The sequence below is a fragment of the Papio anubis genome, chromosome 7 (genome assembly GCF_008728515.1).
Source record: "Papio anubis isolate 15944 chromosome 7, Panubis1.0, whole genome shotgun sequence".
Taxonomy (NCBI): domain Eukaryota; kingdom Metazoa; phylum Chordata; class Mammalia; order Primates; family Cercopithecidae; genus Papio; species Papio anubis.
This window is the reverse complement of record NC_044982.1, coordinates 29424870-29566335: the sequence shown is the minus strand read 5'-3', so window position 1 is coordinate 29566335 and position 141466 is coordinate 29424870. Positions and strand designations below refer to the sequence as shown.

General features: G+C 49.8%; 3 protein-coding genes and 1 pseudogene across 19 annotated transcripts; 2 read left to right on the top strand and 2 right to left on the bottom strand.

Moving 5' to 3' along the window:
- Positions 1-8311: 8311 nt before the first annotated feature.
- ZDHHC22 (zinc finger DHHC-type palmitoyltransferase 22) lies at positions 8312-19201 on the bottom strand. 8 transcript variants are annotated; one of them, XR_004184850.1, is made up of 5 exons: positions 18969-19201; positions 16603-17142; positions 9982-10989; positions 9502-9558; positions 8312-8548 (listed from the first exon to the last, which is right to left on the bottom strand). XR_004184850.1 is itself a non-coding variant. In XM_003902097.4 (3 exons), exons 2-3 carry the CDS (start codon positions 17126-17128, stop codon positions 10724-10726), a joined length of 792 nt encoding a protein of 263 aa, XP_003902146.1. In that variant the 5' UTR covers positions 17129-17142; positions 18969-19201; the 3' UTR covers positions 8312-10723. The 8 variants fall into 8 exon arrangements, 3 of the variants coding, with proteins under 3 accessions (XP_003902146.1, XP_009210282.1, XP_021797117.1); XR_649940.3 differs by having other exon boundaries at positions 10618-10989; XR_649937.3 differs by having other exon boundaries at positions 9502-10989.
- LOC108586923 lies at positions 18041-21696 on the top strand. The gene has a single exon (XM_017961403.3). It carries the CDS (start codon positions 18327-18329, stop codon positions 18789-18791), a length of 465 nt encoding a protein of 154 aa, XP_017816892.1. The 5' UTR covers positions 18041-18326; the 3' UTR covers positions 18792-21696.
- A 28759-nt stretch (positions 21697-50455) lies between these two features.
- LOC110743809 lies at positions 50456-51129 on the bottom strand (annotated as a pseudogene).
- A 1785-nt stretch (positions 51130-52914) lies between these two features.
- Positions 52915-136729, top strand: TMEM63C (transmembrane protein 63C). Of its 10 annotated transcripts, none has more exons than XM_021941428.2 (25): positions 52915-53316; positions 75643-75802; positions 93267-93326; positions 98668-98830; positions 99373-99452; positions 99904-99985; positions 105068-105105; positions 108063-108205; positions 109908-109956; positions 113013-113121; positions 114961-115034; positions 115677-115757; positions 115868-115991; positions 116744-116877; positions 118595-118717; positions 119155-119308; positions 120884-120990; positions 122474-122560; positions 123143-123208; positions 124911-125073; positions 125340-125445; positions 125865-126032; positions 128687-128796; positions 130186-130257; positions 133765-136729. In XM_021941428.2, exons 4-25 carry the CDS (start codon positions 98681-98683, stop codon positions 133966-133968), a joined length of 2424 nt encoding a protein of 807 aa, XP_021797120.1. In that variant the 5' UTR covers positions 52915-53316; positions 75643-75802; positions 93267-93326; positions 98668-98680; the 3' UTR covers positions 133969-136729. The 10 variants fall into 10 exon arrangements, with proteins under 10 accessions (XP_021797120.1, XP_021797124.1, XP_021797125.1 ...); XM_021941432.2 differs by having other exon boundaries at positions 93267-93467; XM_021941433.2 differs by having other exon boundaries at positions 93264-93326; positions 133768-136729.
- Positions 136730-141466: the final 4737 nt, after the last annotated feature.

Below are 141466 nucleotides of genomic sequence, written 5' to 3'. Positions count from 1 at the left end.
CTGAGTTACATAGAGACAACATAGGAGAGCAGTAATGTGAGCAGAGGGGTTTCGAGGGAGTTCACCTGATACAGATATAGAGAGGAAGGGGAATAGCGTTTTAGCCAAAGGAAAGAGCAGGAGTAGAGACATCTTGGTGAGATGGAAATATCATGGCTTTAGATCTTGATCTGGGGCCGGGCGCGGTGGCTCAAGCCTGTAATCCCAGCACTTTGGGAGGCCGAGATGGGCGGATCACGAAGTCAGGAGATCGAGACCATCCTGGTTAACATGGTGAAACCCCGTCTCCACTAAAATATACAAAAAACCAGCCCGGGCGACAGAGCAAGACTCCGTCTCAAAAAAAAAAAATATATCTTGATCTGGTCTCTGTGTGATCCTAGCAAGTTATATAACCTCTCTGCGCCTTGCTTCCTCATTTGTTAAGTTACTGTCAACTCTGAAAGATTGTTGTGCCTTAATGTACAGTGTATAGTACAGTGGCCTCACGTGGTGGGTGCTCAGTAAACAATAATAAGATTGCTGATGCAAGTGAATTGTGCCATTCCAAGAACAAGGACTGGGCCCTCTGAGCTGGCTTCAGTCCAAGGCCAGCCTTCCACTTTGTACATACAGGCAGTGGCCAGCAAAACAACCCAGCTCCCTGCCTACCTCTGGCACCCTGCTGCACCCAGAACAGAGCCCCTCCTTTGCACACACCCTGCAGAATACCTGCCAAGCATGCTCTCCAGCCCTCCCCAGCCTGTCCCAGGCCTCACCCTCCTTTAGAGTTATACAGCTGGTGGGTGGGGAGCTATGGAGGAATCAGCCTGCCCTAGCCAGATCCAGCCTCCTAGCTGGCCCAGCCTCCTACCTGGTGACTCAGCCTCCAGGCTCCTGCACAATCTGTCCTTCACACCTGCATCAGGTGAACTTCCTCAAACCTCCTCTGCTCACTTACTGCCTTCCTCAGATACCTCCCCTATAGTGGTTCTAGCCTTGACTGCGGTAGTAGAATCCTCTAGGGAGCTTTGAACATGCCCAGGCCACATCCCAGACCTGTCAGACTCTGGGAAAAAGACCTTCCGTCCCCCGTCCCCCACCCCCGTGGATATTCTCTAAAGCTCCTCAGGGGATTGCAGATAGGCAGACAAAGCTGGGAATAATTGCAGTGGCTCCCTTGTGGGAGATTGGACTTGGGGCTGGGGTGAGGAGGCATGGGGACCAGTTCCACACAGCGAAGTAACTGTCATCTGCAGTATCACCAACACCTGGGAGCCTGTGAGAAATGCAGAGTCACAGGCCCTGCTGATTCGGAATCCACATTTTACCAAAGTCCCCAGTGATTCCCCGCACTGTCGAGTTTCTTTAACACTGGCACCAGTTTTTACTAATTGCTCACGGTGCTCCAAGTGCACAGTCAGGTGTTTTACACACACACCATCTCATTTAATCCTCACACCCCTCAGCTATGAGCACCCCTTTTGACAAACAAGGAAAAATCTGCCGTTCCTTCAACAAATCCTTCCTAAGCACCCACGTGCGAGGCTCTGTGCTAGAGACTGAGAATGAAAAACAGGCGCTCCCCTGCTGGGGAAGAGCTCAGAAGCCAATGGGATGTGGATTTCAATGTCTTGCCAGCTGTGTGTTGCTGGGCGACTTCCTCAGCCTCTCTGAGCTCGTTTCCTCTTTCTCTTCCGCCGAACAGGGTTAATAATCACACCGCACAGGGCTTGGTGCCTTCCCTAAGCCAAGTACTCACTCACCAGGCCTGACTCTAGCGCGAGCTCAGGAATGGTAGCTATTGTGACAAATAGAAAACCCGCCAGAAGACAGGGAGAAGGTGGGTCCCCGGGCCGCGGTGGCGCCTGAGGAGGGCTAAGAACCTCCCAGGAGGGGCTGGGCTCGGAGCGCGCTCTCGGAGACGCGGTGATGCGCGGGGCCTGGGCCGTGGACAAGACTGCAGTGTCCTGCACCACCTGCCGCCCACTCATCAGGCCGGTTCTCCCCACCTTACGCTTAGATGAGTTTCGAGTAAGACCACTGCTGGCATCACGAGTCTGGGTCCCTGATCTCGCCCTTTCCGGGTAAGCCAGGCAGGCCCAGGTTGGCTGCAGCGCGGGGTTCCCGTGCCGCCACCAAGCGCGGGGCGCGCGCGCCGGGAGAGTGGAGCGCGGAGACCCGACGGCGCCCCCTCCCGGCGAGCCTGAGCCACGGCCGCGGGCTCCGGCGGGTTCCGGGGAAGCCAAGCACGACTGTGTGGCAGCCCGAGCCCGGACAGACTCTCCACGCTGCGCGGCCTTCGTCCCACGGCCGGGGCGATGGCAAGGCGGTCCCGACGCGCGCAGGGGTCTGAGGAATCGGCTTCGGGATTTTGTGGTCCGCAGCCTGCACCACTGCTTCCTGTAATTTAATTTTCTCTCCCGAAAACATTGCTAATTAAATCTTTTCTCCGACAAGCCGTCGCCCCCCGCCCCTGCTAGTCTGTTTATTAATTACCCGGCACGTGTGAGGGAATTTTTGGCCTCGGCGGCTGGCGCCTCAGGTGGAGGGGCCGCGCTGCCCCTTACCTGCGCCTCCTGGCTTCCCTCCCCAGGTCTCCTCCCTCTCTTTCCACCTGGAACAAGACAGCAATCCTTGAGGTCTCTGAGCAAACGCAAGAACCGTCCTTCTGCTGCTGGTGACCTCTGCTGCTCGGGGCATCCCATTCGTGTCAGTTCGCCTCCCCGACTTTCCACCTGTTCAGTCGTATTCCCCCTTCCTACCACTATCCCCTGCACGGCACGCTGGGTGGAAGGTTTCTGGAACGGGCCCAGTGGCTTGTGGAAGGTCACACAGCCCATCCAGGGCACAGTTGGGACTAAAACTGAGCTCTCTTGAAACTTGCCTTTCAGGGGTCACAAACTCAAAGCCTCCAGGGGCCAGATAGCCAAGGGTAGAGTGTGAGGTGGCTCTGGGTTGGGCAATGGTGGGGGGAAGTCTGTGGCAAAGTAAAAGCCACTTGCTCCTTTGGGGGTCGTTAAAACCATGTGCCCCATTGAGGGCCAAGTGTGTGCAATCCCCGCCAAGTCTAAGAGCGAGTCCAGTGTTCACGGAGGGCAGTGACCCGCCCAGGGTCACACAGGGACTCAGAACCACTGGGCACTCCGGGTTCACAGTGTGATCTTTCCAGAATGCCACTCACTGACTGAGGACTTGGGAGCAGTCCTCCTCAGTCCTGCACCCCCTGCCACTTCAGTCCTTGCCCCTCTGGCCTGCCCTGTCCAGAGTCACCACACCCTGCAGGGCCTCCTTCCCCACAGAGTACCTCACACCTTGGGCACCACTCTCCCCTCCCCTCTACCTAAAATCGCCCCTTCAGACAGCTTCTGGCCACCTCGCAGCTGTCAATCAGAAAAAGAAGGCAGCCTCATTTCAAGGTATTTAGTGGTAAATACCTCCCAGAATTTGAGACAAAGGGCCTGGGGAGCCAAAATGCTATTTTGAAGGACATATTCATAGTGGGGAAATTTCAGGCATCACAAGCCAGCCAGAAAGGGGGTATTTGGGGACAGGAAGGCTGGGGAGAAGCCCACATACAGGACTGCCTCTTTGGAAAGCCTCAGCACCAGCTCCGCTCCTCTCTGAGTTCCAGGTCAGCCCCCTGGTCCCCTCCTACACAGCTTTTTGGCCTTCCATGGGGGGACCCTCACATGCAGCCCCACTTCGGTAGCTGTCTGTTGCCCTCTCTGGAGGCTTATCTTTTTCCTCTGTCATAGACAGGCTTTGCAGGTGTTTTTCTCCTCAGGCCCCACTTTCATTTTAGAGTCTTTGGTGGCTCCATGTCCTGGTCTGCAGGGATGGGGACAGAGGTGTGCTGGGCTGTGCTTGGCTCTCTGCCAGGGTCTGGTCCCCTCCTGCAGGTACCCCAACACTGCCTGGGAGGACTGCCATCTAGAAAGAGCTTGAACTTTTTCCCTGACTAGGTCACATCCTTGAGCCTCAGCCCCAACTGTCCTCAGACCTCCACCGATACTCTGCCCTGGAATAAGTGGCTTCATCTAGGGCAATCTGCCCATAATCCTCAGCTGGGAAAGACCTAGGGACCCCCATTTCCCCTGCAAAGTCACCATAAGCAGTTGGCTGTTAGCTGCGCAAGGCACAAGCTGAGCCTACTTCCTTTCTCTGTATCCATCCGTGCCTATTACATAGTAGGTACTCAATAAACATGTTGAATGAACAGATCAATGAATGAATGAGTAGAAACTTGGCTCCTTGTTAATTTTCAGCAGGGAATGTATTGTGTGACTATAATATTCCACAATGGAAAGACAGTCTAGTGCCAGGTTAAATAGACCTTGGAGCAGGCAGACTGGGTTTGAATCCTGACTCTGGCATTTACTAGTTTCAGGCTTTGGGCAAATTACACAACCTCTCTGTGCCTTTATTATTATTTTTTACCTGGAACGTCGGGGTTATAATAAAACATACCTTGTAGTATTGCTATGAGGAATATGTGAGTTAATACAGATGAAGTGTGTGTAGGACAAGGGCCTGGCATGTTGGGAAGGCTCAGCAAATCCTGGTCATTGTCACCAGTATAATGTATACACCAGTAGTATACTGGTGACAATGTAGTATCACTACACAGAAAGACTGTATCAACAATGTTAGTGTCCTACACCATGCTAGGGACGGGGGAAACTAAAGGATTCCACCATCTCCATTTCTGCTTTCCAAGGGCATGCAGTAGTTAGGAGACAAAACCTACAGGAGAGAGTAAGAGTGACAGAGAGCTGCCAACGGTAGTGGGAGTTTGGGATAGAGGGTTTCCAGGGGACTGGACCAGTTAAGGAAAGGTCCTATGGAGAAGTGCGATGTGGAGGAGGGGCTGGGAGGGACGTAGGCTAAAGGAGGAGGCATGCTGGGGCCACCAGGTTACAGGGTGTGGGGAGGTGCCCACCAGGGTGCAGAGGGCCATGCAGGGAGCTGCCTTGCCAGTCCAGATGAGGCACTGCACATAACAAAAGGTCACTGCTTACATCTCAGGGTCCCAGCCTTTCCAGTTCTTTTGTAGCTCCTGGAAGCCATCTTGATAGGAATGGTGTCCTTCCAACACCACTTGCTGAGGCTGTGCAGGAAGGCAAGAGTGATGGGGAACTCCCAGAGACCTCTCTTTGGGCCCAGAGAGGACTAGGAATGTCTGATGTTCCCAGGTGAGCTCTAACATCTTTGGGCTGATTCTCTGGAAAATGAACTTAACCCTCTACCTTTGATCACCAACCTGGAGACCTGTGGATCCTTTAGAAAAACTAGACATCAGTTCATGCTTGACTCACCCAAATGGGACACCATGAGCTGGTATAAGTTAGGGTTTCTAAGAAGTGATCAGAGGAAGGAGGCAGGGTCCGTGGGGAGCGTGGCCTGAGGACAGACGTCCAGTTGTGGCTGCAGGTGTGTGCTCACATCTCACCATTCCTAAATGCAGACTTGCAATTCCCAGAAATCACCTGGTATCTCTGCCTCTGCACAGTCCCTCCTACCTCTACTCCCACCCACAGCCCTGCTTTTCTGCCTGGCCTGCTCCTATTCATCCTGCATGACCCAGATGTTGCCTCTTCTGGGAAGCCTTCAGGTCCGCCCTGGTCAAGTAAGTGCTCTCCTCCAGGCTTCTGTAGCATCCTGTGCTCCCATCGGCACTTTCATGCCGCTGAATCACAACCATCTGCAATTTGTTCTCTTCCTAGTGAGCTCCCTGAGATCAGGTACTAGGTCTCTTTCATCTTTGCATTCCTGGTTCTTGGCGTCATGCCTGGCGTAGAGTCAGCATCAATGAATGTTTTTGAAGAATGAAAGAAGGAGCTGGGCCAGTACTGTGAATAGAGAGGGAAATGAGGGCAGAAGCAGAGGCCAACATCTGGAGCAACCAAGCTACTCCCAGACACCTCCCGCCCCCACCAGCAGGCTCACTGTGGCTAGTGAGCAGGTCCAAGGTTCTGCCTCATCTCTAACGTGTCTCAGATAAGTTAGGAGAAATGCCTCCTCTCTCTCTGCCCATCCTTCCTTTTCTTCCTGGCAGGAGGGGCTGCTTCCCAAGCATCCGTGAGGGCATGCTGAGAGGCAGGGCAGGAGAGAGATGAGGGGGAATCTCATGAGCAATGAGGCCAGTTGGAGGACACTGGGTACAGACAGGAGCCACAGTATTTGGGGGACCAAATGCATGGACAGTAACAAGGACAGTCATATTCCTAAGGAGAAAGACTGGCTAACAGATTGCCCCTGGGACTGGAGGGGGACCTGGGTTGAAGTCTCTTCAAGTTTGTCCTCTTTCCAAAACTCCTTGGGTTCCTGGAGCTTAGAGTGAGGCAGTTCCTGCCTTGCCTAATCTGACACTAGGGCATGGGCCAAAGAAGAGTACCCACTTTCTGGATGGAAAGGTTGAGGCACTGGGGAGCCAGGCATCTCACTCCAACACATGGGCCTGAGGACCCATGATCTCTATTGGCACTAACAGATGATTCTACCCCTGCTTTGGGAGTCAGAGAGCTGTGCTGTCAAGAATGACCGGCAGATGTCCCTGAACCTCTTCCTCCATGGACAGAGTGGTTAGTTAAAAATGACACCATCAACTTCCATCTGATGGGCCAATGACAGAGGCTAGTGCATGGGATGGCCCTGAATTCTAGTGTCACAATCTTTTCCACCCCAGTCCTCCTAACAATCACCATGTTTTCACCTTCAGGGCCATCTTGGGCCCCCTCCCCAGCATCCCTCTACTCATGCCCCATGTCTTTGAAGTGCCTCTGATATCTTTCCCCTCTTTACCATCCCACAACCACTATCCCCACCTGGACCCTGGCTACATCTCACTGAGATACAGCACATGCCTCTTACTAGGTCCCTCAACCTCCAGTTCCTCCCACTTCCAGTCTATCCTCCAAGGCTGCACTTTCTGAAATCTACCTCTGATCATGCTGCTCCCCTGCTCAAAACCTTCAATGGTTCCCTATTGCCTGTCAAATGCCCTCCAGGTCCCTTAGCTTGGCATTCAGAGCCCTCTCTGCTTGGGTCCCTACTCTCAGCCTTAACCTCCTCTGTCTCTTCATGATATCCCCTATACCCCAAGGCCCCAGGCCTGTTCTCTGTCCCTGGAAAGCCCTCCCTGTCCCTCTTGGCCTGCTGAAATCTCATCCATCTTTCCAGGCCCTGTATCATGGAAAGGCCCCAGACCTAACAGCAGAATGTGCTCTCTCCCTCCTCTGAGCACTTCCAGAAACCTCTGCCAGAATGGAAACTCTTGAAGAGAGAGTGGTCTCATCTGTTTTCTAGCCCCACAATGTGCAAAGTGCAGTCCTGGGTCCAGCACAGGAATAAGAGATGTGGAGTAAGCACGTGAGCGGTAAATCTGCATCATTCAGGCAATGTTCATTGAGCACCTACTGTGTGCCTAGCCCTTGCTACACATCAAGGATATGACAGTGACCAAGGCAAGTGTGGTGCCTGCCCTGTGAAGTGTAGGCAGCCCGTGCTCTAGAATGTGCTGAGGATTCGCCACAGCTCCATTCACCCAGCTCCTGCAGCAAAGCTGGTTGCCTGTTGGCCCGTGTTCAGGGCACATACACCATCATGACACTGGGCTAGGCTGAGGGTTCTGCAACAGCTCTTTGCAGTTGTATCCTTCCTCAGTCCAGGCCTTGTGTCTTTAGGATGAATCAGAGGCCTTACTCATTCATCTGCTCAGGGCCCACTCCCTGAAGGGCTCAACATCCTCCCACCTGTCCCCAGGGCTGGGAAGCCTGAGACCTCCAGATGTTGCAGGGCCTGAGAGGGCAGGGGGCCTGACTGATCCCTAGGAACAGTTGGCTCTGTCTGTGGAGGAGGAGCAGAGGGACTCTCTTCACTCTTCCTCACCTGTCTTCTGATATGGGGAGGGGAGGGAGAGGAGGAGAAAGAGTGGAAGGAGAAGGAGGAAAAGGGAAGTTCCTAGGTAAGATATTCCAACCCCTGCTCCCTGTGGATCCACCCCAGCACTGAAACCTGTTACCACCCAGAAGTGATACATATGTTGCACCACATGGCCCAGCCCTGACAAATCACAGTGGACTCTGACTGAGGGCTGCAGCGGGCTGGGGAGCCCTCATCACTTTAGTTGCTGGATTGTGGAGAGAATCAACGGTTCCCAGGGAGGAGCAGGGGCAGAAGGGGTAGGATACTCAGAGAATCTGAGCCATGGTTATTTACCAACTAAGATAGAAGTATTTTCAATACTTATTTTAAATATTTGAACAGCTAGTATGGCTGCATCAGTTCAGTACAGCCCTGCTACCAACAGTGCCCATACAATCATATCAAATCCAATTTAAAACCATATATTTTATTGATGTTCTTCAAGGACAATACAGGGCCATGTGTACAAATGCTACTCAGGTCTCACATCTGGCAACCTCCCCACCCTCATCCCCCATTGACCAGTCTGCAAGCAGTCAACATCCTGTAGGTCTCCCTGTTGCCCTTCCTCAGGATGTCGGGCCTCACCGTGCTGAGACTTCAGGAGGCTGAAAACGGCAGGGCTGGCTTCTAAGCTTGAGCTCTGGGGTCAGGAAAGAGTCAAGGCCAAAATTGCCCAGACCTTCCCCTCCTCCCTCTCCCTCCCATTGCTTAAGTATGGCCAGAATTGGGGGTGAAGATGCCCCGGTGACTCCTCCATTGAGGCAGCCTAGGCTTCCCCCCTTCAGCCATCTCTATCACATCCTTTCTTTCCAAATAACCTGCCCCACCAACCACCAAGATGGCAGAGTGACCATTTTTCAGGGGGTGTGAATCAGTGCACAGACGGCCGTGACAAGGTGCCCCTGATGGCATGAATCTTGTCACCCTGTTCACCACTGCATTGCCAGTGCCTGGAAGAGGCTGGGAACATAGTTGGCATTCAATAAATATATGTAGGATGGATGAATGAATGAATGAATATGGGAGGGAGAAGTATGAGCAGGTCGAGTACTACATTAGCTGTCTAGGGGGCGTGAAGGCAGAACCACAGTAAAGTCCTCCCAGTCTCTGCTCAAGAACCCAGGGTGTTGTGCAGCTATCAGCAGATCCCTGTGGTCGGCGGTTGGGCATTGCAGGGCGTGGATTCAGCACTACTGCCTACTACATGGATGTCATACTGGCTTTGGGACCCAGTCAGGAGGGGGCACTTGTGTTGTCCCTCCTCCCTTATATGCCCCAGGGGTCTGGTCCTCTGGGTTTCAGAAAACACACAGTAGTGCCTCCACCGGAGTCAGTCAGATGCGCAGGGATGGTCTGGGAATTGCACCCTTATATTCCGGTCATCTCCACTCCCCAGCCTTAACTCACCACTGCCCCCCATGCCCTGCCACTGACAATGACACGGCTCCATCTCCCTGTCCTCAAATGTCAGTCCCCGCAACCACCCAGGTAGCCCTGTCTCTGCATAGACTCTCTCTTCAGTGGCTGGGTTGGGTACTGATCTTCAGACCCCTCCCATGCCCACACTCCCCTCCAGGAAAGCAAATATCTCACAGGCATCTCCGCAGATCTTGCCTCTGGGTCCAGCAGTCACAACCAGGACACCAGAACCTTGGGGTTGGAAGGAATGTGTAAGCTCACCTAGAATGACCCTGTGCAGAAATCTCTTCCACAGCATGCCGGCAGACGATTGCCTAGACTCTGCTGGAATACCTCTAGTGATGGGGCACTCACTACCTTCACAGGCAGCCATTCAAACACTGAAAAGTTTCAGCTGCTGGAATGCCCTTTGTATAGGGCATAAATGAACCCAATTGTCCCTCTCACTTCTCCCTTTCCCCTAGGCATTATTCCTATGTTTCTAACAACACTTCTCACCACCATCCATCTCTCTGTCTCTCTCTCTCACACACACACACACACACACACACACACACACTTCCATATGGTTATACAGTCGAATACCCCCTTCCTTTATCAGTAATTCTCTTTCCCTGTCCCTTCTTCCTTGCCTTCCCATCATCTGGCAAAGACCTGGGGGCTGGAGATCAAGTAGAAAGGCTGGAAGAGTTCCAGGGAGACGAAGCATCCACCAGGTCCTGGACTGGGCTGGGCTGGCCAGATGGGGCAGGATGGACAGGGAATAGCATTTGGAAAAAGCAGGCCATTGACTTCTGTCTCCCAGAGAAAGGGTCTTGAACCTAGGGGGTTGGGTGAGGGAGCAGCAAGCTACTGAGTTCTTTTTCCTACAGAGGGGATGCGGACACACACCCACTCTTTCCCAACTCCCCTAGCTGTTGGCAGAGCTGACTTGGCTGCCTCTTACACATGATGATTTTAAACATTTGCCAGCCTCTAGGTCCCAGGGAGTTTCATGCCAGCAGCAAGAATCCACTCCCCTCTCCCAACATGGAGGCTGAGAGGAAGGGCTCTAGCAGACAGCAGTGATGAATGAGACCTGGTGGAGAATGGATGAGCCAGGAAGAGGGGGAAAGCAGGGATCCCAAGGGGAAGGAACGAAAGCAGAGGCAGTCTAACGGCTAGCAGCCACCTGGCTGGCTCGTGAGGAGCCTAGAAATGCCTGGGGGGACGTTTTTCCTCCTTGTCATAATCCACCAGCCCACACTGTTCTCATGGGTGGAAGGCGGGGGGAAGATGCTAGGACCTTACCAGCACAAGGTTGTAGTGGGTCATGGGTGGAGACAAGGCTGCCATGGTTTTATGCTCAGGAGGAGTCAAGACAGAGAGAGAGAGAGATAAATGACGGGAGTGTCTGCTACTTATCCTGCTGCTTGGAGCTCTCACTTCCGACATTGAACATGGGGACCAGCAGGCCCAGCAGCCACCTCTTTCCGAAGACCTCTTGTAGGTTCTTGCGCCAGGGCCGGGCCCTCACTGCCACCCCCTTCCGCACCTGGTGGCGGGTCTGCCCGCGGAGGATCAACAGCAGCTGGTGGCAGCAGAAGCCAGCACAGGCCAGGCCGATGGCGAACCAGAGGTAGAGCATGAGGATGACGAACATTTCAGAACCCAGGACAGCTCCTGCAGGGCAACGGGAGGGGAAACACCAGAGCCGCTTTACACCGAGGCCACCTGCAGAACTGTGATCTAGGCAGGCTTTCCACTGGGAGGGAGGGAGATTAATGAGATTGACACTACATTTTGTAGCAACCTCAGCACTGCAGCTGCAGTGAGGGAGAGGAAGGAAGAACCAGCTGCCCTAACTTTTTCTTGGTGCAGATGGCACCTGAGGCAAGAGGGGAAAACTGGAGACCTGGCGAAAACAGCTAAGTTTGGTGAGCTTAGCAAGGAGAGCCCTCAGCTCCTGGGGCAGCATCTGGCCGCTGATAACATTTCTGTAGAGTCGGAGATGCCTGTCTCTCTCTGTTTTCTCCTTTTGGGCTGGAAGCAGGGTGAAGGGGTTTTGCTCAGGAGGAGAGAGGGGTGAGCTGAGGACCCTAAAGAGGGAGCGGGTGTCTGGGCAGATGTCTAGACCGCAGCACCTTCTCTATACTGTCCTGGGAGCGCTAGTTGAGAGGACTCAGGAAAGTGACAGCATGATGGAGAGCTGGGAAGAATAAGTCATGAGCTTAGTCTCAAGAGCAGCCCAGAGCACCAACGTAGAGAATAATTCAGTCATTAATGTTAACAAGAGGACAGTGTGGCCACCACAGCATTCCACCAGAGCTGGTTCTGTCAATCAAATCTTGCTAGAAGAGGCCCCCAAGGTCATTGGCCCTGTGTCATGGGGCAGGATCTCCCCAGAATCCCTCTAAACCAAGCACTTCCTCTTACTGTGGTTTGAAATAATCACTGAGTAACAGCTCCCACACTCTTCCTCAGAGTTTGGATGGCTGGTCCATGCTAGGTTTGAGTCTCCCAGCTGTGTGGACTTACACAAGTGTCCCAACCTCTCAGCTGAAGTTCACTCATCTGTACAATGGGTATCATAATACTAACGATTTCATTCAGCTGCATGATTCAAGAAAATGATGTACAGAGCAGTCAGCATCCCGGTTCACACTCACTGTGGTGCTCCCAGCAGAGGGTCATTTTTACAGAGCAGGAGACTACATCCAAAATGAGTTCAAGTTTAACTCCTGAAACTATCAAGCTTTCTCCTTCTCCTTTTCAGGGCTTAGAGTCCTGGCTGGGCTGCAACTTTGGCAGCTGTGGTAAAGACACTTACATTGATCTGCCCAGCAGCCAGGGCACTGGACCCTGGAGTTAATTCCAAAGTCCTCCTTAGCCCTTGGCTCCCTGTAGGGCAACCCTATCACCTCCTCTGGTGGGGTGGGGGTATCTCCTCTAAGGACTCCACCTTACAACCTATTCTGCCCCTGAAAATCTCAACCATATTTTGCCCTTTCCCTAGCCTTCTCTTGCCCCAGCCCACCTCTTCCCAAGTCTCTCCAGCCTCCAATTTCCAAAGTCCTGGGAACTGGTCTTTCAACACTTGTCCAGTATGAGCAGTGGTGGACTCAGCAGTCAGGGAGGATGTGGATCTGATTCAGATTCTCTCATTAGCAGCCTCCTCTTGTCCTCATCCCTAGGAGCTTGGATACCCATTTTTTTTTGTTGTTGTTGTTGTTTGTTTGTTTTTTGTTTTGTTTTGTTTTTTACAAAGCTGGAGACAGATAGGCCCAGCTGCCATTTAGAGCAGCCCCTCCACTGGCACAGGGGCAGTAGTGGGACAGGGCTCACATTGGGCTGTGCCATTCCCCTGACCCACTTCTTCCTTGTTGGCACAGATTAGCTTGGGCAGCCATGTGTGGGATGGAAGATCCCAGGTCCATGGTGCCCTTTGGTGTGAGGAATGCTGACAGGCAAAGATGGCCCTCGAGCTGTGATGTGAGAACATCAGAGCTGTCAAGCTTGGGCCTGCCTTGCAACACTGCCCCAGGAATAAGCCTGGGCGGATGGAAGCCATTTCCCACAGGGTTTTTTCCTGGCACTAAATCAAGGCATGAGAAAAAGACCTTGCGGCCTTTTCTTGGCCCCATGCAGCAGCTACAAAAGGCTATTCTGGGGACCTGCTTTGTCTAAAAGTGTTTGAAGTTACCTAGCCTGGCTGCTTCAGCTCCTCTTAACTGTGTAATAATAGTTCTGCTTCTTTTAAAAAATCACAGAATTTTCCTAATGGGCCTAAAAGGACACATCAGTCAATCTCCCCTGCCCCTTCCTCCCAACAAGCATCTATAACACCTTTGACAAATAATCACCCAGCATACTTTTCAGTACATCCAAGGACAAGTAGCTGCCTCCCTCCCAAAGTGGCTCATTCCAGAAGCAGCTTCAGAGAGGCAGCCCCCAAGAGGCAGTGTGGTGTGGTGGAAAGAGTATGAACTTTGGAGGCTAGAAGCCCCAACTCCAAATCTTGATTTGGAATCATACCAGCTGTGTGGTGTTAGTGCAACTTAACCTTGCTGAGTCTTTGGTTTCTGAGCCTTAAAAATGGATATGATAATATGGACTTGTCGTGAGGAATGGGTGAAATGTGACATGCATAGTGGATGGTACATAACAGGTGCTCAATGAACTTTAGTCCCCTTTCCCTCCTACTGCACCTTCTGGTAGCACCCATCATGCTGGTGTACTTACCCAAATGCCAAGATACAGGTCAGATGGTGGCATCTCCATTTCCCAGATAAGAATAAGAGTCAGAGAGGTGACACAGCAACCTGTACTGGTCCCACAAAGCCAAAAGAAAGGGCAACTTCTGACACCTAACTAACTAGCCGCCTCCCTCTTTGGATTAGCTGAGGGCCTGTGGTTGGCAGCCACCTTCACACTAGAAGACCCCTCCCACTGTTAGCTCTCAAGGCCCAAACTCACGGCCATCCATGCTCTGGTGACAGATCTGACTCAGATCTGCACCAGAGTTGGGGACAGCTCAATTTCTTTCTTTCTTTCTTTTTCTTTTTCTTTTTTTTTTTTTGAGACGGAGTCTTGCTCTGTCACCCAGGCTGGAGTGCAGTGGCCAGATCTCAGCTCACTGCAAGCTCCGCCTCCCGGGTTCACGCCATTCTCCTGCCTCGGCCTCCCGAGTAGCTGGGACTACAGGCGCCCGCCACCTCGCCCGGCTAGTTTTTTTGTATTTTTTAGTAGAGACGGGGTTTCACCGTGTTAGCCAGGATGGTCTCGATCTCCTGACCTCGTGATCCGCCCGTCTCGGCCTCCCAAAGTGCTGGGATTACAGGCTTGAGCCACCGCGCCCGGCCTCTTTTTTTTTTCTTGAGACAGGGTCTTGCTCTGTAGCCCAGGCTGGATAGAGTGCAGTGGCATTATCATAGCTCACTGCAGCCTCACACTCTTGGGCTCAAGCAATTCTCTCACCTCATCCTCCTGAGTAGATGGGACAACAGGCACATGCCACTATGCCTGACTAGTGTATTTATTTATTTTTTATTTTTGTAGAAACGGAGTCTCACCATCTTGCCCAGGCTGATCTCGAACTCAATTTCTATTAAACAACCCATGCTTCTTACTCCTTTCTGTCCACCTGCCCTCCAGAGCAGATGAGAGACGGTGCTACCAACTGTTCGGATTGAGGGTTGGGGAACAAGAGGAATAGGAAAGGGAAAGCTGAACAGGGGGGGTGTATGTCATGGGAGGGAAAGAAGGAGGGTTGTCAAGAGGAAAGATGAAAGGTCACAAAGGATGAGATAGGAGAGTTAGAGGTAAGAAGTCTTGGTCGCCTATTCCCAGCGGATATGGTGAGGAAGTGAAAGACACTGGAACTCATCCTTATGCTGGCACAGGAGTCTGGGCCCCAAGGTGGGCACTCACTGGCTCTGTTCTCCCATCAGATCAAACCTAGCACATATGGACAGGCCTCAAGCCCAGATTTATCTCAAATCAAACCATTTCAAGGTCTTCCTTCTGGAACCATCCATTTTTACGGTTGGCGAAACTACTTGGAAAAGAAAGTATAAGCAGGCTTGTTGGCTCTCCTCATCCCTCCACCTGCCTGTGCTCACACTCCACCCCCTAGCCCACCCACCCACCCTCCCCCGTCCTGGTTATTTTGGTCCCAGCAGCCTCCTGTGCCAGTGCTGGGATCCAGAAGGCCTGAAAGCTGTGAGTTCTGGACCCAGCTCAGCCACCAGCCCTGAAGGCAGCCCCCGTAGCTGAGTCCCCTCTGTATCTCTGTGTTCCCACTGCCAAATGGCATGATAGTTCTGTGCTTGGGAAGAACTGGGCTGTAGTCACCACAAAGACTGAAATGATGGCTTCCCCCAGAGTAGAGCAGAAATTTTATGAATGTTCAGCCCAGGCACCTCAAAACAATCTTGGGCTTTCAGTGGAAGTAGCTGCCCCCTGTCTTTCTTTGCTCCTAGAAGGCCAACAGGTGAGGAAGCATGCTCTATTCCCTGAGCCACTACGGAAGAGCTGTGGATTAAGGACCCGAGAGGCAGACCAGAGACTGCCACTCAGTAGTAGGAAGATACTGGGCAAGCCACTTAATCCCATCTGAGTCTCGGTTTCATCATCTGAGAAATGGAGATAACAATGCTATACATGCAGGCCCAAGCACGTAGACACTACCGATTGTGGAAGCTAAGCCATTCAGAGTCAAAGGCCAGGATAGGGAGGAAGTGGAAGGAAACGCAGTAGGAGCCAGTCTCAAGGCCGAATAAAGTGGTAAGAACTGCCACCAGGAGCTGAGTACTTCTAGGGCCAGATATCAGGGAGTGGTCCTTGTGCATACTAGTTAAAGTGTAGTCCTCAGCCAGGTGCAGTGGCTCACACCTGTAATCCCAGCACTTTGGGAGGCCGAGGTGGGTGGGTCACTTGAGGTCAAGAGTTCAAGACCCGCCTGGTCAACATGGTAAAACACTGTCTCTATTAAAAATACAAAAATTAGCCGGTGGCACGCACCTGTAATCCCAGCTACTCGGGAGGTTGAGGCAAGAGAATCACTTGAACCTGGGAGGCAGAGGTTGCAGTAAGCAGAGATTGCGCCACTACACTCCAGCTTGGGTGATGGAGTGAGACTCTGTCTTAAAAAAAAAACAAAATGCCTGCCTCTCCCACCCAAGTTCCCTCTGCTCTGAGCCATTGGCAGGCTGGAGAACAGGCTGGTAAGGTCAAACATAATAGGCAGGAGGACGAGGCTTAGTCTCCTGCTGGGCTGGGCTGGCAACAAGTTCAATATTACTGCAATTGGTTGGTGAGACCTCTGGAGAGCAGAGTCCTTGGGTGACATGTAAGCAGGACTGGGGTCCAGGCAGAGGACGGTCATAGCATGGTTGTACCTCATGGGGCTACATGGAGGAATGGCCAGCACCCAGCCCTGCCTGGCACAGAGCAGGTATATTACCTGGATGCCACAACTCTGTGAGCATATGGACAGCATGATGGATGAGGATGATGAGGGTAAGGGGGGATGTGGCCAATAAAATACAGCATGTCCGCTTAATTTGCATTTCAGATAGCCAATAGCAAATTTTCTCAGTGTATCTCATACAGTATCTGGGACATAATTATACTAAAAAATTATGAGTTGTTTATCTGAAATTTTAATTTAGTGGAAGGGTCTGTATTTTTATTTGCTAAATCTGGCAACTTTTGGGGCTGGAGTTTGGGGCCCGGCAACCTTTGGGGTGGGAGGTCTTTGGGTAGAGCCCAACCTGCCTGCCAAGGCCCACTCACCGGAGAAGAACTGGCTGATGGAGGTGGGCAGGAGCGTGAGGAAGGCCAGGGGGTGGGCGAAGGAGATGGAAAGGACCGCGGAGATGTAGGCCACGCCGGCCACCATGGAGTAGAGGCAGGCCAGGGAGGTGTAGAGGCAGAACAAGACGAAGTTACGCATGTTCCTGCTGCCGATGCAGTTGCCGGTGAAGAAACAGTGATGGTCGTGCCTCAGGGTGACTCTGGCGCACACTCGGCAGAAGTGGGTGCTAGGTGAGGGGCACGGAACCTTCCTGGTCGAGGCCTCCTGGCAGGCGCCCAGGTCGTCTGGGGAGTTCTGGATGACCAGGACGTAATTGCCCAGGGCGTTGGCCGAGAGGAATAGGAAGAGCGCCCCGTGGAGCAGGGCCGGCGAGAAGAGCCGGGCGGCCGCGGGGTCCTCGCGCATGCTGGGCAGGAAGAGGAAGAGCTGCAGCACGAAGGTCACCAGGGAGATGCACAAGAAGTAGGCGGGGGCCACCACGTTGAGCAGCCGCAGGGCCAGCATCCTCGATTACATTCCTGCGGGACCCGGGGTGAGAAGAGGACTGACTGACTGCGGCGTCCAGGGGGCGCCCTCGCGCGCTCCTCCGTGCCGCGCCTCTGGGGCTCTGCACGCGACTCCACGCCCCCAAACCCCTGTCCCGCCGATTTCCCCTCCCCAGTTCCCTAACCCCGGACCAGGCAGGCCAGAGACCCCGAGCCCGCAGCGGCCTCGGGTCTAGGCCCTACCTGGGGGTGAGTGTTGCCTGGGGTTTTGAGCGAGCTCGGCGCCTTGGCGCGGTAGAGTCAGGCACAGCAATACAAGTTGTGAGGGTGGGGGGCGCTGGGGGATAGGACTCCTCCCCTCTGTGGCTGTGGAAACAAGCCCAGGTTTGGGATTTCTGGTTCAGACCTCCCTAGGAGGAGAAAGGGAAGGATTTGGGGTCGGGGTCAGAGGTATCAGCGGCATTTGAGCTGCTGGAAATCCTGCTTCACACTTCCCTTTCTCCTTCCCTGCGCCCCCACCCACACACACATCTTGGGCAGCACTCAGGGACCTCACCGGTTACCCAAGGCTCTTTGGAGGTATGTGTGCGTGCGGGACCACGATGTGTGTGTGTGTCCTTGTCTGTGACTCTGTACGTGTAATCTGTGTGCGCTTGAGTATCTGTATTTGTGTATGTATGTATCTGCGTGTACAGACACGCAGCCTCTGCCACCTAGCTTAAAAAAATCAATTGAAACAATCGATACACTCACACTCGCTCTCGGGCACCGGGTGGGGTGGGGACGCAGCCAGAATACCTGTGTCAGCGGGTCCTGGCCAGCACATCTCTCCAACGCTGGCTGCCCCGGCTGTTTCTTTGCAAAGAGCGTTTTCATTTGAGGCGAAATTAAAATCCCCTCTTCGCGCCCGCCTCCCGCCCTCCTGGTGAGAGAAACCCAAACAACCCTCATGGCGCCGAAATCCTTTCCATGCTGACAAGCACGCCCTGGGCGCACGAGTGGATGCTTGGCCGGCCTTTCCTGGGATCGACCCCGCCGCCGTGCGCAGCCCTTGCAGCGTCCCCATCCCACTCCACGCCTCACAGCCGGGATTCCTGGCCAGCTTCGGAAGCCACCGAGAAATAGGATTCCGTGCGCCCGAGAGAACTTTTCCAGGGGCTAAGGAATTGGCCAGCCGGAGGCGCGAGAAAAGTTCTGGGAAGGCGGTTGCACCTAGGATGGGCGGATGCCACGGGGCCTCCGTCCAGGCTGTCCCGTCAGGACGGGGCGACTGGTCACCTTGGAATCCCCTTTGCAGGTCCCAGCGCCCCCCGGGAACCCGCAGCCTCCGCGGAGAGCGTGGGCCTCTCCCTGCCGCTGGGGCGCAGCGCAGTGCAAGCCAGAGGGTGGTCGCGGGGGGCTGGGCACCGCCCCCAGTCATGCGCCGCGGGGGGCTGCGGCGGCGCTGCCCGCCCCAGAGAGCCCTTGGCCTGGGGCTCCGGCGAAGCAAGTGCCTTCCCCGCGCCGGTCGCCAGGGGGGCGCGGGAGCAGCCAGATGCGCCGCAGCGCTGGGAAGGCGGCGAAGGACAGGGGCTAGGGGAGTGAGGGGCGCTCGGTGGGCAGTCTCAGCCCGGGCCCTGCGCGGGAGAAGGGGCAGCAGAGACCGCCCGTGGGGCCCCGGGGCTCAGGGAGCTGTCCGTTGAGCACTGGCGCCCGCCTCGCCCGCGGCAGAGGGCGGCACAGCCAGAGCCTTAGAAAGACCGGCAGCGCCGGCGGCCGCGGGCTTCTCGGCCACTGCCTCCCGGACGCAAGGGAAGCCGCCCCCCGCGCCTCCGCCGCCGCACTGCCGCCGCCGCAGAGGGGTGAGGAAATGAACTCACCGAGCTCTGGTCGCCGAGAAGAGGAGCCCCGGACACCGGCTCTCGCCCTGCCCGAGGCTGCAAAGTTGTGAGCTCGGCCCGGCTGGCTCGCAGCCTGCGCTTCGCTTCGGGAACTGGGCAGGTAGCGGGGATGTGGGGAGGAGGGAGCGGGCAGCTGCTGTTTTCCCACTTGGGCGCCAGCGAGTAGGGGCAAGGAAGCGGCGGGGACGGCAACTGGGCACCCCCCAGCCCCGCCACCCCTCCCTCCGCTCCTGGGGGCGGTGCTCTGGCCGCCCGTCTCAGCATTATGGACTTGCCCCCTCCTCCCCCCTCGATTCCCCTTGAGCGGGCTGGGGCGCTCTGCCTGGTTTCAGCTGCCCGTTCCAGCTGGGAGATTGGGATTCAGCTCTGATGTGGATTCTCAAGCCATCATCCTGCCTTTCCCTCTCGGCTATGTCCCACGACCTTCCCTGCTCTCCACTCGGACTGAAGGAACCCTGGGGGTTTGAGAGGTCGGCTTGCCAGGGCAACACCCGTGAAGACCAGCGTCATCTCCTCGAAAGGGCTGTGTACAGAGGATTGGGAGTTGGGACTCTGGAGCCTGTCTACCTGGGTTTGAATATTCACCATTCACTACTGTGAGATCTCAGATTCCAGTTTCTTCATCTGTAAATTCCAGTGTAATCTTAGATTCCAGTTTCCTCATCTGTAAAACAGAGATGTGAGGGTTAAATGAAAATCTATGTAAAACCCTTAAACAGGGCCTGCCCAGGGCAAGCACTGCTTGATTAGATCATAATTAGAGACACTACTTATCGCGCCCCTGCTAGGTAGCAGGCACTGCACTAAGCCTTTAGCATAAGACGCTTCCTTAATCCTCTCAGCCTGATCTACGAAGCTGGCTGAGCCCCATTCTGGGGATGAGGAGGTTGAGGCTCAGAGAAGCTAAGTCGCATGTCTAAGGTCATACAGCCATTAAGTGACAGAGCCTGGACTTGAACTTTGTTCTAGCGTTAATGCTCCTGCCCTCGGCCTCCACACAACCCAGCATCACCATGGGACCCATGGGCAGCTCTGATTTGGGAGAAGGAAAGACAATGGGAGTTTATCCAGACGCAGAGCTTGAACTTGGAGCTGCTTCTTCGGGCCCTACCCCCACCTTCCTATTTCTATTTCCTTCCCCTTCCAGGGCTCCGCTATTCTAATGTGGGTACCGTGATGCACCAAGAGGGTAGTCACACCAGTGTGTATCAAATAGTGGGGGGCGGGGGGAGCAGAGCCTTAAAAACATCAAACACTGCAGGAATATTGGTGCCATCACCATCCTCAATTTCCTGGGTGTCGTAGCTCACCTACCTGCCCTGTTCCTCTCCTCTGGGTGATGGCATACTTAATAAATAAATAAGTATTTATTGCTTTCTCAACTGGCTGATTAAAACAAGAGCAATCCCTTGAAATGAGGGCCATATGCTAATCAGCTCAGCCTGTATTCTCGAATAACCAGACACTGCTCCTCTGTAATTTATCAGCATACATCAAAATAAAAAAGAGGCCAGGAAACCTTTTTGCGTTCTAAAAGCATCTGACATGTAAGTGAAAGAACAGTATGCCACATGGTGGCCGTGAGCAGCTGGTAGCCCTGTGAGTTCCAGTGGCCACAGGACAGACACGGGGAGGCACACATGGCCCTTTTTCCTTCAGAGCAGCTTTGTCTCATAATTGTGGCTGTCTGGGCCCCTTTTCACAAGCACTGTCTGCCTCTCACATGGGCTTGGCAGGGAGGGAGCCTGGGGTGCCTGGGTTTGGCTATACTGACTGAAGATCTCCATTCCCCAAATACCTTGTGAGTCGGGTGGTATTTCTAATTTTATTTTGCATATGGGTGTGAGGTGGGAAGGTGTGTGTCTGAATTTGTGTGTATGAGGAAAAGGAAAGAGAGAAAGAAGCTAAGCGAACGTGGGAAGATGTTAGTGGGGGAAGGGAGTATTCAGTCAGGAAAAGGAGATCTGGTCGTGGAAACACAAACGGACAAGGACGATTATTTATTTAGAAATATCATTTATCAGCAGAAGAGGACATTAAAGCTTCAGATCTAAAGCTAGTGGTTCCTCAGCTCCCCTTAAGGAATGGAGTGAAGGGAAGCATGGCAAATGTCATTTTGTTTTTCTAAAACATATGCTTATCCCTGACAAAATCAATAGGGAGGCAAAATCAATATGAAAACTTCACTTGGATTCTGGCCCCATGAGAGTCAAGCAGACTAAGAATGAGCATTTTATTGCCATTTACCAGCTGTGTGACCATGAGCAAGTCATTTAACCTCTCAGCTCTCAGTATTCTCCTCCATATAATGGGAATAAGAATGCTGCTGTTACTTTGTGGTGATGATGATCAAATGGGATCATGTAATTTAAGTGCCTTAGCGTCTCCCACATCCTCTTTAGGGCTCCTCTTTTCATCCACAGAACTCTGTTCTCTTTCCAACTAAAATGAGAGCTCCTTGCTTATGTTGGAAATGTTTTGGGGTTTCTTCCATATTTCCTAATAGGATGATTTGCCCAGAGTCGACACTGAGTAAAAGTCTCTTGATCGATGAATTGCTACTGGTCTGTCTCTGAAAGGAAGAGCTATATTCTGAGATCTTTGAAATGTCTGGTGAGGACCAGATGCAGTGGCTCACACCTGTAATCCCAACACTCCGGGAGGCTGAGGCAGGCGGATCACCTGAGGTCAGGAGTTTGAGACCAGCCTAGCCAATATGGGGAAACCCCGTCCCTACTAAAAATATAAAAATTAGCCAGGCATGGTGGCCGGTGCCTGTAGTCCCAGCTACTCAAGAGGCTGAGGCAGGAGAATCTCTTGAACCCAGGAGGCAGAGGTTGCTGCGAGCCAAGACCACGCCATTGCACTCCAGCTTGGGTGACAGAGCAAGACTCTGTCTCAAAAAGAAATGTCTGGTGAGGACACATTTGCCATTGATCTTGCAACCTGCCACCACCCACCCTGAGTCTAATCTCATCCTCCATAAACAATGACAGAAATAATTTATAAACCACACTCTCCATTGTTCTTGTTGTAGATTCCTATAGTTAAACCATGACTGTACCTTCAGGCAGTACGATGGGGGCAGGGACACAGATAAGCATCTAATTGCTGTCCAGCCCTTTCCTGGAGATATGCACCCTCAATCTTGCTATTTGGTGGTGTTATTTGAATAAAATGAATTCCCTTTCAAGTGGAAATTATTCCACTTTGCCTCAGAGTGTTGTATTACAAGGAGAGAAATCCATGTAGCAAGCAGCTTCTGCCTTGAGTGAGTAACCCCGCCTCCATGTCTGTCAGGCCTATAATGCCCCAAATGTTTTGGATGGAGACTATTCCAAGATGCAAGGAGCTGCACCTAAGAAGGCTGGTGGGGGTTTTCTTCATTCTCATGCTCTTATTTCAGATAGATCAAGGTGAAGATAGGCTTGGGCCAGGATGCTCTTTAGTGCTGACAGCAGGTCATAGCCAGGGATAAACTCAGAGTGCTTCCCAAGCCTCAGAAGGCTTACAAAGATGCCATCCCTGCCTGCCCAGATTTGGAAAACATGCAAGTGTAATCTTCATTTTAGCCAACTAAATACATGAAAATTGGATTATCACAGAATTTCTATTTGGAGGTAGTAATTTATTTTGCTAACTATGTCTTCATTTTAACAACGATAACATTAGTTTGATGTAATAAAGTGCTTTGCAGGCTACAAAGTACATCCACAAAATTAAAATTTCGCCCCATGAATCTCTCTCAATAGCATAAACTAGCTGGGGCGAGAATTATCAAACCCATTTTCCTTATGGGGAAACTGAGGTTCAGAGATTTGCTGCATGTTAATTTGCAAGGCTTGACTATGTTTGATTTGAAATATGACTTAATATGCAAAACAAATCTCATTGATATCTAACTTTTCTGGAACATGTCAGTTGCATAAAGGAAGCAGGTATGTAACATACTTCTCCAGAGTAACAGACCTGAAGGATCTCCCTTTACCTAAAACTGCTGTGCTCTGCACTCTGCGTCCCGTCTACTCTGCTTTGTCTTCAACAACATTTATCACCACTTGACAGGTATATATTTGTCTGTTTACTGTCTGTCTCTCCCCACTGAATTCTCAACTCCAAGAGAGCAGGATTTGAACTGATTTATTCACTGCTGTATCCTCAGTGCCTATAACAGAGTCTGGCACATAGTAGGTGCTCAGTAAACATTGGTTCAATGAATAAATATAATATTCATAAACTTGTAAGCCTGCAGCACATTAATCAAATGCCCTCAGGCACTCTGCTGTTTGTTGTGCTGGAGGGGGTGTGTGTGATTAGGGGCAGGGATGCTCAGCCTCCAAGCTCACATGTCAAGGTAGAAACTACAGGTCTGGGTGACAAGTAAACCCAGTGGTCTCCCGGGTGATTGGTGCATCAGGGTGGAAATCTTGGCTTAGCTTGAGAGAACCTCTTTTGCAGTATCCAGGCTGTGGAAGAATGAACGAATGGGCTCTTTCACCAATTAGCCATGGTTTCCAGGGACCGCTTAGGCAGTCCTGGTAGGGACGCCTGTGCCTATGGACAAGCAAGTGAGTATGCAGCCCCATGGAAGCTATGGCAGCAAGATTAACTGGCTCTTTCATCTCAGAGTGCGCAGGAGGCAGAGGGAGGAGAAAGCGGGGGTATAGGGAGGGAGAAGAGGAGGGAGGGAGAGGGCAGAGAGGAGAAGACAAAAAAGGAGAGAGGAAGGAGAAGAAAGGGGGGTAGTGAGAGAGTGCTCACTTATCTGTCTGACACACCAAGTTCATGTCTTCATGATGGTGGTGGCTCAGGAGAAGCAGGGTGAAATCAGCTGTCTCCATTGAGAGCCCTGCAATGCCAGGTGTCCAGGGTGGGAAGGAATGAGGCAGAAAGTTGACATCTCAATTACAGGAGGAGGGGAGTGAGACCAAGGGAGTGAGGTCCCCGCAGTGCCCTTGGCTGTTTGGAGGCCTCTTAGATAGGTTGTTACCGTCACAGAGCAGCAGGCAGCACAAACCTCACACTCCTGACTCCCCCCTCTTTCTCCCTCCCCCTACCCCAGCAGAGATGGCCCAGGACCCAGGAGAGAGGCAGTGTGGTGTGACCAAAAAAAAAATCACAAGTTTTTGGTGTCTGTTGACCTGAGCTTGTATCCCAGCTTTGCCATTCACTGGCTATGTGACCTTGAGCAAGTTCCTTAGCTTCTCTGAGTCTCAGATTTGCTCTTTCTGCAGAGTAGATTCAGGTTTCTCCTGAATTTCCTGGAAGTTGCACACTTTACATGCACTTACCTCTCTCATTGGCCAGAACTTGGTCACATGGCCATACCTAGCTACTAGTCAGTATGTAACCAGCTAAGATTTGTGAGTTGTATTGAGAAAGAAGAAGAGGGAAATGGATTTGGAGAATGACTTGCAGCTTTTTCTTCTACTGTGAAAATGTTTAGACCTGCAGTTTAGCCATTCCCTGGGCCTCAGGACTGAAGATGGATTTTTCTGGGACTTCTAGCCTCTGAGATTCCAGTTTGTCATTGGTCAAGTGGGGCTATTGCCCACTGCCCTTTTCTGCCCTCCACCTGATCTCTGCCTTCCTCTTGGCACGTCTCCTTCTCCTCACAGAACAGGTGCAGGAAAGGCAGCTGCAGCCTGCCAAAGCCTTGGCCCTCAGATGAACATGGACAGTGAGGCCTGGAGGTGGCTATGGTCAGTGTCGCAGGCCATCTGGCTGCTTCCATAAGCTCAAAATCTGGCTCCAGATGAAAGAGAAGGGGTGACAGAAAAGATGCACTTTAAATATTTTTTACTCTTAAAAACCATATGAGTAATATGTTTTGTAAGAAAATATAATTTTTTTTTAAATTAAAAGCAAAACAAAACCTTTCATCTTAAGCCCTGAGCTAATTATCGTGAACATCTTGTATGTGTCTCACAATCTTTCATCTACTCAGATTTGCTTCCCCTTGATTACAAATCTGGGCTCACATCTTCATTATCTTTTATAACCAGCTTTTAAAATTCAGCATTAACAAGACAATCTTTCCACGTTGATAAATACATTTCCCCAACATAATTTTTAATGGACAGCGAGTATGTCCCTCTTACAGAAGTGACACAATTTAATAGGGGTGCACCAAAATTTGCCTTTGATCTTAGTATCAAATTTTGCTTTAGAGCTCCATCTTCAACTTTGGCCCCTGAAAGGCTGAATTGACAAGTTCAGACTTGAGCATCATTTCTGGGTTTCCTAGACTGGAGCATGATCCACTCTCCCGTGGCTGTGTTACACGGACGTTGCATGCAATAAGCGTAACAACCTGTTATACTGGCATATCATTTGGATGTACTGTAATAAACACTTTCAAATATGGATGACCTTCTATGTGTAAACTGTAATGAATATCTTCGTTTGTGCTCTCTGTGTTGAAATTCTATCGATGTATAAATGTACATTTATTATTGCAAGAGTAAAATGCTGTAATCATTTATGATTGTAAACATTGTCCCTTTTATGTATGGAAATAATTATTGAGAGCTTTTAAGTGTTCAGATTTAGAAGGAAACACATAGCTAATACAAATTTTGAAAAATATGTCAGCTAGATACTTTTAAAAGATACTTTTTAAAGACTTGAAAAAATTTAAAAATTTTTTAGAGACAGGGTCTCAGTCTGTCACCGCCAGGCTAAAGTATAGTGGCACTATCATAGCTCACTGAAGCCTAGAACTCCTGAGCTCAAGGAATCCTCCTGCCTCAGCCTCCCAAGTAGCTGAGATTACAGTCTTGAGTCACTACATCTGGCTTAAAGATACTTTTTGAGGCAACAACAACAAAAAAATTAAAATAATAATATGAAGGAGAATAATAGAGATTAGATTATATCAGAGTTCTAATCTTTGTAGAATTGTTTGGGATACTAATATTCATGGCAGTAAGCAAAACAACCTTTTAAACTGTATTCCATTTTTAGTTACTTTATTCTATTTAGGCCATGAGTCTTTTTTTTTTAAGCCCTATTTGTAGTTCTTTATATCTTGTAAAGATAAAATAAAAATAGAATGTCAGCTTAACCAACCTCATAATTTCATCAGGAGGGAAACCTCTAAAATCACATATATTAATAACAATATCTATGGTAAATTACATTTAACTCAATATGGATTATAAAGAATTTGAAAAAAAGAAATATTATCGTTATTATTATTTGAGACAGAGTCTCTCTCTGTTGCCCAGGCTGGAGGGCAGTGGCATGATCTCGGCTCACTGCAACCTCTGCTTCCCAGGTTCAAGCGATTCTCCTGCCTCAGCCTCCCAAATAGCTGGGACTATAGATGCCCACCACCATGCCCATCTAATTTTTTGTATTCTTTTAGTGTAGAGAGGGGTTTCACCATGCTCCTGCAGGCTGGTCTCTCGGGAACTCCTGGACTCCTAGGTGATCCACCCACCTCGGCCTCCCACAGTGTTGGAATTACAGGCGTGAGCCACCGCGTCTGGCCAAGAAAAAATTATTAGAACAAGTGAGGCATCATACTCCTCTGCCATTATCAGTCAGAAGTAAGCACCCAATTTTTTTTTTTTTTTTGAGACAGAAGTCTTGCTCCTGTAGCCCGGGCTGGGAGTGCAGTGGGCTGGATCTCAGCTCACTGCAAGCTCCCGGCTTACTTCTATCTCCTCCTATGCCTCAGCTCCTCCGAGAGTAGCTGGGACTACAGGCACCACCTCACTCGGGCGAAGTTTTTGCATTTTAGCAGAGACGCTCACCATGGATGTCTCTATCCCATCCTTATCCCACCATTCCCGCCCTATCACAGGCTTGTCACGCCCCGCCCTGCCCCAAATTTTTCTGTCAAACACTACACACAACCTCACTGCCAGCACTGTCTCACTCTATAATGTTTAGCTATTAAACACTGACAGTGAAATGCACCAATAAGGAAACTGTCATCACAGAGAATCTCTGATAAAATGTTAGATGTACTCCTTTATCAAAGGCATTGGCTTGGGCTTCGGCTGAATACTGATTGTAACAATTGACCATCTGGTGTTCAGCCAAAATGTGTGTTGAGTGTATCTCTAACTTTAGATTATTTCCAATTTCTCACTATTATTAGCAACATTGCAATGAACGTCCTAACACAAACAACTCTATGGGACCCTGTGATTATTTCCTTGGCTGAATTCCAAGAAGTAGAGTGTCTGGGTCAAAAGGATCCCTATCACCAAACCATCCTCCAGAAAGTTTGTGCCAGCTTCCTTCCCACACAAGGAGTGGGGGGCTTGTAATCTGCCTTCTCACCAGCTCTGGGACCTGCTTTTCCAATCTCCCACGGAGGCTGGGAGTTGGACGGCAGAGAATAGCATCCTTTAGCTAGCCCAGACGCCCCCTGGAGCCCACGACTGCAATTGTAGCTATAATTTATTTTGTGTTTACTTCTTTCTTTCATTGTGGTAGACCATTTACTTCCTGCTTTTTAATCCCCTCAAGGATGGTTCAAAGTAAATATGGCTGGGTTCATCTTATAGATGAGGAAACTGAAACTCAAAGGGTTGGACGGCCCTGCTTTTAGCCCTAATGGAAATCTCCAGGGGCCTGTTCAAGCAACAGTCTGCAAGCCTATTCCTGCAGGTAAATGAAACCTGCAAGGCCCAGTCCCCACGACCCCAACTGTTCAGCCCCTCTCAGGATCAGGGATCCCTGCGTCCTCCCAGCCAGCATAGTTTCTAGCCAGGGCCTAAAGGTGGAAAAGAGGGTGACCACCCGGTGGGCTCAGCTCTGTGCTGTGCACTTTACCTTCACATGTTCACATCCATAGCTTCTTGGTTGTTTCTGAAGGAAAACATGCCATAGTCTGTCCTCTCTGAGTGACCTTCCTGGTGTGTGTAAGTCAAATCCAGCAGTGCAAGGAGCAGGTCAAGATTGTTGGTCATGGAGTCCCTCAGCACAGTAAGTTGACAGTTGACCGCTTTGGGGGTAAAAGGGCAAGTTTTGATCACGTTCCAGGAGGGACTTTCTGTACATTGTCTCACGTAAGTCTCAAATGGCCAGGAGAGATACCTTTATCTTATACAGGAGGAGGCAGTGGCTCAGGAAAATATCCAAGAGCTCGCAGCTAGGAAATGGCAGAGAATGCAGATAAGGACCTAGACCAGAGGACACACTCAGGGCACGTTCATAGAGTGGATGGAAGGATGAATAGATGCTACAGGGCCCTAGATGGTGAAACTACAGGAGCTAGACTACTACAGACCCTCTGTGTAAACCAGGTACTGCCAGGCAGGAAAGAAGAGGGCAGGATTTGAGCCACCCTGGTGGCAAGGGTCCTCTCTTTTTTCATTCTTTCAGGCAAGAGAAGTTGCATCTAGGGCTGCCTTGTACAGTTGTTCGGGTTCTACACTTTACAATTCCAGAGGCCTCATTTTCACACATGTATATTTGGATGATTATTATAATAATTTTCCAGTAGATGGCAGTAAAGTATCTTGAGTTAAGGACACCCCTTTTCTGTACAAATATACTGTTTGGGCTATTTGCAGTGCTGGCTGCATCTCTCTACCAGCCTCCAAACTGCTAGGAGGTTGCCTGACACCCCTTCCCTCCCTTGTCTCACCCCTTCATTGATTGCCTCAGAGTCTCAGAGTTGGGCTGGGGAGTTCAGAGGAGAGTGGTATTAGCACCAGAAAGCCCCAGCTGCATCCTTTATTCCAACAAAGGTGATGTTTGTAATGGGAAATCCTGGGTTTAAGTCCCAGCTCCTGCATTTTTTTTTTTTTTTTTTTTTTTTTTGAGACAGAGTTTCACTCTTGTTGCCCAAGCTGGAGTGCAATGGTGCGATCTCGGCTCACTGCAACCTTCACCTCCTGGGTTCGAGTGATTCTCCTGTCTCAGCCTCCTGAGTAACTGGGATTACAGGCATACACCACCACGCCCGACTAATTTTTTTGTATTTTTAGTAGAAATGGGGCTTCACCATATTAGCCAGGCTGGTCTTGAACTCCTGACCTGAGGTGATCCGCCTGCCTCAGCCTCTCAAAGTGCTGGGATTACAGGTGTGAGCCACCACGCCCAGCCGCTCCTGCATTTCTTATGAATGGTCTTATGCAAGTGACCTCAAAGTTCTGGGCCCTAGTTTTGGTTTCTGAAAAGAGTGCAGTAATAATCCCTGCCCTTGGGGTTGCAAGGAACAAATGCTATTCTGAACACGACCACGCATAGCTAGCTATAAAGCACTGCGTCCATGAGTGTCCTCCTTACCCAGAGAGGATATGCTGCATTATTGTGGGAAGGGTGTGCCACAGACCACATAGCGCCGCCTTGTCACAACACCCCCCAGAGTCACCTTCCCATAAGGGATCTCTCTTCTGGCTCTCCGCTGCTACTCTATCCCAACGGGTTGCTTTGACCCCTTCAGGCTCTGATCCAAGCTCCTTAGTATAGTGCATCCATTAGCCAGTTAATACATATTTAGTAAGCATCTACTATGTGCTGGGGTCTATGCTAATCTCTAGCCTAGAGTTGCTTACAGTCCCATGGGGGCAATAAAGCTAGTGTAGTTGCCATGTTGTTTCTTGGTTCTTGATAAAGCCAGACTTTATCCCATTCCTCTGGGACCCTGGGGAGGAAGAGGCCTTACCCAGTTCCTCCCTTCCTAGTTCCTAGGACATTTAATGACTGGAGACTATCCTTGGCCCCCACTATTGTAGATCACTCCAAGGTGCAGAAGAGAAGCTTAGCTGGGCTCTTCGTTGCCTCTCTCATGTGGGTCAGGGAAGCCTAGAACAAACTTGTTGTGGATTTCACTTACGATTTGATACAGCTGTGAGGGAACAAGAACTCCAAAATAGCAGTGGCTTAAATGAGCTAGACATGCAGTTCCTTCTAATGTAAATGAAGTTCAGAGACAGGCATTCCAGAGCTAATATGGCCACTCTACAGTGCCAGGAGGGACCCAGGTTCTTTCCAGTTCCCTGTTCGGTCATCCCTCAGATGTGGTCTTCATCTTCATGATGGAGGTGTCAGCTCAGGGCTGGCAAAGTCCTTCATCACATCAGGGCCCAGCCTCCTTTTATATCATTTCGTCCTCAATTCTTAGTATGCAGCCTTTACCTCATGGCCCAAAATAGCTTCTCATGCTCCAGCCATTGATTCAACATTCCACTACCAGGAAGTAGGAAAAAAGGTATGAGCAAGGGCATACCTTCTTCCTCATAGGATACCCCCTGGAAATTACTTGCGATACTTCTCTTTGTCTCCCATTGGTTAGAATTTAGCAACATGACCATATCTAGATGCAAAGAAGGTCAGCAGATGAGTCTTTATTCCAGGTGGCCCTGTGCTTATCTAAATATTGTAGGTCTAATTCCTAGAGAAGAAGAGGAGAATGGGAATTGAGGAACCATGAGAATTCTCTACTACATCTTGCCTATACGGGGACATCTCCTTCCTACAGGGAACATCTCTACCTAGCAGGCTCCCCCGCATGAATTAAAGGAAAATAACCTAATAACCATAACACCACAGAACAAGAATTATACAAATACCGTAATGGGGTAATTTCCTCTCTGCATATAAATGACATTTGTGTTCTGTTGTACTTATCATCATTGCCAACCCTCATCCTATAACCCCTGATGTGCTCAGCTGCCTCCAGTCCTATCCCTCCCGGTCCATCTATAGCATCCCCTCCCACAGCACTGAGACAAAGTCCCCCGTGCGCCCATCCCTGCCTCCTCCCTTCCTAGAGTGGAATCTGGCTAAAGTTAAAGCTAGGGGAGAAATGAGGGGGAGGCCCCGCGACGGCGGCAGCTGCACAGCAGGGACAGGCGGCGGTTGCCTTGGTGAGCTGGGCAGAGATTTCTATGATGCTGCTAAATGTATTTTCCTGACCTGCCACCGCCTTCTCTTTCCTGCTTAGGAGACACCTTTCAGGAGCTGAGGCCTCTCAACTTATTCTCTGCTCCCACCCTTTAAAATACTCCTTTCCCTGCTCATTACCTCTTCCTGTAAGATTGGGTCTGGAGCCCGCAGACACAATAGGTGTGGAGGGGGAATGGGGCATTAACACTGGTCAAGTCTTGCAGGTGTTTTTCCACGGAACCTCCCACCAGCCCTGCAACCTCATCTGCATTTGACAGAGCAAGCCCTGAGCCTGAGAGCTGCTAGGTAGTTGGTAGTTGGTAGTTGGTCCAGGTCACCCAGCTTGTAGGTGGCAGACCTGGGACTGGAACCCCATGCGGGATTCTGAGGGTGGAATTTCAAGCAGGCTACCAGATGTGGGAGGATAAATTTGGGGGCAAGAGAATGTGCATGGCATTGGCTGTCCCCGCCATCTTTTCAGAGATAATTTTGGAGCAGGGAGGGAAAATCTGACCCTGCTGGTAAAATTAGCAGCAAACCATATACCCTGGCCTGTGTTTTAAGGGGGTCATGTGAGACCAAGAGCTATAGGCACCACCGCGTGCTCCACTTGCCCTATCTGTCCCCATACTCCCCAGGCAGTTTCCCCATCACCCCCAAACTTGATCTTCAGGCACCCTGGCTCTGCTCGCTCTCCAATCTCTCCAAGTCCAGAAAAATCATCCCTTTACTCAGCAAAGGCAGCCTTCAGTTCCCCACCTCCTCCCCTTGGTGCCCCGCCTGCTCAGCTCCAGTCCTGTCTTCCCCCATCCCGCCCACAGTCTGCTAGATCAGGGTAGTGCTAAGAACTTTTGGGGCCTGGGTGGGAGTGGCGAGGAGGGGAGAGAAAGAGAAAGGGAAAGGGGAAGGGCATCTTCTTCCCTAACAGAGCTGGCTCCACGGAGTGGAGTCCTATGCTAGGAGGCCTGTCTGGGCAGCCCATTCACACTTCCCTCGCTCCCCTCCCCTGTGGTTCCATTCAACAATCTGTCCGAGACAGAGAGAAGGGCAGAGCGTGGGAGGACAGTTTGGGGGTAAGTTTGTCATGGCTCACCTCCTGGAAAGAGGACTTGGGGAACAGAAGCTGGATTCCTGAAAGTTTATATGCATACACTTGCTCCTACGTGCCCACTCATACACACAAGCACACCTGTACTGACACATGCACAGATGCACACTCACACAGACACATGCATGCACCTGCACACAAGCACTCACCTGCACACCTTAGTCCAAATTCCTCTGGCAGTCCACTCTTAAGGTTAAGGGTTTGGACTTTGAAGTCAGGCAAACGTGGAGTTTTCTTTTACATATTGCGTTATAGGTTTTCTTTTTTATAGACGGAGTTTCGCTCTTGTTGCCCAGGCTGGAGTGCAGTGACACAATCTCAGCTCACTGCAATCTCTGCCTCCCAGATTCAAGTGATTCGCATGCCTCAGCCTCCCGAGTAGCTGGGATTACAGGCACACACCACCAAGCCCCGCTAAGTTTTGTATTTTGAGTAGAGACGGAGTTTCACCATGTTAACCAGACTGGTCTCGAACTTCTGACCTCAAGTGATTCATGGACCTTGGCCTCCCAAAGTGCTGGGATGAAAGGCATGAGCCACTGCGCCCAGCTGCATTACAGTTTCTAAACAATGGTTTCTCATTTTCAGAAGGCACTATCTGATATTAGAACCATATAAAGGTGTTATAAGTGCAGTTCCTCCACTACCACCCCAGTTCCCAGTCTCTTGTTCCCCTTCCCAGGGACAACCATTGCCACTGATTACTAGTATCCTCCTCCAGAGTTGGTCTGCAGATAAGAGCCTCTATAGAGACATAAGCAGGCGTGTATGTGCGTGGGTGCACAGACACACACATACACAGTAGCCCCCTAGCTACACTAGCACACTGCTTTGCACTCTGCTTTCTTTTTATTTTTCTGAGATAGTGTCTCACTCTGTCACCCAGACTGGAGTGCAGGGGCACAGTCTTGACTCCCTGCAACCTCTAGCTCCTGAGCTGAAGCAATTCTCCCACCTCAGCCTCCTGAGTAGCTGGGACTACAGATGCACGCTACCACACCTGGCTAATTTTTTTGTATTTTTAGTACAGACAGAATTTCGCCATGTTGCCGGGCTGGTCTTGAACTCCTGAGCTCAAGTGATCCACCCGCCTTGGCCTCCCAAAGTGCTGGGATTATAGGCGTGAACATTCTTCTTTCTTTGTTGATGATATACCTTGGCAATTGCTTGATATGCATGCACACATAGAGCTCCTCCTTTTTATTGATTTATTATTATTTTGTAGAGACAGGCTCTCACTATGTTGCCCAGGCTGGAGTACAGTGGCTATCAACAGGCCCAATCCTCAAGCCCTGCAGTCTCCAGCTCAGGCTCCAGCCATCCTCCCACCTCAGCCTCCTGTGTAGCTGGGACTACAGGTGTGTGCCACCTGCCCAGCTTCCTGGTCCTTTTTAATGAGTGTGTGGTCCCCCATCATGCAGATGCGCTATAACTCCTGTGATGTGTCCTATTGACTGACCAGATTGTTTCCAGCTGTTCACTTCACTTTGTTGCTGCTACCTGGCGTCTTTTTTTTTTTTTGAGGAGTCTCATTCTGTCACCTCGGCTGGAATGCAGCAGCACAATCTTGGCTCACTACAACCTCCATTTCCTGGGTTCAAGAGAGTCTCCTGCCTCAGCCTCCCGAGTAGCTGGGATTACAGGCACCCACCACCACGCCCTGGATACTTCTTTTTTTTTTGAGATGGAGTCTCACTCTGTCACCCAGGCTGGAGTGCAGTGGCACAATCTCAGCTCACTGCAATCTCCACCTCCTGGATTCAAGCGATTCTCCTGCCTCAGCCTCCTGAGTAGCTGGGATTACGGCATGCACCACCACGTCCAGCTAATTTTTGTATTTTTAGTAGAGACAGGGTTTCACCATGTTGGTCAGTCTGGTCTCGAACTCCTGACCTCAAGCGGTCCAGCCACCTCAGCCTCCCAAAGTGGCTGGGATGACAGGCGTGAGCCCCCACGCCCAGCTTGCTCCCTGGGGTTCTTTCATGAGTGTCCCTGCCTGTACTCTTTAGCCCACGTGGGTGTGCATATCTGTCAGAACTGCATGTGAATGAGTGGCTGGCCCAGTGACTTGGCCTCTCATCCCTCGCGTTCTCAGTCTGTGGATGACAACAGTCAGAGCGCTGGCTTCACAGGGTGAGGATAAATGACGTCCTGCCACAGTGCCTGGCACACGGGAACCCCCATCAGTGTTAGCTGGGGAGAGGAAAAGCAGCTGGAATGGGGAGGGAGGGAGTGAGGGGCCTGTGCGACCAGGGGAGGCTGGTCAGCCCCCTCCTCAAGACCACCGAGGAGAGATCACAGGGGCCTCAGCCCAGGAAGTCCCTGGCTCTTGCGATTGGGACCAGCCAGTGTGGCTGCCACCAGGAGGGAAAACAGGGGACAGGGAGTGGGCAGCAGCTGCACCAGAGCCAGAGTGAGGAGCAGGCCCGGCTTCCCTGCTGAGTCATCCCCGCCGGAGCGAGAGAGGGAGGAAGTGAGGAAGTGAGGGAGGGAGGGTGTGCTCCAGCACCGCACATCACACACACGCACACATGCACACACACATCACACACACACATCACACATCTCACACACACACATCACATATCACACACACATCACATACACACACTCATACACATATCACACACATCACACAGACACATCACACATGCACACACACATCACATATATCACACACACTCACACCACACGTACACACTCACATATGCTCACATGCTCACACACCTCCTGGTTTAGGGAAAAGGAGCCCCGCCCAGCAGAGAGAGGCTTTGTTCCCCACAAGATGTGAAAGCCATGGAGACAAAGGAGAGGCGGCACTCTCTCCTTCGAGGCCGTTCCCAGCTGTGGTCTCTCCAGCCTCGCTCTGTCCTCACCCCATGCCTCTCCTCTGTCAGTCCGAATCCCGCTGACAGGGTGACCAACCCTCCGGGATGACCCAGGAAGGAGGGGTTTCCCCAAACAACACGAGGACGATCTGGGCACCCTGTCTGCCCCTCTCCAACTCCACCTGCACACTCACCACCCTGCTGGCACCAGATCCCTGCAGATCACCCCCACCCGGCTTCTCCAGGGAGACACAAAAGCTTTCCCGACTCTGCAGTGATGTTTTGATGCAACAGACATTTATGAGACTGGATCCTGAGCTGCACGGAACAGGCATGAGTGAGGCTGCATGCCACTGGGTAGGGGCTGCCCATCACTGGCAGGGGTCCAGAGGAGATGGAGACTCAGGGGACAGGCTGGATGGAGGGTAGCACATCTTCTTTCATCAAAAGCCACTTTTTGTCTTAGTACAAAATCCCAACACCCAACGGGTGCCTAATGCCCTGCTCTAATCCCTTCTGAATGTATTTCTATTCACATGGACCTGGCTTTTGGAAAAGTCTGAATTTAACAGGATTTAAACAAGAAACATTTCTGCTTCGTCTCTAATCACAGCCTTCAACCACGCTTTGTCAAATCTCCTTTTCTGACCCTGAACAATATTCCTGGCAGATTTCTAGCTTTCTGGTCACCTCCAGTTACTAAAAATCCGGGTTAGTCTAGTTCAATTTAAAAGTTAAGGCCAGGGGCGCGGTGGCTCATGTCTTTAATCCCAGTATTAGGCCGAGGCGGGCAGATCACCTGAGGTCAGGAGTTCGAGACCAGCCTGGCCAACATGGTGAACCCCCCGTGTCTACTAAAAATAAAAATATTGGCCGGGCATGGTGGCTCATGTCTGTAATCCCAGCACTTTGGGAGGCTGAGGCAGGCGAATCACAAGGTCAGGAGTTCGAGACCAGCCTAGCCAATATGGTGAAACCCCGTCTTTACTAAAAATACAAAAACAATTTAGCCAGGCATGGTGGCACAGGCCTGAGTCCCAACTACTCGGGAGGCTGAGGCAGAAGAATCGCTTGAACCCGGAAGGCAGAGGTTGCAGTGAGCCAAGATCCCACCATTGCATTCCAGCCTGGGTGACAGAGTGACAGTCCATCTAAAAAATAAACAAATAATTGAAAATAAATAAATAAATAAATAAATAAAAATATTAGCTGAGCGTGGTGGCGCCCACCTGTAATCCCAGAAACTTAGGGAACTGAGGTAGGAGAACTGCTTGAATCCGGGAGGCAGAGGTTGCGGTGAGCTGAGATCATGCCACTGCACTCCAACCTGGGCTACAGTGGGAGACTCCGTCTCAACAACAATAAAAAACAGTTAAGGTCAGGTGCAGTTGCTCATGCCTATAATTCCAGCACTTTGGGAGGCCAAGGCCGGTGGATCACTTGAGCTCAGGAGTTTGAGACCAGCCTGAGCAACATGGTGAAACCCCATCTCTACAAAAAATAAAAAAATTTACCAGGTGTGGTGGCATGCACCTGTAGTCCCAGCTACAGGCTGAGGTTGGAAGATTGCTTGAGCCCAGGAGGTTGAGGCTGCAGTGAGCCATGATTGTGCCATTGTACTCCAGCCTAGGCAGCAGAGTGAGACCCTGTCTCAAATAAAATAAAATAAAATAGAATAAAAGTTAAATATCATGTTCGGCTAGGCACGGTGGCTCACACCTGTAAATCCAGCACTTTGGGAGCCCAACACAGAGTATTTCTTAAGGCCAGGAGTTTGAGACCAGCCTAAGCAACATAGTGAGACTCTGTCTCTACAAGAAAATCAAAATAAAACATTAGCCAGGTGTCGTGGTGTGTAGCCTGTAGTCCCAACTACTTGGTAGGCTGAGGCAGGAGGATTGCATGAGCCCAGGAGTTCCAGGCTTCGGTGAGTTTTGATTGCGCCACTGCACTCCAACCTGAGTGACAGGGCAAGACCCTATCTCTAAAAATTAAAAGAAAATCATGTGTAATTATAGGATGACTGCCCCCGCCCCATGTCCACCAGCGTCAAGCAAGGCTAGGAACAGGGGGCAGGGGTTTCTCTTCTTCCCCTCCCGCATGGAGTCCTTTCATTTCCAGGATTTGAGGTTGGTGTGTGATGGGTTGGGGGATGAGAGGTGCAGTGGAGCAGCCACAGATCTTGTTCTCTTGGCCACCACTGCCTGATGGGCAATGCCTTCTGCGGGCAGGCTTCCAAGTGGGGTATGTGGTGGAGTTGTCTAGGGAGAGGGTTACTGTGGCTAGATGTCTTCCCTCTCAGCTCTACCCTCCAGAGGTCCACCATTGAGATTCCTCCCCAGCCACCTCCCCAGTGTTCATGGAGAAACTCATGCACCCTTACTTGACCGAACAGGGCATGCGACCCGCTCCACTGCTGCCGGCTCTGTGCGGCTGCCTCTGTCCACTCTCCTTCCCTTTCCTGCCTCCATTGGACCATGGGATGCCAGCCCCTTCCTTTACAGGTACCCCACTTTCTGTGAGCAAGTCTCCAGGAGCTCACCCCTACTTCCAGAAAGCGGAGGGGGAAGCAGAGCCCCTACCCTAGCTTGGGAACAAGGGCAGTTTCAGGGGCGTGCGGTCTGTGCACTTCCATGAGGCCTCAGGCCAGAAGTGCTGGCAGTTGGTTCAATGCTCTTTTGTCTTGAAGTTTTATAATTTTTGAATTAGGGGCAACTTGTTTTCATTTCACACTGGGGTCCAAAAATTATTTAGGTGGGTCTTGCCTTTGAATGACTGCTCTGACCTCATCTGCTCATAAAGAGGAGGAGGGTTTCTGGTGATGGTGGGAGTGGAGAGCTGGTTCTGGAGCCTGTCGAGGCCCCAGGAGGTGCACAGTGGTTTTCACCTCTCTTTAGAGTGGAAGATGCTCCACACACATTAACCCGCTTTAGGTTCCGGTCATCAGCTTCCAGGCAATAGGATCGAAATGAATCAGCATCCTCCTGCAAATACAAGCATCCCTCAACATCTAAACACTCACTATCCCCAAATGGGAATTGAATAGATTCAGATCATCTGCTTTTGTTTTTTGCAACAATGAACTCGTGTTGCATGCACTGTTTTATAACCTCCTTTTTTTTCACTTAATATGTTGTAAACATATCTTCATGTTGAAAATATTAATCTACAATCTAATATTCAGCATCTGTTTCAGGTACATACTGCCTTGTAACAAACCACCCAAGAAACCAATGGGTTAAATCAATGATGATTTATTGTTTCTCACTCTTCTATGGATTGGCCAGGCACCCCTGACCATCCACAAGAAATACAGCATCTAGAGAGAGAAAGACTGGGTTCCAGTCTTTGCCAAGCCTCTTCCTGCGCATGTGGTCTTGGCCAAGTTATTGAACCTCGGTTTCCTCATCTATACAGCGTTACAAATTATAATAATGATGTCTCCCTTACCTGTGATATTTTGAAGATTAACTGAGAACTATAATAATAGTATCGACCTGTGTCTATCTATCCACATAGATAGATACACGTGTTAATGTGTGTGAGGTATAACAAATGTTAGCGATTACTGTTACTGTTGTTATTATTTGGAATGCCTTGGCAAGGGGCTAGGCTAGTAAGGAAGTTGCTGGGGCAAGGAGGTAGCTGGCTCTCCAGCTCATCACAATGTGAGGCATCGGAGAGAGGGAGGATTCCTGCTTAAGACAGAAAGATCTGAAAGGAAACAGTGGACAGACCTGAGAATATTAAGCATTGCTCGGCCAAAAGGGAATTGAAGGCAAGGAAAAAGTCGTCTCACTGTAGCCTAAAGGCACTTAGTAGTTAGCTATATTTTCCTACAACTAATAATATGCTGGCAGTAAAGTCAGGGTAATATATGCTCAAAAGTGGGTAGGGCCAACTTAGAGGCATCAGACCCATGGGTGTCCACAGCCTCTATTCCTGCCCACTCCACCAAGAGCCCCTTAGGCTGTTCCAGTATACGGAGGAGCATGCAAGGACCAAGGGAGTATCTTGGAAGGACAGGAGAAGCGGTGTCAGGGAGCCCAAGGCTAGATCCTGATGGTTTCCTGATATCCTATTTCAATTCCCAAACATCCTATTTCAGTTCTTTCATTTTTACTTTCAGAGATTCCAACATGTAGAGATTCATGTCTTTGTGTCTTTTGAAAAATGAAATATTTAAAACAAACAAAAATATATAAACAATAACACACCAAAAATCCATGCTCTTATGGCTCACGGTTATAAAAATAAAAATAAAATCCATGCTCTTGCCACCAGCGTAAGAAAGAAAACATTAAATTGTCTTTGATGTACTTCCTAATCCCCTCCTCCTACCTTCCTTCAAGAGGTAACCACTCTCCTGAACCCTGGCATTGACTATGCACGGGCACTCTTTTTAATTTTTTAAATATATAAATAAATCTGATAGGAAAGTTGAATTACTTTACAGCGATTTGAGTTCCCGTGAAGGGCTTTTGTGTACTCTGCCAGGGTGTAGATGATGTCTGAAGAGGCTTCAAGGAAACCAGAGAGAAAACCTGATGAAAGGAACAGAGCCTACATAATGGGTGACAATATCAACTGGAATAATACACATGTAATTAGACTTGGGGAGCATGAACTTTTTTTTAAAATAATGGCTAAATTCTTTTAATCCAAAATAATCTAAGAATTATTAGTATTACTAAGAATTAATAAGAGAGTTTAGCAAAGTTGCTGAATTAAACAATCAGTGTATAAAAACCAACCAGCCTGGGCAACATAGTAAGACCCAGTCTCTACAAAAAATACAAAAAAATTAGCTGGGCAAGGTGGCATGCACCTGTTGTCCCAGCTGCTTGGGAGGCTGAGGTGGGAGGATCACTTGAGCCTGGGAAGTTGAGGCTACAGTGAGCCAAGATCGCACCACTGTACTCCAGACTGGGCGATGGGAGTGAGACCCTGTCTCAAATAAATAAATAAAATAAATTAATAAAAATAAAAATCAATTACATCCTATACAGCAGCAACAGATAATTTGAAAATGAAAAAAAATTCAGTGTATAATTTATATAATATAAATATATTTGAATTTAGAAATAATTTTTTTAAGCGCTATGCAAGACCTTCATAGAAAAAATTATAAAACTTTACCATATTCTTGGTATACAAATACACCGTATTCTTGAACTGGAAGATTTAATAATTTAAGGATATCAATTCACCCCAAATTATTTATAGATTTAATCCAATCTGAGCCAAAGGTATCATCAGGTTTGTTTTTAGAACTGGACAAGCCGATTCTAAATACAAAGAGTTAAAAAAGGACAAGATACTCTAGAAGTTGAATAAGGTAGGAGAACTTGCTCTCTCAGATTTTAAGTTTACAGTAAACTTACAGTAATGGTGGTTTCAGGTATAGACAAATAGGCCAGAAGAACAGAGAGCCCAGAAACAGATCCCACTTATTCAGACACTTGACTTGTGACAGAGGTGGCGCTGCAGAGCAGTCAGGAAAGGACAGTCTTTTAAATAAATGTTAATGGAGTTCTGCAGGTAAAAATTGAAATTGGATTCCTATTGCCCATATACACAGAAATCCGCTCCAGGTGTGTTTTGTTGTTGTTGTTGTTGTTCAGACAAAATTAACATAAAAGTCACCATTTAAACCACTTTTTTTTTTTTTTGAGACGGCTTCTTGCCCTTGTCACCCAGACTGGAGTGCAATGGCATGATCTTGGCTCACTGCAACCTCTGCCTCCTGAGTTCAAACGATTCTCCTGCCTCAGCCTCCCGAGTAGTTGGGATTACAGGCACGTGCCGCCACACCCGGCTAATTTTTTTGTATTTTTAGTAGAGATGGGGTTTCGCCATGTTGACCAGGCTGGTCTCAAACTCCTGGCCTCAGGTGATCTGCCCGCCTCGGCCTCCCAAATTGCTGGGATTATAGGCATGAGCCACCGCGCCTGGCCTTAAACCATTTTAAAAAAATACAGTGTTTTTTTGTGTGCACAGAGTTGTGCAACCATCACCAATAATTACAGAACGCTTTCATCACCCCAAAAAGAAAACCGTATACCCATGAAGCAGTCAGTTCAGTCCCTCCATCAGTCTCACCGCCACCATGACCACCCCCCAACACTCTGCTCCTGCTAGTGAACAACCTACTTTCTACCTCTATGGATTTACCTATTCTGGACATTTTGTATAGACAGAATCATACAATATGGGGCCTGTTGTATCTGGCCTCTTTCACTTAGAATGTTTTCAAGATTCATCCATGTCATAGAACATATCAGTACTTCATTCGTTTTTATGGCTGAATAATAGTTCATTGTATAGATACATCACATTTTGTTTATTCATTGATTCGTTGATAGATATTTGAGTTGTTTCCGCTTTTTGGCTGTTATGAATAACGTTGCTGTGAACATTCATGTACACATTTTGTTTGAACATGTTTTCAATTTTCTCGCATATATATCTAGGAGTGAAATTGCTGGGACATATGTACTGCTATATTTAACTCTTTGGAGAACTGCGAAACTATTTTCTACAGTGGCTGCACCATTTTACATTCCTATCAGCAATGTATGAAGGTTTCAATTTCTTTACATCCTCACCAATGCCTGTTATTTTCCATTTTGTGTCCATCCTAGAGGGTGTGAAGTAGCATCTCATTGTGGTTTTGATTTCTGTTTCCCTAATGACTAACGATGCTGAGTATATCTTCATGTGCTTATTAGCCACTTATATATCTTCTTTGGGAAAACATCTATTCAAGTCCTTTGCTTGTTTTTAAAAACTGGGTTGTCTTTTTTTATTGCTGAATTGTAAGAGTTTTAAAAAAATATATTCTGGATACGGCCGGGCACGGTGGCTCTTGCCTGTAATCCCAGCACTTTGGGAGGCCGAGGCGGGCGGATCACGAGGTCAAGAGATCGAGACCATCCTGGCTAACACAGTGAAACCCCATCTCTACTAAAAATACAAAAAATTAGCTGGGCATGGTGGTGGGTGCCTGTAGTCCCAGCTACTCAGGAGGCTGAGGCAGGAGAATGGCGTGAACTTGGGAGGTGGAGCTTGCAGTGACCGAAGTGGAGCCACTGCACTCCAGCCTGGGCGACAGAGCGAGGCTCCGTCTCAAAAAAAAAAAAAAGAAAGAAAAAGCAAAAAAATATATACATGTATTTTTTTCTGGATACTAGTCCCGTATCTAATATGTGATTTGCAAATATTTTATTCCATTCTGTGGGTTGTCTCTCCTGAGAGTGTCCTTTGATGCAAAAGGTTTTAAATTTTGGTGAAATTCAATATATCAACTTTTCTTTCATTTCCTGTACTTCTGGTGTCATATTTAAGAAACCTTGTCTAATTCAAAGTCACAAAGATTTACACCTATGTTTCCTTCTAAAAGTCTCAGTGTTTTAGGTCTCTTACATTTAGGACTCTGATAGGCTCTGAGTTAATTTTTTGATATGGTATGAAGTAGGGGATCCAAATTAATTCTTTCTTTTGCATATAAATATTGAATTATTTCAGGACTATTTGTTGACAAGACCATTCTTTCCACCATCAAATGATCTTGTCACCTTTGTTGAAAACTGACCATAGATGTATGGGTTTATTTCTGGATTATACCAGTACCACATTGTTCCGATTACTGAAGCTTTGTGGTACATTTTGAAATTGAGAAATGTCAGTCCTTCAACGCTGTTTTTTTTTTTTTTTCTTTTCAGGACTGTGATCAGCATTCAGATGTCTTATAATTCCATATAAATTTTAGAATTAGCTTGTATATATCTACAAAGAAGTCAGCTGGAATTCTGATAGAGGTTGCACTGAATCTGTAGATCATTTTGAGGAGTATTGTCATCTTAAAAATACTAAGATTCAGACTAGGAAACATAGTGAAACCCCATCTCTACAAAAAATACAAAAATTAGCCAGGTGTGGTGGTCCCAGCTACTTGGGAGGCTGAGGTAGGAGGATCACTTGTGCTCAGGAGGTTGAGGCTGAAGTGAGACATGACCAAGCCATTGTACTCCAACTTAGGCAACAGAGAGAGACCTTGTCTCAAAAAAAAACAAAATAAACAAACAAAAAAAACAGAGAAAGTCTTCCAATTCATGAATATGGGATGTCTTTTATTTATTTTTGTTAAAAAATTTTTTTTCAACTATAGTTTTCAGTGTACAAATCTTTTTTTTTCCTTTTTTTTTTTTTAGATGGAGTCTCACTCTTGTTGCCCAGGCTGGAGCGCAGTGGTGCAATCTCGGCTCACTGCAACTTCTGCCTCCTGGGTTCAAGCAATTCTCCTGCCTCAGCCTCCTGAGTAGCTGACCTCAGGTGATCCTCCCGCCTCGGCCTCCCAAAGTGCCAGGACTACAGGCATGAGCCACCACGCCCAGCCTCAGTGTACAAATCTTATACTTACTTGGTAAAATTTGTTCCCAATTATTTTATGTTTTTCAATGCTACTGTTAATGAAATTCTTAATTTTATTTTTAGATTGTTCATTGCTAGTGTATGGAATTACAACTGATTCGTGTACACTAAAACTTCACTAAACTTGTTTATTAGCTCTAATAGTGTTTTCTTGTAGATTCTTTAAGGGTTTCTATATATAAGAGTATGTGATCTGCAAATAGAGACAGGTTTACTTTTTCCTTTCCAATCTGATTGTCTTTTATTTATTTATTGACTAATTACCCTAGAAGAATTGTCAATGCATTGTTGAACAGAAGTGAAAAGAGCTGACATCCTTACCTTATTCCTAACTGTAGAGGGAAGGTTTTCAATCTTTTATAATTAAGTAGGATGTGAGCTGTGGGTTTTTCATAGATGCCTGTTTTCGACTGAACTGTATCCCTCCCAAATTCACATATTGAAGCTCTAACCCACAACGTGATTGTATTTGGAGACAGGACATATTTAGGAGGTAATAAAGGTTAAATGAGATCATAAAGAGAGGGCCTTGGCCTGGCTCAGTGGCTCACTCCTGCAATCCCAGCACTTTGGGATGCCAAGGTGGGCTGATCACCTGAGGTCAGGAGTTCAAGACCAGCCTGGCCAACATGTGAAACCATGTCTCTACTAAAAATACAAAAAATTAGCTGGGCATAGTGGCATGCACCTATAGTTCCAGCTACTCGGGAGGTTGAGGCATGAGAATCCCCTGAACCCAGAAGGCAGAGGTTGCAGTGAGCCAAGATCACACCACTGCACGCTAGCCTGGATGACAGAGTGAAATTTTAAAAATAATTAGCCATGTGTGGTGGCATGCACCTGTAGTCCCAGCTGCTCAGAAGGCTTAAGTGGGAGGGTCATTTGAACCCAAGAGGTTGAGGCTACAATGAGCCATGATCACACCACTGCATTCTGGCCTGGGCAACAGAATGAGACCTTGTCTTAAAAAAAAAAGAAAAAGAAAGAAGAGGAGGAGACACTAGAGATATCTCTGTCTTCACATAAGCACAAAGAAAAGGCCATGTGAGGACACAATGGGAAGGCAGCCATCTACAAGCCAGAAAGGCCTCACCAGAAATAAACCCTGACTTTGATTTTGGACTTCCAGCCTATAGAACTGGAATAAAATAAATGTCTGTTGTTTAAGTCAACCAGTGTGTAGTATTTTCTTATGGCAGCCCACACAGGCTAATATAATGCCCTTTATAAGGTTGGAGAAGTTCTCTTCTAGTTTGTTGAGTGTTATGGGGTTGTTTTTTTTTTTAATCAGGAAAGAGTATTGGATTTTGTTAAGTGTTTTTTCTGCATCAATTGAGATGATTATGTGTTTTTTCTTTTAATCTTTTAATATAGTGTAGTACACTGATTGATTTTCGTCTGTTGAACCATCCTTGCATTCTGGAGATAAATCCCACTTGGTCATGGTATATAATCCTTTAAATATGCTGCTGGATTTGGTTTGCTAGTATTTTGTTAAGAATTTTTGCATCTATATTCATAAGGGATGTTGGTTTCTTGTTTTCTTGTCTTGTGATATCTTTGGCTTTGGTACTAGGATAATACTGGCCTCACAGAATGAGTTCAGAAGGGTTCCATCCTTTTCTTTTTAGGGGAGGCGTTTGAGGAAAAAATAGTGTTAAGTGTTTAAACACTTGGTAGAATTTGCTAGTGAAGCCATCTGATCCTGTGTTTTTCTTTGTTTGAAGTTTTCTTTTAAAATTTTAGTTACTGATTCAATCTCCTTTCTTGTTATTGATCTATTTATGTTTTCTATTTCTTCTTAAATAAGTTTTGGTAGCTTATTTGTCTAGGAATTTGTCCATTTCATCTAGGTTGTGTAATTTGTTGGGATACAGTTGTTCATAGTATTCTCTTATAATCTTTTAAAATTATTATTTTTATAAGGTCATTATTAATGTTTGTACTTTCATTCCTAATTTTAGTAATTTGGGTCTTCTCTTTTTTTTTCTTATTCAGTCCAGATAAAGATTCATCAATTTTGTTGATTTTTAAAAATTTTGTTGATGTTTTCAAAACACTAACTTTTGGTTTTGCTCATTCTCTCCATTGTTTTCTGTTCTCTATTTCATTTGTCTCCACCCTAATCTTTATTATTTCCTTCTTTCTTCTTGTTTTGGATTCAGTTTGTTCTTCTTTTTCCAGTTTCTTAAGGTAGAAGGATATGTTATTCACTTGCAACCTTTGTTTTTTTTTATGTTGACATTTACAACTATAAATTTCCCTCTAAGCACTGCTTTTACTAAATCCCATAAGTTTTTGCATGTTGTATTATAGTTTTCATAGATCTCAAAATATTTTCTAATTTACCTTGCAATTTATTCTTTGACCCATTGGTTATTTAAGGGTGTGTTATTTAATTTCCACATATTTATGAGTTTCTCAGGTTTCTTTCTGTTATTGATTTCTAGTTTTATTCCATTGTGGTCAGAAAACATACTTTGTTATGATTTTAATCTTTTAAAATTTATTGAGACTTATTTTGTGTTCTGATTTATACTGGAGAATGTTCTATGTGCACTTGAGAAGAATGTGTATTTTGTCATTGTTGAGTGGAGTGCTCCATAAATATCTGTTAGGTCTAGTTTGTTTATAGTACTCTTCAAGTCTTCTATATCCTTATGATCTTTTTTTTAAAATTTTTCTTTTTGAGATGGAGTTTTCACTCTTGTTGCCGAGGCTGAGGTGCAATGGCACAATCTCATCTCACTGCAACCCTTACTTCCTGGGTTCAAGTGATTCTCCTGCCTCAGCCTCCCGAGTAGCTGGATTACAGGCATCTGCCACCACACCCAGTTAATTTTTGTATTTTTAGTAGAGACAGGGTTTCACCATGTTGGCTAGGCTGGTCTTGAACTCCTGACCTCAGGTGATCCGCCTGCCTTGGCCTCCCAAAGTGCTAAGATTACAGGTGTGAGCCACCACACTCGGCCTCCTTGATGATCTTCTGTGTAGTTGTTCTATCTATTATTTAAAGTGGAATATTAAAATCTACAACTGTTATTAATTGTCTATTTCTCTAATTATTTCAGGTTTTGCTTCATATATTTTGGGGCTCTGTTGTTGGGTGCATATATCTTTATAATTGTTATGTTTCTTGATGGAGTATCCCTGTTACCATTATATAATGTCATTCTTTGTCTCTTGTAACAATTTTTGTCTTAAAGTCTATTGCTTCCAATATTAGTATAGCCACCCCCACTCCCTTTGGTTACTGTTTTCGTGGTATACTTTTTTTCCATCCTTTCATTTTCAGCCTATTTGTATCTTTGAATGTAAAGTGAATCACCTGTAGATAGCACATAGTTACATCATTTTAAAAAACTCATCTGCTAATATCTGCCTTTTGATTGGAAAGTTTAATTCATTTACATTTAAAGTAATTAAGGAAGTACTTACTTCTGCTGTTTTGCTATTTGTTTTCTGTGTTTCATACCATTTTTGTTCCTTATTTCCTTTATTACTGCCTTCTTTAGTGTTAAATATATTTTTTATTTTATTTTATTTTACTTTATTTGCAATAGGGTCTTGCTCTGTCACCCAGGCTAAAGTGCAGTGGCACAATCTTGGCTCACTGACACCTCCACTTCCCAGGCTCAGGTGATCCTCCTGCTTCAACCTCCCAAGTAGCTGAGACTACAGGTGCACACCACCATGCCGGCTTAATTTCTGTATTTTTGTAGAGATGGAATTTTGCCTTATTGCCTAGGCAGGTCTTGAATTCCTGGGCTCAAAGGATTCACCCGCCTCAGCCTCCCAAAGTACTGGGATTACAGGCATGAGCTACCATGCCTGGCTGATATTTTCTAATAAACTATTTAATTTCCTCATCTTTTCTTTTACTATATATTTTTTAGTTATTTTCATAGTGGTTGTCCTGAGGATTAAAATTAACATTTAATTTATAACAATCTAGTTTAGATTAATACTGTTTCAGTATAAGAACTTCATTACTATATAGTTCTATCCCCATCTTTATGTTGCTCTTGTCACAAATTCCATCTTTACACATTTGTGCCTATCATAGATATATATCATCAATTTTTACTTATATAGTTGCCTTTCAAATAATATGGGAAAAAATAAGAGATACAGACCAAAAATACATTAATATTGACTTTTATATTTACCTTTACCAGTATTCTCTATTTCTTTATGTGGAATCAAATTACTGCCTACTGTCCTTTCATTTCAGCATGAGAGACTCCTTTTAACATTTCTTATAGGGCACTATTGACAAACTCTCTGTTTTTATTTGGAAATTTCTTAATTTCTATTTCATTCCAGAGGGATAGTTTTGCTGGATATAGCATTCTTGGCTGACAGCTATTTTTCTTTCAGTCCTTGTAATGGTCTATCCCATTGCCTCCTTACCTCCATGGTTTCTAGTGAGAAATAAGCTGTTAATCTTATTAAGCATTACTTCTATGTGTTAAACTGCTTGTCTTTTGCTGCTTTCAAGATTCTATCTTTGTCTTTATCTTTGAACAGTTTAATTATAACATGTTTCAATGTGGACCTCTTTGAGTTTATACTACTTGGAGTTTCTTAGATGTATAGACTAATGTTTTCCATCAAATTTGGAAAGTTTTTGCCCATTATTTCTTTCAAGTATTCTTTCTATTAGACTCCCCTACCTCCTCTGGAACTCCCATTATGCGTATGTTGTGGTATACTTGGTGATGTCTTTTAAAAGTCTGCTCGTTATTCTATATCTTTCTTTTTTATGCTCCTCCGACTGAGTAATCTCAGTGACTTATCTTCAAGTTCACTGATTCTTTCTTCTGCCTGCTCAAATCTGCTGTTGAGTCTCTCTAATAAAATTGTCCTTTCAGTAATACTTTTAAGCACTAGAATTTATATTTGGCTCTTTTTTATAAGTTTGATATTTTTATTGATATTCTCTATTTGTGAGATATTCTAATGGTTTTCTTTAGTTCTTTGTACATGGTTTCCTTTAGCTTTTTGAGCATATTTTAAATGGTTGAATTAAAGTCTCTTAAAAGTAAGCCCAATGTCTGGGCTTCCTCAGGAATAATTTCTATCAATTGTCAGTTTTCTTCTGTAGGGGCCATACTTTCTTGTGTTTTTTCCATGCCTCATAATTTTTGTAGAAAACTGAACATTTTGAATATTATAATTTGGCAACTCTGGAAATCAGATTTTTCTTGGGTTCGTTGTTCCTGCCTGTTGTAATTGTTGCTGTTTGTTTGTTTAGTGCCTTTTCTGAACTAATTTTGAAAACTCTTTGTGTGTGCATGTGTGTGTGTGTGTGTCTGTGTGTATGGTCACAGAAGTCTCTGTTCCATTAGCTTAATGATCAGCTAGTGATCGGACAAGAGATTTCCTTAAACACCTGGGACAAAAAAACAGTAAAATTTCCCAGTCTTTATAGATAAGCCTGTGTGTGCTGTTGGGACATGCCTTCAGAGTTCAGTTAGGCAGTTTACAACTCTGCCTTTGTCTTCAATTTCTTCTTGCATAGAGACTGAAGGTCATGCAGAGGTGAGAGCTTAGGGTTTTCTCATGTTTTTCTTGAGCATGCACTTGTTCTCTAGATTCCCATGAATATGTCAGAGCTTTTCAAAATCCTTATTTTGAATAGAATCTCACAAAGTGCAAGAAGAGACATCTTCCTGGAAAGGGATTCTGGATGAACAAAGAACATTTAGAGGGTTTTAATAGATTACCTGGCTCATAATCTGTGAGTGAACTGAAGGAGAATGACTGACCCCTCAGAGGCAGCTGCCATGTTATACTGACCAAAGTAGTAAAGAAGTAAGGAAACAAGTCTGAAGAAGAGAAGAGGAAGTTTTCCTAGTACCACTTCCAAACCATGTGTTTCTTATAGGGCTGGAGTATGAAAAGGAGGGTTGCAGAATGAGGTGTATCAAAACCATCTGGAACCAACTTGTCCCCATTCCAGGAAACCCTCACCCACAGCTCCAACTTGCTCAGGCAGTAACCATGATGGAATTTTTTTTTTTTTAACATTTGTCACCTTTCTTTATTGTAATAGTTTATCTGAAAGTACACAAAAATTAATAAATTGCTTTTACTATGCAATTCTGAAATATCAAGTCTACTGCCTTCAATAAAAAAATTAGTAACTACTTTTATGACGTTAAGGTCAAGTAATCATTTGTAAAGACAGTATCAACTGCGACTTTTTGGCACTTATGACTAATCCATTATAAACAATTATCAATCTTAAAAACACAGCTCCAGTAAATGTGTAGTTACCCTGGGTACAGATAAGGAAGTACAAGGCCGGCATGATCGCTTATGCCTGTAATTACAGCACTTTGGGAGGGCGAGGCAGGTGGATCATATGAGGCCAGGAGTTCAAGACCAGCCTAACCCACATGGCAAAACCCTGACTCTACTAAAAATACAAAAATAAATTAGCCAGGCATGGTGGTGCTTGCCTGTAATCCCAGCTTCTCGGGAGGCTGAGGCATGAGAATCAGAGAATCACTTGAACCCAGGGGACAGTGGTTGCAGTGAGCCAAGACCATGCTACCGCACTCTAGCCTGGGTGACACAGGGAGTGAGACTCTGTCTCAAAAAAAAAAGAAAGTACAAGAAACTCACTGGTTATGCTAAACCAAATAAATGAAAAGCAGCAAAACTGATTTTTTTTTTTTTTTTTTGAGACAGAGTCTGTCTGGTCTGTCGCCCAGGCTGGAGTGCAAGGGCGCGATCTCAGCTTACTGCAACCTCCACCTTCCGGGTTCAAGTCATTCTGCTGCCTCAGCTTCCCAGGTGGCTGAGACTATAGGCATGTGGCACCACACCCGGCTGATGAGGTTTCACCATGCCGGCCAGGCTGGTCTCGAACTCCTGGACTCAAGTGATCCGCCCACCTTGGCTTCCCAAAGTGCTGGAATTACAGACATTAGCCACAGCAACTGGCTGCAAAACTGATTTTATACTGTGGGTTTATACAAATAAACAAAATCCTTTCTGTTTTTCTATATTTTTTCTTACATTTCTTATAAAAATAACAGAATGCTTCGTTTTGTTCACTTCAATAGGACAAAGTCCTTAGAGAAAGATTGAAAAGAGCTGATAATCAAACTCCCAAATTTTATGCTTATTTCTTTTCTAGTGCTATCAATTTTCTGACATTTAACATAGGCAGGAAAACGTTCTCGGTAAATTGAGCATTTGAGTCTACAAATGTCTTCAAGCATTCTGGCAAGTTACATATATCCCACGTTGCTTTTGGTTGCCCATCTCTTCTTTGCTTCAAACCCCCACGTGAGTTTCTTCTTTTTTCGGGCAGTCCTGTGAATTTTTAGTCTCCATTTTTGGCTTTTACAAAATTGTGGCAGACAACTGCTTTGGCAATTTTTACACCAAGCTCTCGAGTAGCTAGCTGGTTGCTGAGATCCTCAGCCTTCTCAATATTCCACTCCTCCACAGCCTGCTCCATCCTCTTTTTGAGGCCTTCTCAACAGTTTTCCTTTTAACAGAGGGGTCAAACCTATCATCGACTCCAAAATACTGAGGAAGCTCCTTCCACTGGACTGCATTTGAGGACTGTTCAATTCCGCGTATCTAAGGGAATTCCAGAAGGACACTCCTCTTAGGCATTTACATTTGACTCTGTTTCACTTTTTGCTTCATCTGTTGTGAAATCTATGATTTCTGCTTTTCTGAGGTTCCCATCCTCTTTATCTTCCTGTAAGTTAAGCCTAGAGCTCTCCAATGTAGCTTCATCTTCAGAGTTTGACTCAACATCACTTTCATGTAGGCCAGGAGGTACCAGCCCACTCGATATCTTTTCTTCTGTCAGGAAGCAGCCGCCTGGCAGCCATCTTAAGACCCTGTCAACCAAATAATTTTTTAAGAAATAATTTTTGTGGGAAGTCATTGTCGTGTATTATTTCAGTGTTATGTGGGCTTTATATAAAATAATATGGACATTTTACTTCTATTTCTATGCTGTGTAACAGTTTAAAATGATTGATTTCTTGCTTTACCATCTTTTTCTTTCCTTTCTTTTTTTTTGAGACAGGGTCTCACTCTGTCACCCAGGCTAGAGTGCAGTGGCATAATCTTGGCTCACTACAACCACTGCCTCCCAGGCTCAAGCAATCCTCTCACCTCAGCTTCCAGAGTAGCTAGGACTGCAGGTGCACACCACCATGCCCAGCTAATTTTTGTATTTTTTAACAGATGGAGTCTCACTATGTTGCCCAGGCTGATCTCAAACTCCTAGGTTCAAGCAATCTGCTGGCCTCAGCTTCTCAAACTGCTGGGATTATAGGAGTGAGCCACCACACCCAGCCTATATTTTTCAATTAATTAATTAATTTTGGAGGAGACGAAAAACATTCAAATCATAGCACTCACTAATAAAAAACTGGAAATAAAAACAAATGCCAAACAAACCAGGAAGGATTAGTTTATGACATAGTCAAACAATAGAGTAATGAAAATGGATAAATTCCAACTGCATACCACAGTGTGGATAAATCTTAAAAATACAATGTTGAAGCCGGGCGTGGTGACTCATGCCTATAATCCCAGCACTGTGGGAGGCTGAGGCAGGCAGATCACCTAAGGTCAGGAGTTTGAGACCAGCCTGGCCAACATGGTGAAACCCCATCTCTACTAAAAATACAAAACTTAACTGGGAGTGGTGGCACGTGCCTGTAATCCCAGCTACCTGGGGGGCCGACGCAGAAGAATCACTTCAACCTGGGAGGCAGAGGTTGCAGTGAGCCGAGATTGTGCCATTGCATTCTACCCTGGGCGACATGAGTGAAACTCCATCTCAAAAAAATAAAACAACACAAAAAACAAAAAAAAACCAATGTTGAGTTCTAACAGCCCAACATAAAAGTATATTTATACTCTAATTCTATTAATGTACACTTAAAACACAGACCAAAGCAAACCATATTGATTAGGAATGAATAATCAGGTGGTAAAAGTACAAAGCAATGCAAGGAAAGACTGAAGTCAAGATAGGGCTATCTCTGTGCAGGGAAGGGACTGGAAAAGAAAGGAGTGGATTGGGAACCAATACAGGGAAACTTCTGGTGATAATGTTCATTTATCGAACATTTATTAAACAGTGTCGCTACACAAGAGTTTGCTCTATAATTATTCATTGTAGTGCTCGTTGTTGTATGGTATATGCTTCTCTGTATATGTATTATATTTCACAAAGTTGATAAAGCTTATACAACAAAGAAAAGGTTCATTACTGAAAACAGATACCAACACCCAGGGGAAGGGGTACAACAGAGCTGATTTCAAGAGCCTGGACATGAGGCCCTGAAGAGGAGATCTTCACTTCGTGGCCTAGAAGAAACTCATATTTCTGCCTCATGAGTATCAGTTTGGGGGAGCAGGGGAGTTCTATAGCCTCAATAAAATATCAGTGCAAGGACCCATGTGTTTTTTTTTTTTTTGAGACAGAGTCTTGCTCTATCACCCAGGCTAGAGAGCAGTGGTGCGGTCTTGGCTCCCTGCAACCTCTGCCTCCCGAGTTCAAGCGGTTCTCCTGCCTCAGCCTCCCGAGTAGTTGGGATTGCAGGCATCCGCTACTGTGCCAAGCTAATTTTTGTATTTTTAGTAGAGACGGGGTTTCACCAACTTGGCCAGGCTGGCCTTGAACTCCTGACCTCGTGATCTGCCTGCCTCTGCCTCCCAAAGTGCTGGGATTACAGGTGTGAGCCAGCGCGCCCGGCCGGCAGTTATTCTTTACGGATCTAATTCTGCAGGGCATCAGCCAGGCTCAAGATAGAATTGAGGTGAGGCTATGCAGGCTTCAACCCCCAGATCTGTCTGAAAATGTTCAGTTGAGCTCAATCCTGGGTGAAGAAATGATACCAGAACCCCAGAGTTCCAGTACAACACAGTGGTGTTTCTTTTGTGATGTCATCAACACCTGCTTCTGACCTCACCCGCCCAGAAGTTTCCAATATCATTAAGTGATAGTGGCGGTGGATAACAATGACCTCCTACCAGCTGTGAATTTCTCTTCTTCCAGGGGAGAAGTACTAGTAAAAGAGATTGCTGCTGGCTAAGATTACCCACCGGGGCCTTGGTGAGTGGGGCCCAGTCTGAGGCCAGGGGTAAGAGAGGGCAGAGAGGCCAGGGTTGTCCCAGAAGAAGGGAGGCCTGGATTCTCTTCTGTGGCAGGGCTGAGTGATCATAGGGCCTGACTCCTCCACTGGGGAACACCAGCTTCCAAGTAGGGACAGTGCTGTGTGTCTAGACCTAAGCCTGAAGTCTTCTTCTCTCTAGAAAACCACAACCCTGTGTCTGGTTAGGCAGAGGGCACTGGAAAAATGGTTTTCCATTCCAATACATTTTCCTGCTACTTTCTGCACAGGAAATCAAATTCCCTTCTGTCTGGAAAGGCAGATTAGAGCATGTGATAGGAGCTGAGCTCCCAAAATGAATCCACTTTCTTAGAGAGTTTTTATTTGGCTCTTAGGATCAGGGATACCCTAGAGTATGTGGCTTGCTACTTAAAGTATAAACAGTGTATTGGCTCTGCCTTGAAAATACTGTCCCTGTCAGTGGCATATGTTTATATTCTGGGTCCTGTAGTAAAATCTGTGGTCTGACTCCCATCATCTCCAAGCCCATGGACCCCTGCTTACCCTCTGCCTAGCAGCGTCACCCAATATCAGGCCTTAGGGTGATAGGGACACTGGTGTGTGGCTTTCACTTCCTGCCTTTTCTCTCTCATTTTGATTTTTCCTGAACATCTCACCTGGGTGCTACAGAAAACCCATGTACATTTATGTAGGCTGTGCACAGTTATGAGGGTTTTTTTTGTTATTGTTGTTTTTGCAATTACAAACAATTCTGCAATGAGCATTCTTGTGTGTGTAGGTCTTTGTGAGCTTGAGTGTGTATGATGAAATTATTTCTAGATAACAGAGGCAAGTTCCCAGGCCCACCATAGGCTCAATAAAACTATGAGGGTTGGGTCCCTGCAGTTGTTCACTGGGCTAGTTTAAGATCTCAGACAATTTCACTGATCACTACAGGCAGTCCAACTTACAACGACTCTACTTACAATCTTTTGACTTTAAAATGGTGCAAAAGCAATATGCATTCAGCAGAAATCATACTTCAAGTATCCATACAACCATTATGTTTTTCACTTTCAGTATTCAATAAATAAAATCATCTAACACAAAGCCCATTTTATAACAAAGTGTTAAATATTCAACATTTTATTATACAATAGGGTTTGTGATAGATGATTTTGCCCAACTATAGGCTAATATCAGTATTCTGAGCGCATTTAAGGTAGGTTAGCTTAAGCTATGATGTTTGGTAGATTAGGTGGTGTGTTTGTCCGTCCTCATGCTGCTAATAAAGACATACCTGAGACCCGATAATTTGTAAAGAAAAGAGGTTTAATTGACTCATAGTTCCACATGGCTGGGGAGGTGTCAGGAAACTTACAATCATGGTGAAAGGGGAAGCAAACGCATCCTTCTTCACATGGCAGCAGAAAGAGAAGTGCTGAGCAAAAGGGGAAAAGCCCCTTATAAAACCATCAGATCTCGTGAGAACTCTCATTATCACAAGAACGGCATGACTCAATTACCTCTCACCAGGTCCCTCCCATGACACTTGGGGATTATGGGAATTACAATTCAAGATATTTGAGTGGGGACACAGCCAAACCCTATCAGGTGGGTTAAATGCATTTTCAACTTATGCTATTCTCCAATTATGATGGGTTCATCAGGATGTAATGTCATCGTCCTAAGTCGAGGAGCATCTGTGTTCCAAATCAGCTAGTGGGACCATCCTAGGCTCTGTCATCCGAGGAAACATAGACTTCACCCCCAAAGCCATTAGAAAGTATTTATTGAGTCAAGGCACAGTGTTCAATATTAAAAATTAAAAGAAAAAGGAGACATAATCTGACCTTAAAAGAATTCATAATCTAATGAGGGAGAAGGTAAATATAAATTAATCTAAATCTCTGATTTCTCATCATTGAGGAAAGGTGTAATTTTGGATGACTGAGTTTTCCAGATGCTGAAGGTTTCTCCCCCAAATATACAAGCTTTATTCCATTTTAACCACTTTTGATTGGGAATACTTTCTAAATACACAGTTGCTTTCCTTTAAAATAAAGGATTTGGTCAATGACTTCTTCTAGTGATGCAGGATGGTTGTTCTGAGCATGTTTCCACTACTACCTTATGATACAATGATGCCTTCAAGGTCTATTGGAATGACCTTATGCTAAGTGACTCCAAACTCCTAAGCTTTGTGGGGTTTTTGTTTGTTTGTTTTGTTTTGTTTTGTTTTAGACGAAGTCTCACTCTGTCACCAGGCTGGAGTGCAGTGGTGTGATCTCGGTTCACTACAACCTCTGCCTCCTGGGTTCAAGCGATTCTCCTGCCTCAGCCTCCCAAGTAGCTGGGACTACAGGTGCACGCCACCATGCCTAGCTAATTTTTGTATTTTTAGCAGAGACAGGGTTTCATCATGTAGGCCAGGATGGTCTTGATCTCTTGACCTTGTGATCCGCCTGCCTCAGCCTCCCAAAGTGCTGGGATTACAGGCGTGAGCCACCGCGCCTGGTCAAGTTTTTGTTTTGTTTTGTTTTGTTTTGTTTGTTTATCATTGTTCTCTCTTCTCTTGCTGTTGACTTTTGCCCTTTTCACTGTACTTGCTTTCTTATTAGTCCTTTTTCCTTCTAACATGCTCCTGCTCATCTGCTGTGGGTTTGAAAATCAGGAAAGTGGCTTCTCCTTTAGGCTATTGGTTCAGCTGCTGCAACAGAGACCAGATAATAGTGACTTTACAAGGTTATTGCTCTCCCATGGGAAAAATGCAAGGTGGTCAGCATTCTAGGGCACTTCTCCAGGTCATCTGGTGACTCAAGTTCTTCCTGCCTTGATGCCCTGTCTCTAGGGGGTTGTCCTGGTCAGCATCATCAAAGCTGCCCTCTCCTCCACCCCATGTCCACATCCCAGTCTTCATAAAGCGGAAAGAGGAAGTAGAGAACAGCCAGCTACCTTTTAAGAATGTGGCCCAGAAATTAAACCTATTACTTCCACTCATATCTCACTGGCTAGGACTTAGTTCATACCTCCACCTGGCTGCGAGGGGTTCTGGGATATGTGGTCTCTAGTAGGGAAGCCGTAAATCCAGGTTTTACCCTTGGGAGCTCTACTGCAAAAAGGAAGAGGGAAAGAAAAGGGGCTCTTAGCAGTCTCTAGCACACTGGATCTGTTGAAATTTTGTGTGGAGTAAGTAAAGGTGGGCTCCGATTGAAGACACAAGGCCATCTGCAGAAAAAGCCCCGCCCCTCCCCTCCCCTCCTCTTCCCTCCCCTCCTCTTCCCTCCCCTCCCCTCCTCTTCCCTCCCCTCCTCTTCCCTCCCCTCCCTCCTCTTCCCTCCTCCTCTTCCCTCCCCTCCCTCCTCTTCCCTCCCCCCTCCCCTCCTCTTCCCTCCCCTCCCTCTCTTCCTTCCCCCCCCTCCCCTCCCTCCTCTCCTCTCCTTTCTGATGTAGATCTCTGTTTTTTTTTTTTCGAGGCCGGAGTCTGTGTCACCCAGGCTGGAGTGCAGTGTGATCTGGGCTCACTGCAAGCTCCGCCTCCCCAGGTTCAGGCCATTCTCCTGCCTCAGCCTCCCGGTAACCGGACTACAGGCGCCCGCCACCCGCCCGGCTAGTTTTTAAAATTGTTTTAGTAGAGCGGGGTTTCCTACATGTTAGCCAGGGATGGTCTCGATCTCCTGACCTCGTGATCCAGCAGCCTCAGGCCTCCCAAAAGTGCTGGGATTACAGGCTTGAGCCACAGCTTGACCTCTGATGTAGATCTCTCTATATTGCCCAGGCTGGTCTTAACCTCCTGGCCTCAATAAATCCTCCTGCCTCAGCCTCCCGAGTAGCTGGGATTACAGGTGTGAGCCTCCGCATCTGGCTTCCATCCCCCTTTCTGTACCTCTCTCTCTCTCTCTCTCTTTTTTTTTTTTTTTTTTTTTTTTGAGGCGAGGTCTGGTTCACATCGCCAAGGCTGGAGTGCAGTTGTGTGATCTCAGCTCACTGTGAGGGTTACTCAGAGTCCTTTTGTTTGGCTGCCTTGTTCTGGATTATGTTCCCCAGACCAGACATTGGAGGTTAACAATGCAGTCATGAGAGACAATAACAGGCATAATCTTTCAGATTTGACAACTCAGGCCAAAGAGCACTCCCACCCCAATACACAAGTAAAAGCATGATAAGTGTTTTCAGTGTCACAGGTAGAAGGGCCTTTCTTCCATTCCTTCCTTCCATTGTCAGGTCCACCCTTCCATGTTCCTTCCTTCCTTCCCTTCCTTCCTTCCTTCTTTCCTTCCTTCCTTCTTTCTTTCTTTCTTTCTTTCCATCTCCTCCCTCCTCCTCCCCTCCCTCCCCTTCCCTCCCTCCCTCCTTCCCTCCCCTCCCCTTCCACCCCCATCCACTCCCTCCATCATCATTTCCTTCCATTCCATTTCATTCCATTACATTCCATTCCACTCCATTCCATTCCATCCACTCATTCATTCCATCCATCATCATCATCAATTGTTGATCTGACTCCTGGCCTCAAGAAATCCCTACCTCAGCCTCCCAAGTAGCTGGGTTTTACAGGTGTAATACACCTGGCTTCTACATACTACTGCATCTTTCTTTTTTTTTTCCCCGAGACAGAGTCTCACTCTGTCGCCCAGGCTGGAGTGCAGTGGTGCGATCTCAGCTCCCTGCAACCTCCACCTCCTGGGTTCAAGTGATTCTCCTGCCTCAGTCTCCTAAGTAGCTGGGATTACAGGTGCCTGCCACCACACCTGACTAATTTTTGTATTTATAGTTGAGACTGGGTTTCATCATGTTGGCCAGGCTGGTCTCGAACTCCCGACCTCAAGTCATCTGCCCACCTCAGCCTCCCAAACTGTTAGGATTACAGGCATGAGCCACCGCACCTGGCCTCTCTTTATGGCATGTCGTTGATGTTTATCAGGTTTCTCCTCTAGGACGTGGATGGGGTTGGGTATGGGTTTAACAGCTGCTGTGATGATGAAGCAGAGAAGGAACAGACAAACCGCTTCTGTTGAGAATTCATGCTGTCCCACCAGACTATGAATAGCATAACTACAGCAACAACAATGAATCTTTGCAGAGCATTTATTTTGTATACAATATTTCATTTAATCCTCACAATCACCCTTTAAGCTTATGATTATTGTTTTTTCCCATTTTCCATATGCAAAAAAAAAAAAAATGAAGCACAGAGAGGTTAAGTCCCATATTTAGGTGGCCCAGCTGGGACTGAAACGCAGGCAGCTAGCATTCCCAGCGCTATTCTTGTATTGATCTGGTTTGTCTTTGTACCCGCCGGTCTTTATCCTAGAAGAGGAGAATACAAGTGTCACAGCAGAGGGGTCTGAGACTCCAACTAGCCCAGCCCTCTCAGAATTACAGATGAGAGGGAAAAACAAAGAGAGATCAAGTGAGCTACCCAAGGTTGCACAGCATGATAGCCGCTAAGCAAGGGCTGGAACCTAGACCCTGATGCCCTGTTGCCACTGAAGAATAGATGGTCAAAAGCCTTCCTGTCCCGTGAATGAAAAAGATAAAAGAATGAGTGGGCCGGGCACGGTGGATCATGCCTGTAATCCCAGCACTTTGGGAGGCTGAGGTGGGCAGATCATGAGGTCAGGAGATCAAGACGATTCTGGCTAACACGGTGAAACCCCATCTCTACTAAAAACACAAAAAATTAGCCAGGCGTGGTGGCGGGCGTAGTCCCAGCTACTCGGGAGGCTGAGGCAGGAGAATGGCGTGAACCTGGGAGGCAGAGCTTGCAGTGAGCCGAGATCGAGCCACTGCACTCCAGCCTGGGCGACAGAACGAGACTCTGTCTCGAAGAAAAAAAAAAAAATGGAATGAGTGGGTGACTGACTGCATAATGGATAGACTTTGACGGAATGTGTCTATGTGGCTCACCCTTGGGTCTTCCTGGGGTGGCTGGGTCATGAGAACCAGGGGGTCAGAGGAAGAGGGAGATGACCAGGGTGTGCCAGTCTGGCAGGGTTGTGTGGAAGGGGGTGCTCTGCTACTGGTTATGGGGAAATCAACCCATGAAAGCATAACCAGCCTTTGAGCCCATCCTCTGGCACCTCATGACCTTGTGTTCACACGGCTTCCTCTGTGGCCTTCTTATATTGCTAACAGCGCTAACTGGTGAAAGGGCGTCACTTTCAGAGAGCGCTGGGCAGTGGCTCCTCTCCCATTAGCTGTCTCCCATTACCTGGTACTGCGAGTGCAGATAATGTCTATGACATGAATGTGCCTAGGCTCCTGCCTGGGAGGGAGAGGCTGTTTACTACTGCCCCTTGTTTTGCACACTGATCTTTGGGGATTGCAAACGCTGGCACCTGTCCTCAGGGTCAAAACCAGTGTCTACATAGCAGAGTGGTCAGGACTTTGATGAAACTCTGAGACCTGCAGGAGTGTGGCCCACCGCAAACTGGAAATGACCCAGCCCACTCCCTTGGGCCTCCCGAGTGGGGCTGTGGCCAATTGCAGATGGCTCCTTTGTTGGGGAAGAAGGAGTCTGGGTAGCAGCTGGGTACCAGCCACTGGGCTGGTGCCAGGACCGGGTCCTTGGGCGGGGCAGAGGGCTACCTTTGTGGGAGTGGGGTGGCTTTTCTTGCTTCTGGCTGATGGACTAAGGAGACTGGGAAAGGGGACAGGCCTCAGGGAGGGCGAGGGGAGGTGGCAAAGAGCTGCCGAGGCCCAGTGCATCAGGGGAGCTGAAGCAAGCTGGAACCAGGGACCGGCAGCCTTGTGCGTTTAAGATGGTAATTTGCAGATGGTTCCTGGTAGCCACAGGGTCTCTGAGGCGGAGCCTGGGTCTTCGCGTAGGATCCGCCAGCCCGGGTTCCCCTGCAGGTCAGAGGAGCCTTGGGGCGGGGCCAAGGTTGGCCCCTGCTTGGGAGGAGCCGGGATGCCTCTCTCGTGGTGATGCAGAAGGGAATTTGCTGACACTCCCTTGCCAGGTGGGGCTGGCTTCGCCCGGCCGGCGAAGAGGAGGACCCGCTGGCAGTCTCCTCCCAGGTGGGGAGCGTGGAGCTTGTCACCGCAGCCTGGCGGCCTGAGCGCCGCGCCTGGGGCTGGGGCCGCGGTGCTGAGGACGCAGATGTGGTGAGCACGCTACGCGGGTGCAGTGACCCGGGCTGGTCGGGCCGGGAAGAAGGGGCGCAGGATCTAGGTCCCCCACGGGGAGGGGGCGGGGAAGGATTGCTTGTTTCTGTGCTTTCTGAGACCTTGCATTGGGAGGGATGGGGGTAGGGGAGACTGCGCCACAATCCCTTGCCACGCTGGCTGTCTCTAGCTTGTACCCAGGAAAGGGTGGCCTGAGCCGCCCACCCGGGAGGGCGTGGCGTTAGTAGACCGGTCTTCACTGGGGTGGGGGGATGGAGGTGGGTAGGAGGTTTGCTTGCGGGGTCCCCGGCCTCCTGCCTGACAGCCAGGTGGGAGTTACCGCTCTGGGCTACCCTCTCCCCCACCCAGGGATTCCCCGGGGCTCTGCCGCCCACTCTCTGGGCTGGGACGGGAGGGGGCAATCTGCTCCGCCGTTATGGGTTATGACAACGTCACTGCTGCGCTGCTGCCAGGCTGGCTGGGCTCCTGGTCCCCCAGGGGAACAATGCCACCCTTTCCCCATGTGCTTCCAAAGAAAGGCTCTTGCCTCCCTACTCGCCCTGGCCTTGAGAGAGAAACATTGTGTTTGGATGAAGGCCCTGGGGAAACTGAGGCCCAGGGGTGTTGTGGCTTGACCAAGGTCACTGAGCAGGCCCTACAGAGCTGGCCTCCCAGGCACTGCCTTCACCGAATGCTCTCTGGAGGGGCAGGGGCCCTTCTTCCTCTCTAGACCCTGGGGCCTCCCCCGACCTCAGCACCACATTTCCTCATCCCTGAGAATGCCAGGAGTTGCAACTTCTGCATGGGGCTCCAGGGTATCATGGGTGTAAGCAGGAATTAGATTGTCTGGGACAGCAGAAAATTGCTCATGAAAAACACTCATCTGAGCAGAGGGGGTGTGAGCCTGTGCCGTTCTTCTGGGTTCAAGGAAAGAATGAGAGTTGGCTTTGAGGAGAAGGCCCGTGCTGAGGGGCACAAGGAGATGAACTTTCTCCTTCAACAGCCTGCAGCACTCCAAGAAGACGTGGTTTCCCTCAAGAAGGGTCCATCTCTTAGCATCCACCCTCTGTGATCACCTCATCCTTGTTCTCTCTCTGGCCCCTGTACCTGGGAGAAATGGGCTACATTCCATCTATTGCCCTCAGAAGTGAACTTTCCCCTCAGAAGTGAATTCACCTTTTTCTTCTCCCGGGGACAGATGACTTTCCCTGGAGGGAAACTGAGGCAAGGAGAGAGTGACATTTTAGAGCTGGAGCCAGATGAGGAAACTGAGGCACGGAGGGTGGAGTGAGTTCTGCAGGTCTCTTACCTACATGCAGGTCTCCTGACTCCCCAGCCACCAAAGGGCAGACTGGAGGGGCCTCTTCCTGTCTTCTCTTTGTACCCCACAGTCCCAGCACTGAGAAGCTGAGGCTGCGAAGGGCCTCCTGACGGGTGTGGAGGTCGATGACAGGGGACAGCACCGGCATTTTCTCCTTCTTCAAGATATGTTTTTTAGTTTCTTGGGAAGGAAGCAGCTTGAAGAGGGGAAATGAAGTCCCTTGGTTACCTTCCCATCATGCCCCCACAGGGGTACACAATTTCTGTAGGCCTGTCGGAGCCAAAAACAGGCATCCCTCCTGCCCAAGTGCCAACAGCTGTGAGCATAGTTGGCTGGGGAGTGGGGATCCACAGGTAGAGGAACTTCAGTTATCTCCCTGAGAGCATCTCTGGATGGGGGGTTTGGGCCAGCACCTGTTTGCCCCAAGTGAAAGGAGTTGCCATGTGCCTGGCTCATGAATTGCTCCTTTTCAGACACCCTCTGAGCACAGCACCCCTGAAGCTGGCCCCTGCTGGCTTCACAGGAGCCTTGGGTTGCATGATGACCACCAGGAGCTGCTGGGGTGACCCTGTGGGAAGGAATGGGGTTCCCAGTAAACCAGATGGGAGCCAGTTGCTTGTGGGATGACTGTATAGTGCCAGAGAGGAGAGGGCCTACCATACTGGAGGGAAACTACACGATATGTGTCCCTCCCAGCTAGCAGAGAAAGGGTCCGGCCTCAGAGAGGCTCCCTGGTGAGAACCAGACTTAAAGAGCAGAGAGCCTGGACCAAGCGCCTCTATTGGCTGGCACTCTGCCCTCAACTTCTCTACCTGATAGCTAGACATGAAAACACCTTCTCCAGACGGGTGGGAGGGCTTTGGAAACTTGTCAAGTGTTTGTTACAGATGGGAAGTATTATTCCTGGAGTCTCTGGTCTAGGTGGAAGCCATCTGTTTCCTGCCTCGATGGCGGAAACATGGTTGTTTCTTCTTCAGAGGATGCCCTCTCCCTCTGTGGCCAGCCTAGAGCACGCTTCTAGGCTGGGAAGGCAGGTCAGCCCTCCCCAGCCCACTTCAAGTAGTGCTTGGGGCCTTGAGGAGTTTCCTTCCCCTATCCCCAGCTGCCCATTACATTTAACATGTTTAACAGGATGTTCACCCCTGTAAAATGAGGGTGTCTAGTGGCACAGTGGAGCTTCCTACAGGCCTGTACCTTCTCCACTGCCTCAACTCTCAAATCCCACGAACTCTGCTCTGATTCTTCCCGGGAAGCGGCGGGTGGAAGAACCGTAAAGATAATGGGCATAAAGTGCTGGGAGCTGTTTGCACAGAGCGTCCAGTTTGCAGGAACCCACGTGGTGCTCAGGCCATGGGCAGGCTCACACTGGGAAAGGCTGTAATGAAAGTGCTCAGCGGAAGTGCTCAGCTTCCAGTGAGATCAGCAGCTTTTAGTGCCCTGTTTTGCCTGAGGTGGGGCCCCGATGCTCACTCTTCTTTCCTCTCGTGGGAGAGCAGTGGTTTTCACAGCTTACACATCAGCATGGGTGGTGTAAATGGAACTCCACATTCTTGCCCATGAGTTGGCTGGTGCAACTCCTGCAAGGTAGGGTTACAGCAGGAGCTGAGATGAGAATGTGGGCAGCTCATGAAGTATGGTGTGTCCTTGCTCTAGATCTGTCTGCATTGCTCAGGCCCAACCGAGGGTGGCTCTTAAGAAGAACAACGTGTGGCCAGTACTCCATGTTCTGTGTTTCTAGGGCAGGATATGTACTCAAGCTGCCACATTCCTTGCCAGCACCCCTGGGACTGGTGCTGAGACATGCAGAGGCAGAGTGGGCGGGGAAGGGGTGCCTCATTGTCACCTCCTCCCTCCTTCTAGTCATTAGGAATGCTTCCCAAAGGGAAACCAAAGCCTAGATCTGCTTAGAAAGGCGGGACTAGGACCCAAGTGTCCCGGGCTCCCACCTTCTGCTTTTCACAGCCTTCCACTCTGCCGTTTGACACGAGCACCCTGAAGATGAGATGGGAAGAGCTGGGCTGGAGGTGAGTGAGTCATGCCCAGCCCGGTGCCTGTAGACCTTCATTCCTGCCAAGCCAGGGCCTCTGGTGTCCTTAGAGGATCAGAGGCAGAAAGACCAGGCCGGCTTCCAACAGGAAACCAAACTGTCCCCTCCCCATTACTAAGTGGCCTGGCCAAGCAAGGTCCTGAAGACAGAAGCCTTCTCCTCACTCTGGCTGGGTCTTCTCAGAGTTGTGCCCAGCCAGGGGCATGCTGGCCTCAGGCCATGGAGTCGCGGCAGAAGAGAAAGTGACCCTAAGGTCTTTGGAGAGATAGGTGGGCAAGATGAAGCTGTGCGTGGTCTGCTGGGATACTGGCTGTCTGTTGGGTTTTGGGTGTTGAGGCCTCATTGCCTTGGGGTATCTGAGTGGCAGTGATTTGGCCATAGGCTAGAAACGCTACAGAGGGCAATGGAACATAGACACAGGGCCCTGTGGGGAAATCAATCCTGCTTTGATGGGGGGGCATGGAAGCACAGAGGACCTGTCACATATGGACTCACTGCCTGGGGGAGCACTTGGGAGCTGCGTTCCCACCTGTTTCATTACCTGCTCACTTCACTTCCGTGAGTCTTCCATTTGCAACATGGTGAAGCAATTCCCTCCACACAGAGCCATTGGGAGGATGAATGGGAGGAAGCGGAAAGGTGCCCAGCATGGTGCTTGGTAACCAGGAGTCCCCTTCTTTCCATTTGTTCATCCCTCTGCCTGCTGAGTGGCCAGCTGTCCAGGGACCTCTGGGATGGCAACCATGTTTTTTGTTGTTGTTGTTTTTTTCTGAAACAGAGTCTCATTCTGTTGCCCACTCTGGAGTGCAGTGGCACTATCTCGGCTCACTGCAACCTCCGCCTCCCAGGTTCAAGCGATTCTCCTGTCTCAGCCTCCCGAGTAGCTGGGATTACAGGTGTGCACCAACACATCCAGCTAATTTCTTTGTATTTTTGGTAGAGACAGGGTTTCACCATGTTGGCCAGGCTGGTCTCGAACTCCTGACCTCAGGTGATCCGCCCATCTCAGCCTCCCAAAGTGCTGGGATTACAGGAGTGAGCCAACATGCCCAGCCAGACCATGCTTTTTTGATGACACCAAACAATGTCCAACAATGTCGACTGCTCCAGGCACTGTTAAAACTGAACTGTCTCCTTCAAAAAGGCTTCAGGCCATGCATGGTGGCTCATGCCTATAATCCCAGACTTTGGGAGGCCTAGGAGGGAGGATTGCTTGAGCCCAGCAGTTCAAGACCAGCCTGGGCAATATAGAAAGACCCTGTCTCTACAAACAAGTGAAAAAATTAGCCAGGCCTGTAGTCCCAGCTACTCAGGAGGCTGAGGTAGGAGGATAACTTGAGGCCAGGAGGTTGAGGCTGCAGTGAGCTCTGATCACACCACTGCACTCCAGCCCAGATGACAGAGCAAGACCCTGTCTCAAAAAACAAAACAAAACAAAACAAAAAAAACAAAAAGGCTTCTCACATCCCTGAGGACCTGGCAGAGGGGGAATCTTCTTAGAACCAAAGGGGTGTGTGTGTGTGTGTGTGTGTGTGTGTGTGTGTGTGTGTGTGTGTGTGTCTGTCTGTCTGTCTGTCTGTGTGGTGTGGGCAGGGAGTGTCCTTCCATACAATGAACAAGCTGTTGCTGGACCAGGGATCCCTCCTTGGCTGGGGCCTCATGTGCCCAGGAGTGTCAGCTAGGCCTGGCTTGGGGAGACCTTCTCAGGCAGCAGAACAACAGCCTGAACGATGAGCCTGACTTGAGGCCCTGGAGCCACTCAGCGGCCTCACATTCCCTGTCATTACTCTTTAATCCTCTCCACGCCTTAGGAGAGAAAGCAAATCTGAGTCACCCGCTCAGTAGATTAGAAAGCTGTGGCTTGACAGGTTGTGACAGCCACAACCACACTCACACACCAAAGCAGCAGAACCCAAACTGGGGCTGTGGCCAGTCTGTGTCCAGGGGAACCATCTGTGCGCTGTCCTCCCAAGCACAGCTGACACATCCTGAGCTCACCTCTTACTGCTGGGGCTGGTTGGTGGTTTTGCTGAAGTTGCTTGAGACAAAAGGACTTGGAAGAGAAGGTCGTGCGTTTCTCCCCTTCCCCTCCACTCTGGGCAGGGAGCCCAGAACCAGGTTCTGCTGAAGGACATCTCGTGTCACGGGAGCAGGGAAGGTGGAAGGCTAGGATTCCCACCCCGCCCCCACCTAGATTCCAAGGGGCTGAGCCAAGGCAAAGGAAGGGGACTTGGCCTAGCCAGGCCCAGGCCTCACACTCCATGGAGGGGCTCCTTGGGTCCCTGGCCCAGGCACATGCATACAGCTTGTGCTGCATGGAGCAGCCAGGGAGGAAGGGACAGGAAGCCCCTGGCCTGGATCACAGAGCTACCAAGTGGAGGAGCAGAAGGAGCCCCAGTCCCAGTGCCCTCTTGTGTGGCTGGGGAGGGAACCCAGACCATCACAGCCGTGATCTGTTCCCAGAGACAGGGACAGAGGAGGGGAAGTGAGTGGGAAGGGCAGGCTTTCCGACTCAGTCCTATCCCAGGTCCTGGTGTCCCTGTGACTCTGCCCACTTCCCCTGGGAGTTACCTTTGAACCCAGCTCTGACCCAGAGGCTACCATTGAAGGCTCATCTTGGACTAAGCCCAACCTGCCTTTTCCAGTGAGGCCCCCTTCCCACATGCTCTGCTCCCACTCAGGGGTTATTTGTGTGTGGGGAGGGGAGATGTGTCAGATGCCCTTGAAGTTTTTACAAAATACACATGCCTGGCTTTTCTGCCCCATCTCACCCCAGCTCGGCTAAGAACCATTGCTGTGGCAAATCAAACATGCCCTGGACTGTCTGAGCCACTGCCTCTCCCCATCCCAGTCCTGGTCCTTATCTCTATCCTCATCTGTTCATCTTCCTGCCCTTCAAAGCCCAATTCAAATGCTACCTCCTTGATGAAGCCCTCCCTGGATCTCAGCCAGATGAGATCTTAACAGCCTTGAATGCCCTTAACACATTGTCTCTCTCTTCTGCTAGAGAGTGAGCTCATCCTTTCACTTTTCTAGTGTTCCTTGAGTGCCAGTCACACAGAGACCCTTCAGTAATTCATGGGGAAGGGGATGGGTAAACAAGGAAATGGCTTAATGACAATAGCTTGAAAAACATCATAACATTCTGTGAAAATAGCAATACAAAGCTCCGTGAGACATTCTGGCAAGAATGCTAGTAAAGCTGAATGTGTATATGCTTTATGACCAATGGTTTCACATCTAGGTATATATTACCTAGAGAAACTCACACATGTGTTCAAGGAAACAGCTCTAAGGGTATCTAGGGCAGCAATGCTTGAAATGCAAAAAAAAGAGGTCTTGGCTGGACTCTGTGGCTCACACCTGTAATCCCAGCACTTTGGGAGGCCCAGGTGGGAGGATTGCTTGAGCCCAGGAGTTTAAGACCAGCCCTGGCAACATAGCAAGACCCTGTAACTACTAAAAAAAAAATTAGCCAGGTGGGGTGGTGTATACCTGTAGACCCAGCTACTTGGGAGGCTGAGGTGGGAGGATTGCTTGAGCCCAGGAGTTTGAGGTTTCAGTGAGCCATGATCACGCCACTGCACTACAGCATGGGCAACCAAACAGAAAAAAAAAAAGAGAGACCTCAACCTCAATATCTGCAATAATAGAATAATGAATAAAACTGTGATACTGTGGCCGGGCGCGGTGGCTCAAGCCTGTAATCCCAGCACTTTGGGAGGCCGAGACGGGCAGATCACGAGGTCAGGAGATCGAGACCATCCTGGCTAACATGGTGAAACCCCGTCTCTACTAAAAAATACAAAAAACTAGCCGGGCCAGGTGGCGGGCACCTGTAGTCCCAGCTACTTGGGAGGCTGAGGCAGGAGAATGGCGTAAACCCGGCAGGCGGAGCTTGCAGTGAGCTGAGATCCGGCCACTGCATTCCAGCCTGGGCGACAGAGCGCGACTCCGTCTCAAAAAAAAAAAAACCAAAAAAAACTGTGATACTATGCAGCAGTTAAACTATGTGTAATTGGGGAATTTTATTTTGTATAAATTATACCGTAGCAAAGCTGATATATATGTACATACACATACGGATACATTCTGTATTAACATGAATAAATTTCAAAAACAGTGTTGCAAAAAAAGGAAATTTCAAAATAATACCATTAGTGAAACTTTAATTTTCTTTCTTTTTTTTTTTTTTTTTTTGAGACAGGGTCTTACTCTGTTGCCCAGAGTGGAGTGGTGCGATCTTGACTCATTGCTGCCTCCACCTCTCAGGCTCAAGCGATCCTTCCACCTCAGCCTCCCGAGTAGCTGGGACTGTAGGTGCACACCACCACACCCGGCTAATTTTTTTTTTTTTTTTTTTTGTATTTTTGTAGAGATGGGTTTTTGCTACGTTTCCCAGCCTGGTCTCAAATTCCTGGGCTCAAGTGATCCACCCACGTGGGCCTCCAAACATGCTGGGATTACAGGTGTGAGCCACTGTGCCTGGCTGAAAATTTAATTTTCATAAAAATCACAAAACAGTACTAGCTATGATTTATGGATTTACTAATTTCTCTTGCAATGCCTACCAAGCTGATGCTTGTAGTGCTTTGGAGAGAGTAGGAGCCGAGACTGAAAGAGGAAAAGGAAGGGCTTCTAACCTGTCAGTAACACTTCATTTAACAAAGAATAGCTGAAGCAAAAATGACAGAATGTTTACATTTGTTAATTCAATTGGTTTAAATGAATTGTTCGAAGTTGAAGAAAAGTAATCTAAGATGTCTATGGAAAGGTGCCGACATCTCCCTGGGGAGTCAGGAAAGGGTCCAAGAGGAGGTGATAGCTGGGTGTGAAGGACTCGGGGAACTGGCAGGTTTCACTGGGGTGGGGGAGTTGGGAAAAGCAGCCGTGGGGGCTTAAAGCCAGGGAATACCTGTGCCGGCTCTTTGCACGTCTGAAATGTTTGTTGACTGACTTTGTATCAAGCTGTGCCTCGGCTGCCCTCTCATCCCCTTCTCTGATTTCAGCTGTTCTATTTCTGAGTTGTGTACATAGTAAATAGAGTCCTGGGGGAAAAATCATGTGTCATTTTATGATTTTTTAGAGATGAGATAATCTAATGGGGGTTAGGAGAGGATTGAGGCAAATATACAAAATTGAACATTAAAATGGGGAAATAGCCGCTGATACAGAGAAAATAGAATTATTGTTATTGTTATTATTATTATTATTATCATCATTATTGGTACTGTGTTTGGCCATATGTAAATCCACTTGAAAACCAGCTGAAACTGATGATTTTCTGGGAAAATGTAAATCATCATTTTGACATCAGGAGAGGTAGAAAATCCCAACAGACCAATAATCACTGAAGAAACTGAGTTTTCATAAAATTCTCCTCCAAGAAAATTAAGGTTCAGATTACTTCTAGTTTCTATCAAATCTCCAAAGCACAGATAATGCCAATGTTATTTAAACTGCACCAACTACACCAAATCACAGAGAAGGAGAGATTCTAAATTATTCTATGAAGTACGAACAGCATGGATACCAAATCTTGTCAAAGACAGCACAAAAGGAGAAAAATGACTAAACAATCTTATGAATAGTAGTGCAAAATTCATAAATAGCAACAAATGGACTCATACAGCATTATGTTACAAAAATGAACATACCACAAGCAAGTGGGGCTATATTCCAGAAATATAGATTCCATAGTAGAAAAACTGTTAATGTAATTGAACAAACTAATAGCTCGAAAGAAATAAAAAATCATACAGGCAACTTCATAAGTGCTAAAAATGTCTAAAATGCATTCGATAAAATTCAACATGTCTCTGATTTTAACTCCTATGTCATAGGAATAGATGGATATTGCTTAACATGATTTTGTGTATGCCTGTGTGTGCTTGTGTGTGTGTGTGTGTATTCAGACATAAACACACAAGGAAAGAATGACCCCCATGACTGTAATTCTTTAATACTACTCTAGGAGTACATGCCAACACAAATTTTGAAAATATAAGTTAAAAAAGTGCTAAATGTATCAAAATTGTAGACGATAAGATTGATGATCTGGAGAAAAAGGAACAAGATTGTCAACTGAAAAAAAATTACAAATAATAAAAGAATATACCAACATGATTGGTAATAACTATTAGAAACAAAAATATATAGCTTGTCTGTATATAAACAGACTTTAACTTTTTAAATATAATGGAAGAAATTTAAAATATCAGTAAAAGTGCTAAAATAACCAGTACTAAGTCTAACCAGAGGTGGCAGGAGCAGCTCTTAAGACTACTTCATTCTTGGTTCCCTGGCACTTGGAACAGGGCCTGACACATAGTAGTAGACATTTGTCAAATGATGGAACTGCTTCCCAGATTGATAAACAAAGCACACTTAATATGCAATAATAATAATAGTAAACACCACCATATAGTAGTGGCCGCTGTCCTGTTCTTTACCTGTAGCCTAAGGGGTGATCTGTCCTGGAGAATGTTCCGTATGTGCTTGAGATAATGTATATTCTGCTGCTGTTTGGAGGAGTTTTTTGCATATGTCTATTAGGTCCAATTGGTCTATAGTGTTGTTCAAGTTCTCCATTTTCTTTCTCTCCCTTCCTTCCTTCCTTCCTTCCTTCCTTCCTTCCTTTCTTTCTCTTTCTCTTTCTCTTTCTTTCTTTCTTTCTTTCTTTCTTTCTTTCTTTCTTTCTTTCTTTCTTTCTTTCTTTCTTTCTTTCTTTCTTTCTTTCTCTTTCTTTCTTTCTTTTTCTTTTCTCCTTCCTTCCTTCCTTCCTTCCTTCCTTCCTTCCTTCCTTCCTTCCTTTCTCTCTTTCTGTCTTTCTCTCTCTCTCTCTCTTTCTCTCTTTCTCTTTTTATTTCTTTCGTGTTTCGCTCTTATTTCCCAGACTGGAGTGCAATGGCACGATCTCAGCTTACCGCAACCTCCACCTCTTGGGTTCAAGTGATTCTCCTGCCTCAGCCTCCCGAGTAGCTGGGATTACAGGCATGCGCCACCACACCTGGCTAATTTTGTATTTTTAGTAGAGATGGGGTTTCTCCATGTTGGTCAGGCTGGTCTTGAACTCCCGACCTCAGGTGATCCACCTGCCTCAGCCTCCCACAGTGCTGGGATTACAGGTGTGAGCCACCGTGTCCTGCCTAGTTCTCCATTTTCTTATTGATCTTCTGTCTGGTTGTTCTATCCATTATTGAAAGGAGTACTGAAATCTCCAATTATTATTGCAGTGTTGTCTATTTCTCCCTTCAGTTTTGTCAATATTGCTTCATATATTTGGGTGCTCTGCTGTTAGGTGCATATGTATTTGTAATTGTTATATCTTCCTGGTGAATTGACCCTTTATCATTATGTAATAGCCTCCTTTGTCTTTTGTGGCAGCTTTTGACGGGTACAAATACTGCCATCCTTGCTCTCTTTTGGTTACCATGTGCATGGAATGACTTTTTCCATCCTTTCACGGTCCACTTATGTGAGCCTTTACATCTAAGGTTGAACCTCTTGTGGGCAGCATATATTAGCTGCATCTTTCTACACCCCTTACCTGTAATAACTCATTTAATCCTCACAATAACTCTATGCAGATGGCGTTATTGTTATCTCCATTTTTAGATGAGGAACCTGAGGCACAGAAAGGGTAGGCAGCTTATCCCAGGTCCAGTAGAGTGGAAATTTGAACCAAGCATTCGACTCTGAGTTTATGCTCTTTGTATCCATCCTCCTTCATAGTCAAATTGGAACTTTGAATTTAGAGGGAGGATTGTTGGGTAGGGGAGCAGGAAATGGATTATTCAAACATGACTTTGGGACAACTGTGTAACCCCTTGAAAAAAATAATAAAGTTGAGCCCTACCACAATCCCTGCATCAAAATAAATTCTGGAGGCGGCAAATATATTTTAAAAAGAAAGAAGAAAGCCAGGTGTGGTGGTGCGTGCCTGCAGTCGCAGCTACTTGGGAGGCTGAGGCAGGAGAATCACTTGAGCCCAGGAGTTCAAGGCTGCAGTGAGCTATGATTGTGTCACATAAGTACTCTAGCCTGGGCAACAGAGTGAGGCCCTGCCTCAAAAAAGAATAAGACAAAGACGAAGGAGGAGGAAGAAGAGGAGGAAGAGGAGGAAGAAGAGGAAGAGGAGGAGGAGGACGAGGAGGAGGAACAACAACAACAACAACAACAGGAGGAAGGAGAAGAAGAAGAAAAGGAGAAAGAAACCTTCAAGTCCCTTTCCTCAGCTGCCACGAAGGTGCTCCGTCCTTCCGAGGAAGGTAAGGCTGCGTTGGGGTGAGGCCCTCACTTCATCCGGTGACTAGCACTGCGTCTGGCAGTGCCAGCCCCACACTTGCCCGCGCTGTGGCCTCCGTCTCCGAGCTCGCCTGCATCTACTCGGCCCTCATTCTGCACGACGATGAGGTGTCTGTCACGGAGTATAAGATCAAGGCCCTCATTAAAGCAGCCGGTGTAAATGTTGAACCTTTTAGGCCTGGCTTGTTTGCAAAGGCCCTGGCCAATGTCAACATTGGGAGCCTCATCTGCAATGTAGGGGCTGGTGGACCTGCTCCAGCAGCTGGTGCTGCACCGGCAGGAGGTCCTGCCCCCTCCACTGCTGCTCCAGCTGAGGAGAAGAAAGTGGAAGCAAAGAAAGAAGAATCCGAGGACTCTGATGATGACATGGCCTTTGGTCTTTTTGACTAAATCTCTTTTATAACGTGTTCAATAAAAAGCTGAACTTTAGAAAAAAAAAGAAAAAAAAAGAAACCTTCAAGAATACAAGTGGAAAATATGGGCAAATACTTTCATGATTCTCAAATGGGAAAGGCTTTTTAAGCAAGTCCCAAGGATGCTATAAATAAAGTCAAAAAGAGATGAATGACAATTTGCAATACACATGACAAGAAGTCAGTTGCCTTAATTTAGAAAAACTTCTTTAAAAATCAATAAGAAATTAGAAAGGATGGATGCAGACAAGTCACAGAAAAATAAGTGCAAAGGCCAATCAGTCAATAAACATGAAAACATGTCTGTCTTTTTTGACAACTGAATTACAAATTGAAACAAGATACCATTTTTAAACTCACTGTAAAAATCCAACAGTCTGATCATGCACACTGTGTGAGGGTGGAGAAAAACAGGCACTCATGAGTTTCTGGGGCAGAGAAAACTGGTTCACCCTCATTGGAGGACAATTTGGCAATATCTGTCAGAATGTTAGGTTCACGTAAGTTTTGACCCAGGGATATCCTCTAGCTGGCATCATACATGTGCACAAAGATACAGAGTCAAAGATGCAGGCTGGGCGAGATGGCTCACGGCTGTAATCCCAGCACTTTGGGAGGCTGAGGCAGGCAGATCACCTGAGCCCAGGAGTTTAAGACCAGCCTAGGCAACAAAGTGAGACTTCATCTCTACAAAAATTAAAAAAAAAAAATTTAGGCCGGGTGCGGTGGCTCATGCCTGTAATCCCAGCACTTTGGGAGGTCGAGGCGAGCGGATCACCTGAGGTTGGGAGTTCTAGAGCAGCGTGACCAACATGGAGAAACCCCGTCTCTACTGAAAATACAAAATTAGCCGGGCTTGGTGGCGCATCCCTGTAATTCCAGCTACTTGGGAAGCTGAGGCAGGAGAATCACTTGAACCTGGAGGCAGAGGTGGCAGTGAGCTGAGATGGCGCCATTGCACTCCAGCCTGAGCAACAAGAGTGAAACTCCATTAAAAAAAAAAAAAAAAATTAGCCGGGCATGGTGGTGGGTGCCTGTGGTTCCAGTTACTTGAGAGGCGGAGGTAGAAGGATCGCTTGAGCCCAGGAAGTTGAGGCTGCAGTGAGCTGGGGTTGTACCACTGCACTCCAGCCTGGGCAACAGAGTATGACGCTGTCTCAAAACAAACAAACAAGAAAAAACAAAGATATTCATTACAGAGTATGACGCTGTCTCAAAACAAACAAGAAAAAACAAAGATGTTCATTACAGCTTTGCTTGTGCAGCAAAAAATGTAGAAATAACCTAAATATCAATCAACAAGGACAGATTCACAGAAATTGTAGTGCATTGGTTCAGTGGAACACTAGGAGCTATTAAAAGAATGGAGGAATCTGTCTGTGTGGTATGCAGAGATGTGTGATGTATGTTAATTAGCAAAGCAAATGTAAGTACAGGGAATATGTTCCTGGTTGGGTTTAAAATAAAGATGCAGGCATAGATAGACGTGTGTGTGTCTGTGTGTGTGTGTGTGTATGTATGTTCATATTTCTGGAAAAACTCAGGAAAATTTAGGAAATGACGATATTTATGTTGGAGAGTGGGATATAGGTCTGAGATGTCCCTACATCCATCCATGCCATGTTTCTTTTTTCTTTCTTTTTTTTTGTTTTTGGAGACAGGGTCTTGCTTTGTCACACATGCTGGGGTGCAGTGGTGCTATCATGACTCACTGCAGCCTCGACCTGCTGGGTTTAAGCAATCCTCCCACCTCAGCTTCCCGAGTAGCTGGGACTACAGGCGGACATCACCACACCCAGCTAATTTGTTTTTTTTTTTTTTTGTACTTTTTGTGGAACTGGGTTTTTGCCGTGTTTCCAAGGCTGGTCTCTAACTTGCAGGCTCAAGTGAACCTCCCACCTTGGCCTCCCAAAGTGCCAGGATTACAGGTGTGAGCCACCATACCCAGCCTAGATTTCATTTTCATTGTGTATTATTTTGAATGGTATGATTTTTTTCCCCTAAGCATGTCATTTTCAGAATTTAAAGAGCATACTTAAAGCCGGGCAGGGTGGCATGTGCCTGTAATCCTAACTACCTAGGAGGAGGAGGCAGGAGGACCATTTGAGCCCAGGCATTGAAGACCAGCCTGGGCAACAGAGTGAGACCCCATCTCAAACAAAACAAAACAAGAATATTTAAGAAGAAACAAATTATAAGGGGGAGAATACCAGTTAAAATGTCTCACCCTGAGCTTTGTTTTTAAATTCGTTTCTCAGTGGTTCACCTCTTCTTGCATTCACAATTTCAGATGTGGGCGGGCCCAAGAGATCACCGCCAATCTTTATTTTGTCCGTGAGGAAAATGAGAGCTAGAGAGGGTTTAGCAAGCTGCTGGGGCTCCCTGGCTAGCCTGACTGCAGAGACCAGGCTCCTGTGATGCTGCTTTCAGGAAACGGACCGATGATCCCTTTATGTGGATTATAAAATCATCCTTGGACTTGTCTGCCCTTTCCCAGTGTATCGTCCACTGAGTCTGTCTTCATGGGTACCCATGTGGGGAACTTGTTAAAATGTAGGTTCCCAAACACCTTCCTGGAGATTCAGGTTCAGTGGGTCAAGGCAGGGCCCTTCCCCCTGCGTTTCAGCAAGGCCTCCCCCTCCTCCCGCAGATGATTCTGAAGTGGGTGATGTCTATGACCCCTTTGACCTCCCCCAGCTCAGCCCTGCTGGCGTTGTCTGTGCATCTAGGCTGAACACCCCCACACCAGCAAGGGAAAATGGGGTGCTCTAGCTTAGCAGGGGAAGTGACAGCTGGTGCCTGGGCTCCCAGTGCAGTGCTCTCCCCATGGCCCCCTCCTCACAGCTCATGCTCTGCTGGGTTGAATGGTAGCCCCTAGCTCACCCACCCAGGCGTGGGCACTGGCTGGCCTGGATTTGGAACTGGGGCAGGCTGGGGGTCGTGGATGCTTCCGGAGTACCCCTCACCCCATTGGAGCTCCCCAAGGCAGGCCTTGTGGGAGATACTGACAAGCACATTGGAGCTGGGAGGGGCTTGGCCAGCTTGGGCTTGGGGAGGAGCTGCAAGGAGGCCAGGGAGGACTGGGATGCACGCCCGCCTGCCCTGAAAGGGTTCTGTTGTCCCTGTGCCATAGATCCTTGGAGGAGCCTTCCTCAGGGTCAGGAATCAAGCGGGGACACGGCTGAGCCACTCAGAAGCACCTTTTCCTGGGGACTGATCAAGAGGAGGGAAGGTCCTATAACAGCCCAGGGGCCACGGGGGGCCTGAGCCCCAAACCTCAGCTGCTGTTCCAGGTAGGTGCCCCTGGCATCATCCCATCACCCATCAGGGCTAAGCCCTAGCACCAGCTCTCCACCTTGAGCCTAGGAAATGTGGCCATCCTGGCCGCCCCATGGCCTGCAGCTCTCCAGCCAGCACTTGGGCAAAGGCCCTCCCTAAGCCCTCCTAAACCCACAACCTGCCAAGAGAGGGGCAGGAACGGCCTAACCCCATTCCGAAGGGCGCTGTCCCAGGTGACCCTGCCCATGAGGTCTGGGAAGGGGCGGAAGATGCTCTGGTTTTGGTTAGGATGTCCTCTGTCCCCTAGAAATTCCCCTGGGGCTGAGCTGCTAGCTGGGCCCCCGGTGGTTCTTGCCCAGCTGACTCTGGTTTGGGGCAAGCCCAGAATCCGGCCAGGCATGGCTCTTCCAAGAGTTCCCTGACTCTTGACACTTTTTCCTCTAGGAAAGGATTAAGACAGATGGTATCTTCATAGACTACTAGAGCTGGGGATCTTAGAGGTAGAATCCAACCGCAATCTCTTTTTACTTCTCAAGCATTACTTATATCAATAGTGTAGTTTCCAATGTTGTGGTTGAACATCTCAGAGGAATCAGGTGTAATCTTGTCAAAACAGCGTGGGAAGCCCTTTGGCTTTGGACAGCCCTTCCTGGGCTCATTGGCCTCCCTTTGCCCCTCAGTCCAGCCTGTGCCCCACACTCCTCTTCCTCTCCTTCCACCTTCCCAGTTACCTCCAGCAACTCCTTCCCCCTTTGCAAAAGGAACATTGACAGTGGCTGGACATTCCAAGCTAGAAGGTATTGAAGCTAGGTTAGCATCTAAGTGAGGCTTTCTTCCCTATTTAAGTAAGTAAATACATTAATAAATAAATCTTTGAGGAAGGATTAGAGAGTCCGGGAAGCTTTCCAGAGGAAGCTCTAACTGTGATAAGACTTCTCTATTTGAGAGTGTCTCAAATCTCTCTTACATGAAAGAAGATATTATCCTGCATGGGGTGTTGGCCAAGAACATCGTGATTGTTGCTGTTATTGACAAAAGTAATCTTAGATATAGTTATTTACGTCCCCTTTATAATTTCCTAGTCCTTTCTTGGGAGAGCCCTCCGGCGCAGGGAACCTTAGCTACAGGCAGTGTGTCACTTCTGTTCCTCTGGCCATTCCCAGGCCCCAGCCCTATGCCAGACTGTTGTTCAAGATTACTAGAAGAGGGGCCGGGCGTGGTGGCTCATGCCTGTAATCCCAGCACTTTGGGAGGCCGAGGCGGGCAGATCACGAGGTCAGGAGATCAGGACCATCCTGGCTAACACAGTGAAACCCCGTCTCTACTAAAAATACAAAAAATTAGCCGGGCGCGGTGGTGGGCGCCTGTAGTCCCAGCTACTTGAGAAGCTGAGGCAGGAGAATGGCGTGAACCCGGGAGGCGGAGCTTGCAGTGAGCGGAGATCGCCGGGATGGGGAGCTTGCAGTGAGCGGAGATCGCGCCACTGCACTCCAGCCTGGGCGACAGAGGGAGACTCCGTCTCAAAAAAAAAAAAAAAAAAAAAAAAAAAGATTACTAGAAGAGGCAGCGGTGGAGCCAGATGGGTTCACATCCCAACTCAATCACCTACTGGCCTCGTCATCTCTATGTATTTCTGTCTCTTCATCTGCAAAATAGGGTTAACAATAGTACGCTAGGGTGAAGATTAACTATGGTAATATCTGTAAAGTGCTTGAAACAACATCTAGCACCCAATAAGTGCTTAACACATTAGATCTGATCATTGCAAAAGTCTGTTCTCTCCCAGCCATAGTCTGCTGCCTGGTCAACCTCCCTAAGGCACAGTGCAGACATCCAAGTCCCTGGCTCTACAACCATCCGTGGCTCCCCATTGCCTAGTTAATGACTATGCTCTAACTTCATTTTAAGGGCTTGAAGGCAGAGACAGATATTGTTTGCCTTGCATGTAATAAGGAATCAGTAATGTTTGTTGGGAGAGGGTTTCTATCCTCAGGGTGGGTGAACTGAGTCCCTAAGGAATGGAAGTGCAGTCGCCTACAGCCAACATCTGGGGGTTTGATCCAAGCTCTTCTACCTCCCCAACCATAGCCTGGCCAGGAGCAGACCTGGATATGGGGCCCTGGATCCACACACGAGGCTAGGGATAGTTTCCCTTGGATCCACTGGGTCTGCAAATGCAGTGAGCCCTATTTTGGGCTCCAGCCTTGGTCCACATCAGAGTCAAGAGAGGACACTTGGCCATTGCCCAGACAGACAGTGACCACAGTTATAATGTGTACTGTCTGATGAGTTCAGGCCAGGCAGCAGACTTGACATCATGGTCCTCATTCATCGTGGGGCTGTGGCCAAAATCTTGGCTCCCATGGCTCAAGTGGGAAGCCTGAGGCCAGCAGAGACTGCCTATGATCTGGCATCTTGGACAGAGAACTCAGCTAGCTCCATCCTGCATCTCAGCCCCTGTGGTGGAAGAGAGGCCACACACTATGGAGGAACAAGCCCTGGGCTGGGGCAGGACAGAACAGCGTTTGAGACCAGCCTCCTCATCTGGTGGAGAGACCTCAACCGTGTCAGTGAACTTCTCTATTTTCCCATCTGTGAAATGGAGAGGATAACACCCGCTTCGTAGAGTCGGGGTGACGGCAAAATGGTGCAAAATGCCCAGAGCCACTGCATGCATGGAGTGGGCACTTGGGAATTTGCAGCGATTCTGATCAGACCATCAAAGTTGTTCTCCAGGTTGCCGAGTGGAGCTGTTTCAGTCCTGACTTCCAGCTTTCCTTAGGTGGGGAAATTGTCCTCGCCTGGCCTCCGCGCTGAGATAAAGGAAAATAGTGGTGGTTTTGGCAGAAGCAGGAAACAGTTCAAATGTTTCCAGACTCCTGGCAAGGGTGGGAAGTGCGGGAGGGAAGCAGCGCAGCTCTGCCTGGTTTTCTCAGAGATTTTTCCACTTGGAGGCTCAGTGCTGCCAAGCCCAGGAAGCCAGCAGTGAAGGGACAGGAAGGGGGCAAATCAGAGCATGCTGGTTCCTGCAAGATGGTATTTTTCTCTTTATCCACTTGAAAAATGAACGAATCTATTGGGATTCCAGGCACTGGACTAGGCAGCAGCAAGTAAAACAGACATGACCCTGCCCTCAGGGGGCTTTCATTCAAATGGAGCAGATAATAAACAGCGTATTATGGATGATGTATGTTAGAAGGAGATAAATGCAATGGGGGGAAAAACACAGAGAAGGAAAGGGAAGGCAATCAGGAGTGCCAGAGGAGCTGCGTTATTAAATAGGATGGTCAGGACAGACCTCACTGGAAAGGCAACATTTGAGACACACAGATTGTTTGCTCCCCTTGGGGATTCCTGAGAGGCCCGGGGGCTCAGAATCAAGGCCAAGTGCCTTTCATGAGATCCTGGGATAGGAGCAAAATCTAGAAGCTCTTCTAGTCCCAGCCCAGATAATGTCATGCCCTTTCTCCGAGACCTTCAATAGCTCCCCACTGCCTATACAATCAAGTGCAAATCATTCAACTGAGATTCAGGGCCTCATGATCTGGTCCCAACTTGCCTGTTATCTCACCAGACCCTTCTCACCCCACTTCTTCAGCCAAGCTAGTCTGCCTGTCATTTCTGGAACAGTCCACTGTCTGTTTCCCTCTTCCTCTCATTTGTCCCTCTGCCCAGACTATCCTTGATCCCACTGGTTTCTGTCAGTATAGATATCTCACCCACCCTCCAAATGCCACCTCTCCGAGGCCTTCCCTGACCCCTGGGGCTGTGGTCTCTGAGCCCTACAACTTGGCTTGTTCCTTTCTCAGCGTGTGGCTCTTACTCTGCCTTGGGTGTAGGCACTGGTTTTCCTGTCTTGTGTCTCTACCTGGCTGGAAGTGCTCTGGGCAGGGCCTGGGCTCCTTCACCTCCAGCAGGTGTGGGACTCAGTGAACGCTGGCTGAACTGTGTCCTGCTCAAAGGCTTCCAGCGACACTGTGACAAGCCAGGCCCACTCAGGCAACAAAGGCAGAAGTGGAGGCAGGCAGGAAAGGAGAGAGGAGACTAAAATGTAGGTGAGAGATGATGGAGGAGCTGGTGAGGGAAGAGGAGAGAGAAATCCCCACTGTACTTTTTCCAGAGAGGCAGATTGTCGCAGACAGAAGGAGGGATCCCTCTCTTCCCCCAGAAATAGCTAGTACTCCCTTCAGTCTCCCAGGCCAGTGCTTCCTTGTGTCTAACTGAAATATCTCTTGCTGCAGCTGCAGTTCACTTTCTCTTTTTCCATCATCTGGCTTCAGGTCACCATTCAAGTCCTCATTCAGCCTGGATCATTGTGGCTTTCCTGATCCCCTACCCAAAGGGCAGGAGCAAGGTCAGAGGAGGCTGGCTCCTGCCCTGGAGCTTGTACTCTAGTTAAAGAGGCTATGGTGATCCCCAGAGCCACATGGAGACTGCTAGGGAGCTAAGATGTGGGGCCACCGTGAGTCATGGAGGTTGTGCCAGCCACCACCCCTCAGCCTCTCAGCACAGCCTCCCTGCAGGGCTAACCTTCATCACAAACAAACCTGTGAATAGAGAGCTCCCGCTAGTGTAGCAGGGATTCTCAGGCTCCTCATGGCCCCCAGGCCCTGTGAGGCCCTGTGAGCCAGACCCACATCCTCTGCTATCTGCCTCCCACCCATCACTGGACCAGCTGTATTCAGAGAGCACACGAGGCAGCCAATGTGACTCCAGCCCTATTTAAACAGATGGTGCCAGAGCCCAGAAACAGGCTTCAACCTGGTCCCCGTCCCGGCTCTGCTGCCCCTGAGGGGTGGTGCATTTCCATCCAGGGGACCTGAACTAGGCTCACATCTTGTCCTGCCCCCGCTCCCCATCTGCCTCTCGGCTGGCTTTTATGCATGCCAAGGCTCCTCCTGGACCGTTCTGCCCTGTTCTCCACAGGGTAGGAGGCCCATGTGTCCTCAGGCTAGGAATGTGATGCCTTGAGGCCAACTGGCTAGGTTCAAATCTCACTAAGAACAGTGGTTCCCATCTTGGTGGTGATGTGAGGACAGAGGTGCTCTTGTGCTTCCAGAGTCTTAGCACAGCCCCTGGCAGGTAATAAGGGTAATAAGTACTCAGTTCAATTGATCTAGTGCTGTTTTTTGGGTTTTTTTTGGTTTTTTTTTGGTGACAGTTTAATAAAGCGTTCATAAAATGTTCCCAATAGGCTGGCTAAGAGCAAGGTAGCCGAGAGAAAACCAAGTGGGAAGTGTTCTGTGGTCACATCCACAGCAAAGAGAAGGTATCCATATTTTAAGAGCTGCCTCGGCTGGCACCTCCAGGCAGCCTTCCGGGATTCTCCAGTTCTGAGGCAGGAGCTTCTCCGCTGTGCTCCCAGTACTCCTTGAACAGAGCTCCAGAGTACAGCTATGTGGTCTTGTTATGGTCTCCTTAGGGGTCTGTGTACCCACTAGAGCCTTGTGTCTTGCCTGTGGGCACCTCGAGTTCAGGGAACAGAGCCTGGACCGTAATTTGCTGAATAAATTATTTTGTGAGTGATGGGTGGGCAGCTGGCAGAGGCAGTGAGACTGAAAGAATCAGCTTGAGCCTGACTTTCCCAGGGCCTGTCCTCAAACTCGCCGTTGCCCACACCAAAGTCTAGGGGGTCGAATGAGGAGGCTGAAGAGGAGCCTCCCTCTCTTGTTCTGTGGTCTAGGATAGTGACTCTCAATGTGAGGTCCCTGGCCCAGCGGTATCAGCATCCTTCAGGGACTTGTTGGAGATACACATTCTCAGGCGCTACCCAAGACCTGCTGTAGCAGAAACCCTAGGGTGGAGCCCAGCGATCTGTGGTGTAACAAGCCCTGCTGCTGATTGTGACCCACCAAAGTGTGAGACCCATTGCTGTAATGTTTCAAGGGTGTGCGTTCACTTTCCCATAAACTAACACCAAAGAGGAGAGGAGGTAGTGTGTCTCTAGGGGTGAGGGGGTCTCTCCCCTGCTGAAGGCTTCCAAGAAGGCCCCTGGGGCTGGGCCCCCAGGACATGGCTCCTACTGGACCCCCACTCCCGAGGCTGAGATCATTGTACTGACAGGGCAGGTGCGATGGGGACAGTTGAGATGCCCCTGTCCTCTCCCAGGTGGTCCTAGACCAGACAGGATGCTGCTCCCACCTGGCCTTGAGTTCATTCCATTCCCGCTGCCATTGCCCAGCATCCCTTCTACGTGCTGCCTGCAGCGGGGCCCCAGGGCAGACACGGCTAAGGGAGACCCTAGAGATCATTGGCTAAAATCACATACATTCACACAAGCCCCAAAACACGCAAGTGTATACAACTCAATATGCACACCTATGAACACATAAATATGCATGCAACCCAAAACACAAGCATCTAAAACCCAGATTATAATCACAAACACATTCCCAAGCACAACCAAATACCCCTCAAAACATACTCAGATACACACACAAACACATGGACACGCACACCTCAAAACACACAAGCACCAATTCATAGACCCACTGTATTGGCTTCCTAGGACTCTGCAACAAATTACCACAGAAGAGAACCACAGAAAGTTATTCTCTTCCAGTCCTAGAGGCCAGAAGTCTGAAATCAAGGGATCAGCAGGGCCGTGCTCCCTCTGCAGGACCTAGGGGAGGATCCTTACTTGCCTCTTCCTAGCTCCTGGGGGTTGTCAGCAGTTCTTGGCATTCCTTGGCTTGTAGCTGCCTCACGCCAGTCTCTCCCTTTGTCTTCTCATGGCTTCGTCTAAGGACAGCAGTTGTTGGATTCAGGGGCCACCCTCATCATGTGTGACCTCATTTTAACTAATTACATCTGCAAAGACCCTACTTCCAAACGAGGTCACATTCTGTGATTCCACGTGGACACGCATTTTGGAAGGAAACTGTTCAGCCCAGTAGCTCTACACATCCCAAACACACAGCTACAGAGGCAGACAGGCGCACGCACACACACACACACACACACACACACACACACACACACTCCTCTACCTGGCACATGGAGCGCTGAGCTCCTGAGAGGAGAGAGAGCCCCTGAGTGTCAGAGCTATCCACTCCTCCTCTCTGGGTGTCCAGCACTGAGTAGCCTACATCCTTATTACAACATTTACCTGGTGATGCTGCTTTTCAGTGTGGTTTTGTTGTTTTGTTCGAAATGGTTAGGTATGCATATAGTACAAATTCAAAAAGCAGTAAAGACGCTGGGCGTTGTGGCTCATGCCTGTAATCCCAGCACTTTGGGAGGCCGAGGTGGGTGGATCACCCGAGGTCAGGAGTTAGAGACCAGCCTGGCCAACATAGTGAAACCCTGTCTCTACTAAAATTACAAAAATTAGCTGGGCGTGGTGGTGCACGCCTGTAGTCCCAGCTACTCAGGAGGCTGAGGCAGGAGAATCGCTTGAAACCGGGGGGTGGAGGTTGCAGTGAGCCGAGATCCTGCCACTTCACTCCAGCCTGGGCAAAAGAGTGAAACACCATCTCAGAAAAAAAAAAAAAAAGCAATAAAGAGAACAGAGTGAAAGGTAACGCTTGCTCACCCTGCTTCCTCGCCACCTGGTTCCCCGCCCGGAAGACAAGCACTGGAAACAGTTTCTTGTGCATCCTTCTAGAGGAAACAGAGACACGCAGGAGGCAGCATTCTCCATGTGCCGTCTGCATCTTGCTTTTCCTGCCTGGCCACGCACCACTTGTCGTTTATTCTGGCTGCTTTCACACCACTTGGGTCTCCTCCACCTGACTGTGTGCTTGCTGAGGACAGGCCATGTGTTATGGATCCCTGCCTCTTCAGCGCCTAGCTCGGGGCTGGCCCAGAGCAAGTGTTCAGTGAAGGCCGGCTCTGTCTAGACAGTAATAAATTGTCAACAGCTGGTTGGATCTGAGTGGGACTGGCTGCAGAGCTTTGGTTGATCAGAGCCCATCCTGGCAGCAGCAGGAGGTGGGATGGATGGCCCCAATAGGCTGCTCCTGCTAATGGGCACCTCCCCACTGGCAGCCTTCAACCCAGCTCTAGCTGGAGCTGACTCTGGGGTTGGGGCCTCTGCTGCCGTATCCCTATGGCTGCTTCACCTCCCTCTGCTCCTTCCTGCCCCCTCCAGACTCCTACGGAGGAAGCAGTCAGGGGAGAGGCTGGAGGGAGAACCATGCTGCCTGCCTGCCGGCATCTTAGCCCAGGGGCCCTGCAGGAGCTGAGCTGAGCCATTGCCCAGCCTTGCTGGCTGAAGACTCAGTGGGGACTTGTTGCCACAGAGACGAGAATTGCAGCAGTAACTCAGGGTTGAACTGGATCCTGCAGCTTCACCCAGTTGTGGTGAATGTATTTGTTCCACAACACTCAAATATGAGATGCACCACATTTAAAAAAAAATCAAAACAGCAACAGATGCCCCAGTCTGAGATTTGCCATGACAGTCTTTGAGCAAAGCCCTAGGGGGAGACAGAGGTGGGCAAGGGCTGCTCAGCCCTCTGGGACTAGACCAGGGAAATGCTCCTTTTGTCCCTCTGTGGAAGGAGGGCTTAAGTTAGATGATTTGTAAGATCTCCTCCAGCCAAAACACTCTGGGTTTGACATCATGGGGGCCAAATGAGTCCTACCCCAACCCACTGCCAATCTTTCCTTTCTTCTGCAAATATTTGTAAAGCACTCAACCCTATCCAGCACAGCAGAGGAAATAATCAGCAAACACAGCCAAGGGCTCTGTTGTCAAGGAGCTTCCCTTTGCGGGGAGGTGTGGGGAGTCAGCCATCTGTTACGTCATCCCGTAAACAACATCGAATGTACTAGGTACAACAAGGAAAATTACACTTAACTTTATTGAGCCATTGCAGTGTGCTAGGCACTGCTCTAATGTTTCATGTGAGTTGGCTCTCTTAAACCTCACATCCACCCAATAAGGCATGTGCTATTAACATCTCCATTTTACAGATAAGGAAACTGAGGCACAGGGAGGTTAAGAAGCTTGCCCAAAGACATGGGGCTAGTAAGTAGCAGAGGCAGAACTTGGGCCCAGAGAGTCTAGTACTAGAAAGCCACATTTACTGCATGCATGATGCCTGCCTCCCAAGATGCTCGGAGGTATGGGACTTGGGGAGCTGGGCCTGGCCTGAGCTCTTCCCTAAGGAAGCAAAAATGGAGCTGAGATTAACCAGGAGGAGAATGAGTCAAGTAATGGGAGGGAGAACCTTCCAGGTGGTGGGACTGGCATATACAAAGGCCTTGTGGCAGGAGGGAAGATGGCAATGCTCCAGACACCGAGGGAACAACCTAGGAGGCTAGAGATGGAAGTGAGGGGGAAGTTTGACACGATGAAACCAGAACACTAGGAAGGGCAGCACACCCAGGCCTTGGTGGCAAAGTTAAGGAGAGCGAAGAAAGCCCTTCTAGCTGATTCCATAACAGCTTGGTCCAGGAGGCCTCCCTGGGCACTGCAGACTGGGTTCGGTGCATTTGCCAGCCCTTCTCACACCGCGTTGTCACTGCCTTTCAGCCAAGGCCTTTCTCATTCCCCTTCTAGAATGAGCTTGAGGAGGGTAGGAACACATCTCATCCTCTTTAGCAACCCCTACCCGGGTGAGAACTCAGGAAAGAGTAAGTGAGAACAGTAGGATGGAAGGGAGGGTGAGATCACCAAGACCTGGGGGTGTACCCAGAAGGCTGCCTGAAGAAAGCAAGTTGAACTGGGCCTTGCCAATGGAGCACTTCTGTTGGGCAAGAATCAAGGTCCTCCACAGAGGGGAGGAATGGAGGGGGCAGAGACAACCAAGGCCTTTGATGGGCAAGGGGCCTTCTTTTGGCTGGAGCTGAGACTCCTCGTGGGGAACTGGGGGAGGTGAGACTGGAGAGGCTCCTGGGACCAAGAGGGCCTTCCCTAGTCCCAGCCTCTGCCCTGGAGCAGGACAGGACCCGAGAGCTCAGATGTCAGAAGGAGCAGGGAGCTGTGCAAAAGCTCGGGCCTTGGCTTCAGATCTCCACCCCTGCTGCTCAGCTGCTAGTTGTGTGAGCCTGGGCAGGCTGTGCACCCACTCTGGGCCTCAGCATCCTCCTTTGTAAATGGGGACAGTTGGTACCTCTCCTCTGGCAGGACTGTGGGGGCCAGGTGAGATGATGACTTTGTAAACATACTTTGTCACCTGGAGGAGAGTGCACATAGGCCCTCCGTCAGGCTCAGAGGTAGTCTAGGGACCAGGCCCATTCAGGACCCCACCCCCCACCTCCTGGAGGCTACCATTTCTCTTTTGTTCCCTTCCCTATAGGAGTCTAGGTTTAGACCACCCCAAAAAATGACTAGAGGGGCCACAGTGGCCACCATCTTCCACTGATCCATTGAGTTGGGGTAGGGAGGTGGGAGGGCTGGGGCAGGGGGCTGGGGAGGCTGCTCCTGCCTGCCCTAGTAAGAGCTGTGCTGGGGAGGCCTCCAAGTCCCCTTCCTGGTCTCTGCCCCTGGGACTTGATGCTGTAGTCAGCACAGTACCACTGCTGTCAGGAGGAGCCACTGACCTGGGGTGGAGCAGGGATGGGGGCTTGCCTCTGGCTTCCAGGCAGACACCCAGGGACCTGGTGGCCACCTTGGCTTCGATGGTGCAAGGTCAAGTCTTGATCTGCCTGCATGTGGCCCAGCCAGATCCTGACAGGGGAGGGAGAGGAGATGGCATTGGATTCAGGCTTTGACTCTTCTGAGTAGGCAGCCTGCACAGGAACCACTGGGCTCCATGTCACCGTGAGAGCTCAGTCCCTCCACCCTCTCCTCCTTGTCAACAAGTCTGAGTGGGAGCTGATCAGAATGAGGGCATTTGAGGAAGGGAAGAGGGATTTGATGCGGGAGGAAAGCTGGTTACATGGATGCCTGTCAATCTCAAGCCTTCCTTTTAATATATGATCTTTTTCTAATTAGAAACAACAATACATATTCATATTAAATAGTTTTTCAAACTCAGAAAAAAATGTTAAGGACTATTAAAAGAATGTGATATAATTTAGTTTTTTTCTTTTATTTTTCTTTTTAGAATCCAGATCATTTCATTTAGCAGCATTGTGTCCTGCTGTTTTTATTTCCTATTTTACCTTTTTAACATAGGCACGGAGTCACCTGTCCTCCTCCCCGTGTCTCCCTGAGTCATTGCCCAGTTCCCAGGGAGCTGGGTGACTGTGACATCCCCACAGCTGCCTCTGCCTTCTGTCTCCAGCCCCACAGGGGCACTGTCATGGCTGCTCATGGACTCAGGGGCATGGGCAGAAAGACATGGGTTGTGGTCCAGGGTCTGGAGGACAAGGAAAAGAAACTTCCTGCCAAGGAGAGGCATCTGGGGGGGGGGGGGGGTACCAGAGGTGAGATGGATGGGGTGGGGAAGCCAACACTCTCAGCTTCCAGCCTGGGTCCAAGTGGCCACCTTCTCTCCCGACGGCATCCCAGCTCCCTCTGCCACCCGCAGAGGTGTTAAGAGGATAAGTTTCTTAACCTTCTGGGCCTGAAATTCCTCATTTATAAGATGGGATAATAATAGAAGCTGCCTGGTCCTTCTCTTTAGTTGAGAGTCCCTTAAATGTAGTACAGATGTGGGAGGCCATCCTCCTGTACCCCAGAAATACAGTCCTCCTGGAATTGTGCCTTCAGAGGCTGCATGATGTAGTGGAGCCAGACACTTAGATTCCAATCCTGCCTCTGTCTCTCTCCAGCTGTGTAACTTTAGGCCGTTACTTAACCTCTATGAGCCTCAGTTTCTCTATATATAAAATGGGGATACTGATTTTTACTTCTTAGGCTGCTACCTCTCAGGTTGCTTGTGAGGAATCAACAATGTTCAGTGGGATAGTCATAAGAAGGCCTGGCCCATCACAAATGCCCATATCCTCTCCTGCCCCTTTCTTCTCCTGAGGCCTCCTCAGGGGCTACACCCATGTGAACCTGGAGTGTGGTCCCAGTATTCCCTGTCAGCCTTTCCTTTTATCGATGTACTTCTGTCTTGAGCCCAGCAGCTTCATTCCTGCTTGTTGGGATCAGTGTTCTCTGCCTTGAGGGTGGCACACAGCAAAGTGATCAGGAGGGGGCTGGGGAACCAGCCCCCCAGCTCAGGCCCTAACTTCACGGTACTAGCTCCCTGATCTGGGCAAGTCTCTTAACCTCTCTGGGCCTGAAACTCCTCATTCATAAGATGGGATAATAATATAACCTGCCTGGTCTTTGTATAGGAAACAAAAAACACTCTAGGAATCTCAAGTAAAACCAGGACTGGGACATGAGGCTGTAGTCAGCTTGATTCACACAGGGAACCGCAGGGTGTTGAAGTCACTGGAAAAATTAGAAACTGGGTCTTCAGAACAGAGCAGAACTGTCCCTCCAGACAAATTACTTCTCTCCAAGTCAGGAGGGCCATTACTGGAGCCATGGAGTTCACATCCTTTCACCTGCTACCCAGGGATAAGAAAACTGCTGCAGCTTTTACCACAATTGCCTCTCACACCACCCCCTCCCTGGGAGCCAGAGACTGGGCATTGAACTTCCTGCAGAGACTCCCTTCCTGTCCTTGACATGGCTTGTCAGCAGAACGCCGCCTGAGTATCAGGGAGATGGCCTCTTCCTCCCTCTCCTCCCTTCAGCCTTGTAAATCTATCTCCAGCATGTCTAATTGATGGGCTCTAATCTGTATCCAGAACCCCAGCTGCAAGGGAGTGTTGGTAATGTAGCGTTTAACTTTCCAGCTTCTGCAAGATAGGAAGGCACAGAGGTGGGAATGGATGCTGAGGGCATCAACCGTGTCCCACATGCAACCTGATAGGTTTAACCCAGTCGACACCTGAAGAGACTTGGCACAGGGCCTGGCACATAGAACTCACTCAATAAGTGTTAGCTGTTATTCTTATTCTTGGGCTGAGGCACCAGCAAGAATTGCCTGGCCCTGCCCACGAGCCCTGGCAGAGAGCAGCAGAAGCAGAAATGCCTTTGCCCAGCATGGTGCTGTCCATGGTACTGAGAGCCCTGCTGGACCCAGCCAGGAGCGACGGTATCATTGCCCTGCTTACATCATGGGCCCAATGGCAAGGTGGAACTCCAATCCTCTCACCACGTGCTGAGGCTTCAGGAGCCACTGTGGCGGAGGGGATGTTTGGGGACCTCTAAGGGAAGGCTGGCTTCGATCCTATGAAGAGGACAGCAAAAGCAACAACTTATGTTTGTGGCACAGTTTACAGAAAGAGTCTCCATGCACTATCTCCTTTAACTAACCCTCATAACCACCCTGGTATATGCAGGACAGATATGATCTTCAAGAAAAAAACTGAATAGCAAGAGGTTAAATAGCAGCTGCTAAACAGTAGAGCCAGATTCACACCCAGTCTCCTTACCTGCAGCTGTATGCTCCTTCCGCTCCCTGCACTGACTTGGGGAGGGAAACTTGGTAACCAATGTGCGCTATGTGGGGGCAAAGATTTGGGACTCATGTACTCTGTGCACTGTGCAAATGTGTGCAAACCACCTACATTTTATTCTTTCCTACCCCTGAGTGTGTCTCTGGGTAAAGGGCCTTCTGTCTCATTGAGGCCGACTATGTGATGGTCTTTGGGAGAACCATGGAAAATATAAGAGAAAGACATGGTCCTACTATCAAAGAGCCCATGGATTTGTTGGGGAGCTGGCTGCTCATGTGCATGGAAAAGTGAGAGGATAGTCCCAGGCAGTGGTTGCAAGGCCAGCTGTGTGAAGAGGGTGGGAACAAGGTGCAGACAGGGCTGGTCATCTGAAAGAAGGTTCAGAGGAGTAGAATATAAGCTGGACTCAGGGGCTTTAAATGCTGATGAGACCAAGGCTCACCAAAGTCCAGGAAGAAGTGCCTCAAGCTGTGTAGGGGTGGGGCAAGCAACTCTGAATAAGGGGGCTGGTGGGGCAGAACAGAGAGTACCCTGAGGAAGTAGCCAGGCCAGTGGCCTCTGGGGTAACGGGAGGAATACCAGAGCCTGGAACTTCCAGTGAAGAGGTGGTGTGGGCCTCTGTAGATTTTCAGCCAACTCTCCACAGATTTGCGACCAGCTTGGGGAGGGGGAAGAGATTGCATGGGAGGAGAATATAAGGACCAGCCTCATGAACTGCCACGCTGTGACATGGTTTAAGAGGCAGTGAGGTATCATCCTTTACCCCCACATCTCCCCACCCTCTCTCCTTATTTAGGAAGAGTGAGAAAACTTTTGGGGTCATCAAGAACTCCTTCTCTAGGTGCAAATAACCCTGGAAATCTCAGTCTGGTGCTTTTATGTCTTGGCTGCACACAATAATTGACTGGAGATCCTCATGCTTAATGTCTGGGGTAGAACATGAGTATCTAGATTTACTAAACACCTTCTAGGTGATTCCAGTGACCCCCTCCCAGGCTAAGGAGTCACTGAAAGCAGTGAGTGGGGAGCCAAAAACCCCAGTTCTATCCCCAATCCACCATTTTCCCCAGCCTTAAGCAAATCTCCATGTCTGCTGGAGACTCAATTTCTCCATGTGTAAAGCTGAGCAAACCACTCTTTGTCGTGAAGATTTGAGGAGTTTGAGGATGGTATGGAGCAGGGAAGGGCTTACTGATATTTAGGGAAAGATTTATGGCCAGCGGACATGTCAGTGGTAAAGGATGTGAACCAGAGCCCTTCATTCCAGTGACACACCCTCCCTCTCTCCACACCTCCTCCAATAGTACCCAGCCCCCTAGCTGTGAGAGTGAACCTCGCTGAGAGGGGGGCCCTCAGTGAGAAGGGGCAAGAGGTGATGGGGGCAGGACAGGAGACCTGGAGAAGAAGGAAGAAGGGGAGGTGGGAGGTGATGCCCAGGACCAGGAATCCCAGCTTGTTTGTTTAAGTCCAGAACCATGGGAGATAATCTTACCTGTTGTTTACAAAAAGGTGATTAATTATTGAAACTACTGGGAAGGCTAAATGGTAAGAGGGCAGGGCAGGAGCTGTGGCTTTGTGCACTCTGGGGGTCATGGGGTCAGGGGAGAAGGTGGGGGTGGCTCCCCATCCGTAGCATCTTTTCCTAGGACATGGCTTGTGGCTATAGTGATTCTCTAATCCAAACCAAAACACATGCCCTATGGACCAGTTCCTGAGAACTCATGGGGATGGTGGAGCAGACTGGGCCCTGGGCTGTGCTGGGAAATGCAGGCTCAGTGGCTGCAGATCCAGCCTGGGTTCCTGGCTCAGCCCACTCTGCTCTCCGCTGCATCACCCTAAAGGCTAGGGAAGCTGCTGTCACTGGACTAAAGTCTGAGCAAGGTCATCCCCTTCCTCTGCCCCCTGCTCAGCATGTCCAGAGCAGCAGAGGCTCAGGGCCAGCAAAGCAGAGGGTCACAAATAGTCTGGCTTCAGGGCCAGCTCTGCCACTCACTAGCACTGTGACCTCGGGCCAGTTAACCTCTCTGGGCCATTACCTCGAGCCAGTTGTTTAACCTCTCTGGGCCTTAATTTTATCTTGCCTTTAGGGATGATTCTCATACCCTAGGGTACTTTTGAGAATTAAATGAGCTAGTACTTAAATAGAAAATATTTAGCCCATATTACTTGCTCTGTAAATGATAGCTATTAATAAAATTCATCCCTCCCTAGGCTCTCCTGGACCATCCTAACTCTGGGGTCATCCCTGAGATTTGGCTTTGGCCTTGAGATGTCTAACTCATCTGGAAGGGGAAGTGGGAAGCAAAGTGCTGGCCTTGCTAGTTAGGGCAGCAGTGGATGAAAGCAGGCTAGGTCTGGAGGCCTGGGAGTGAGCAGTAGGATGGGGCAGACAGAAAGGCAAAGCTAGCTCTTTTTGAAGCCTTTGCCCAGTTGCCAAGGACAACTTTGCCCAAGCCTAGAACAGCTGAGCTGCCAGCTTTTGGCATAGGAACCCAGGATGGAAGAGAAATGGGACAGGAAGAGAGCCACACACTTTCCCATCAGATAAGATGTGCAGCTAGGAGGGGACCTGAAACCCTGACTCATCAACCAGCATTCACATCATCTCCCACTGCCCCTCTTTGGCCCACAAAGCAAGGCTGACATTTGTTTCTTATGCACAGGAAGGACAGAAACAACCACCACCTACCAGCTGCAGTCTGAGGGATAGTGGATGGACCTTTCCATCCTCACATCTCTCCTCTTGCCTGCCCCAGAACAGAGAGGCTGGAAGGAGGAGTGTGGGGACTGTGCAGTCTGGGCCTCTCACCATAGCCTGACAAATAAGCTGATGATGAAGGGGACAGCAGCGCTGGCTAATTAAGCAGTCATATTTCTCAAGGATTGTACAAGTGGATTTGTGTGAACTATCTTCCTTCCCCTTTGCAATAACCCTGCGAGGCAATACTGTTATTATACCCATTTTCCAGATATGGGAACTGAGGCTGAGAGAGATGAAGTCACTGCCCCTGGTCACAAAGCTAGCAAATGTGGATCTGGGATTAAGTACAGTCAGTGGCTTCAGAGAGCCTGATCCTTCCCATTGCCTCAGGCAGCCTTTGTCCTATGCTGTGAAAGTGATGTCTAAGCTGGTGGCCCTGCTGTGTTTTCTGTTGGCATCCCAGAGTTTCTAGCTTCATTCTTTCCAGTGCTGATGCTTTAGTCTCCAGTAAGCCAAAATCTGGATTTTCTGCCTGCCTTCTTTGCACCCAAGAGCTAGGTCTCCCTCCAGAAAGAAGTAAGGTCCAGGGAGGGTGAAGGGATGAGGAGAAAAGGCTTGGTGCTGCTCTAGGTTTCCACAGCAACAGCCTCCCTCATTACTGCCTCTGCTTGCTGCCTGGGAAAGCTGAGGAGGGTGGTGAGGTGGGAGAGGGTGAGGATCTTGTCTCCTTTCTTTTCCTCCCTCACTGCCCTGCAGGTTGAACAGTCAGGTTGAGCTGAAAACCTGCATCTGACCAACCTGCTTGATGGAATTCCCCACCTTCTGCCCCACTCCAAGCTTAGTGGCTGGGGCCTTGTAACTAGGGGTCCTCCCAGGCAGAAGGGCCACCTGGTCCAAGCCGCCCAACAGCAGTCCTCTCCCTAACCCCAAAGGCTGGGATGTGAGCTCCCTAGAGAGGACCTCATGTTTGTACTTCCAGGGGAAATAGATACTCAATGTATTCTTGTTGAGTGAATGAATGAATGGGCCAATAGTGATCTATTCTGCACTGTAGCCACTGCCATTCATTTTCACTTCCTCAAAACATTATATTCAGCCTTCCCTCTGGGTCTTTGCCAATATGGGTGCCTCTGCCCAGGCTTTCCCATTGCACAGGACTAACTCCTACACCCCCTTCACATCTCAGCTTGGTCACTTTGTCAAAATTCAAAACTTCTGTACTTCAAAAGATACCATCAAGAAAATGAAAAGAAAAGCAATAGACCAGGAGAAACTATTTGCAAAGCAGAGCTCTAATAAAGGGTGTGCATTTGAGCATAAAGATGACCAAAGGGGCCCTGAAGGAGGGTGCTGCCGGCAAGGGAGTTCCTGGGTCTGTAAGTCTTGTAGTCTCTCCACCGCATTTTGTTCTTTTGCAGCAGCCCCGTAGCTGAGTGGAGCCTCTGGGCCTGACGTGGACCTTCACTGGAGAAGTGACTCAGGTGGGAAAAGTCTCCCCAGGCCTCTCCACCTGCAGGATCGCCTTTCCTTCACCTTCCCCTGCCCGCTTCCTTAGCGCGGGCTCCTCCCAGTGACCTCCAGCAGAACTGCAGCCTCCTGCCGTAGCTGACCTAGAGCCCGAGGTAGCTCAGATGCCAGCTCCTTCCTCCAAGAGACCCTAGAAATGCCATTGGCCGCTACTCTGATGCTTTGGCAGAAGGCATGCCATTAAAGTGTACTGTGTTCGATGTAACTATTACGAGTTTGCATTTGGCTAAACGTGCTAGTGAGTGAGTTAATTAGCCAGCTGGGGTAGAAATAAGGAAACCTTGGGTGGCCTAGGCAGAGCTCGATGGAGCAGGAATTAGGGAAACTGAGAAAGACAAGCAAGAGACTCCCGGATCCTGCTAGATGCTAATCTAGAGGGTGGGAGTGGGAAGAGTTCTGTGCACCCCTTCCTTTTCCAGGGCTACTCTCAGGCCCTCCATCGCAGGTTCTGTGAGTGAGCGCAAGCAGCCCAGACTCCCAGGCCACCTCCCATCCCCTGCTTCAATCCCTTTACCTTCATTCCTGCTCCATCCCCATCTCTCAGCCCTCTCCAACTCCTGGAACCTTTCCATGGTGCCCCCTGGATCTCCATTCTTCATTTTGCAAATATTTATGTGATGCTCCGTGTTCCAGGCATTGTTCTACAAGATGAACACATCCTAACTCACTCCTCTTAAGAGCCCTGTGAAGTGGGTACTAATGGCTGTTGCCATTTCCACTTTACAGAGGAGTAAAGTGAGGCATGGAGACCATAAGTGCCTTGCTCAAGGTCACCCGATGAGCGATGAGCAAGCATTAGAGCTGAGATTCGGGGTCGCAGAACCCATAATCCTCAGAAGCATCCCCAGCTCCTCAGTCTCCTCACCTTCTGACTGGGAGACTCCCCAGCCCAGCTTCCCTTACCACCCTCTCAGAGGGTGGTTCCTGCTTCCCCACCAACACCACTGGTCTGGGGATGGAGACATGTCTTTCTTGTTCCCCTTGGCAACATTGAGACTCTTCCTCCCTGCTTTCTAAAGCCCCCTGTCTTGGACCCACAGATGTCAGCCTAGACATCTTGTTAGTCATTAAGGAGTCCCCCAGGCTACTCTCCCCTTCCCCCCTGACTGTCTCCCCAGTGCTTTTCCTGTCTTCATTCTTGCTGATGTCTATGTCCACATCTCCACAAAGATGATCCTTCTGATACTCAACTGCTCGCTCCCATGGTCATGCCCGAGACCCGATCACCACCAATAGCTGGAATCTCTTTCATCTCAGCACCAAACATCCCAACATCCCACTTTCTGAGTGCAACTCCCTCTGCTGTGCACCCACTAGTCGTCCACAATTCTATCTCCCCTTGGAACTCCAGTACCTTTCCCTGGTCCTCACCCATCTTGCATCTTATTTCTCTCCTGGCTCAAATTCCATGGCAAATCATTAAAATTATTCACGTGCTACACCATCAGCCCTCTTGTCTTACGCTCATACTTGCTTGGGGAAACCTCTACCCCAACTAAGTCTTCCACACCTGCAACCATACAGGTGAATCCAGCATAGCAAGTCTGACTGCTCTCATCAATTCAAGATCATGAGCCTCCATGGGCCCCACTGTTGCCTGGCAATCCTGCTCCATTTCCCTAATCCATCCTCTCTCGTTCCCCTAGACTTCTATTTCTACCTTTTTTTCCTGTCCCCAAACATCCAACATCCGCCCACCACCACCACCTCACACTGTGCTGAGACCTCATTCCTTCTTTTACTGAGAAACTTGAACCAAAGCTGGGCATGGGGGCCCATGCCTGTAATCCCAGCTCTTTGGGAGGCCGAGGTGGGTGGGTCACCTGAGATCAGGAGTTCAAGACCAGCCTGGCCAATATGGCGAAATCCCATTTCTACTAAAAATACAAAATTTAGCCAGGTGTGGCGGTGGGCACCTGTAGTCCCAGCTACTCAGGAGGCTGAGGTAGCAGAATTGCTTGAACCCTGGAGGCAGAGGTTGCCGTGAGCCAAGATGGCACCACTGCACTGCAGCCTGAGCAACAAAGTGAGACTCTGTCTCAAAAAAAAAAAAAAAAAAGAAACTAGAAGCAGTAAGGACAGAACAGTCACTGGCTCCTGCTGCCACCCCTGGGACCAGCCAGCACCTGGGCATGTGTGCTGCCTTCCCTCACGCTCACCCAGCCAACAGCCTGGCTCTCAGCAAACATCTCCACTGTGCACTAGTTCCCAACCCTCTCACAGTCTCACTTTGCTCCAGCAGTCCCCCCCTCCTCCTACTTCTTCTGCTGAATCACTCCCACCACTATACAATGTGTTATTTCTCCCATCTTAACCACTTTCACCTCCAATTACTCTTCCAGAGAGCTGTTTTTGCTCACTGGCTCCAATTCCTCTCCTGTCATTCTCTCTGGAGCCTATTCCAGTCTGGCCACTTGCACATGGCTTAAACCATGGCTAATTTGGCCAGGCGCAGTGGCTCGTGCCTCAAGTGAAAGAGAGAGAGAGAGAGAGAGAAAGGAAGGAGATAGAGAGAGAAAGGAAAGAGAGAGAGAGAGGAAGGAGAGAGAGAGAGAAAGGAAGGAGAGAGAGAGAGAAAGGAAGGAGAAAGAGAGAGAGAGAGACACCATGGATCATTCACAGTTGTCATCTTTCTTGACCACATCAACACTGGTTCCTCCCTCCTCCTGGAAACATTGTCTTCATTCAACCCAGGACACCACCCTCTCCTGCTTTTCCTCCTTCCTCCCTGGCTGATGCTTCTCAGTGTCCTTCTGTTTTCTCCTCCCCTGCCCTGTAGATATTGGCGCACCCAAGGCTCCCACCTTGGATCTCTCCTCCTGCTACATTCTCTTCTGTAATTCAGGGCTTTTCCTCCAAGAGTTGTCGCTATGCTGGTGGCTTTTGTCTCAAATTTATGTCTCCCGTCTCTTCTGAACTGCAGACTCACCTCTCCAACTCTCTGTTCCCCATCTCCCCTTAGCATGTTCCAAACTCAACTCCTGGTCGCACCCCTGCACCCACTGCCCCTCCACTGTCCATTTCCATCCTGCACTTTCTGCCTCTCCCATTCCATAACAGCAACTCTATCTTTCAGTGGCTCAGGCCAAAAACCTGAGAGTCATCCTCGACTCCTTTCACTCTTTTACATCCCCTGTCTAATCTGCTGGCAAATCTTGTTGGTTCCACATTCAGAATATTTCCAAAATCTGAGCACATCTCCCACTTCCACTGCACCCATCCCAGTCCGGGCTACCATTGTCTCCTGCTCGGACCCTGGCTGAGCTCTCCACGTCTGCTTCTCTGCTTGTTCACCCCTCCTGCTCCCTCACCTAGTCTCCATATGAGGATCAAAGAGTTCTCATTAAAGCAAGTTATTGTGGGCTAGGTTCAGCGGCTCATGCCTGTAATCCCAGCACTTTGGGAGGCCAAGGCAGGAGAATCACTTGAGGTCAGGAGTTTGAGACCAGCCTGGGCAACACAGTGAGACCCTTGTTTCTATCAAAAAATGTTAAGAATTAGCCTGGTGTGGTGGCATGCACCTGTAGTCCCAGCTACTCTTTAATATTGCTTGAGCCCAGGAATTGGGGGCTACAGTGAGCTAGGACCGTGCCACCGCACTCCAGCCTGGGTGACAGAGCAAGTCTCTCTCTCTCTTTAAAAAAAAAAAAAAAAAAGTCGTTTTAATTCACTCCATGGCTCACTCCCCATGCCCTTCACCCTGCCCTGTGCAGCCCACTGATCTGCTTGCTTCCCCAGCTCTCCGGGCAAGCTCCAAGCCCAGGGTCTCTCCTCCGCTTAAAGTGCTCTTCCCCCGCAGCTGCATGCTTCACTCCCTCAAGTCCTTGCTCAAATATCATTTTCTCAGCGAGGCCTTCCCTAATCACCCCTTTACAATTCTAACCTCACCTGCATCCCTCCACTTTGTCTCCCCAGGGGAATCCCACAAGGGAGGGGTTTTTATTTATCTTGTTCACTGGTGCATTTGTCTAGCATAAAGCTCACCAAATACTCAAATCCATCAATGAATGGATGAATGAGTCTACTTTGCTTGAATGGAAGTGAGGGGTTTCCAGGTAGAGGTGAGGTCTGAAGGCAAAATGAATGGTCTTTTGAGAGAAGAACCACCTTGCAGATAAGTTCAAGTAGCTACCGAACACCTCCCATTTTCACTCACCCTTCCCACTCTTATCCATGCCTGAGGAATGGGATGCCAGGGATGGCAGGCTCTGCACTGATGTCTCACCAGAATGTTCAGGCTCGCGGAGTTGGCTCAGGTCCCTGGGCAGGTGCTGGTCTCCCTAGTTCAAATGCCTGCAAGACAGAGACCTTTCTAAGCCAGGCATAGAAATAACAAACTCCACATATTCCCAGTTATTTGTGGGAGCAAAAAATTAAAACAATTGAATTCATGGCGATAGAGAGTAGAAGGATGGTTACCAGACGCTAAGAAGGGTATGGGGGTGGTGGGGAGTGGGGATGCTTAATATGTACCAAAAACCAGAATGAATAAGACTTAGTATTTACTAGCACAGCAGGGTGACTATAGTCAAAAATAATTTAATTGTACACTTTAAAGCAACTAACAGAGTATAATTGGATTGTTTGTAACCCAAAGGATAAATGCTCAAAAGGATGGATACCTCATTTATCCTGATGTGCTTATATCTCATTGCATGCGTGTATCAAACATCTCAAGTACTCCGTAAATATATACAACTACTATGTACCCACAGAAGTTAAAAAAAAAAAAAAAAAAAGACAGGGGCCTTTCTTGAGTCACTGCACGTGCCAGGCACTGCATCCCCTAAGAGCTATGGCCCTTACCATGGCTGGATGGTGACTGGATCAGAGATTGTTGAATGCAGAGATGGTTGTGACTGAGCCCTATCTGCACGGGCGTTCCGTGAACACAGCGGTTTTGACCTCCAACATGAACATTTCCACGCTGGGGTCTGACCCACCTTTGTGAGATTTGTTCATTTATATACAAGAAAAACTTCCCAAGGTAGAACTGGAAAGACCCATTTGGATGTGCACTTTACAGCTCTCGTTCCAGAGATCCAGTGGTACAAAATAAGAACTCTCCCAGGAAACCGGAGCCAGTCTGTCATCCGGCCCTGGGTGTGAGGCAGCTGTTCTCTTGCAGGACAGGGCTGTGTGCCGTCTCGTGGGCTCACCTTCCTGTCTTGGGTATGGAGTGACCCAGCCTGGCCAAGGCACTCGGTGCCCATCCACAACTCCCCATCAGGCTTCTGTGTTTTGCAAAATGCAAGGGAATCTTTGTGTCTGACCTGGACGCCCTCTGTTCCCCAGGGAACCTCCCAGGATGTCTGCCTCACCGGAGGAACTGAGTACAGGGGGAAGGTTAAAGAACATGACAGTGGACGAATGCTTCCAGTCTCGGAGCACCGTCCTCCAGGGGCAGCCCTTCGGGGGTGTCCCCACCGTGCTGTGCCTCAACATCGCCCTGTGGGTGGTGAGTCCTGGGCACTGCAGGAGGCAGACAGTAAAGCCTCAGACAGGGTTGAACTTTCACAGGTGATACAGTGGGGGACCCAGTTGTCCAAATGGACAACAGCCACAGTGATATGAACTACCTGAATGTCAGTCCTGCCTAGGGTGGCCCGGGTAGGTGGGCCTCGGAGAGAAGAGGCTGGAGGAAGAGGCAGAATTCCTGGGATTCTCTTCCATGCATCATTGTCCAAAGGTCCACCTGGCCTCCCGCCTGTTTCTCACTGCTGAGGTCTTCAAGGCACATTCTGGTCCCATAGTTCTGAACATACCACCAGCTCCTTTATTCAACGAACTCTGAGCATCCACTCTGTACCCAGCAGCTGCTGGGCGCTGGCAACCCAGAGTTGAAAGGAATGGCCCCTACTCCAACAGAGCTCACCTTCTAGTGGAGGAGCTCCCTGGGGACCTTAGGGACAGGGTCTCCCCCAAGGGAATGCGGGGGGCCAGCCAAGGGGAAGGGATCCATGAACTCTCCCACCCCACATTGCTTTTCCTGGCCTGTAGCTCGTCCTTGTGGTTTACTCCTTCCTCCGGAAAGCTGCGTGGGACTATGGGCGCCTGGCTCTGCTGATACACAATGACAGGTGAGGAGGGGTTGAGATGGGTGAGCTGTTGCCCCCTTGGGGAGAACCTGCTGCCCCCTTGGGGAGAACCTGCTGCCATGGTCAGGACGCGGCTCTGCCCAGTGCCCAAGCTGCAGCAGGTGTCTCGCCAGCAGGTGGCCTCTGCCCCTGCTCTGCCCTCCCTGCAAGAAGGGGACCTGGAGGGCAGCCATCCCTGGGCACAAGGCCATGTTTTTCTCTGGTCTTAGACTTTCTGGATCACGTGACTGGACTCCCAGGATGCCTGGTGCACCTGGCACAGGGGCGATTGCTGTCTATGCCCAGAGCTGTGTGCTCAGCAAAGGAGCTGAGGCATGCCTGCCCCTTGCAGAGCAGAGGGCAGCCCTCAGCCAGGGAGTGGAGAGGGAGCAGGGCAGGCAGCTGGGACCTTTTCTTTCCTTTCTTACCTCCCTGCCCCGTCCCTGGCTGGCAGCTTGACCTCGCTGATCTATGGGGAGCAGAGCGAGAAGACGTCTCCCTCGGAGACTTCCTTGGAGATGGAACGCAGAGACAAGGTGAGTGCTGGTAGCGGTCTAGGCGGGGGAAGTCCCGGCGCTGGGCAGGCGGGCATGGTGTGCACAGGGAGAAGCACGGCTCAGACCCTGGGGCTTTGCAATCAGCCGGGCTCAACCACTTCCAAATTCCTCAGCCTCCCCCAGACTCAGTTTCCCCACCTGAAAGATGGAGATATTGACCATACCTACTACTAGGGTGCCAAGTAAGTGTTAACTAATTAAAACATCTTAGAGAGATTTTTAACATTAATTTGTTTTCTCTGCTCAAATCTCCAACCCTTCTCACAGTCCTGTCCTGCCCATGTCCCCGCCTCTGACTCTGAGTCAAGGCCTCACCTCCCATTTCACATAGAAGATTCTAGTCATCTGGCAGGGATTCCCTCAGCCTCAGGCTCCCCAGCCTTGTTTAGTGGAGCGCAGTCTGCTGCTTCCTCCCCTTCCTTGGCGAAGACCAGCCCTCCACCCGACTCATGCATCCCTTCAGCCACTTGCTGGGAAGCACCGGCTGTCTGCCATTCACTGGACTGGGAGCTGGGGGCCAAGTCCTGCCTCATGGCGCTGTCTGCCCCGGGCAGGGGAGACGAGCAGACAGACGCACATAGACTGGTGATAAGGCACAGTGGAGAACGAGGGGGATCTGCGGCACAGGGGAGGTCAGGGATGGTCTTGGGCAGTGGTGACATTTCACTGGGGCCCTGAATACTTTGAGAGGGCGCCCTGAGAACGTCCTCCCTCCCCACCCCCACACACAGCTGAACTTCTGACAGTGGCCCATGCCGCTGTCACCACTTCCTCACCTCTCACTCGCACCCGGCCTCTCACTCACGCCCCGCCTCCCACTCACGCCTCGGCCTCCCATTCACACCTCCCCTCCCACTCTCGCCTCCCTTCCCACTCATTCCTCCCCTCCCACTCTGGCCTCCCCACCCACTCACGCCCCCTCCCACTCACCCCTCCCCTCCCACTCACGCCTCCTCTCTCACTCACACCCCACCTCCCACTCATGCCTCCTCTCGCCACTCACGCCTCCACCTCCCACTCATGTGAGCTCCTGTCCATCACTCATGCCAGTCAACCCTGCCAGCTCACGCAGTCCCTCGCCTCGCCACTTATGTCCCACCTCCCCTCCCTCTCTCGCCTCCCAATCACGCCTCGCCTCCCAATCACGCCTCACCTCCGTAGACCGTCTTTCTCTCTTGCACAGGTGTTCTCCCTTGCATAGGTGACATCACATTCTTTGGGTTTTCCTTCTAGCTCTCTGTCTGCTCCTACTGTGTCTCCTTTGCAGGCTTCTCTTCTACACTGGGAGTCTCCTCAACCAGCTGATCCCATACCCTTCCCCTCGCCCTGACTCCTGGGCAGTGACGCCCACACTGACAACTTCCTTTGCCATCTCTATGCATAAACTTTTAAATTCCTGTCTCCAGCTAATCCTCTCACTGGGCCCCAGCCTGCTTTATTCAATGTCTTTCAAAATACGTCCACATGGATATTGTGGTCATTTGGGGTTCCATTTGTCCAAAACATTTCATGATATCCCACCACACCCACCTGTTCCTGTGACCTTGGTCTCAGACCTCCCACCATCCTCCCCAGGGCCTCCTCTCCCTCTTACCCAGGCCCCCGAGCATGGCCAATGTGTGTCCACGTTGTGTTGCTTTGACCTTCCCCACTTTCTTTCTCTCCTTCCCTCCTACCATTGCCTGGTCCAGGCCTCCATCAACCTTTTGCCTGGACAACTGCAGTAGCTCTAACTGATCCCTTTAAGTCCACACTCTAGGGCCCTTATCCACTTTCCACCTGCATCCAGAGAGATTCCCCTGCCTGGGGACATATTTTCTGCTGCAGAGACCTTCACTGTCTTCCCAGGGCCTGTGGAATCAATTATAGATGCTGTGCCGTGGCCTGGTAGTTTGGTCCATCCTCCCTTACTCCTGCCAACTCCCCTATCCCCGCCACATGGGTCCACCTTTTAGTTTCTCAATAGGGCCGCCTGCTTCCCTCCACCAGTCCTTTCCCAGGCTCTTCCCTCTCCCCCTTCCCCAGTGGCCCTTCTCGGAGTCGCTCACCTGTTGTTGAGATTTCAGCTGAAGCATACTTCCCCCGGGAGCCCTGACCACCCTTCCTGGGTCCAGATCTCTTGTTATATAGCCACAGAAAATGCATTCCTCTTGTTTAACATTTTTAACCTGTCTGTAACGATCCCTCATCTGCGAGATCAGTCTAGTGTGTCTGCTTTCCACAGGCCCTGAACTTGGATTTGCTCATCACTGCACCCCACGTCCAATCCGGCCTGCCGTGTACTTAGCATCTGATGCGTATTTGTCAGCTGTGCTAAGTAAGCGGAGCCACGTTCCTTCCATTGTCATCCTCGAGAGGCTGGGTCCTTCACTTGCTAGGATCTGCCCTCTCCAAAGTGCAGAGCCTCAGACAAGTGACTTCATGTCTTGGAGGCTTCCTAGGTAGAAAAAGGGCAGCAACACCTACCTTGCAATGTGGCTCGCAGCTTTACTTTTATAAACATCACTTTGATTTTTTTTCTTATTACAATGACAAAAAAAAAAGTTTTATTTTAAAAAGTCTAGAAGATAAATCACTATGGCAGCAGTGAGGGGGACAAACTGAAGAGGGCATAAATTAAATGGGGAAAGAGAGTTCAGTGAGGTGGCCCCCACAGTGTCCAGCCAGGATGGGGAGACATCAGCCAGGGCCAGGTGGTGTGGGTGAAGAAAATGGGTCTCACCATGGTTCCCTGAGCAATTTGGGTCAGGCATTGTTACCCCCAGGTGGCGGGAGCTCAGACAGGCGAAGTGAACTGACAGCTGTCACTCTGTCACGTCAGCTGAGCTGGCTCCTGGGAACTGCGGCCCTGTGTCTGCCTCTCATGTGGCTGTTCAGCTGCTGAACTTTCTGAATGGTTTATGCCTTCAGAGCCACAGTGGGTACTCAGGGGAGGGAGTGTGTGTGTGTGTGTGTGTGTGCGCGTGCGCGTGCACATACACACACAAGACAGACACACACACAGAGAAATACCCATACAGGATATTCATGGCCATGCTTCTACTCATGACCTCTGCCCTTTGGTGGATGACCCATCCTCTGTCTATTCTAGTATACACCTGTGCACCTGTAGTGGAAGGGGCAGAAACACATTCCCAGGAAGGTGTGTCCCCAGTGGTGCCTAATCATGAGGGACCATCAAGAAAGCTACTTGTGGCCGGGCGTGGTGGCTCACACCTGTAATCCCAGCACTTTGGGAGGCCGAGGTGGGTGGATCACGAGGTCAGGAGATCGAGACCATCCTGGTAAACACAGTGAAACCCTGTCTCTACTAAAAAATACAAAAAAATTAGCTGGGCATGGTGGCGGGCGCCTGTAGTCCCAGCTGCTCGGGGGGCTGAGGCAGGAGAATGGCGGGAACCTGGGAGGTGGCGGAACTTGCGGTGAGCAGAGATCACGCCACTACACTCCAGCCTGGGAGACAGAGCGAGACTCCATCTCAAAAAAAATAAATAAATAAATAAAAAGAAAGCTACTTGTTCCCTTAGTCAGTCGCACCCTGTTTGCGCAGCTGGGCTGTGGAGACAGACTCTCCATGCAGGAGGGGTGACTGGACCTCTCTTGGCCCAGCTCTGCCTTGCTAGTTACCCCTCTCTGGGGATGCTCCCCACTGCTGCTGCCACCAGCATGCTATTCGCCTTCATTGCTCTGACTCACACCTGAACCTTTATCCTTAATTTAGTTCCCCAGGATGTAGCTGGAGGAATATCCTGCCGTGAACACCCACCGATTGGCCATTGTCACCATCAGCCAACCCAACACAGGGAAGGGGCCTTAGAAGGTGGGACTTATGCCAAGGGGAGCAAGGGACCGCTGTTTCTTTTGTGCCTTCTCAAAAGGAAGCAACGAGGAAAGGCAAAAAAGAAACAGATGTCCTTTGCTCCCCTTGGCATAAGGCCCACCTTCTAAGTCTCCTTTCCTGTGTCAGGTTGGCTGATAGTTGCTTCCTTTTGGGAAACACCTCTTCCCCAGTCCGTGTGGTTCCAGAGGACCATCAATCAAGAGGTCTGCCCAGTTCACAGAAGTGCACATGACCCAAACGGAGCCATTCTAGAGCTGTAACCTTGTGCAAGGCTTTGCTAAGTCCTCTGGGATCCCAGAAAGAAGCAGGCACCAGGGTAACTTCACCAGCTACCAGAGCTGGCAGCTTTGAGTTGCAGGCCCTAGCCCCCGCTCTTACACACCTTTCCAAAGACGACTCTCCCTAGTCCCCCACCAATCTCCCCATGGCTGAGGCCACCTTTCCCCACCACCCAGAAACTCAAGACAGCAAGACCCCAAGAGAAAGGTATCAACAGGACAGTACCCTCAGCACATGGCATCAAAGATGCCACCAAACCACTCCAGGCTTCATGATGTTTACCGAGGTGCAGGAATTCAGAGGGAAAGAGACCTTCTCCCTTGCAACACCCACATCAATCTCCTTAAGGGATTTTTTTTTTTTTTATTTTAATAAGTGGGGTCTTGCTGTGTTGCCCAGGCTGGACTCAAACTCCTGGGCTCAAGTGATCCACCTGCCTCAGCCTCTTGAGCTGCTGAGATTAAGAGTGTGAGCCACCATGCCTGGCTCCCTTAAGGAAATTTTAATTGGCCCCGCTTGGGTAAAGTTCCCATTGGCCAGTCAGTCACTGGAGGCAAATTCCCACTTGGACAGAGTAAGAGTAGGAGCCCACTGGACCACACGCATCCAGGGAAGGGCATCTCCGGAAGGAAGCATGAAGGACGGACAGAGAGCGACAGATGTTCACCCCAGAAGGAGTCACTTCTCCCCCTCCAGTTCAAGAGTCACCTTCTGAACCCCATTTCCTGTAACAGGAAGGCAGAGATGTCCCCTCATTTCCAAGGAAGCTTCTCCCTCCACAGTCACTGGTTCCCAACTGAGCCTTCAGACTCTTTTTCCCGGGAAGGAGGCCCCGGACACTGCCGCGGCTGCCTCAGATGACCCGGCCGCCTGGGTTCCCAGAGCTGGGCAGGGCAGGCCAGGGCCTGAGTTTTCTCACAGTTTCTCTCCTTTCCCCCCAGGGCTTCTGTTCCTGGTTCTTCAACAGCATAACCATGAAGTAAGTACCCGGGCTCTGTGCGCTTGTGACCGTGTTGCCTTGGGGATGGGGGGTGGAGGCTCCTGGAAAAGTTAGCAGCCCCCAGCCTGGGATGACAGGGCCTGAGCTCCATACCCTCCCCACCACCTCGGCCCATCACCGGTGAAGGATGCTTTCCTGGGTGACAATTGGTGAAGTGGGAACTGGGCACAGCCCACTGCCCCTCAGGGAAGGACCACTTTTAATAGCTGAATCATTACTCACATGCTTATAGAAATGCTTCTGTGAACTCCACACGAGGAAAAAGAAATCCTTCCTTTGTGCTATCTGCTTGATTTCTGTGAACATCATTCAGCGTATCATGTGTTTGCCCTTCTGCCCAAGCAAACACATCCGGCGGAAGGGCAGGCCTCTCTCGGCCTCGGTGCCTGGAGAGCAGAGGGGCAGCCCTTGCCCACCTCACCTTCTGGGTTTCTTGAATGCCAGACCCCACTTTGCAAAACAGCAGATCCCAAGTCACCCGTTTTCTCCTGCAAGCCGACCTCAAGTTACCTATTTTCTCCTGATTCCTCAACACCAGCCAGACGCTTGAGCAGTGCAGACACTTACCAGAACTCTGTGTTCCCACTGCATAGGCATACACGCGTGTACACTCATACATACACGCACACACACGAGCATGTGTGCCCACAGCTCTTCCTCCACCTCAGACCCCACATACTCGGGGGCTCTCCCTCAGTGTGCTCCATCTGTCCTGTCCTGCCCGTCCTTTAAACCCCTCCACCCCACCCTTACCCAAAGACTCCTATCATGGAGGCCCCTCTGTCAGGGACTCAGCATCTGGGAAAGCAGGAAGGCAGGGCATTGCACCGTGCATCCAGCACCCCTTGAGAGTAGTGTCATAGAAGACAGTTTAATGCGTTTACTGAGCAGCAGTAAGTCAAGCAGAGTCCCCATGCACAAACGCACGCGATCTGGTTGGAGAAATAAAGGTGAACAAGACTCCCTTCGTAGAATTCAGAATGGGAGGGTTATAATTGCCGTGCAGAGGGCATCTGGGGAAGAGATAAAGGAATTCCAACTGGAAAAGTACAGTTTTGAGCTAGGCATTAGAGGACAGGAAGAGTTTCAACAGGCGCGATGTGGGATGTGGAGGGCACATCAGAAGTAAAAGACTGTGGCTGAGCGCGGTGGCTCACGCCTGTAATCCCAGCACTTTGGGAGGCCGAAGTGGGCGGATCACGAGATCAGGAGATCGAGACCATCCTTACTAACACGGTGAAACCCCATCTCTATTAAAAATACAAAAAATTAGCTGGACGTGGTAGCATGCACCTGTAGTCCCAGCTACTCGGGAGGCTGAGGCAGGAGAATCGTGTGAACCCGGGAGGCGGAGCTTGCAGTGAGCCGAGATCATGCCACTGCATTCCAGCCTGGGTGACAGAGCGAGACTCCATCTCAGAAAACAAAACAAAACAAAAAAAAAAGTAAAGAACTGTGTGAGCCAGTTTGTTGCAGAGATGAGTAGGGTGTACCCAGACATGGTAAATCTGGTGTGGTTAGAAGCAAGATTTCATGGTAAGTGTGGCAGGGGAGGGTAAAAGATTGGGCTGGAAGTATCAGTTGGGGTTTTTTTTTTTGAGGCAGAGTCTCTCTGTGTCGCCCAGGTTGGAGTGCAGTGGCACAGTCTCAGTTCACTGCAACCTCCGCCTCCTGGGTTCAAGCAATTCTCCTACCTCAGCCTCCTGAGTAGCTGGGATTACAGGCACGCGCCACCATGCCCTGCTAATTTTTGTATTTTTAGTAAAGACAGGGTTTCACCATGTTGGCCAGGCTGGCCTCGAACTCCTGACCTGAGGTGGTCCACCTGCCTCAGTATTTCAAAGTGCTGGGATTACAGGCATGAGCCACCGCGTTGGGCCTCAGCTGGGATCTTGACTGGCATACTGAGAATCTTGGGCTTTCATCTAGAGATAGTAGGGAGTCAATTAGTATTTTCAAGCAGGAAAGTCAAAATGATATATGCGTTTAGGCAGAAGTGTGGAGAGTGAATGGCCTTAGAGAAAGTCCAAAGTCAAGGTGAGCAGTTAAGGAGGCTATTCCAATGGTCGAGGTGGGAGGTGCTGGTGACCTGAACTGGGGCAGTGACCACAGAAACAGTTGAAAAAATTGTCTTCCACAAAACTGGTCCCTGGTGCCAAAAAAGTTGGGGACCACTGCTGTATAGTATTTCATGATTTATATATCACAGTTCTCGTGTCCATTTCACCTTGATAGACATGTAAGTTGTTTCCAGTTTGAGGATGTTACAAGTAATGCATCTATGAAATTTTTATACATGTCTCTGGGTACCCGTCTTGCATTTCTGTTCGGTGTAAACCTAGGAGTGGAATCACTAGGTCATAGAATGTGCCTGATTTCCATTTCAGTAGATAATATCAACTGTTCTCCAGTGTAACTGGGCCAGTGTATACACCCGTGAGAACAGGAGAGCTCCCAATGCCCCACACTCTCACCAACACTTAGTGTTGTCCAGCTTTCCAACTTTGGCAAATATGGCAGTGTGGAGCGATAGCTTGTTATCTCATCATGGGTTTCAGGTGTTCCTTTCTTCCTAATAGGCTGCCTCTCAATACCACGAATGCTTTGTCTGGTGGTATGGCTGCACCATAGCAACCACTCAAAATGTTTGAAGAAGTAATAAAAGGATGAATGAACGCTCTATTTCAAGAGTGTTTCTGGATTCCTGAGTGTGTATCTGTAACAGAGCCCCTACCTTTGATATGTCTGTGAAATTCAGTTAAGGTATACTTTAGGGATAACAGAGGCTTTGAGATATAGGGCAATATTTAAAAAAAAAAAAAAAAAAAAAACTTGGGGAGGCGGTGATCATTTGCTGTCCTTCCCTCTACCTCCCTGCAACAAGTGGTGGCCACACTGGCTCCCGAGGCATGTCCTTGTCTATGTGTCTCTTCCAGGGACGAGGATCTGATTAACAAGTGTGGGGACGACGCACGCATCTACATCGTGTTCCAGTACCACCTCATCATCTTCGTGCTCATCATCTGCATCCCCTCCCTGGGCATCATTTTGCCCATCAACTATACTGGATCCGTTCTGGGTAGGCAGAGCTCAGTGGGCCCCAGGGCAGCCGCTGGACCTGAGAGGCAGCCAGGCAAGCCAGTCAGAGCTGGGGTTGAGGGTCTAGACATCTATTTTAATCCTGCCTCTTGGAGTTTGTTGTTGTGTGAACCTGGACAAGCCATGCTTCACTTCTCTCAGGTAGAGACTGGAGACGATTCCTCCTTTGTCACAGGTTTGGCCCAGGGCCTGGCACACAGCAGGCACATAGTATTAATTCAGTTGGGAATTGAGTGTTCATTCACGGCCCCACTCTGGCTGGGTGTTCCTGGGGATCCTTTTGTGACATGTGACCCACTGCAAAGATCCCTGAACCCATTCTGTTGGACATAACACCGTAAGTGCAGAATTTGTCTTGTGGGACCTCTGCTCCCACTTACTGGAAGAGGGTAAGCCCTTCGGACAGAACAGCCTTGTGGATGAGACCTGGGCTTCCAAAACAGAAAAATCAGGACTCCACAATGTTTATCCACACCTGCACCCCAGAAAATACCTTTGCCTAGTTAATATGTTATTTTATTTATTTATTTATTTATTTATTTATTTATTTATTGAGACAGAGTTTTGCTATTGTCGCCCAGGCTGGAGTGCAATGGCATAATCTCAGCTCACTGCAACCTCTGCCTCCTGGGTTCAAGTGATTCTCCTGCCTCAGCCTCCCGAGTAGCTGGGATTACAGGCACTTGCCCCCACACCTGGCTAATTTTTGTATTTTTAGTAGAGACGGGGTTTCACCATGTTGGTCAGGCTGGTCTCAAACTCCTGACCTCCAGTGATCCGCCCGCCTCAGCCTCCCAAAGTGCTGAGATTACAGGCATGAGCCACTGCGCCTGGACGCTAACATGTGATTTAACCTTGTATATGGCAAATCAGTCTCCCGAGCTTCACTTTCCTCAGCTGTCTTAGGGACTGGGAGATCACATACCTACACAGTGCTTGATAGACGTAGTAGATGCTCAATGAATAGCAGGTAGTATTTCACTTAGAATCATGAAGCTGAACGGAGCTGTGTGAAGACTGCACAACTGGGTGGTGCAGAATAGCACCTTAAATGCCCCAGTGGAAACCAGCTTTACCTTGATTCCTCAGGTTTCTACCTGTTTGTCCTTGGCCAGAGGTAGACCTGAATTCAGTGTAGCACACAGTGTCCATACCACCAAATTCCACTACTAGAGTAACATCTGAGTCCTTGTCTTGTCTTATCCTAAGGGCTGGTATGTTGGCAGTGATAATATCATGCAGGATTTTTAGACACATTTTACAAGGGAGTGTCCGAACCGTCAAACTAATACACCTAGCCAGAAGGATTTCCTCTGAATAAGGCAGTGTTGCCTTTTCTGGACATTGCCAGTGGTAATAGTGTTGCTAATGTCATCATTCTGCTCATGGCTGGATGGCTGGTACCTTCAACAAGCATTCACTGGGTGTCCATTATGCGCCAATCGTGCCCTGGAGATACCACACAAAGAAGTGTGCACGCTTTCCTCCCGAGAACCCCAGTCAGCAGTGCCAGGGAAAAGAGGCCTCTGATGTTTTTGTTAAAAGTTGGGGACAAGCTCTGGGGAACCGGAAGGAAGAGGAGGACAAAGGCAAGCATCTCCAGACCCCAGGCATTCGTCCAGGAACCTTGAGCTCTGGTGCCCCACAGCAACTGAGGAGCCAGCAACTTCTTTCTCTTTCAGACTGGAGCAGTCACTTTGCTCGGACCACCATTGTCAATGTCTCCACAGAGTAGGTACCTGATCTGAAGCGCCCATTCCATTGGCTGGGGGTGTTGGTGTGGAGAGGAGGTCTCACATGTCAGTTTGTAACATAGGCACCATTTTGCTGATAAGAACGGCCTGGTTTCCCTGGGAACCGGGTCCTGAGTGAGATGCCGGAAGCTGCATCCTCTCGGTGGGGCAGGACTCTTGGTGTGAGATGAGACCCTGTGTCCTCATCTGTCATGAGTGGAGCTGCCCAAACTGGCCACTCATGAAGACGTGGAGAAATGGTCCTATTTGCTTCGTGTAGCCAGATCCCAAGAGGCAGAGGCCCTGTGCTGAAAGAGATTGAAGATTGTTTTCCTGCCACCAATAGGCTCCAGTGAGCCGTCATACACCTGAGTGAATCACGGGCCTGACAGTCCCCCTCAGAGTCCCACAGCAGACTCATGTCCCCCCTCTGCCATTAACTGGCCCTGGGTCTGAAGCAGTATGCCCCCAACACTGAGCTTCAATCCTTATCCATGTCCATCACTGGGGAAGGGCTGGTGAACATACTCTCTAAGCTCCTTCCCCTCACAGGCCAGGAACCTGTGGATTCCAACATCAGCCGACCTGGCTGGTGGCATATCAATTTACCCCGAGGCAAATGCGGCCCTATTGGGCCGTGCCATGGCTAGGTGTCTAGGCCAGCTTGGCTGATTCCTGACAAAGCTGCAGAAGCAGTTCCAGCCAGTGTGAGTGGGGTTCACACACCCCTGCCCCATCTCTCCTCCTCCCACCCCTGTCCCTCTGCCCCTGCTCTCCTGCAATACACCTTGGAGCAGACTGGCTTAACCCAAGCTCTGAAATCAGCAAAAAGGGGCTATGACATCCTCTCATCTCTGCTTTCACCATATCCTCCCCTGGGGATGCCAACCAGAGCAGGGATATTGGCTCCTTCCCAAGGCCCATTGCTGGCCCGAGGTACCTACATCTTCCCAACAAAAAGTGAATTCTAGTAGTACAGCAAAAAGTCATCAGTCTCCATGAATCCATCCTGGCAGAGAGCTGGAGCGTTCTGTAGAGACCATGTAGCCTTGCCCCTCTATGGAAACTGAGGGTGGAGGCATCTAGCAGATGGCAATGGCGTGTGAGGTGCCAGGCACCTTTTGAAGCAAGGTGACCTTTCTCCCCTCTAACCATGTGGAATAAGGTGGGCCCTATTTCTGAGTAGCAATCCTAGCCAGATGCTTTGAGATGGCATCACGTGAGTTGAAAGCAGGGATGGCAAACATGGCCCAAGTGCCATGACTCTCCTACCCCAGGGGCGGTGCTGCAAACCATCTGGCTCTCCTTCCCCAAGGCCTGCAGGTAACCCAGGTTCTTCCTCACTTGGTCTGCTGGGCAACCATGGGGGCCTGAGCCACAGCAGCTGGCAGGATGGTGTTACAGTGATGAATCTTAAGTTCTTCAGCAGCTCTGGGCTCACCTCCCAGTGCACCACTGCTATGGTGACCTTGGGTGGGTCACCAACCCTCTCTCACCCTCATTTCCCTTTGAGTGAAGTGAAGATAACCACATGCATGGCTATGTGTGTGGTTGAGTCTAGTGAGAAAATGTACACCATGCACTAAGTCCCACCTGGATCTGGCTCAGAGTAAACACTCAATACACATCCCGCTCATGAGCTGGAGCAAGACCCCTTCTCACCACTGATGCCCCTTCCAAGGCACCTGAGTGTCTGGACTCCAAGGTGTTCCTGGAGAGACTGCATGTGGGCTGGGAGAGGGGGGTCCTGGAAAAGAATCAATTAGGAAAGGAAGGAATCTGAAACCTATCAGATAAAGATATTAAAGACAATGCTAGGAAGAAATTTCGAGAACAATGTCGAAAATCAAAACAAAAGATAAAATTAAAGGCTAATAAAATATAACCGTCAGAAACAAAATTAAGGCTCTCCATAACAACTAAAGGTAAAGAGAACATCGATAGAATAAAGTCAAAACTAATCGTCGGAAAACAAAGGCTCGAAAGACAATCATTAAAGTATCAAAGTTTAATCGTCAAAGTCAAAGGCAATCGTCGAAGTCGAAATCGGTAAATCGAGCAATCCGGTGGAAAAATCGAGAACTATAATCGTCAAGTCGAGAAGACATGTCGATAAAGTCTCGAGAGAACTTAAATAAGATGAATCAAAGAGAACTAACAAAGGTAGAGTCGAGAAGACAATCGTCGAGAACTATAATGAAATTAGAAATTAATAAAGAACAATGTCATTAAATCGAAGGCCTGTCGATGAAGTCGAGAACCATGATAAAATTAGAAAGTCGAGACATAATCGTCGGGAATCAAGAGAACTAATCGTCGTCGAGGAACTAATAGAAATTAAGAAACATGTCGATAAAGTCAGAAAGACAATCGGTAAAGTCGACGAAGTCGAAAGAGAACAATCGGTCAATCTCGAGAAACAATCGATAAAAGTCGAAGATAATCGATGAAAATCAAGAGAATCGTCGAAATCGAAAACAATCGGTAAAATCGAAGACAATCGTCGAAATGCTCGAAAACATTAAAGTCGAAGACAATCGTCGAGATGCTCGAAATTTTAATCGTCGAAAGTCGAAAAGACAATAGATAAAGTCAAAACATCCGGTAAAGTCAGAAGAACAGTAAAGTCGAAAACAATGATGAAAGTCTCGAGACAAAATGTCCGGTAAAGTCAAAACTCATCGGTAAAGTCTCGAAAACTGATGGGTGGGGGGTCTGGGGAGACTGTGATGGGTGGGGGTATATGGGGAGACTGTGATGGATGGGGTCTGGGGAGACTGTGATGGGTGGGGTCTGGGGAGACTGTGATGCATGGGGGTGTGGGGAGAGTGTGATGGGTGGGGGTGTGGGGAGAGTGTGATGGGTGGAGGTGTGGGGAGACTGTGATGGATGGGGGTAGTCCCGGGAGACTGCGGTGGGTTGGGGTCTGAGGAGACTGTGATAGGTTGGGAGGCCCCAGGAGACTGATGGCAGGAGGAGGCCCAGGGGTCTGTGTGCAGTGGGCTCTGGGGAGCTCGCAGGCTGACCTCACTGCTGCTGCCTGCCTCCCTGTAGGAGCAAGCTCCTGTGGCTGCACAGCCTGCTGTCCTTCTTCTACTTCATCACCAACTTTGTGTTCATGGCTCATCACTGCCTGAGGTTTGCGCCCAGGAATAGCCAAAAGGTAAGTGGCCTACAAAGCTGCTCCCCACTGGGCCGACCACTCCCAGCCCTCAGAGAAGCCCTCAGAGGGTCCAGGGAGACTGTGGCAGATGGGAGGGGGCGGTTTCACCTGAGCAGGGGCCAAGCTTCCTCCCTTCAGCCCTAGTAACAATTATCTGGCCCCCACCTCTCACCCTCCTCCACCCTCCTCCACCCTATCACCCCCAATGAACTTTCAGACTGGTTGGTAAATAGCTGCTGCCCAGGTACCTCCTATCCCTGCCCCTCTGCTGCCCCGCCCCTCCCCAGGGACTCTTGGACTTCCCACCATCCGAAAACTAAAGGATTAACAAGGCCCAGTGGACCAGCGGGGGCCTCCATGCTAAGTGGTCAGAGCCCTGCTGAACTGCTGCTACTTAGTGTACCTGGCCCTGCCCACTCCTGCTAGGGCCATGCCTTGCCCTTCTGCAGTCTCTCTGAGGTCAGAGACCCCCTGTGTTTCCCCACCGTCTCAGTTTGGGTGACCCCATCCAAGCAGACCCTGAGACTTGGACTGAGTAGCACTTGTTTATGGGAGGTGATCCCAGGAAAGGCCAGTAAGGGAGTGAGGATGCAAAGGCAACCAAAAAAACGGGAGCATAGAGGGGCAGCTTACCACTGGAGGCAGCTGGAGCTTTATGACCTGGGAATTCTGGGAGTTGGTGTAGAACACATGCCCCAGAATTTTCCTGGAGGTGAGCAATCGGGGTATTTTCCACCAGCTCCCTGTCCACCATTCATTGAGGGTTGCACTTGGGGGCTTTAACTCCTCCACTGCTTGCCCTGCACAAAAGCTGAACATGCCCCAAGGCCGGGAAAGAGCAGTCGCTGTGTTTGCAGCATGCCGCAGGCTTTGGTGTGCAGAGATGACTGACAGGGGGCCACGGGCAGGCACCAGCAGTGCCACCCATCTGGACCAGCACCCATGGTCTGGTGGGGAGGGGCAACAGCGAGGATGAGCATCCTTGGGTCCTGTCCTCAGCCTTTCAATGGTTCAGTGGTGTGGAGTCAGCTCCTTCCAAGCCATCCATTCAAAAGGCCTGATTCACTTGAACCCACCCCAGAGTGCAAATCCACATTCCCTGAAAAGTGAACCCAAATGCTTCAGCCTGCCAGGCATGGAGGCTTGGTCACCCTTGACCAGTCTGGTGTCTGCTACTTCAGCTTTCCTTATTGTTACCAGAAGCCTCTTTCAAGACCCCTGATTCTTGCAGCGCAGTTTATCAGACTGTCATCTTAACGGTGACGACCCAGGAAGATATTTCCCATTCACAGAATAAAATGTGAAGTTCGTGAGAAGCTTCCCTATCTTCTCCCCAGAGTCTTGTTTACTTCCCAGCTCCCCCACCCAGTCTCATGTGAGGGATTTCTCTAGCGATGTGAGGCTTTATGCTGGAGTAGTGGAAGCTACAGGGAGAGCAGAAATCACTGTGAGGTCGCTCAGGCAGCTCTTTCCAATCATGGGGCTCTGATCCGCCACCCCAGCCTGATGGCGGCTTCCAGCCCTTCCTCCCTTCACCACAGTGGTCTGTGGCAGGGCACCCACAGCTGGGCACAGAGGAGAACAGAAGCACAATGGACCAACCTCAGAGCTGCCTGGCTCAGCTGGGCCACTGTGGGCTAAGGAAGCTGGCACTGTTTTGGCCCACAGTGTCCCAGCTTGGCTTTGGCTTTCTTGGCTGTCTCAGCAAGGAGACACTGGCATCAGCAGCCTGCTGGGAGCAGGCCTGCTCCCAGGAGACTCCGGGCCACCAAAAGACTCAGGGGTCTGGAATTCCTATGCAAGCACAGTCTTCTTTCTTCATTGATTATTCCCACCCAGGTCACAAGGACGCTAATGATCACCTATGTGCCCAAGGACATTGAAGACCCAGAAATCATCATTAAGCATTTTCAGTAAGTGGGTTGGGGTGGGCCGAGGCGTGGATGGCTTCCTCCCCGTAACCCTGCCTGGGTCCTCAAGTGGGTAGTGAGTTGGTGCAGGATGGTGGGACTGGGACACCCCAGGGTGGCTCTCCCTGGACTGAGCTCAGGATCTGAAAAGCTTTGCAGAATGGGGAGGGCCACTGGAGCTGGAGCAGGGTTTCTGAAGTCAGGGACTTCCTGCATGGCTGTGATAGGGGTGATGGGAGTTTTCCTTTCTGCTGTTGCTCCAACTACTGGGCACAGGGAACCCTGTATCACAGCTATTTAGAGCAGATCATCTGGAGACATCTTTTGTGACCCCAAGTTCCTAACCCCAAGGACACTGTTCACTGAGCTGACTCTCTCTTCGTGAACAGCTCTCTCCTGGGTTCCCCTCGGGTGGAGCTCCACCCTTTGGCCCTGTTCTGAGTTATGTAGGAAGGATTTGACAGCTCTCAGATCACCAAGGTTCAAACCCTGAGGTTCAGCTTTAGAAGCAGAGATGGAGTCTCCCATCCAGGAACACCAGGCAGCTGAGCCCCCCAGCCCTGGGGGCCGACATGCTGGGCAGGGGCTAGGGGCAGCACATCCCCACCCCACAGGCCAACTCAGCACCCATGTTTGTGGCTGCAGCGAGGCCTATCCAGGCAGTGTCGTGACCAGAGTCCACTTCTGCTACGACGTCAGGAACCTGATCGACTTGGACGATCAGAGGTGAGGCTGCAGCGGGGCCTTTCGGCGCCCGGGGTGGGGGTAAAAGGGGAGGGTGGGGCTCTGCTGGTCCCTGACCTGCAGGTCCTTCTCCCGTTGCCCACCGCTGGCAGGCGCCACGCCATGCGGGGCCGGCTCTTCTACACAGCCAAGGCCAAGAAGACTGGGAAGGTGATGATCAGGATCCACCCCTGCGCCCGCCTGTGCTTCTGCAAGTGCTGGACCTGCTTCAAGGAGGTAACTGGCTTGAGCATCGGGAGCACAGCAAGGGAGCGGTAGGGTCCTGGGGCTCTAGGATCTGTGCCTTCACCCACACTGTTGGGCCCCAGGCCCCATTCAGGTCTGCTCCAGTGCTCCCCACCCAGCTCCTCCCTCCCCATCCGCCATGTCCTGCCTCTCTGTTGAGATGGGAGCCTTTCTGGAGGCCACCTTCAGAACAATGCAGGGAAGCTTGCTCTTGTCTCCTTTCTGGTCTTGGATGGGAGAATGAGAGAGAAGGACCAGAGAAAACACAGCAGGCTACACGAGGCTGCCAGGCCTCAGGCTCCCAAAGAGATAGGACAGAAACATTTGAAGGCAGCAGCCTGTCTTATCACCTGACCACTGTGGCTCAAAGAAGGCGTCAAGACTCAGACACCTGCTTCAGGACCACACCGAACTTCTGCCATCCCAGGAAAAGAATCACCCTCTCTTGTGGAAATGCGGCAAACACATTATCTCACCTCTCTGGGGTCCACCCCAAGCCTGAAAGCCCCTGGGTACCCCTAGCTATGCCTCACTTTCCCCAGATCTAAGGGCAGGGGTGAAAGGCAGTCATCGCCTCTTCTTGTTCTAGAGGTGGGACTTTGGAGGCCAGCCAGGGTCCTGGGCTCCTTGAGGTGCTTCAAGGCCACCACAATCCAGGGAGGCTTGAGTGGGGAGGAACCTCGTGACCAGGGAGGCCTTACTGGGGCTCTGGCCCCAGCCCTGAGGGCTGCCTGCCACCCCAGGTGGATGCAGAGCAATATTACAGCGAGCTAGAGGAGCAGCTAACGGACGAGTTCAACGCCGAGCTCAACCGTGTGCCGCTCAAGCGCCTGGACCTGATCTTCGTCACCTTCCAGGACTCCAGGATGGCCAAGCGGTGAGCACCAGGCAGGCACCCCACTCAGCCCCAAGAACACCCCTGCTTCTCGGCACTCTCGTCCCTCTCCCCCTCCAGTTTCCCCTTCTGCCTCCCCTGGGCCCTCCATGCTCCTCACAGGCAGCTGCCCTCTGGCTCTCCAGTAGGATGAGATGGCCATACCTGCTTCTCCTAGCTGCTGGGGCCCAGCCGGTCTCGAGGGGTGCCCAGGCCAGGGCTTCTCACTCCCTGTCCTTGCTTCAGCACAGAGGTGGCCCCAGAAGCCTTTGACCTCATGGTTCCTCTTCTGTTCTTGACAAGAATGACATCCCTTTTTCTTTTTCTTTCTTTCTTTTTTTTTTTTTTTTGAGACAGAGTCTTGCTCTGTCACCCTGGCTGGAGAGCAGTGGCACAATCTTGGCTCACTGCAACCTCTGCCTCCCAGGTTCAAGCGATTCTCCCGCCTCAGCCTCCCAAGTCGCTGGAATTACAGGTGCCCGCCACCAAGCCCAGCTAATTTTTGTATTTTTAGTAGAGATGGGGTTTCACCATGTTGGCTGGGCTGGTCTTGAACTCCTGACCTCAGGTGATCTGCCTACCTCAGTCTCCCAAAGTGCTGGGATTACAGGTGTGAGCCACCGCGCCCAGCCGACACACACGTCACTCCCTCCTCACCATAAGAGAGCATCAGGATAGAGAAGCTCTGCTTGCCCTTCTGCTGCTGCAGGCCTCCCGTAATTCATAGGTCTACAGTCCCCTCTCTTTTCCGCCCCAGCCTCTGGCAGCCCATGCATTGACAAGGAATGAATTCAGTCCACTCTGGAATGTTCCAGAAGGATCCTTAGGACTGGGCCAAAGCCCTAAAGGAGCTCCAGAATTTATCTCTTAAGAATTGTGGGGGGCAGGTGGGCTCTTCTTTCTGGGGGAGACTGATCCTGTATAGCACATTGTTCCCACCCACCCCACCCCTACAAAGGAAGAGAACTGCCTAGATTTTGCTCACAAACAATGGTGCACAATTTTGCAACTTCCTTACACTCTCAACTTGTTATCTGGAAAATTTGGTTACTGATATCTGCCCTGTTCACCTCCCGGAGGGTTGACAAGTGATATGCCTTCTATTCCATTTCTGTGTTGTTGAAAGCAATACACCTACCTAAGGTAACATTGTTCATTCTTTGAGACATCATCATTTGGTAGAGAGGATCCGAGGCTTAATTACAGCGGAATATGAGCTAGCAAGCCAGAGGTGGGGCTCCAGCACCTGCTCCTCTTTGGTCACATCTCTAGGCCCCTTGATTTAGTCATCTGTGCATTGGAAATGATACTGGTCATCAATTAGCACAGTATCAAGCACACAGAACTCAATAATTAGTAGCTATTGATATTAAGATGAGGCTAAAAGTAGTACCTCCCTTATCAAATCTCAAAGAAAGAGTGTGTCTATGTGCTGTCACTGCTGTTAAGGGGAAAGGCAGAAACAGAACCACATGGCACCCTTGCCCTTCCTGGGCAGTCAAGGCACCCTCAAAAGCCCTTTCCTCCAGACACTGGGCCTTAGGAACTGTCCACCTGTAAGGTCCTGAAGACATAGCCAAGGCTTCAAGAATCCCCAGGAAGGGGGTGAGCCCCCATCTGTAGGACCACCATAGTGACCCTGAGCCCCTGGCATGAGACCCTCCTAAGCCCATCCCCCACCCCCAGACCCACGTCTCCTCCTCTTCTCCCCTCTCTGCAGCGTCCGTAAGGATTACAAATATATCCATTGTGGTGTGCAACCCCAGCAGTCCTCAGTGACCACCATCGTCAAATCCTATTACTGGAGGGTCACTATGGCTCCACACCCCAAAGACATTATTTGGTAAGCCTTTTCCATCCCTCCCCTCTCCTCTGAGCTCCTCTGAGACTGAAGAAGGCAGCAGGACAGGGCCTTCTCTCCCGATGTCATTGCCCAACAGAGACTCCAAGGGGACTAAGTTCCATGCTTTCCTAAGCACCACAACTCGTGTGTACCACTAGATTCATTCCCACAAATGTGGGAGGCATCCAACCCTTAGCAAAAAGGTTTTTCCTGCAGAAGGAACTCAGGTCCATTTTTTTTTTTTTGGCTATATGCACCGGATCCTTTACAAACAGTGTGACAGGGGGCAGTCCAGGGGCCCACTGCATGCAGGTCTGGGCCCAGGAGGCTGGATTAGACCAGGCCAGCCTGGGTCCACAGCTGGCCTGCAGCAAACAGCACGTGGCCTCCAAGAACTGATGTCTCTAAGTGTGCCTCCTTCTTTCATCCCTCCCCAGGAAACACCTGTCTGTCCGCCGCTTCTTTTGGTGGGCCCGCTTTATCGCAATCAACACCTTCCTCTTCTTCCTCTTCTTCTTCCTCACCACGCCTGCCATCATCATGAACACTATCGACATGTACAACGTCACCCGCCCCATCGAGAAGCTGCAGGTGCCTCCTCTGCTCAGGCCAGGCCTGGGGGCCCCAGGGAGATCAAGGAAGAATTCAGGCGAGGATGGAATGGGGGGGCCCCCTGGGATGCGGCTGTGGAGCCCATACAGTGCGAACATTGTGGAGGTGGCCGTGGTGCAAATGGTGGGGTAGGGCTTGATTTGTTCTAAAGGGATGAAGGTGGGTGACTGCCAGTCTTAGGGACCAGGGCTAGAACAGGAAGGGAGAGTGGAGAGTCCACAGGCAGGTCCTGGGGTGAGTTGGAGGGGGTGTCGTCCTGTCAACATGGGCTCAGAGGTCTTCATGAATGGGGTCATCCCAGGCCAGCTTGGAGTCCAGAGGGTGTGGCAAATGTGAGTGGCTCTGCTTTCCACAAGTTGTTCAGGGCAGCAGGCTCCTGGTTTGTGTAGTATGGTTGAGGGTGAGGAAGAGTGAGGTAAGTCCCAACGCAGCCCTCTCAGAGAAGTGGGAACTCCAGATCTGCCTCCACCTCCCTCATCTCCAGACACCTGCACTCTAGGCTGGGATCGCTCAGCCCTGGAGGAACCATCTCTGAAGTGAGGGGATACCTTCTACTGATGGTGCAGGTCAGAGGGAGCCTAGCCTATTTCCAAATTCTTTAGGCTCAAGACTGTGAAGATGAGCCTGGAAGGTCTCTTCTTCCATATTCTCCCCATCCTCATTTCCAACAACACACATGTGCACGTGCACATGCACACACACACAAAGTCAACACACGTGCATGCACACACGCACACATGCACACACTCACAGAGTCAACACACGTGTGCATGCCCACATGCACATACAGTCAACACACGTGAGGCCGGGTGCGGTGGCTCACGTCTGTAATCCCAGCACTTTGGGAGGCCGAGACAGGCGGATCACGAAGTCAGGAGATCGAGACCATCCTGGACAACACGGTGAAACCCCGTCTCTACTAAAAATACAAAAAAAATTAGCCGGGCGTGGTGGCGGGCGCCTGTAGTCCCAGCTACTCAGGAGGCTGAGGCAGGAGAATGGCGTGAACCCGGGAGGCGGAGCTTGCAGTGAGCCGAGATCACGCCACTGCACTCCAGCCTGGGCAACAGAGCGAGACTCCGTCTTGAAAAAAAAACAAAAACAAACAAAAAAAACGTGTGTATGCACACATGCACGCACACGCGCACATACGCACACAAGTCAAGCCGCACCACTTCTGCTGCTGATTTTTGTTCTCCTTTGCAAACTTTGTAATAGGCCCCAGACCCCATCCAACCCCAGGACCACAGTTCTCCCTGGGGACTCCTCCATCCTCCCCTCCTCACCCACTCACATGTCATCACAGCAAAGGCAATGTCATCTCCCGGCTAGCTCTGGCCTTAGGAGGAAGTCACTCAGGAAAGCTCAGGCTGCTCCTCCAGTGACCTAGACCACTTGACCTTGGGTGTCAGGAAGGCCAGTGAGAAGGGCCAGGCCCCTTGCAGCCTCCAGGAGAGCAAGCCAGCCCTGGGAGTGAGTGGGAGGAGAAGAGGCAGGGGGAAGGGGATGCTTGCATTGACGTCTCTCCTGCCATCCTCCCCTCTCCCCCTGCAGAGCCCAATTGTGACCCAGTTCTTCCCCTCTGTGATGCTCTGGGGCTTCACAGTGATACTGCCTCTGATTGTCTACTTCTCCGCCTTCCTGGAGGCCCACTGGACCAGGTGACCTGGGGGCCTCCTCTCCTAGCCCTGTGGGTTCTGCAGCCTCTTCCCCTGCCTTCGCTTCCCCGCTAGCCTGGCGCTTGGGCCTCCCCTCTAGCCTAAGAAGGATGATTGATAAGGGATGATTTTGATACCTGAAACCATCCCCAAAGACCAACAGATGTTCTGTCTTTGGAAGGAGGGTCTGGGTTGTCTCTGGGCCCCTGGGATGCTGAGATAGAGCCACTGTCTAAGAGCGTGGGGCCAAAACCAAGCCCTCCTTGGGCTTCTCCCTCAGCCCCCAGCCATATCCTGAAAGTATGGAGCTGTAGGCATGAGCTAGGCAGTCCCAGGCATTCCACGCAGAAGGCATAGGAAGAAAGACTTGTGTGGGAATGTCAGTAGAATGCTGTGGCCACACAGGGGCCCACACACTCACTGTGACTGTCATCACATATGACCCACACCATGCCAACCTTTTACCCAATCAGGAGCTTTCCCATTTGTTAGCCTTGATGGTTCTATGGTGGCAGCTCACTGGGTAGAAAGTATTTGCCATGCCCTGGGCAGGTGGCAGTACTTTGGCTTGAAAGCTGCATGCATCTCAAAAGTTACTTTCCACACCAAAAGTTCCTGCCATTCCACCAGGCAGCAGCCAAAAGGTGTGTCCTAACGGAAATCCTTCCTGGCCTTTTCCTCTGGCCGAGAACAAGACTTACATTGATGACTGAAACTCTGCAGGGATTTTGAGTATTCTTGGTAATGTCTCTTTAACACAGAGACATCAACTATATGGCAGATCTGTGCCTTCCCATCCCTTCCTGTACCCAGCGCAGACATCACTAGTTGATCATGCTGTTCTTTCTGGCTGCCCCCAGATGCAGCACAGCTCACAGTGGTATATGGAGATGGCATCAGTATGCACGATTAAACCAATTTCCCAGCCCAGATCTCTACTCTGCATATGTCTGTATTAGTCAGTTTTCACACTGCTGATAAAGACATACCCGAGACTGGACAATTTATAAAAGAAAGAGGTTTCATTGGACTCTGTATTAGTCCATTTGCACTCTGCTGATAAAGACATACCTGAGACTGGGTAATTAATATAGGAAAAAGGGTTTATTGGACTTACAGTTCCATGTGGCTGGGGAAGCCTCACAATCATGGCGGCAGGCAAGGAGGAGCAAGCACGTGTTACGTGGATGGCAGCAGACAAAGAGAGCTTAGGCAGGGAAACTCCTCCTTCTAATACCATCAGATCTCACAAGACTTATTTGCTATCATGAGAACAGCACGGGAAAGACCCACCCCCCATAATTCAATCTTCTCCCAATGAGTCCCTCCCACAACACGTGGGAATTATGGGAGCTGCAAGATGAGATTTGGGTGGGGACACAGAGTCAAACCATATCAGTGTTTCTCTTCCTCTCTATTACATAGTTAGGCCTTTGGTTCTTATTAGGCCATGTCCATTGATGAATATCTGTCTGTTTCCTTCTAGATCAAGTCAGAATCTGGTCATGGTGCACAAGTGCTACATCTTTCTGGTGTTCATGGTGGTCATTCTGCCCTCTATGGGACTGACCAGGTACCTTAATTCCAATTATCCCTCTTCTATTAGCCAGGCTGTCTTAGAGTTAAGACCTCCTCTTTCAGATACTGTAGACCTGCCCGTGGTTGCTGCAAACCCACTCCTCAAATGATAGCCCCGTGCCTGTCATGGGTGTAGCACGAGCCAGGCTTCCTGCAAACACTAACGTGTCAGCCGTGAGCTTGGCCCACACAGAGCTTGTCATCTGGTTGGGGACACAGGCGTGCTTACCAGCTGCCTGACAGCCCCACATGGGAACAACACAGCCAAAGAGCAGTAGAAATTCAGAAGAGGGAGAGAGTACTATGAGAGAAGTGAGTGAATACTGTGAGAGAAATGTTTGCTCACAGTTTTGCAAACTGGCCCAGGTTGGCTGGAGAACATGGCCTGGAGCTGAAAGGCCAAAGGGTTCAGGGCCAGGACAGCCCAGCACTAAGAAGGAAGGGGGGAAGTGTGGACTGGCCAGCTGGAATAAAGCAAGAGTCTTTCTTTGGAGACGGGGCAAGGGAGGATGGTTGAACCCTCAGCCTTAGCTCACAGGTTTGCTAACTAACAGACTTGCCTTGTTTTTGCTTCTAGTTTGGATGTCTTTCTCCGCTGGCTCTTTGACATCTACTATCTAGAGCAGGCCTCCATCAGGTTCCAGTGAGTACTCCCACATGTCCACCAGGGCTGCTGTATATGCAAACTGGAGTGGGTATATGTGCTCTTCCCTGAGTCCACCACCTGAATTTGCTCACAGAAGTGTAGACAAATGCTTGTGAACACCCTTACTGGGCAGACTCGTTATCTTTCCTGTGCTGGGATCCCTCTGGCAATCTAGTTAAGCCCAGGGACCCCTTCTCAGAATGATATCTTTGAAATAATTGTATATTCGCAGGAAGTTGCCCCAAAACTGTATGGGGGTGGGTGTTCCATGAGCCCTTTATCCAGTTTCCCCCAATGGAAGCGTTGTGCATAACTATAGTGCAATATCAAAACCAGGAAATTGACACTGGTCCAATCCACAGCGCTTATTCTGATTCTGCCAGTTTTACATGTACTCTGAATGATGTCTTTATGTGCACAAAATACATGGATTACAAAGAAAACCGATTATACTGAATTATAGTTATCAAGATATTTTAAAAATCAAAATTTTGACATAGTCTTTATAAACACGTCAATAACAAGATATTGCCCCCCCCACTTTTTTTTTTTTGACCAAGTCTCATTTTGACAGAATGACCAAGTCTCATTCTGTCACCCAGGCTAGAGTGCAGTGGCGCGATCTCGGCTCACTACAACCTCCACCTCTCGGGTTCAAGCGATTCTCCCACCTCAGCCTGCTGAGTAGCTGGGATTACAGGTGCATGCCACCATGCCCAGCTAATTTTTGTATTTTTAGTAGAGATGGGGTTTTACCATGTTGGCCAGGCTGGTCTCAAACTCCTGGCCTCAAGTGATCTGCCCGCCTCAACCTCCTAAAATGCTGGATTACAGGCTTGAGCCACCACGCCCAACCAATATTGCATTTTTTATATAAGAAAGCTAAAGTTACATTTTACTGTCTTAAAAACATCAGTATTAAAACTGATATTACTTATTGGAAGAAGAACATTAAACTAGGGGGGATCGTTGACAAAGCAACATGCAGACCATGTGGGACATTCTGCCAATTTCAGTTTTTTTGTTTTAGTCGTAAGAAGTGTTGAGAATCCCAGTTTTCAAAGATATGTTGCAAATGACATGCAAACTTCCATAACTTGCTCTATAAGGCAAGGACCAGAATCCTTCAGGGTATTTTTTAGTAGAGATGAGGTTTCACCATGTTGGCTGGGCTAGTCTCAAACTCCTGACCTCAGGTGATCTGCCCACCTCAGCCTCCCAAAGTGCTGGGATTACAGGTGTGAGCCACCATGCCCTGCCATATTGCCCACATTCTTAATGCAAGAAACTGCTAAATTTCAGTTAGAGATTAGTGAAAATAAAGATGTTATTCTTTCCCATCCTAGTTTACAGACCCCCCAGAAACCCACTCATGGATTCTCCAGAGTCTTTGGACCTGGCTCAGACACCCTTGCTTTGGATCAAGTCAATGCAATCCCCTAACACACCCATGCTTTATGTGGTCCCTGCCCCTCCCTGCTCAGAGGACTGCTTGTTAACTTAATTGGGTTGGGGGAATATATATTATAGGAGAGAGGCAGAGAAAAAGAAAGAGAGCAAATGTTATTCTCCTTGTCTGTATCTGTATCTCCATCCTGACTCCCATTTCCTCTGCTGCTCTTCTCTCTCTCTTCCCTGTTAACATCTCTCCCTCTCCCCATGGCTTCTGTTGCTGCCTTCCCTCTCCCTCACTGCCCAGGTGTGTGTTCCTGCCAGACAACGGCGCCTTCTTTGTCAACTACGTCATCACGGCAGCTTTACTTGGCACAGGCATGGAGCTGCTGCGTCTGGGGTCACTCTTCTGCTACAGCACCCGCCTCTTCTTCTCTAGATCAGAGCCAGAGAGAGTCAACATCAGAAAGGTACAGGCTGGCCCTTTGCTGAGCACAGCCCTCAGTTTCCTTTGGGAGGGTGTCAGGGGTGTCAGGGATAGAGCCTGCTAGAAGCACCAAGGGGGCTGAGGTGGGAGGGACGGTGTGAATGGGTGGCGGTGGGGCACCTTGGTCTACAGGGTTGGAAAGGAGGCTGCCTCCAGGCCTGAGCTGCCAGCAGGCTGATGAGGAGCCACAGAAGTAGTGAAGCCAAGGGGACTGGGCCACCTCAGGGTGACGCCTGCCTTCTGCCCCAGAACCAGGCCATAGACTTCCAGTTTGGGCGCGAGTACGCGTGGATGATGAACGTGTTCAGCGTGGTGATGGCGTACAGCATCACTTGCCCCATCATTGTGCCTTTTGGTGAGTTATCTCCAAGGCATGCCCAAGGGCTGCACACCTGCAGATGGGGAGGAGGAATTGAGCCCCACAACATCAGTCCACCTCCTGAAGCATGAGGAGACCTGTGGCGGGGAGGTGTCAGGACCAAGGCCAAGCCGGGGGTACGGAGGAGCTGAGGTTGGATGGCTGCCGACGAGGGATATTTGTTGAATGAATGCATGAGTGAATGACTCTTCACCTAGCTGAAAGAATCAGTTCTGGGGGCTCAAGGGAAGCTGCTGGCCCCGGAGGTCAGCACCACAGAGCTCCCCCAATCCATCCTGGGCTGTTCTGACTCTGACAGCCCTGGATCTGGCTTCTCAGGCCTATGGAGACACTGGAGCTGCAAAGGTCCAAACTCGAAGGGGCCACTGAATAAGTTTCCACCTTTGGCCCCCCAGGGCTGCTCTACCTGTGCATGAAGCACTTGACGGATCGCTATAACATGTACTACTCCTTCGCACCCACCAAACTGAATGAGCAGATCCACATGGCTGCCGTCTCCCAGGCCATCTTTGCGCCACTCTTGGGTCTGTTCTGGATGCTGTTCTTCTCTCTCCTGCGGTTAGGTAGGTACCGAGCCTGCCTGGAGACCCCACATCCGCCTGCCCCACTGCTCTGCGAGTCCCTTAACACTGACCCTGTTCAGGAGAAAAGCAAGATACTGCTCGCCAGACCTGGCCACACCCAGTGACTTCTCTGGGCCTAAAGGGCCTGCATTAGAGTCTCAGCAGAGCTTCAAGGCTAAGAGGAGGCCCTGGGCCAACACGGTCCCCATGTGTGGATTTGGGTTTCCAGGGCTCAGGGCAGGAAACCTCATATTCCTTCTTTCTAAGTCCAGACGGGCAGGAAATAGAATATCAGCTATTGGGAGGCTCAGTTCCCATGACATTTCCTCTGGGATCCCATAAGATGCCTGGTTTTTTGTTTTGTTTTTTAATTTAATTTAATTTAATTTAATTTAATTAATTTATTTATTTACTTATTTATTTTCTTTTTTGAGATGGAGCCTTGCTCTGTCGCCCAGGCTGGAGTGCAGTGGCCGGATCTCAGCTCACTGCAAGCTCCGCCTCCCAGGTTTATGCCATTCTCCTGCCTCAGCCTCCCGAGTAGCTGGGACTACAGGCACCCACCACCTTGCCCGGCTAGTTTTTTTTTAATTTTTAGTAGAGACAGGGTTTCACTGCGTTAGCCAGGATAGTCTCGATCTCCTGACCTCGTGATCCACCCGCCTCGGCCTCCCAAAGTGCTGGGATTACAGGCTTGAGGTACCGCGTCCGGCCTTAATTTTTTTTTTGAATCAGAATCTTGCTCTGTTGTCTAGGCTGAAGTGCAGTGGCACAATCATGGCTCACTACAGCTTTGACCTCCTGGGCTCAAGCAATTCTGCCACTTCCCCAGTAGCTGGGACTACAGGCGTGAGCCATCATGACTGGCTAATTTTAATTTTGTAGAGATGAGGACTCACTATGTTGCCCAGTCTGGTCTCAAATTCCTGGGCTCAAGCGATCCACCCGCCTAGGCCTCCCAAAGTGCTGGGATTATAAGTGTGAGCCACCGGCGCCCAGTGGTAGATGCCTGACTTTATGAGTTGCCAAAAACCTGGAAGAGGAACCCGAGCCTGCAGTAGGGGCTAGCTTTTTCTTCACTCTTTAGCTATACACAGCTACTGTTCCTGCCCAGGGGAGCTCAGAGACACCCTCCCAGAAGCAGTCCCTGCAGACCACAGATTAGAAATCCCTCAGCTTTCTCCCGTCAGAGGCACCTGTGCCCCCCAGCAACCCCCAGCCCCACTGCCCTTCCCTCAGATACTTGACCTTAACCTTCTCAGTGGTGGGAGAAGGGAAACGCGGTGTTTTGTTCCTTTTTTTTTTTTTTTTTAGAGACGGAGTCTTGCTCTGTCGCCCAGGCTGGAGTACAGTGGCCTGATCTCGATCTACTGCAACCTCCACCTCCTGGGTTCAAGCTATTCTCCTGCCTCAGCCTCCTGAGTAGCTGGGACTACAGGCACCCGCCACCACGCCCCACTAATTTTTTGTATTTTAGTAGAGACAGAGTTTCACCATGTTGCCCAGGCTGGTCTCAAACTCCTGAGCTCAGGCAATCCGAGGCGGTGTTTTCTTTTCTTTCCCTGTCATGGTGGCATCTGTACGGTCGACTCTCAGTCATTTATGTGGTTTACCCATTTGCCGTCACCCCCAGTTGCTTATCCCACTAACCTTTCCCTGCCACCTCAAAGACTTCATTTTTTTCCATAATGTTTTTTTCTAAGAATAAAGGACTGCATGTTTATTATCAAAAACAGAAAAAATACAAAGACCAACATGCAAATGACCCATCATCTCACCCAGAACCTGATGTCTCTTGTTCCCAGCCCCCACTTTCAGGCATGCGCTTTGGGCGCAGGATGGTAGAGAGGGAGCTGTTGGTCTATTGTTACTTTACAAAACTGCGATCGTCCATATTGTAACATTCAGTCCTGTACCCTGAGGTTTTGTACTGAACATGATGTTCTGAGCAATTCCCTAGGTTGTTAAAAGACTGAACACGTAGGTGCCTTTCAGCGGTTGCATGAAAGTCGACCAGTTTTAGTCAGTTCTCCATGATTGGATATTGAGGTTTGCCACTTTTTGCTACTATAAAAACACTGCAGTAAGCATCATTAAGCAGTGATTTTTGGCTGTAACGCATAATTAAAAAAATATTTACCTAGTTAGAAAACTGCTGCCGTAAAAAAGGAACCAAATATTCCCAAATGCAATGTAGATGACTTTTACCTTCTAGATTCCCTCTCTGTGCCATCAGCACAGATAACTGAGCATCCTCACTTCAAAAGGGCTTGCAGGGAAAGGTGTAGGTCAGAGATGGTGTTGGGGGCACTGGCAGAAATGGTCACTCCAAGGTACTTCCCAGGGACCGTGGTGTTGGAGGTGACCAGCAGATCAGGAAAGACACATTTTTATGGGCACTGAAGTGGGTACTGAAGTCAATTAAAACATTTTTTCATGGACTCCATAGATGCCAAATTCTAAACTGCTCAAATCAAACGGAACAAAGGGATGATGTTATTGTGTCAGACTCCTTGATGCCAGTTGTTATCAGAGGAGGACTGGCAAGGTCAAAGCCCTTGCAGTGGTGCTGTGACGGTCCCTGGGCATCTGCCAGTTGGGGTGGCATTTCAGCTGGCAGACTCCTGCCCATGGCCTTTTCTTCTCCTTGGCAGGTTCTCTCCATGCCATCACCATGTTTTCCCTGTCCACCCTCCTCATTGCCATGTTAATTGCCTTTGCTGGCATTTTTCTGGGGAAGCTTCGGATGGTTGCCGACTACGAGGTGAGTTGCCAGGCTGCCCCTCCTCCACTGGTTCTCCTGGTCCCTTGGGGGATACAGCTGTAGGATACCCTCCATGCCTGGGCTCCCATAGCACCACAGGACGAAAGGGTCTCGCCTTTCTCTCTGACGTAGAGCGTGGAGCCCAGTGTGCATGCGTGCATGCCTTGCACTAGCTTAGGCTCTGGCCCCCATCCAGAAGACAGCTATCCTCTCCTTTTCTGCCCTCTGACACCTCCAAACTGCAAGCTGCTGGCCCCTCCTTCCTGTGATGTGGGTCCAGTGCAGTCACTGAGCTGTGAGCCTCCAAGGACTGGAAGTCAAGAGACAGGATGGAGCAAAGGAGGTTGGCGGGGGAGTTGATGATGATTCAAAAAAGGGGGGATTGTCCTTTTCTCTCCTTTAAGACCCCAGGCTATTGAACTTGAGGCGGCCGTGTTTGGAGGTGGCCCCTGCCCCACATGATTCCTTTGGTGGTTGGCAGTGGGTCCAGCCTAATCATTAGGAGAAGGGAGCCAATCCATGCCCTTTTAGAGCCATGCCAACAACTGTATGTTCTAGCTCAGCATTTCCCAGAATGGATATCTATCCTGGGGCACTGGAATGATTTCCAGTGGATCACAACGTAATTTTTCATTTTTCATGGTTACGTATTTAACATTAACTTTCTGCTTATGGCAACTGAAATACAATTTTCTGTTTATAAAAGTGAATCATTTCCTTTTTAAATGAATGTATATAAAGAAAAGAAAGCTGATTTTAAGGACTGACACCCTGCCGAGCCTGAGGAGGGACTCGGAGACGGATCTCTTTGCTGCTGGTGTCTCTGTGTCCAGGGCTCTGGGCACAGGCGCCCACTGTCCTCTCTGCCCAGCCTTCCTTTTCCACGCCTGGCTGGAGCACCACACTAGTGAAGGGTCTTGTGAATGACCCCGCTGGCTCTGTCTTTCTAATACAGCAGCATTATGTGATTGGGTTGGCCAGGTGTCCATGCTAGAGAAGGAGGATGGCCAGGAACCTAGGCTGTGTTGGTGTAGGACACTTTCCAAATTAGAGGGGAAGCCCCAGGAGGAAAGACGACAGTGCTGAAGTCAAGGCTTCTCTTGGAGTCAAAGCAGGCTTGTCTTTGAACTTCAATTCCAGCTCTGCTTACTTCCTCCCATAATGGCCCTTGGGAATAGAACATTCCAGAAGGGACTCCCTTGCATCCCAGCCCTCTCTCTGTCCCCCTGGGCCTCAGTCTTGCCAGACTGAAGGTCTGGAAAGACAGAAGATGAGTTGAGTTCCAAGGTGGCAAGAAGCCCAGGTGTGGAGTTGAGGCTCCTCTGGGTGTGGGGGGAGGGGCAAAGAGCAGGCCTCCATCCCGTAACCCACCACCTCTCCCTGCTGCAGCCCGAAGAGGAGGAGATCCAGACGGTGTTTGACATGGAGCCGAGCAGCACCTCCTCCACGCCCACCTCCCTCGTGAGTCCTGAGTCCCAGGGACAGGTCGGGAGGGTGGTGCTTGCAGGGGTGGTCTACTCCAGTGGCATCGTGGGGGATGCCAGCATTTGCTGCCCACTCTGGGTACGGGGGAGGAGATAGGGGACCCCTGGGCTCCCTCCTCTAATGGAGCAGGACTTGGTCCAGGTCCAAATGCTGCCGTGGCCCTGGATGAAGAGTGAGAAAAAGAGAAGAGCCACCATGTACTCGTCATTGTCTAGAAGGCAACCAGAGAGGAAGTACTTGGTCAGGGAGGCCAAGACCACAGCGACCTCAGTCATGTAGACACAGGGGGGCCTGCTGAGGATTGGCCTCAGGACCAAAGGCTGCCCCTGAGGCACAGGGGCAGGCAGAGCGACACAGACAGAGCTTCAGGGAACTATTAGAAGTCTGCACTGCTGGTAAGGCAGGGACGCCGAATGAGCGAGCCTGTCTGCATGCAGAGAGGCTGGCTCGGAGTGCAGGGCCCGCAGGCTGGGTGCTGGCTCTCACACGGTGGCTCAGCCTGGAGGGGAATGGGCATGAGCACCCACCCACATCCCTGCCATAAATTCAGCTGCAGAGCCACCAATGAACGCACTGAGGTGGGTACTGGGGTCAGCCTGTGCCCCAAGGCCAGGGCTCCTGGGAGGAGCTCTGAAGAAGGGTGCCAGGCTGGCACTTGGCAAAAGCATCCCAGAGGAGGGAGCATCGAATCTGACCCCAGGAATGGGCATACGGGGTGCCAGGTGAAATAGGGTGTGGGGCAAGAGTTTTCAAGGAAGAGGAGCAGCCTGTGCAAAGGCCTGGAAGACAGACGAGAGCTTGGGGGACTCAAGACAGTTTTCGGCACAGTGGGAACACGGCGTGGGCGGCAGGGCCCTATGGGAGACAAGGCTTTCTTTAGTTGTGGGCAGAGCTGGGTGTGAGTGCACAGTGACACAAGCACAGACAAAACACCAGCAAATGGACAGAAGTCACTGGGGTGCCAGATTTGCCTTGCTTTGAAAAACCCTGTATACAAGTCACCGGGGTGCCAGGTTTGCCTCACTTTGAAAAACCCCGTATACAGGCACAGATTATCTCTGAGCGGGGACAGGAGAGGGTGCTTCAGTAATGAAGAGACGACAAGGATTTCAAAGCAAGAAAGTCTCTCTTTTCTTGGGACCCTTCCGAAAGGACCCCTCTTGGAATATTGTTAGCAATAAGTTTTTGAAATCTTCTCATGAGCCTGGTGCTTTGCTGTTTTCGCTCTTAATCTTTTGATAAACCCACACAGTAGGGGTTTTCATCCCAAAATGGAGGCTCAGAAGTTCCGTCAATATAGACTCCAGGGCACCAAGCAAGGAAGTGTCAGGACGAAGTTCGAACCAGGTCCATCTGACTCTAAAGCTTATGCTTTTAAAAAACACGACTAGGATTTATTTTTTAAATCCTGCCTTATTACAACAGGGCTATGTGAACATTGCACATCATTATAGGGGGAAAGGATAAACAGAAATAAGAAAATAAAAAGTCCATATTCCCACCGCCCAGAGATGACCACTGGTAGTGTATATTCTTCCAGATATTTATATACTATGTATCTCTTCCAGATAATTATGTATGATTTACAGAGTTTTGCTAAAATGAAATAGTACTGCACATACTGTTTTATAACCTTTTTTTGTTGAGGGGGAACAGTCTTGCTGTGTTGCTCAGGCTGGAGTGAAGTGGCACCATCTTGGCTCACTGCAACCTCCGTCTCCCAGGTTAATGCGATTCTCCTGTCTCAGCCTCCCAAGTCGCTGGGATTACAGGCATACACCACCACACCTAGCTAATTTTGTATTTTTAGTAGAGATGGGGTTTTACCATGTTGGCCAGGCTGGTCTCGAACGCCTGACCTCAGCTGATCCACCTGCCTCGGCCTCCCAGAATGCTGGGATTACAGGCGTGAGCCACTGCGCCTGGCTTATAACCTGCATTTTTAGTTAACAATCCCTTTCCATATATATCAATTTTTGATCTCTTTGAGCACCCAGCCCATATTCAAATTTCCCTAATTGTGCCAGAAGTATCTTTTAGAACTTGTCCAACCCAGTATCAAATCTAGCATGATCAGGTTTTCATGTCCCTTTTATTTTAGCACAGTGCCTTTTAAATGACTGGAGAGACCAAGCCAGCAGTCCTGCAGAATATTCCACCTGGATTTTTCTGGCTGTTCATGATGTCTTAGGACAGGTTCCATGATCTCCTGTATTCCCTGAACACTGGAATTTAGATCTGATGGCTTGATAGATTCAAGTTCAACATGGGGCTAGAACACATTGCAGGTAGTGTTGCAATGTATACTCAAGATGTAACATCCTGTTAATTCCCATTCATTAATGATGCCATCATGACCCTCTAATTAGGGAAATGACAGAAGGATTTTTCTATGGTTCAGTTGACATTTTCCCCTTTATGACCAAAAGGTCATCTAGATGGTTTACCTGGGTGCCATGCAAATGTCTAGATTCTTTTGTAGGAAAACCATTCCTTTGACCAGGGCTGTTTGGTTTCACTGAAATAAACTCCTACGGGGATGGTTTCATTCCATTCCCTAATTACCTGTTTTCAAAGTAAAGAGATGGTTTAAGAGCCACTTCAGAGGATGACAATTGCTCTTTTTCCTAGTATGTCCTGTGTTTTTCTAGTCTGCTGCCGTCCCAGGCATGGGGATCATTCCTGGGTGTGACAGGTCATATGACCAAAGTCTCTGCTAGCAGTTCCACATCTTTTTCTTCTTTTTTTCTTTTTTTTTTTTTTTGAGACAGAGTCTTGCTCTGTCGCCCAGGTTGGAGTACAGTGGCGTGGTCTTGGCTCACTGCAACCTCTGCCTCCCAGGTTCACGCCATTCTCCTGCCTCAGCCTCCCGAGTAGCTGGGACTACAGGTGCCGCCATCACGCCTGGTTAATTTTTTGTATTTTTAGTAGAGACGGGGTTTCACTGTGTTAGCCAGGATGGTCTCGATCTCCTGACCTCATGATCCACCCACCTCGGCCTCCCAAAGTGCTGGGATTACAGGCGTGAGCCACCGAGCCCGGCTGCAGTTCCACATCTTAAGGACAGGCCAACCAGTGACAGACCCCAGGGGTGTTCTGAATGTGCCGCTGAAGCTGTATTAGAAAGTACACTAGCTCAGGAAAGGGGGTCTCTCCGACCCCAGCTGAGGGGAGCCTCATGTCACCTTCCCTGGATGCGGCTTGACTTGGAACCGAGAGTGAATGGAACATGTTCTAAAGGAGCAGTGGACTAGGAGTGGGGAGTCCTGCCACTAAACCAGCCCTGGGAGCACCTGGATGCTCATTAAATGATCAAGAAAAATTAGGTAGGTGGGGCAGACAGGACCCAGGCTGCTGGGGAAGAAGGCAGGCTCCAAGGTTTGGAGGAGACAGAGGCGATGGGGGTGGGGCATGGGGGAGACGGTGTGCCCAGGGCCTTGCTCCGGACGTGACCTTGCTCCTGTCCCCTGTCTCTATCCCAAGCAGCTATATGTGGCCACCGTGCTGCAAGAACCGGAGTTGAACCTGACCCCCGCCTCCTCCCCAGCCAGGCACACCTATGGCACCATGAACAACCAGCCGGAAGAGGGAGAAGAAGAGAGTGGTCTGAGGGGCTTTGCAAGGGAGCTAGACTCGGCCCAGTTCCAGGAAGGGCTGGAACTGGAGGGCCAGAACCAGTACCACTGACTGGGACCTGAGGCCTCCACTGGCGACTTGTTGAGGAGCCAGGGGAGGGCCTGGCAAGGGGAGGCAGGAGGGTGGCCTGGACCTCCCCACTACCTCCTGCAGACTTTGAGAAGCCCCCAGTGGAGACATCTGCCACCCCAGCCATGGGCCATACGGGCGCCCTGACCTGCTGCCCAGCTGGAACTGGGGGTGCTCGGCAGTGCTGAGGGAACCTGGGAAGGGATGGAGGATACAGGGAAGCCCATGTCTTGAAAGAGGTGGCTGGAGCGCCAGCACAGAGACTGAACGCTGGGGTCCCTTCCTGGGACCAAGATGGAGAAGGTGTTCCTAAGGGAGGAGGCAGAAAGAGGCCGCCGAAGGCTCTCTGGGGTCATCACCACTCTGCATCAGCTGCCCTTCCAAGGAGCTTCTGCGGCTGCTCCTTCTCCCAGCCCCGGCCCATTCCTCCCCTGCAGTCTGAGGAGGCAAAGGTACGTGCACGGGGCACATTGACAGGACACAGAGGACCACCTCATCACGGGGTTCCCTGCGTGGGGATCTGTAAACAGAAAGTTTCTGCACCCACCCGAGGAAGAACCAACTGAAAGCGCAGACCTGAGAAGAGGTAACTCAGCCCCTTCCTGCTCCTCTGCCCTCATCAGATGTCCCCAGGAGCAGCAGGGCAGAGGCCCTTCTCCTTTCTATTCTTACAAGGGTAGCTAGAGCGCGACCACTCAGGGCTCATCAAATGAGACTTGTGTGCATTTTTCAGAAGGAAACCTTGGTTAGTCCTTGCTGGGTAACACAAAGTGGGGTGAGACAGGGGCCGAATTCATGGAAGGGGGCTTTCTCCCCAAAACTCTGGGTGGTGGGAAACCAGCTATACCTCCCCAAGACCCAGGGTCTAAAGAGAAGACCCCCCAAAGCCAAAGATGCGGCCACTTAAAAGAGTCTCCTGCCTCCTACCCAACTGAGTGCCTGGGCCCCCAGCTTGGTCAAGATGGGCAGTACATTAGGGTAAGAACCCCATGCTTCAAACTGAAGGACTGACCTTCACCTGAGTCCCAAGTAGGACCCTTCCTCCCTTCTCGGGACTGCCCCTGCACCCTGCCTTGAAGACCACCCAAGCGACCTCCAGTGTGGGCCTGGTCCAGACACTGCAGATGCTTCAATCATGATGTCGCCCCAGGCCTGCCAGGGGTGGGGTGGAGGGGAGGGTCACATGCTCCAGGGAGAAGCCCTTTCTGGAGAAGCAAGGCTGCCCTCCCAGGGCTGCCACCCCCTGAGACCTGGGGGAGCTGAATTCCAAACAGGGATGGCGACATTCAGCACCTTTGCCATAGCTGGGGGGAACCGGCCTCTGCCTCTGGGATGGGCTCTCACTGGGACCACCATGTAGCCCAGCCAGGGAGGACATGAGAAGGACCAGTGGGGGCCTCAGTGAACCAGAACAAGCCAAGCTGAATGGGGTCTGTGTGTTCTCCAGGGCCCTCTTCAGCCCCCTCCTCCAAAGATCTGGGTCCCTGCACCAACCTACTGAAGGTGGGCTCATCTCACTTGAGCACCTGCACCAGGCCCCAGTCACAGGGCTGCCCTGAACTCAGATCACCTAGGCCTTGTCCCTGCCCCACCTTTGCCCCATCCCAGCCCCAGACGCTCCAAGCGTCACCGCAGGTGAGAAATTGTGCTCCATGGGCAGAAACTGCTGCACCCCCAGGGCGTGGCCCACATTTTGGCATGGGGCTGTCTTTCCAGAGAGCTTGGGTTGGCTGGAGAGAGGCTGTCTTTCCCATTCCTTGTCCGGCTAGGACTAAGGGGGAAATGATCCTAGCCCAGCCCCTACACACCCAGGTCCCACAGGCCCCTCCCCACTGGCATTTCACCAACCAACAAGGGGAAAGGACACTGTTACAGCGCAGCAGTCAGGCCCAGCAGGAGCTTGGCACATGGTGGGGAGGTGGCCAGCTCAGACCCTGCCCGACCTCATCGTGTGTATTTGGTATATGGGGCGTGGGACACTCCAGAAGCTGGCCTGGGGTCTCTCCTTCACTGGTCACAGCTTGCTGGAGCCTGCCCCCAGCCCCTGAAGCCCCTGCCAGACTGTGGAAGCCACATATGGGAAAGGTCCTGGCAGACAATGTGGTGGGTGGCTGGGGGCTTCTCCCTCTGAACCTGGGTCCAGTGTAGCCTGGCTCTGAGAGAAGGTGGTGAGCATGTGGAGAAGGAGAAGGTTCCATAGTCCACTCTTAGGGGAACCAGCAAAGCCTCATGGCAGTTGGCTCCATCTGGACCTCCCATGGTCACTGCAGGGTGGTGGAGCGGGGCATCCTTTAGCCTCCCCACCACCACATCCAGGCCCTCTCAGGCACCTCCTGCCTCAGCCCACACCTGCCTCGTCCATTGCCCCCCTCCCTCCACCTACTGCCATCCCACTCCTCCGCCAGCCACTTCCCAGCCGCCCCACCCCACTCCGTCCTCCAAATCACCCCCCGACTTAATCCTTTCTGGAAGGAGCTGCCGCCTGGGAACCGGTATTGCCTAGAGCCTCCAGGAGGGGCCCTCCTCAGGCCTCCAGTGGCCCCATGCCCACCTGCCTGACCCTCCACTGCCCCGGAAGCAAAGTGCCTATCAGCAGCGTTGCGTCATCTGGGGCCCCCAGTGGGGTGGGGGGGTGTGGGCTAACCTTGGCCACCACCACTAAAGGAATGTGCCAGAATGCTGAACCTTCTTGTTAATGCTATGACCGTGCCTTGAATAAACAAGTCCTCCCAGCCTCTCCCGGCCCCTGCCTCTGCCTCTGCATCTGGGCCAGCCTGGCCTTTCTCCGCTGTGCAGTGGGGAGAACTTTCTGGTCCTTGAGCTACCCAGGAAGCCAGCAGAGTAGCCCCGAGAGGCAGTAGAAGTCCCTGGTGAGTGCTGAGCCCCATGAGTGGGTCCATGGGCTAGGCTAGCGGCCAGACTTCAAAACACACAGATTTCAGCTGAGGCCCCAGGAAGAGCGGCAGACAGGGCTCAGGTCTGTAAGAGGATGAGGGTGGGGGACTTCGGGGATGGGGGAGGCAGAGGAGAGGTTGGGTGGGGGAGAGGTTGACACGAGGGAAGTGTGTGGCGCAGCCAGGTGGGATAAGAAACACCCGTTAGCAAAGGCTGTTATAGCTGTGGTGGCAAGCAGACAACAGTTCCCTGCCCTGGGAGACACATCTCAGGGTCAGGAGACCCGTTCTGTCCCTCCTTCCAGCAGCTGCATCACCCAGGCTGGCCACCTCATCCAGACAGTAGGGCTGGGAGGACATGAGGCGGACTGTTCTGCTTCGTGACTGAGCAGAGCAGGTTTGGGGGCAGAGGATGGGAATCTTGTGTGGGTGTTGGGTAGGGGGAGACTTCCTCCCATAGTGCTTCCTATGGGGACAGAGGATGACAGTCTCGGGGTGGCTGCCTAAGGACTGTTTCTCGCATCTCCCTTGCTGGGTCCTCTCCGCAAGCTTCCACAGTCCATCAGTGGCCATTGACTCAAAGTCCACCATGGTGTGGGCCTGGGCATGGGATCAAGACCTGTCCACTTGTCCCCTCTCCCCCTCAAAACAATTATTTTCCAAGTCAAGTCAGCCCTTGAAATCCACAAGGGCTGCTTCTCAGGAGAGAAGCCATGAAGACTCCCTGACTGGACGGGAGGGGCTGCGCCCTGCTGCGGCCTCTCATGGTCCCCTCCCAGGGGCCGGCAGCTCCAGGGTCCCCAGATGGCAGGCCTGGGACACTGGTTCAGCAAACCTGTCAGGGGCCTTTCTCAGGCAGAGACTGAGAAAGAGACAGAAAAAGAAGCTGAAGAGGGAGGGCGGTTGCCCCAGGGATGGAACGTCCTCCAGGGAGGTTAGCATTGGTCGATCCTCTCTCCACTCAGCAGGCAAGGAGGGACTGGAGGCCTGCAGGTGGATTTACTTGGGCTGGGGACGGGACTGGGGCAAGGCAAGAGGGAGCCCCAGGAGGTGGCGCCACTGGGCTGTGCCCAAGATAGGATTGGAGCACGTGACCGAGCGCTGTGCAGGGAGGAAGCAGCGGGGCCTGAGAGTGCCCCGTGCCTCTGCCCAGAAACCAAGCCTGGGGCCGCATGGGGCCCGCCAGGGAAGCCTGGGGCCGCTCACTTCTGTCCTGAGGAACCTCCTTGCTGGCCGATTCCAGATTTCTAGGTCTGCTCTGTGGAAGGCCTTGGGGAGGCGAGGAGAGCCTGGTCTATGGGGAGACAGGTTTCTAGGCTTTCTCAACAGAGGCTGCTTTCAGAACATCTGCCAGGCCCTCGGCCTGGACAAGTGGCAGCCCGGCAGCTCTCAGCCTCAATTTCCAAGGTTCTCCATCTCAGCCACAAATGGGAGTCACTCTCAATGTCCAGGCCCCATCCCTAAACAAACCACAATTTCTCGGGTGGGGCCCAGTACCCTGTATTTTACAAAAGTCCCCCAGGTGATTCCAGTGTGCAGGGAGGGGTGAGTGGATAAGGAAAATAGTCCCAGCCTCAGGCACCGCATGCCCTGGGTGGCCGCAGCATCTCACCATTGCCAGCTTAGAAATGACAACTCCCTAGCTCAGGCACGCTTCTGCCATCATTATCTTCTTTTGCAATAAGTATGACTACCGTGTGGGCCCGAGGGCCACACACCAGGTGTTGGGGGACTTCTGGCTACCTTGTCACCTTCAGCGAGGGTTCGAAGACAGTCCCTCTTCCCTCCCCTCCAAACACAGAGCCCAAGTGGTTTCCATGACCGCCTGCCCGTTTCTGTGCAATAGAACATGACAACTGCAGTCAACAAATAGGCCGACATAATGGGGTGTCAGGGAGAGACAGAGCTGGATAAGGGTGGGGGGTGCCTGGAGGCGGGGAGGGGATGCTTTGCACTAGGGGGGCCAGCACAAGCTCTGTGGGGGTGAGACATGAGAGCCAGCAAAGGGTCTGTGGGCACACATGCAGGGCCCAAAGAACCAGGCAGAGTGAGCGAGGGGAGGAGAGGGTGGGGCGAGGTTTGAGTGGGCAATGGGCTGTGCAGGCTACGCTGGGACTCCCAAGTGTCACTCATCACCCGAGAAACTCCGGGAGGATTCTGGGGAGGAGGATGACCCCCTTAGGTATTTGCTTTCCAGGTTTTTTTGTTGTGGTGGTGGTGGTGGTAAAGTACACATAATCGTATTCACCCTCTTAACCATTGATGGGTTTTTTGTTTGTTTGTTGTTGTTGTTGTTGTTGTTGAGACAGAGTCTTGCTCTGTTGCCCAGGCTGGAGTGCAATGGCATGATCTCATTGCACTGCAACCTCCGCTTCCCAGGTTCAAGCAATTCTCCTGCCTCAGCCTCCCGAGTAGCTGGGATTACAGGCACACGCCACCACCATTTTTGTATTTTTAGTAGAGACGGGGTTTCACCATATTGGCCAGGCTGGTCTCGAACTCCTGGCTTCAAGCAATCCACCCACCTCGGCCTCCCAAAGTGCTAGGATTACAGGCGTGAGCCACCGCACCCATCCACCATCTTAACCATTTGTAACTGTCCTGTTCAGTGGCATGAAATACATTCATAATGTGCAACCATCACCACCAGCCATCCTCCACAACTCTTTATCTTGCAAAACTGAGACTGTATACCCATAAACAATAATTCCTCATTCTCTCCTCCCCATCAGCCCCTGGCAACCACTCATGTAACCTTTGTGCTGAAATGGTCACTGTCACGAGGGTGGGACAAGTAGAAGCAGAAAGCCCAGTTGAGGACAGGTGTGGTGGTGCACACCTGTAATCCCAGCACTTTGGGAGGCTGAGGTGAGAGGATTACTTGGGGCCAGGAGCTTGAGACCAGCCTGGGCAACAAAGCAAGACCCTATCCCCACAAAAATTTTAAAAATTAGCTGGGGCATAGTGGCATGCACCTGGAGTCCCAGCTACTCGGGAGACTGAGGCAGGAGGATTCCTTGAACCCAGGAGTTCAAGGCTGCAGTGAGCAATGATCATGCCACCACACTTCAGCCTGGGCAACAGAGTGAGATCCTGTCTCAAAAAAAAAAAAAAAAAAAAAAAAAAGCCTAGTTGGGACTGTGTCGGAGGCATGCAGGAGAGAGAATATGGTAGCTTGCACCAGGATAGGGAGTGAATAAAGAAGCAGTTAAATTTGGAACACAGGTCAAGGATTCATGGATGATTAGATGTGGGGTCTGAGGGAAAGCAGGAATGCAAGGATGACTCCCAGTTCTTTAGTGTGAAGAACTCAGCAAACACTGATTTCTGAGGTGGAGAAAGCTGGGAAGAAAAAGGCCAAGGGAAACCCCAAGAGTTCCATCTTGAGTGTGTTCCAGTTGAGATGCCATGTGGGGATGTCAAGGAGGTGGCTGGATACAGGAGTCAGGCTGGAGGTGTTCATTTCAGTCATCAGCACCTGGGTGGTGATTAAAGCATGGGACTGGCTGAGACTTTGATGGGAGCAGGTGCAGGTGAGGAGGTCTGAGGGCTGAGCCAGCACAAAGATAAAGGAGGAGAACCGGCAAGGAAAACCAGGAGGGACTCAAAAAGGAAGGACGGCGTCCCCAGCTCTAACCACGCTTGAGAGTAAATGTGGTGTAAAGAGGAGTAAAGTCAAAAGATGCCACGAAGCAGCTTCAGCCAAGTGGAGAATGCTGGATAGACCATTAGACAAATGACCCGCTTCTCCCACACAGCAATGGTGAGGGGAAATGGCAAGAGGGGCTGGGCCAAAGTGAAGGAGTGAAGAGACACAATCAAATGCAAAGTGTGCATCCTGAGTTGAACAAACCAACTGCAGAGAGATGTCTGGGAAATCTACATGTGGATGAATGTGGGCCATCAGGGAACTGGAATTAGGTGGTGATGAGGAGATACTGTTCGTCTTGTTAGATATATTGGTGGCGTGGGTTCATATGTGAAATAAAGTGCCAGCTAGAAATTCACATGGAATAATTTACAGGTAAAAGAACATGAAGTCTTGAATTTGCTTAAAAACTCTCCAGCAAAAACAAAAAAACACAAAAAATGGTGGTGGGGGGGGTGCAGTTGGGGTACATGGAGATGCCCTCATCTCTTGATTCTTGTGTATGTTAACATTTTTCCATAATAAAAAGTGTAAAACTAAAGGCATGACCAACTTTTTCAAGTGCTGCTGAGCAGGAGAGGAAGATAAGGACTAAGATGTGACCCTACATTTGGCAAGATGGGGGTGGTTGGTGACCTTGACTGTAGTAGATTGAAAATAGGGACAAAGCCTGGTTGAAGCAGGTTCCCATCCTCCCATAAGAAGTGAGGAGATGAAAACAGCAAGGAAAGACTACTCTTTAGAAGGGTTTTGCTATCGAAGGAAGTAAAGAACCAAAAGGGTAGCTGGAGAGGAAAGGAAGTGAGGGGCTGTTCTTTGTATAGGAGGGGAGATATGAGCTGACAGAGGAGGGATGTAGGAGAGAGAGAGGGCTGAGCCCTTGAGCAGAGGAGGAGGTAAGGGATATTCTCCCCTGATACAGACACATGTGTGCATG

Excerpts from the sequence above, each read along its gene's own strand:
- ZDHHC22 (XM_003902097.4), bottom strand. The coding sequence starts at position 17,128 with ATGCTGGCCCTGCGGCTGCTCAACGTGGTGGCCCCCGCCTACTTCTTG. Across the intron at positions 10,990-16,602 it reads CATCAGCCAGTTCTTCTCCG|GAGCTGTCCTGGGTTCTGAA; the intron begins GTGAGTGGGCCT and ends GTTGCCCTGCAG.
- LOC108586923 (XM_017961403.3), top strand. The coding sequence starts at position 18,327 with ATGGGCGGATGCCACGGGGCCTCCGTCCAGGCTGTCCCGTCAGGACGG.
- TMEM63C (XM_021941428.2), top strand. The coding sequence starts at position 98,681 with ATGTCTGCCTCACCGGAGGAACTGAGTACAGGGGGAAGGTTAAAGAAC. Across the intron at positions 105,106-108,062 it reads TTCAACAGCATAACCATGAA|GGACGAGGATCTGATTAACA; the intron begins GTAAGTACCCGG and ends TGTCTCTTCCAG. Across the intron at positions 125,446-125,864 it reads CCCCATCATTGTGCCTTTTG|GGCTGCTCTACCTGTGCATG; the intron begins GTGAGTTATCTC and ends TTGGCCCCCCAG.